General features: G+C 39.6%; 2 protein-coding genes across 18 annotated transcripts; both read left to right on the top strand.

Annotated features, from left to right (window-relative positions):
- Positions 1-6,203: 6,203 nt before the first annotated feature.
- Positions 6,204-23,237, top strand: TCP11L2 (t-complex 11 like 2). Of its 6 annotated transcripts, none has more exons than XM_026056805.1 (10): positions 6,204-6,259; positions 11,260-11,430; positions 12,805-12,940; positions 13,854-13,974; positions 14,731-14,951; positions 15,911-16,047; positions 17,109-17,296; positions 18,742-18,923; positions 19,697-19,869; positions 20,467-23,237. In XM_026056805.1, the coding sequence occupies exons 2-10, from the start codon at positions 11,295-11,297 to the stop codon at positions 20,709-20,711; spliced, it is 1,539 nt and encodes a 512-aa protein (XP_025912590.1). In that variant the 5' UTR covers positions 6,204-6,259; positions 11,260-11,294; the 3' UTR covers positions 20,712-23,237. The 6 variants fall into 6 exon arrangements, 4 of the variants coding, with proteins under 4 accessions (XP_025912590.1, XP_025912589.1, XP_025912592.1 ...); XM_026056804.1 differs by having other exon boundaries at positions 6,255-6,342; XM_026056807.1 differs by having other exon boundaries at positions 6,255-6,342; positions 12,808-12,940.
- Positions 23,238-25,476: 2,239 nt separating this feature from the next.
- POLR3B (RNA polymerase III subunit B) lies at positions 25,477-111,871 on the top strand. Of its 12 annotated transcripts, XR_003252046.1 has the most exons (29): positions 25,477-25,584; positions 26,201-26,233; positions 30,105-30,161; positions 30,240-30,304; positions 30,801-30,876; positions 33,973-34,073; positions 35,519-35,610; positions 36,817-36,934; positions 38,364-38,472; positions 46,355-46,477; positions 47,989-48,105; positions 49,433-49,567; positions 56,910-57,071; positions 60,407-60,607; positions 61,934-62,096; positions 64,185-64,338; positions 66,456-66,530; positions 67,295-67,393; positions 70,913-71,040; positions 78,186-78,395; positions 80,232-80,390; positions 81,856-81,973; positions 83,623-83,765; positions 95,193-95,296; positions 96,471-96,637; positions 98,724-98,837; positions 104,676-104,849; positions 107,698-110,496; positions 111,308-111,394. XR_003252046.1 is itself a non-coding variant. In XM_026056777.1 (28 exons), the coding sequence occupies exons 1-28, from the start codon at positions 25,513-25,515 to the stop codon at positions 111,435-111,437; spliced, it is 3,399 nt and encodes a 1,132-aa protein (XP_025912562.1). In that variant the 3' UTR covers positions 111,438-111,871. The 12 variants fall into 12 exon arrangements, 9 of the variants coding, with proteins under 9 accessions (XP_025912563.1, XP_025912567.1, XP_025912569.1 ...); XM_026056777.1 differs by lacking the exon at positions 107,698-110,496 and having other exon boundaries at positions 25,513-25,584; positions 111,308-111,871; XM_026056779.1 differs by lacking the exon at positions 107,698-110,496 and having other exon boundaries at positions 25,557-25,624; positions 111,308-111,437.
- The last annotated feature ends 8,655 nt before the right edge of the window (positions 111,872-120,526 follow it).

The raw sequence follows: 120,526 nt of genomic DNA on the forward strand, positions 1-120,526 counted from the left end.
CGCCCCGGCCCCGCTCCCCGCCCCGGCCCTCGTCGTGTTCTGCATGGGGAGAAGGGGGGAAGAATGTGTGCTAGACCTGCTGCGTCCGGGTGGAAGGGAGATACCACGTGGGAATAACTTTAAATCTTCTTTTGAAAAATTCCTCACATTTTCCAGCATCACACAGTGCTGCTTAAAACCTTTTCAGAAACTGAGTAGTTATGTCTTGCTATCCTGTATTTGTCTGATTGTGGAAACTCGAAAAAAACCCTACAAAATAGCTCCCCGTCTGTCTGTTTTGGGATGGACTATAAGACAAATGATACCTTAGAAAAACGTAGATGTTTCAAAAACGTGCCTTGATTGCACCAGTATCGTACCCTTTTTTACATCCTTTAGCCTAACTCTGGACAGGTTACGTAGTGACTATTGTTTGATAGGCATCTAACTGCGCTACCAGTTCCCTACACAATTGTATGACGATTTATGGTCTAGACCAGTCAGTCCAGCCCTGCTGTTCAGTGATGTGTTAAGAGGGAGTTAACTTATTTTTATGTAACGGTATCCATGTATTGTGTGCATTGCAAGACCAAGGCGTGCCACTGCATCTTATTTTTGTAACTATGGGTTACAATTCTGGAAGTGATTCCTAATGACGAGAAGGAACTGAGGCATGTTTTTTCTTTTAACTTCAATAGGTACAGTGCAGGCAACAGCAATGCAAAGTTCTTCATATACTAGTTCATAGCATACATTCCTCCTGTCATTGCTTTGCCTTCCTTAGTTCTTGAGCCCCCTGCGCTGATATATTTTTCATTGTGCCCTTTGCAATCGGAAGCAAGGCTTCCATAAAATGTGTTTTGAGAGTTGCCTAAAGATTCAAGGCAAGATTCATACTGGAGCTTACTATTTCAGGCTTAGTAGAAGCTGGCTTGCAATCGTGTGGTGTCTGCAAATTGCTGGCAGCTTCCAAGAGGCGCTTGGATCCCGGATTCGGCACCCAGGGCATTGTTGTGACAGCAAGTGTCCGATGTGACGGAGTAAGTAATTGGAGAATCCTAAAAACAAAAACACGCACAAAAATCCTCTCCACTGGTTCTGTGCCAACATTTCCCTGTGCTTCAGACAGAAAGGAAGCTGCAAATTTTCTAAACACTCCCTTTCTAATATCCTCCCACCCTCTAGACATACTCGGTAGCTATGATGTCAGGATGAACTCTGTCAAGGATTATTTAAAACTGCCTTTAATTTCATCGCAAGATGGTGAACAAAGTAAGCTGATTATTGCCCTTATCTTTCACAATAGTTAACACCATTCAGAGAGACTTACATGGTAGGCTTTTATTAAAGCAATGATGGATTTAGATCTGGGCTAGGAGCAAACAACTGCTAGACAACCAGTAGTAATGGCAGTAGTTTCCGAAGGCTTTTTTGTTTGTTTGTTTGTTTTAAGAACAATGTCATGAAAAGTTCTCAGCAGTGTGTTATTCCCTTGGATGCATTACTCTTCCTCCCTGCATTTCAATATGTATCTTTCTATCTCAAGCTAACTTTAAAAAAGTCTGTATTCATGTCTGTATCTGCTAATATTTGCCCTTATTAAAAATCTGTGTGGGATGAAAGAAAAACATCACTTCTGTGGAAGACATACAGTGAAATGAAAATAATGCTTTAAAGTTCTACTCAAGCATCTGTGCAAAGATCTTAAACATGTAGTTTTGGTTTGCCAAAGACACTACAAAGTGTTAGTAACAAGAAGTGTTTTCCAGCTCTGCACAAAGGCTGTGCATTGGCTTGCCAAGAATCATTCTGTGAATGGAAGTTCATCGCAAAAAATGTGCAAGCTGTAACTCCCTGCAAGATAAAGGCTTAGGGTGCTAATTGACCTGTTTCTGCATTTGATTACACCAGAGAAGTCCGATATCGTTTTGCCTTGGAAGATATTTACTTTTCTTTCTTGGTCTTTGATTCCTAGTACTTTTTTTTTTTTTTTTTTTTTTTTTTTTTTTTTTTTTTTTTTTTTTTTTTTTTTACAAATTTTAGGTTGAGTATTCAGAGACAGAGAAACTTAAACTGGGGCAGGATCACAGTTCCTGATTTGAGCCTGCAAATCCAGTTTCATTTAATATTTATGCCAAGGTTTAGGCCTGAACTAAACTGTTAGGACTGTAAATGGTGTTCTAGTCAGTAACTACTAGCATGGATGATGGAAGGAAAATTTATAGTTGTTGCAGGCATTCTGTGGCCATAATTCTGTTAAATTTACAGATGTGAGGCAAAGAGTCATTAGGTGGAGGGGATGCTGGAATGACTGCAGGCTGCAGACTTCACGAAATAACTTCCTTAGCTGCTTGCCCTGACCTGAACAAGGAGCACTGACACGGGGTCAGTAGGTTGTCTTAAATTCCCTCCAGAGGTGACTGGTGCAGATACGAGTGATCTTGCACTGAAACGGATGAGGAGCTCTCAGAATACTCTGTCCTCCTGAATACTGCGTAAGTAGAAATATTCAGCAGTAAAACAAGCAACTTAGAAGAACTATAAAACCAGAGTTTCCACAATGAACATCTAGCTGCAACCTTACTTATCCTGGGCCATAGGATAAGGAGGATCTTGGGTTTCTATTTAGGACAGAACTAGAAAAAGTCAGGATTTCTTGCAGTAACCTAAGATGAAGGATTTGGGCTCTTGAAGCCATTTACTTCGGAGAGCTGACCATAAGAACTCAGCCTTATGGGTGTTATCAGAGGCAATAATCAAGAAGATCATCAATGGTAAGCATCAAGGGTTGTAAATCTGTTTCAGGTAGTAAGGTAGTGTAGATAACCGGTGTACTGCTTCTCCTTCTCCAGGTTGGCAGTGACAAGGAAAATGTTTCAGCAAAGGACTGAGAATAATTTTTAATAATTGTTTCTAGCAGAGAGTAACCCCAAAATAAAGAAAATGGCTTGGCAAGGGTTAGTTTTGTAGCTTCAGTGTGCTGCCTTTCATTAAAAGACTAGCTAAGACTTTTTCTTACCAAGGAGCCAATACAAACTATTTCTTGCTGATCAAAAATACCATTCTACAAACAACTCCTCATTGTATTTGACTCAGTAAGTCAAACTTGTTTTTTCCCTCTGTACAGAGAGAGAGATTACTAGTGCTGAGGGGAGTGTGCATGAGGAATTTGCTGAGGTGATAAAGTAGCAAGATACTGCAGACTAGAGTGGTTGGGTAGTTTACTGATGTGCTCATTTCTCTCAGAAGCTTCAGTATCCTGTCCTGCCTCTGCCACTATGTGAATCTGAAGCCGAATACTTCAGTGGCAAGCAGCAGAAATCCTGTTTGCTTCTCACAGGACTGATTTCCTCCTGGTATACAGGAAACTCAGCTGAAGAGCAAGCTGAGAAAGCATCCTTACACCTGCTTTGTAGACTTCTTTTCTCACTCTTGAGCCTATTATCTGGGCCTGATGGTCTCAGTCAGCCTAGAGTTTTAACATCCATCCGTTAGAGCTAAAGCCAGTCTGCCTGGCTCAGTTATTAGGATTAGGGCAAAATATCTTGTGACTTCAAGTTATGTTCTCAATTTAGTTGTCATGGGCCCTGGTGTAAACAACAACATGCCCTGCCCTTTCCTTCTCCTTCCACACTGGCCATCGTCGTTAGCCGCATACTGGGACATTTCTGACCTGAGGGGCCAGGTGCAGCTGCACTCCTTACCCACTCAGTTGCTGTGTTGCTTTTTGCTGGGTAAAGCAGTGCATTAATTGTAGGCTTTCTTGTCCATGCCAGTTTTACTGGTAACAGGAAGGAAAAGTTATGAGCTAACTTGCTGCAAAGGCTGAGCACAAAATAGTCCTTCATTTGAATTTACAGCAGTTTGCTAGTGAAAGGTGTAGAGCTAAGGCCAACTGGAGACACCAGTGAAACTTCTGCCTGCGTATGCCATAAAGACACATGGACATTGATCTTCATAATTGGCCAGAACAGATTTAAAGGCAGTACAATTATGTTGCTTGACATTGCAGAAGACTTAGACGTTGCAAAATGAGTGTCGTTTCTCTGTGCAGTAAATCCTCCACAGTAAGGAATCTATGTCAAGATCCATATAATGGCCTATAGCATCATTGTCTCTGGATCATGAAGGAATAGAAACCAAGAAAGTGGTTAAGTGCTGACTACTGTAGAATCTAACTTCTTGGCCTCTGGAGTGGAATTTTGAAGCATGTCGTAGGTGCCTCAGCTATATATACAGATACATCTCTATATAGAGAGATGAAGAAAGCTGGATACTTCAGAATGGGCTCCAAGACAAAAAGCACGCTCTCAGGGGGGAAGAGGGGCACTTTAACAGCTAAAAAAATGTTTTTTAAAACCATCCCTGTCTGGAATTCCATGCAATGCTCAGTGTTGCAGGGTGCAACACTACCTGTTTTGAAATACCTTTCCCTTTAAAGTTGACCTTTTATATAAATGTTTACAAGCTAGTCTACTTGGTGGAGCTAGGGCATTCTTTGTCCTCTCTGTGGAAATTGGGCCACTGAGCACCACTAGATTACAGAATCACTGGTCCACACGCGCAGAACACACAAAACGGACCTTGAAAAACTGGATGGGTGCTCCAACAGAAGGGAAGAAGTACTGGGCCTTGGTGTTTGCTGCAAGTACTATTTATGCGGTTTTACATGATACAGCCAGTTAGTTAGTAAAAGGCATTGGCAGCCCTCACAGCAAAAAACAGAACTCAGGTTTCCCCCACTCCCATACCTTTCAGGTGGCATTCAAGCTAAAATAGATGTAAAAACAATTAAAAAATACATCCTTGGCAGTGAAAAGAGTCCTGTACAAGGCACTCCAGCGGTAAGCCATCACAGATAGTCTTTCCCAAAGGTCTTTTGAGCTTCTCTCACACTGCTGCTGCCATGTGACATGCAAAAACTAGGGCAAAGTAGTGCAAACACAGCTACTTAAAACATCCTCTTCCTTATGGAAGCTATTAGGCTGTTCAACTTAATCCCATCTAATCTCCCTGAAAGCTCGACACAAAGCAGCACAACTCTGCATCTCTTGGAAAAGCACTCCACCCCACGCAGGATGCTTGCACGGCCAATCTCCATTCCCCACTTGGAGCTCTCGCTGTATCGCTAGCACCTATGGTAGACTTTGGTCCATCTGAATACAACATCTACCCGCATGTAGTTTTGTCACACGTGCTAGTGATGAAGTAATTATCTGCAAGAAGGGGAGGCCTGTGCCTTAATGAGGAATGAGGCTCAATGCAGCGAGCACCTGCCTCAGAGGTGACTGCCAGCACTTGCTCTCCTGTTTTACGGGCAGGTGCGGCAGTGGTGTTAGGCAGCTCCCGTGACAGGAAGGGACCATGGCCCCGGCACGCCCTGCTACCCCCGTGGGTGTCTGAATCGGCTGCACGGGTGAGGCCAACGCAGCAATAAGCAAAGCATTTACACTAATAGCGCCGCGCTGCTTCATGGCGCCGCGCCTCCGTAGGCGCTCGCCCGGCCTCGTAATGCCACAACCGTGAGCAAGGCCGGTGAGCCACGGCGGACGCGGCCCCGAGGGGCTCCCCCGACGCCAAGACGGCGGGGGGCGCCTCGCCCCGCGGCCGGAGGGGCGCTGGCGGGGGTGCAGCGAAACCCCTGCGGGCACCTTCACAGCTTCCTCGACAGCGCAAGGAGCCGAGCGGGGCCAAGGCGCTCGGGGGCGGCGGTGCCCGCTCCTCCCCTGCCGCAGGCAAGCAGTTTGCGCCCCCTCGCCATGTGCAAACCGTCCCCCCGGCTGCGGGGGTGAAGGGAGGGGGGAGGGGCCGCCATCCGCCCCCCCCCCCACCGAGGAGGTAGCCCCGGAGGCGGGGCTGAGCGCGGAGTCCCCGCCCCCTCGGGGGAGGGGCGGATCGACGCGGCTCTTCCGTAAACACCACCCGGCCCCTCCTGTCGCCTTCCCCCACCTCCCGCCGGCAGGGCCCACATAGCCGGGGGGGAGGCGGGATAGGCGTCTTGCCCTGTAAACTCGTATTTCTCCTTGCTTAGCGCTGGGCTCCAGAAAAAATGAGGACGCACAGATGATTTGTGTGGGGGTAGGGGAGGGTTAACCCAAGCCCTGCGGAATAGCTCGCTGCCGGCCGGCAGCAAAGTGCTAAGCACCGCCCTGCCCCCGGCAGGAGATGGATGCGCCCAAGGAAGCTACTAATAGTCCGGGCCGGGTATATAACTCGGGGGGGGGGGGGTGTTTAAAGCCCCAGCGAGCGCCGCTGAGCAGGACGAGCCGCTGTCGCCGCGGTGAGTGGCCGGGGGGAGCTGGGGTAGGGCTGCGGCCGGGCCGTCCTGTCCTGCAGCGAGGCGCACGGGCGATGAGCCGTGGGGTGAGTGTTGGCCCGATCCGGCCGGGCGAGGGGGGCTGCCCGGGCTGCTCTGTTCTGCTCTGCTCTCCCCTCCCCTCCCCTCCCGGCGCCCTGCTCCGAAACGGCCCCGGGCACCCGCTGCGGCCGCTGGGTCTTGCAGCCTCCGGGCCCGCTGCGCGCCCCCTGCCCCCGGGGCCGCCTCTTTCCGTCCCCTGGTCCCCGCTGCCCGCCGCGGCTGCCGTCCTTGCGGCCCCGCGGCGCCTTCCCCGGGGTTTGCGGAGAGGGTCCCCCCCGCTCCTCTCCTCTCCTCTCCTCTCTTCCTCCCCTCCCGGGCCCGTCCTTGGAAACGCTGTTTGTTTTGGTCTGCGAGTGCCAAACTCCTGCCTCTGGTAACTTAAAAAACATGGCGTGGGGGGAGGAGATACGGGCCTAAACAGATAGAGGAAGAGGAGGAGCCCGCGGCGCTTCCCCCCTGCCCCCCGGAAGGGAGGCCGGGCCGGGTGGGGGGAGGCAACATGGCGGGGGCGGGGGGTCGCCCCGGGCCGCCGCTGAGGGGAGGCTTTGCCCCTCGGCCCGGCCCTGAGGTGGGCACGTTGCATCAGCGCCTGCAGTAGCGCGACTGCTGTGGCTGTCCCTGTAACCAGGCGTTTGGAAAGCATGTGCATCTCCCTTGCTTCCCTCCCCCCCCTTCAGCAAGAGCTGTTCCTATTAGAAAGGGGAAAGCCCCACAGCTAGAAAGCTCAAGGCGGGGGGGGGGGGAATGTCTGTCACAGGCTGTCAGAATTGGGAAGGGAGGGCTGAGGCAGTGCTGTAACTCTGCTAACAAAGGCTCTTTTCTCCTCCTGGCCCGTGGGACCGCAGCCCGGGTGCTGACAAAGGTGGGGCCTGTGAAAGGGAAACCCTAGCCCAGAGGAGAGCCAGCAGGTGCCAGCTGGAAGGTAGTGAGGGCATAAGCCCAGTGGAATAAGCAAAATCAAGTTCATGGTAGTAAAATGGGACAGAGCGCTTAGAAAGGGTGCACAGAAGGAGGTCTCACTCAAGCAAAGCGGGGCTGTGGGAAAACTTGAAGGTATCTGAAGAGAAACAAAACCTTCCCCTTCCTCTTTCCAAGTGCTTCATAAAATAACTTAACAGAAACACTTAGGAGTAAAGGGGGGGGGAGGGGAGTTGTTGTGAGCCAGGTACTCCCAAATGGTAAAGAAGTGTGTTGCTGAATGTGACTGGAAGATGCTCTAAAACTAACCTGATCTTGCGATCCAGTTGCTTCTCAGTGAATGATCAAGTTGGGTGAAGTAATGACTGTGTAAGAGCAGGATGCCTTCAGGAAACTGCAATGTTGTGCTCCGTCGCAGGTTTAGTAAAAGGCATAATCTAAAATTGTGTCTAAACAGCAGCAGAATCCATGATAATTTAATTCTTCCCTGTTAAATTAACCAATAGCTTGGTTATGAGGGAGAAGAGGAAATGGACTGATGCTTTGGGCATTTAAAAGTTGTTTTAGCTTTGTCTCACACCTAGAATTTATCCTCGAAATACTGCAAAATGAAACTTCTTTTAAAGAAAGAAGAAAAAAAAGCATATGGCAAAATGAAATCCACTGCCAACCTATCAAACCTAAAATAAAAGTAGGCATTAGTTGTTTTTTAATACAGGAAGGGTAAAGCAGGTTGTAACCAGAGTCTGACACTTTAATAGAATAGGTAGGATATTAAGTTGTCTGTTAAAACAACAGCCTAATATGTAATTCCCCATGAACAGCTTACAAATAAGAAGGTGGTGTTGTCTAGTCAAGATGGTGAGTTACAAAGTGATTCTGGAAAGCTAAATGACTTTCTGAAATAATTTTTACTTGGTAATTGTATTAATCTAAATAGAAAATTACACATGAACTTTGCCCTCCATAACTTCTGAGGAGCCCTAAACTGTCTACAAAAGCATAAGGAAAAGAAGCTTTTCCAGTGTGTGCTATTAAGAAAGTACTAAATAATTCAGTTCTCTATTGTTATAACTAATTAGAAAAGCCTTCTTCAGTTTGCGATTTTCTTTGATATACTCAAATGAATGTTCTCCTTTGTGCTTTCTAGCTGTTGGGCAGCATATTAAAAACACTAGATTGCATATCCAGAATCTGCTTGCATATTCCACTTGTTTCCTTTGATGTGCTTGCTGCCTTCCATAGCTGTTAAACTTGCAATGTAGCAATAATGTACTGAATCTGCAGAATATACCCATTTTCTCCCTCACCATCCCCTTGGGAAATCCTACTGGGAAATCCATTTATTCTGGCAAAGATTGAAATCTTTTTTTCAGTATGTTGTCTCATGTTGCCTTGTTGGAACTTCTTAATGAAACAAAGTCCTCTGAAGCACTGTACTAGTAAAACTGTATGAACAGGTGTGGTCTCAATACATCAAAATAGGTTATGGGTCTCTCTGAAATGCAGATATTTGTTGCTGAAAGATGCTTTACTGGGAGTAGTATGCAAAGACTTACTGTGTATGGAAGTTTATTTAATTTCCACCTTACCCATTTGGTGGTCTTGACCACCCAGATTATGGTGGAATATGGTATTGCTGACTTTCCTCCACAGCTCATTGCATCCTTTTTTTGCTAGGATCACCTTGCAAATCTGAATCTTTTAGACTGTTATCAGAATTAACATACTGACAGTTGAGAAGAAATGTTTTTGAAATGATGATGTAAAAATTGTGTGAGGATGGGTTTTTAAATGGTCATTTGATGCCTTCATGTTCATTTCTTAATACCTAAATCTAAGTAGTAGTGATCTGAAGTGCTCATACCAGGCAAGTGAATTTCTACCTTGTGGGTTGATATGCTGCTAACAGATTCTTCCCTCCCCAATCACGGACCACATATAATGCTAATGTTTTACAGGTTAGTTATATATATGAGCTTTATACATGATTAAAGCCTGGAAATGGGTGGTTTTGATATTGATCCAGAAACAATAGATACAAATACAATGTTTTGCAGGCTCTGTAGGGTTGCTATCTTTAGGTGAGTGGTTCCACAAAAGGCACCTGGAATGCATTTCTATGGTTTGGTTACTTATTACAATTAATTTCTAATCAGTTCTAGCTTTGACATCTGTACAACAGATCTTAGTGGAAGATGGTTTTAGTCTCTTGCATAACATGAGCTAGTGACTCATTTGTAATTGTAACTTAGGAAAATACAATTTTCAAGTCAAAAATATCTCAAAGCCATTTGGTTTTCCAGGATCACTTGCAACTTGCCATCTTGTCTAGACAATATCACTTAATATCTAGTTGCTCTCAATTTTTTGTTAGAAATGATAAATTTGCTGTTGTAATAGAACAGGTATGATATTAAAGATCACAACTAAAACTGTAAGTCTTTATCCTATGACCTGTTATACCTTCATCAAAAAATCTCATGACTTCTCCAATAAGTAAATAAACTGACGACAGCGTTCTTGCTGATGTATTTAATTCTTTCCACAAAAACCAGCCTAAAAAAGTACAGAAATAACACACTCAAATGGATACTCTTTTCTTTTGTGGAAGGCTGAGAAATAAAAGCATAACAAGTGTTAATTATCTCAATTAACAAGGGAGTATTCCTCAATGTAATACCTCATCAAGTTACAAAGGCTGATCCAGAGTGAGCTGGTGCCCCCCAAAAAACAAGCGCTCTAAGCTGTGACTAGGTGTCTACATAACCAACTAAACAAAAAAAAAATCTTGTCACCATCCCTTTTTCTTCACGTAGGTACACACAGAGGTCATCCTTTTGCTGCCAAAAGTGGCTTTTTCCAAGTTTGACAGAGTTGCAGTGTGCAGTGTTCTTTGCTTTCTGAAGTTGGTGCTATTTAATCATAAATGAAGTCGTCTTGGTATCTAACTTAAACTTGCTGATGGAAGACTTGTTGACTTCCTGTTCGAGAAGAGCTAGTGATGTTGGCATTGGTGACTATGTTCATAAACTCTACTACAGGATATTTCATGGCCATAATGAAAGATGGACAGCTAGCTTTGGTATCTGGGGCAAATTCCTTTGGGAGTAATTATGACTGTTGGCTTCCGGTTTCTAATTTTAATGATTAAGGGATTTTTCATTTCCTGTCTTACAACTATTATTCATGGGTATCAGTACTATGTAACTGTCCGAATTCTCTGCAGTTGCTGGTTATTTGCCTGGGAAGCAGTTTCTGTATGGAGACAAGTACTGTGAAGCATGACACTTTTTGATGTTGTCATGTAGGCTGAATGAAATGTTAGAAGCTTTAGAGTTACCATTTGGCTTTTAAAAAAAANAAAAAAAAAAAAAAAAAAGCTCACGCCCCTCCCTAGGAGGAGTATTTCTGGGTCTGTGCCATTGTTAATATGATTCTGCGGCCTGCTGCTTTAGCTGGGTCTTTGCAGACTTCTGGATACATACTGCTATGAATTATTTGCCCCTTCTCCTGTTCTCCCCCAGCAACTTCTGTTTGCCTCAGAGTTCCTGCTCTCACTATACTCAGTTTGTGGAAGGAAGCTAATTGCAAAGACATCACTTGCTGGTGAAATAAAAAAATCAAGTTATTTTATTATTAGGTGGGGGATGGTAACATGAGGAATGCATTTATGGATTCTGACCACAAGGAGCTTTAGGGATTATGGTGGGTGGCCTTTTACTTTTGAAACAGAACTAATTTACAGACTGGTTATGTTGGAGATACTAAGGTATGAAACAGCAGAAGCCCAGATATAAAACTCTTGCAAAATAGGTAGAGCTTATCAAAAGCTGTGTGATTCTGTACATGACAACCCAGATCCTTTCTGTAACACCTTCTTAAGAAAGGTAGTAACTCGTGGTTGTTTGTTTGTTTTGCAATGTAATGGTCAACATCTGACTTTGAGAAACAAAAAATTCCAGGAAATGCTGGTGTTCTGGAACGTGCATTTGTCTCTCCAGGTTTTGGTTTGCTGTACCAGCTAAAGTGAATCAGAATGCCTCTCAATGATGACCAGAGCAGTGATTCAGATTCTTCACGCCTCTCTGAAAGCACAGCTTCTTCTAGTGACTCTGAGTATTCAAGACAGAGCTTTAACAGCGATTCTTCAAGCAAACCCAGTTCCCCAGCCTGTAAGCCTATTTTGCCCTTACCTGCACTGTGCATAGAGACACATGGGGCTAAGTTATCCCATTAATTAAAATGGCAAATTATTGCTGTCTTGGATGGAACTTGGAATTCTGAATTTGTGTTTGAGAGAGTATTGGGAGAAAGGTATAGCTTTCTCTCTGCTATGATCAGGGCATCTCCTTGCATGTGGACCACCACCAACAACCGTATCCATGGGGTCTGCTTGTGCACTCCTTCAATTCTGAAAGTGCAAGGAAAAGCATGCCACAGTGGACATCCTAGTCTTGCACTAATCTTGCCACTGGTACCCACCCTTTGCACACAAAACTGTATTTAGCTGATTGGGAGAATGTTTTTCTTCCTTTTGCTCCATACATTTCAAAATTAAATCTGTAGTTCTAGTTTTATAATATGTTACGTTTAAATAAATTTCTATGAAGTTAATCTATCTTACTTTTTTACAAAAATATTAGGATCAAACAGAAAACACACATTTGCACAAGGAAGATATTTTGAATAAATAATGATAAATAATATATTGGTTAAAATGTGTTTAATTTTCATGTCTGTAAGCATTCTCAGACCATGTATGGTTCTTCTTTCTTTTGTGTTTTTTTGTGGGTTTTTTTATTTGTTTAAGTTCAACTCTTGTATTAAAGCAAGCTTGTTAGTGGAGCTGCAAGCTAGTGTTTGCTCCCTGTCCTTCTGTCATTACCAGACTTCAAAAGCATAATTCCAAATACTAAATTAAATAACAGAATTTTGGGTTTAGATACTTTGAGAATTTACTCTTGCTTTCAAATGTATTTTAGTTTTTTTCTTTTATTATATCCTTAATACATTTTTGTTAAAAAAGGGGGTATAATCTGAGGCATCTACTAAGGAACATAAGTGTGTTTTCTCAAGCCAGTAACTTCTGAACCCTCTCTACTGACAGTTAAATCACAATTTAGCCATTATCATGTGCTCAGGATTATAATGCATGTCTGGTCTCTCTTACTGCCCATGCTTTAAGTATGTTGAGTTTTGCATAACAGTCAATAGGCGATCTGAGAAGCATAAGTTCCTGTTTTAAAGGGAAAAGATATCTTAGATAAGATACAGAAATAAGAGGAAAGACTGCACTTCAAAATATCATAAGGTTTATGTCGTCCCTCCTCCTGGCCTGGATGAGCTGAGAGTTCACTGAGTTAGTGTATTAAGAAGATATAAAGACTGGATAATCCTAAATTGCTTTTTGTAAACTGCTAGAGTCCACTTAGCAAGAAGTAAAACTTCTTGACTTGTTACTTGCAGTTAGGCTGCTTAATTTTAATATTTTCAATTGTACTTATCTACTATAGTCTTTTGACTTGAATTTATCTTGTTTGTCCCAGCAGCAAGTCCTCCCAAGATGGTTACATTTGATGAACTGATGGCAGCTGCAAGAAATCTGACAAACTTGACTCTAGCTCATGAAATTGCTGTAAATGCAAACTTTTGCATAAAACATGGAGACCTCCCACAGAACAGGTAAGAGCCTGAATTTTGCCAAAAGGAAAACTGGGCTTGTGAAGAGAGAAGTAGAGGAGCAGATAACAGAAAGCATCTTGGAAGGTTGCAGATTGTATACCATAACTCCAGGAGTCACAGTCAAAGTTGTCTTTCTTGGAACATGTGTTGTAGTCTAGCTGAGTTGATGTACTGTCTTGGAGCATATGATGCTTTGTCTTAAGTGTAATGTGGAAGATGAAAGCAATGCAATATGAAGTTTCATTGTGAAGATGAACAGTATCAGTCTTTTGTGCAGCTCCAAGTTCTGTGGAAAAGATGAACACCTACGAAGAAGCCCACCATTTCATTAGTTCACTGGTCCAATTATGAGAAGAACATATAGCTCATTATGAACACAGCTCTAAGCTACCCCAGAAAAGATGCAGAAATATCTGGAGATCTAGAGAAAGTGAGAAGTAGGTGATGAAAACGTTCTTGCTCAAAAATGTTCGGCATCTTTTAAAATGGAACCTGTTTTTCCCTTTGAGGAAAACTTGCAAAAAGATTTCTAATTGCCTAAGTCCCTTAACTGATAATTGATTATGTGACAGAGAATAGTTTTGAGACAGCTTAGCACATAATGCACCAGGTTAGGAAAACCAATACAAAGTTGATAAGAAAAAGGCAAGGTAAATTCTCTTTACCTACCTCTGAACTGTCAGCACAACTTTCTGCAATAAGTGTTTTAGGAAATTTCTTAGCTCAGGTCATGGTCTGGGAGCTGGTGATCCACAGCCCAAGACAGATATCGTTGCAGGTCATGTTAGTTAGCAATGTGATGCGTGTTTCCCAACAAGCCACTAGGCTAATCTAAAACTTTTTTTTACCAATGTTGAAATCTATCTGTTGGGAATCCGTTTTGTTTTCTAATGCCAGCTGACTTATTCTGCAGCTTTGTGGGCACAGTGAAACAAATTCTACACAAGGCATTTTGGGATTGTTTGGAATCAGAACTGAATGAAGATCCTCCAGAATATGAACATGCTATCAAGCTCTTTGCAGAAATTAAGGAGGTAAAGTTTTTTTGTTTTTGCATGTGCCTCCCCCTAGTTGTTTTGGCAGCTTAAGTTTGAGGGTCTTGTACTTCACTGAAGGTCTGTTTACTCATAGTCAATCTAAAGCACCTTCAAGTTCTTGCTTTTAAGATGAAACAGTGATTATTCGGAACTATAATAGGCCTGTCTTTATAGTGTTTTTGTATTAACTACAAATATGACTGCACAGATGCACAGACAGCAGCATGTACAAATAGCTATATGTCCACTAAGCTTTGCAGGATCATCAGCTGCAAGTCGGCTCTTTTCTCTAAGCTGCACATCTCTATTAATCTCCGTTCAGCAACATACTATGAGTTCAGAGTATGAACAAGAGTAGAAACCTGCCCGTACCTGCCTAAATACATCTATTCTTTATGATCGTCACACAAGGGAACGCACGAATCCTCAATCCTGGCACAATGTTAAGTCATTTAAAATTTTAAGTCAGTAAATGTTTGACTGTTTTACAGGGAGGTCTCCAAGTTTTTGAAAGAGTCCAATTGTTGACATGCTTTCTGATTTACAGGTTTTGGGTATTTTTGCAGAACTGTGCTGTGACCATTTCAACAGCTTTTTTCCCTGCTACCTTAGATAATTTTTAGTCTTAATGTATCTCATTAGTCAACTAAATGTGCTTGACATACTATTAGTAAAATTTTATTTCACTATGTTAGCTAAATGTTTAAGGATTTATTGATCAGTTTTTTCTTTTTCATTTTTTTCCTCCTTTAGATTCTTCTTTCCTTTCTGACTCCTGGAGCAAACAGGATTCAAAATCAAATCTGTGAAGTTCTAGATACAGATCTTATAAGACAGCAGGCAGAGCATAACGCTGTTGATATTCATGGACTAGCAAACTATATCATCAACACTATGGGAAAGTTGTGTGCTCCAATAAGAGATAATGATATAAAACAGTTAAAAGCAACTGGCAATATCGTAGAGTTATTGAGGTTGGTATTTGGGGTTTTTCTCCCACCCCCTCATTTTTATACGAGGAATACTCTTACTCCGAAAGAGAGCGTGCCTAGGAAGTGAGAAGGGAACTGCTAATAGCAAGTAGTGGCAATACCTATTTTCAAATTAAAGGATTTCTTTTTTTTGTTGGGAGAAGCATTGAGAGGGAGGGGCTATGACGCACATGGTGACTGACATGTTATGTATACCTTCCTTTTTAATGAAACAGCCAGATCGAAAGCTAGCAACTCTGAAGCACTCTCACAGCAATCCGTGGTAATCTGTGGTGTTTTTGAGACTGCTGTTTCAGTCTTACTCACCCTTACAAAAGTTAAAGGCAACATTCTTACTGATCCTTCTTGAACTATTAATTGCATGCTTCCTCTGGGAGGCCAGGCTCTGGACTTGACATTTCATTAATGAAGATCTTATTATTGGAAGTTGAGTAACGCACTTGCTTAAAGTGCAGAAACCAGCTTGTGTCTGCTTGGGCATATTGTATTACTGAGAGTAAATGGTGGTTACTGCTCTATTATGTTTTTATTGCAACTTGGATCATATACGAGGACCAAAACAACTGGGTCAGAAGGATTGTTTCTCATGGCAAAAAAGTTAAAATCTTTCATCTGGGCTGAAATGTACCAACTGATACAATTCTTGAAAACGCTTCTATTTCTATTACTGGCTTGTAGTGTTTAGTTAGACAACATATTTGTCCTGTTCTCTGTAATTTATACTAAGACTTACATGCAATACTTTTCAGGATATTTGAAGGAGTTGAGTAGATAATGTTATATCTTTTGATGGCTTTTGCACTGAAGTACTAATAATGGAGTTTACTCCTTCCAGAATTGGAGTTACAGTGCTAATGTAGGTATATCTCATGTGTACTGTTTAAGATCAACAGAGACCATCCTAACTGTTGGACTTTTAAATTCTCTCTCTCATCTTTCAGACAAATATTCCATGTTCTGGACCTAATGAAAATGGATATGGCTAACTATACAATTCAAAACCTTCGGCCGTATCTTCAGCGCAATTTGGTGGACTATGAAAGAACAAAATTCCAGGAAATACTTGAAGAAACACCAAGTAGGTGTTGTGTTACATATGTCACTAAAAGGATGTCTTTAAATAGCCAGACTTGGGGGCGGGAAAAAAAAAAAAAGCCTGTCAATTGTAGTTAATTTAGAGGGGGGAAAACTCCATTCCTTTGAGAGATCTAAGGAGTGTAGGATTTCTTTGGCAAGCAAGTTACCAACAGTCAATTGCTTAACTTGCTATTAGGTATGCTTATCTGTAATCTGGGTTACTTTCTGACAAATTTGTATTTGCTAAATTGGTTGGTGTGTGGAAGACAAGCACAATGACTCTTTCTGTCTGGAGCAGGAAGCTTCACATGCTGAAAGATGAGACTCTTATCTCTTTTGTACCCAGCAAGTCTGTTAGTCAGAAGTAAACATGGAAAAAAACAGTGTACCTGAAAGTAAGATGAGACAAGATCAATTTTTTTTTTTAATAAAGCAAAATGCGTTCCTTAAGGAAAATCTATTTAGATAATGCAAAGTCAACTTGAATCCACTGTTACAGGGTTTATATACTATAGCTAAGCTGTCCTTAAGAAAATGTATTTTGAAAGGGGAAGAAAAAAGTAAACTTAGATCTGGAGCAGGGGTTTCTAAAATGTAATACCTGAGCCACTGATGTGGCCTACAGTGCTTGTATATGCAGCCTGCGAAAGAGTTCTTTAACTGTATTAACAACAAACAAATGCTGTTAATGTCCCCTCGCTTCCTCTCTTTCCAGTCCTGTACTCTCCCCCCCCCCCCCCAGCTAAGTGGCCTCTCTGAACAATAAAAATGCTTTGGGAACCTGCACAGACTCTATTGAGGCTTTTCTCCCCAAAATCTTGGCTTAAAGCTAACGATCTGTTGCTGGGTTCAAACAAGCTATCTAGAAGATTCAGCTAACCAATGGAGATGGTTAGTGAAAAAAGTGGGGAAGAGAACTGGCTTTTGTGAGAACTGAACAGTCCACTATGTTGTTTAGGCTTCAGAAGTTCAATAATCATGTCTGTGTATGTAACTCTTCTCAAGTTACTGCTTACTTTTATCAAAGGATACAATAAATCTGTGCTGATTTGCAATGCTTAGGTGCTCTGGATCTCACAACAGAATGGATAAAGGAATCAATAGAAGATGAATTGTCTTCTACTTCTGATGAATCTTCTTCATCCCCTGGTGCTGATAGTAGTTCTAAACCAAATCTTAGTCCTACACTGGTGCTAAACAATGGCTACTTGAAACTGTTACAGTGGGATTATCACAAAACAATTCCAGAGGTAAGTGTATTCCAGTGTTCTCAAATTTCTAACTATATGAAAATACTGGTATAGTAATAATCCTGCTAGTAATGACAGCAGAGGAAATATAATTCTCCTTTCTCTCTCTCTCTTTTTTTTTTTTTTTTTTTTTTTTTTTTTTTTTTTTTTACATCCGAGTAGTAAATTTGGAAATAGAGTATACTCTAGCCATGTTTTCAGAAATGTGATATGGGCAAGTCAACAACTAGAAATGTTTAATTTTTTTTTCCTGTATGTCCAATCATAGCTCACTACTCTACCTAAGGGTAGAGTACTCTAAGAGTAGTCTTGGCCATGATCAAAGGCCAGGGCTTGTACTGACAGCACTTGGCTCTGTGTCTCTTTTTGAGAGAGCAGACTATAGCATTTTGTTATCTTAGCAGCAGCAAGAATTGGTGGGATCAGGCTGAAAGAATCACTCATGCTTTATAACAGTTGATTAAAAAATCGTGACCCTCCAAATTAGGTACTCGCCCTTTCTTAGTGCAAGTAAACTAGTTGCTTCAAGCATCACTATTCAGTTCTCCCTCCAACACCTGAATACTGACCTCTGCAACTTTCAGTGGAGCTGGTTTGAAATTGGCCATCAGTCAGGGCTACAGGTATCATCTGCATAGTGGGAGCCTGAGCTATATCTGTAGCGGCCTGGCAGAGAATTTGTGACCTATATGAGAATGTTCTTAGTGCCCTGGATGAGTAGAAGGAAAAGAAGCCACCTTTCTTACCTGCATCCCAGTTTTGAGTATGAGCTAGACACAGGTATTCTCTTGTGGATCTAGCTTGTCATAGTATGAATTACTATGAACCAGCTGAAGGCTAATGCCCCTGTGTTTCTCAGTGAAGTGTTTTGCTTAGGATGAGCTCTTATCTTAAATAAAACACTCCAGCTTTATCTTGCTGTGAAATTTATTTACAATCTTGGTCTGAGCAATTGGCTTTTTGCCTGTAGCAGGCTACAGATCACTCCAGCCTCTCTGGCAGTTGAACTAGTGGTTGTCATACAGAGTTGCTCATCACTGCCCATGTGCTTCAGATTATGACACTTTCCAAAAGATACAGCTGAATCCAAGACTGTAACAAATCACTACAATGTCCTCTGGATCCCCTGAGCATTCTGCATCTTGCGCTGAATTGAGGACCACAGATTGCTGTGAGTAGTGATGAGAAAAAAATATGCAGTGTCCTCATAGTTTTTTTGCACTGGAGGTATCGCCTTTCCTCCCTACCACAGACACACCTCTAGTACTTGCATGTAATGCTGCTTTCTGCAATACTACCTATTCAAGGTGTTTCAGTTGCTGCCTCTTCTGATTTGGCATATTTGTGATTAAAATGATTAATGCTTTACAAAAATCTCTTCTCTGTCCTTATCCCTGCCTCTCTCCTTCTGTATTTCTAAATTGATATTGCTGTTTCAATTCTAGACTCTAATAACAGATGAAGTTCGTCTTCAGGAGTTGAGAGAAAAGCTAAATCAATTAAAAATCATAGCTTGTGTGTGTCTCATAACAAACAATACAGTGGGTGCAGCAATTGTAAATGTGCCAGATCTTGCTGATCAACTGAAAAGGACCTCTTTTCCTCTTCTTGAAGGCATGAACAAGAAGTAAGGCCTTGTTTATCACTTTTTTTTTTTTACATAGGAGATAAGATACCAGGTGCATCTGAAAAATGTAAGAAACAGTTAAAATGTCATAGCTTGTACCTGATAATGATAGGATGATAATGAATCTTAATAATCTATATCTATATTCACTACCATATGTCCACTGCATGTATTAAGTACATGTTTTCAAAGTTATATTTTAATTGAACTTTTAATCTTGACCTTTTAACTTCCTGAATTTGGAGGATAGCACTAAAGTTTATTAGCCTCTCTTTCCAATAGAGGAGAGACTGTGGCAGTACGTTCACAAAGTTGTCTTGCCAGTTGCTTCAAACTTGTTCTAAAGGTAGTTTAAGCTATTTGGTTGCTGATATTTCTGCTGCCGCTCACGCTACGAGCAAATCTGCTGCTGTCTGCTAGAGTCTCACTGAAGAGTGGGAAACTGTTTCACTTTCCTTATGATATGCTATGAATCCAGCCCAGGGAAATACTTATGTATATGATCAAAGTGAACTGGTGTTATTTGATGCTGCATATTAAAATAACTTTCCCATTTGCATCCCAATTAGCATCCTTATTTTATGTTGCAGATGGTAATGGGTCCTGTATCTATGGATGTAAATCTGCAAAAGCAAATGATAAGCTTCCTAAATTTTCTCATTGCAAGGAGCATCTTGAAAATAGCAGTGGGAAAGGAGAGGAATGAGTTTAAAAAACTTGTAAACTATGCTACAGGAACTGCAAAAGCTAATTCTTTTTCTTTTTTCTTCCAGAACTTTTGATTTGAAGGAGGCTCTGAATGCTATCAGTGTCCAGATTTGCAGCCAAGTGAACCGGTCCCTCTCTGAAAGAGGCCTCCCCACTCTTAATACAGAAATGCAGAATAACTTAATGGGTCAAATTGCTAGTATTGTTGAGGAGAACAATCCTGTCAGTTCCTTAATTGGTTAGTAAGAGAATATATAATTGTCTTACTGTATGTATCTGTATATAAATTGTTAGGTTAACCTTAAAGTTTCTCAAGCAAGTTTAATCGGCTGTCTATTTTTAAAAAGCACTTTTGCACTACAGTAAAATATTGGGTCAATTAAGAGTGAAGAAATGTTGTTTACCCATAGACTGTGTTCTTGTTGTATTGCAGAGCATGGTTAGTCACAGCTAGAAATAACTTAAAAATAAAGTGTCCTTACAAACAAACCTAGAAGTGCTAGGATTTCAGAGGAGAATTTGGAAAATGAGTGATACTCGGTCTCCCTCTGTCAACTCTGCATTTAAACTTGCTTTCTATTTTCTTTAGGCAATCTACTTCATATTAGGTCATGTAATTTTGTTTCAATATGCTTATGCTGTTTCTACCTTGCAGGAGCCAACTCTTAATGTAAGAAGTTTTCAGTATTGTTTCTCACTGCAGTGAGGGCATGAGAAAGTATTTGTCTACATTGTTGGCTTTCTTGCTGTGCTAATGTGCAGGGTGCTTGTAAAACGAGTGTGGCTTCATCTTGGATTTACATGTGTTCTGAACATACTTTATATTCTGTTTCAGATAAACGAATCCAGTTTTTCATGAAAAGCTTGCTTGCTCTTCCGAGCTTTCAAAAATGTATGCCTACTATGCCAGGAGGCCTTTCTGTGATTCAGACAGAGATGGAGTTCGTTGGATCTCAGTATGCAAGCATTGTAAACTTTAATAAACAAGTGTATGGACCATTCTATGCAAGCATACTTAGGAAACTACTTTTTTCTGAAGCACCAAGGGGGAAAGCAGAAACAGAAGCACCTGCCAATTGAAAAATGTGACCTATTTCTGTACCCTATTCTTCTCCCTTCATTCTTTATAATAGAGACACTGTGATCTGATTTCCCTACTATGAATAACCCACTCCAGTGACTATTAATGAGGGAGACAGATCTTGTAAAAATGTATGCAGATAAAGTTTCTGAAATCCACTGGAAAGAAATTAATTTCAAGTATATATATTTTAATAGACTAAATCTGTGTAATGGATTGTATCACTTAAAATAGCCAGTAAAATATTGGCTTCCAAGGCAAGCATTTATAATGACTTGCAGTGGGGAAGAGATGGCAAAGTACTTACTGTTTTGCCACCATTAAAATATAATCAATTTTTTAAAACTTAAATATATTTACATATACTGATGCAATTATGATGTGACAAAATAATTCTAGATAAAATTTATTATGTTTATGTATATATTTTAGGATAACACCTAATAAAACACTTCTCTTTTTTTGAAAAGACTTTGAAGCAAAAAGACTTTGAAGCAAAAAGTGTAATATAACTGCTTTTGTAACCAAGAACAGGTTCATATTTGGTCAAGTTCTGGTACTCTTGCAATTACTGGAACCAGAACTTAGCCTATGTTACATTAAGGAATGCCAGTATTATAAGCTGTTTTGAATAGAGCAGTTACAGAAGAAGAGTTCACTGTTTAAAGCAGGAACTACTCAGAGCTTGTCAATTGTAATTGAGGGATTGACAATAAACTTCTAAGAAAAAAATGATCATGGAAAAATAAATGTCTGTATATAATGTCTGTAAGCATTTTGTTTATCCAACGGAAGTCATGCAGATCTCAGAAGTCTAATCTGCTCTAATATGTTATATGCTGATCCTTGATCTTAATTGGGTATTAAGTATTTCTGAGTAAAGGCTTTCAGACCTTTGTTCTCACAGGGACTTAACTTTGAGAGTAATCTTACTGAGTACAACAGAGCAATTTACCTTTCTGTAGTCTGTTGGATGAGGGCACAAGCTTTTCAAAGGGTATTTTTGGTACTCTTGGTTCTGAAAGCAAGAATCCAAACTGTTAATTGTTCTTGAAAATCTAAGCACTCTAAGTGATTAGATTGACTTTCACTGGGCCTCTGTGGGAAATACTTCAGCCTTGCCCAAATTCCTTGGAATAGGCCCCAATACTTAGTTCCCATTTAAGACAACAGGAATTTTGCATACAGAAAACAGGTCTGAAATTGAGAAGTATATGTAAACTTTCTGATGTTTACTTCCATGCTATATTTTGCATATTTCAGATTACTGGGAATAGATAGTGCTAGAATACTCTAGTATAGATGTGTTCTTGTCTATGAAAACTGAATCATAACTTACTTGAAAATGATCTTTTAATATATTATCATACAGTGGTCCTTTTTAAATGCCAAATATATAAAGTCCATGTGGTACAAGTTAAATAGCTTGTTTTTAATATTTTATATTACAATCTATTTTTATTAAGAAACAAATATTTACCCATAAAAGCTTAATGTGCCACAAATTGTGTATATATGTCTATCATAAAGGTCTAAAAAAACCTGGGCATTATTAGCACTGTGGTTTTGTAGTCCCTTTTTACAGAATTGTGTATCCTTTTTAAGGGAAATGACTTCTAGTCAGTCGTTGCTCAGAATGTCCAAGGCCTTTGGCCACATGTACGTGGTATGAAAAACTTTCTTCAAAATGTGTTGTTACTGAAAAAAGTTCTAGTGCACTTGTGTTCTATCCCTTGTAAGAAATATTGCACAAAATAAAGATGAATGCATATTTTAAAGGGAACTGTTTTTCTTGAAGCCTGAAAAACCTGAGAAGGAAAGGAGCTCCTAGAATATACCAATTGTGCCGCTAGGTAAAACAGGTTTGTTCAGATGAATATGAAATTTTGACAAGTAATTCAACATCATCAAGAGAAGAATGCATTTCAAAAGCAATTAAGAGGAATTAAATCTTAGTGATTTGCTACATCTTTGGAAATAGCTAAACTGTTTTGAACCCTCGGCCAAAAGAAGCTTTTTATGAAAATTAGAAGAACATTTATAAATTTTTATCATAATACTTTATATGCATTCTAGTGTAAAATAAGTTTTAGTGTGACTATTGGCTTTTAATGTAAACTGTCATACTAGTTTTTACTAGAAGATACTCAGAATGAGGATTTGTTGTTGGGTTTTATTTGGCAATTAAGGCGACTTGCGAAGGGCGTTTGACAGCATGGCCAATATTTCCAATGATTGTTTAATGTATCTTAATTTTTATTAAACAGATGCAATGTCTGTTTGAAACATTAAATGTCTTGTGTTGCATGATGTTTACACTTTCATGGCTGAAATGCGTGTGTCTCAACTTTGAAACCGTCTTTGATAAACAAGATGCTATTTTGTAGCAGCTTTCTTTGTTGAAATATAAGTACTTGTGAGGTTTCATATGCATTAAATTTTGTTTGTGATACAATTGTGGTGAAAAGTCATTTATGCAAGCTGTTTCTTAAATATAATGGATGTTAAATGCCAGCGATAAATGACTGCACAAATGTTGTTGTGGCTCTTTCTTTTCCTGTAACTCTTTGGTTGCAGCTGAAGTGTAGAATGTAGCTTTAAGCCCATTGCACAAATTAAACAGCCTCTTGCTTAAATCTGACTCTTTGTAAGAAGACAAATTGTCTATTTGATCATAGCTACCACCATCAGGCATGATTAAATAGATTAGAGTCTTCGGACTGCAAAAGATTTGGAAAGGAGTATGAAAGGTCTACAAAATGGTGAGTGGCAATAAAGAAAGTGAAGAGCAAATAGCTGCTGTTTCTTTGGATGCAAGAACATCAAAGAAAGGTGGTAGGTTTAAAACAAAATGTGTTGTTTCACAGCAATGTTTAGATAACCTGTGGAACACCTGCCCAAAATCTGAGACTATTAAAAGTTTTTAGACAAATATTAAAAAAAATCCAACATTTTTAATTAAAAGGGATCAAACTTTTGAGTATTTTACCACTGTTGTTCCTCTCCTCATTAGAGATGGTAGCTATGCTAGTTTTGCAGTGAATATATCACCATAATGCCACCCTTCAGCTTTTTTGTAGCTCAGTCTTGAAGTCATTATTCAGGCCTTTTGGACTGTGTATGAATTAAAAAAAAAAAATTGCTAGGTGGTAGTCTCAGGGTGTATATACAACTCCCTAGCACCAAGCTCTAGAGGTGAGGGTAGGAATTGTTTGGAGAAAGGCTGAATACTTTAATAATAAAAAAAACTTAATAAAAGCAGCTGATGGCTGCAAATTGCTGCTCTTCTCATAGCATCATGGAGAGTAACTGTGTACAATCCAGTCAGTCCTGAAGTGCCAGATGTGTCTGGATCAAAGGTGGAGATGCACAGAATCTGATGCTTCTTGAAATGTGTTTAGTGTCCATAAAATAATGTCCATAAAATAATGACTGCTACTCAGTCATGTCTGTTTTTGTTAATTGATTCATGTTTTGACCTTTTGTAGACCCTGATTTTTAACCCATGTGTGAACAGCTTATAGTAGCCCCAAGACCAAATCATACTAAAGAGGAATACCTGACAAGGACATAGTGCTGAACTTCCAAATTTGTAAAGCCAGAAAAAATTACTTTCAATTATCTTGGTTTTTGTGTGTTTTTTTTTCTTTTGTCAATCATGCAGTAGGAGCAAACATTTTGGAGTAAGCTCATAGTTGAAAGCTTGTGCTGCATAAAAGAGCTCTTAGGTCTTCTGTTGCTGAAAATAACATCCTATCTTTATATATAACAAAAAAAGGGGGACAAAGACTTTATTTTTCTAAACCAAGTGCCTATTGCGGTTAGTTAAGAAACTCTTAATCCCCTGACTCCCAATTTACTCTCTTTTTTCATTATGGAAGAAAACGGGATCTCTGGTCACGTGCTAACCACAGCTAACAGACCTGAGAGCAAGGCAGTGGGGTCATCAGACTGAAACAGTATGTTCCCTAACCATGGCGAGTATAGTTGGTTTGATGGAAGACCTTGTAGAATTTTGTAGAATTACAACATTTTTAAAGAAACCGCTCCACGATGACTATTAATTTTAGACTTGACATTGAATGGAACATGAACCAACAGCTGGTTCAGACTGTTACTCTTCTTGTGCTTAAATGGAAGCTGAGCCTTCATTTCCAGGATGTGTGGAGCCCAGACCAAGTGTGGTGAGCTTTATTCATGTAGAATCTAAACCAGGTCTGAGTTTAAAAAAGAAAGAGGAAAAAAAAGCTTTCATTTTCTGCTTTTAAATGGTACTTGTGTCAAACAGATGGGAGAGTAACTATTCTATGCCTTCTACGTTTTGTGGCTAAGTATTGCATATGGCTGCTGAAATGCACCTCCTGCATACGCTCGAGTGTTTAAGCAGTGCTATAGATTTTCAGTTCCCCACACGGGTCACCTTAAAAACGTTGATTAGAAGCACGAGTTGGGGTGCGGGAGGCACAAAGTCTGTTTCTGGCTTTGCCTTGCATTTCTTTCGTGATCTCCGCGAAGACCATCGTGGCCCGTACAACTAGCCAGTCCGTGACGGGGAGCCGGCGGCGAGGGGCTGCCGGCGCCCTGCCCTGCGGGGCGCCGGCCCCAAACGGCTGCTCCGTTACGCGTCGGCGGCCTGGGGGCGGGGCCACGGCCAACGGCTCCGCCCGCCGGAGCCGCGCGCGCCCGGAACCTTGCCGCGCCGCGCCCGCTGCTGCGGGGAGGGACGCGTTTGGCTGCTGCACCGCCGCTCCCTCGCGGCGGGCGCCCGCTGGCTGCGCCGGGGCCTCCGCCGGGCTCGTCATGGAGGCGCTGGCGGCGGAGCTGGGGAGCCTCACCCCCGAGCAGGCGGCGGCTCCTGTGAATACGGTGGAGGTCAGCGGCGGCCCTGGGCGGGGGAAAGGAAGGGCTGGTGGTAAGGGACGCTGCCGACGATCCCTGAAGGGTAGAAATGGGGTAAAGCCTCTAGGAAGCTTGCTTTGCTTGTACGTGCCAGTACTGTGTTTGGGCGGTTTGGCTAAATCTTTGTAGGAGCTGGGATACTGGTGGGATTTACGGATAGTCCTATCTGCAAGCATCACCCCCTGGAATGAGATTCTGCATGTGTTTTGTAGAGTCGAAATGGTAGTTAGCCTTCCCTTGCCAAAAACATACTTTAAAGTGTTAACAGGGCACTAAGATTCCTGTTCTTAAACTGGGATGTAGTATTATGGAGTTTTCCAATAAATATATATTCTTACATAAGCTGCTTTTAGGAAAAAAAACAGTGTATGTTTGTGCCTTGAGTAAAAATTGCATAGTACATACGGCTTACTAAGGTGCTCCGAGTCATCTCCCTGTGTTGTTTTACTCAGCTAGATTGGCTTTGGGCAGTCTTTTTTTCTAAACAGATCTGACTTTAAACACTGTCATTGTTTTTTAAAAGAAACTAAGATTCTTAAATGTTTGTTCACTCTTTAGAAAGCTACTTCAAACTGTTTTTTGGTTTCAGGAAAAATGGAGACTTCTTCCAGCATTTCTAAAGGTTAGTGTTACGCACTCATTTCATGGTGTGAACATTCAGTCTCCTTTCTAACCTTCCATCCCCCTCTTCTGCCTTTTGCTATTTCCCAGAATCGCTGTCCACCCTCCATCTGGGCTTTGCAATTCGTTTACATTCCCTGCTCCCATGGAACTGGGGATAAGCTTGCTATATAAATTAGTTCCTTGGTTAATAAGATTAATTTGAGGAGGCATCCTTTGCCTCCTCAGGTTGGCATTTTTTTGTATGGTCATTCTGAATGAACAGTATACATGGGATAATATTTTCAGATAATTTTACTGTTTCAGTGGCACCCAGAGACCCCATTCATGGTCTTTGCATAAACTCGACATAAACACTGAGTAGGTAGTTGTGTTTGTCATAGCAAGTATGTAACTGCAGACCTGGATTCTGCAAAGGCTTAAATATATGTATGTCTTCATTCATGAATGTCAGAACTTGACTGAACACGGAGATTACTACTGTGGTAATTTGAGTGCTACCCATGCAGTTTGGTCCTAGCTGAAGACACAGTTATATTTAAAAATGCAATTACGTGTAATAACAGGAGTACAAAACAGTTGGAAGTGAGAAGGGAGAAAGACAGTAATGATATTGTATCGTAAAGATGGCAGGTAAAGTCTGTGGTCTTCACAGGTACTTTCGGGAAATTGTAACCACCTCTGCACCCATATCATCAGTCCTTTGAAATGTTGCCCACTTCAACAAGGCTCTCTTCAGCCTAATTTTGTGAATTCCCTTCCTTCCCAGTGTAATATCCATGCACTCTCTTTCTGTTACACCCTTCAGTGTTTCATCTTTGCAGGAAAACAAAATTCAAAGGTCAGTTATGGATTGTATGCCTTTTCACTGTGGTTCAGGGCTGTGAAGATGTTTTGGGGCCCTCATGAATCCTATTGCTATGTCTTTCCTAGCAACCCTATAAACATCCATCACATGCTTGAGCTAGTGATATTGTCTGAATTCGTGAAACTGTTAAAAAGAGAGGGTTGCTGATGGTGAGGTGCGATTTACTGTGTGCTTTATGCCAAGTGTATCCATCCCACATGATTTCCAGCCTGTGAGCCCTTTACTCTAGGACTGCTGGTGGTGGTCTGGCCTTTTTGTTGCATGTTGTTGTATTTATGCCAGTAGTGTTACAATTGGACAAAACCGATGTTGTGCATTACAGTTTCTATAGTAGAGCTGTCTTTTGATAAAGCTGTTGACATCTCCGTATAAAAATTAAAAGAGGAGCTATCCTGACTTCTAAACACTAATAAACTCATAATATTTTCTTGCCTATGTCATATGATGTGTGATGTTTTTGTAAGATAGCAGAACTCTTACCTAAAGAGTTTTGCTCTGGGGTCATTCTTCCTTTGTCTTAACCTGTGGAGACTTTGCTGAGCAGCTAGGTATATGATTCCAAGTTTCCTGTTTTTTCCTAACAATTTCAGACTGAGCTGTTGTCTGTCATGTGAACTACATAAATACATTTTTTGTGGCCTTCAAACAAGATCAAGAAATCATTTAAGCCCAACCTTTTTAAAGCAAAATAGGCCATTAAAAGTTCCACGTTACCTGTGAAGTTCCTTGTCCTCACAGCCTCTTGCCCTGATCTGGGATTGTTGCTGCTGGTTCCCAGTCTTCTGTCATGCAGTAAGCACAGGTCTGGCAGAGCACAAGCTCTGCATCTCACCTGTACTGATGTGGGGTGCTGCTGGTCTAAGCCATCCTTACCTGCTAATTAGTTTGGTTTAGTTTTTATCTCTGTTTTTTTCTCTGGATTCTTCTGTTTTCTGTATGGAGTTTTAAACTTTGCAACCTTTTAGCTGTAATTGAATATTTAAAGCCTAAAGCCATCTGTGAGCATATAAGCATGTGTCTCAAAATTGGCTAGCACTTGACAAGCTGATGAAGTACGGGCTAGATAAGCAGACAGTGAGGTGGACTGAAAACTGGCTGAACAGCTGAGCTGTTGGATTGTTGTGATCAGTGGCATGAAGTCTGGTTGGAAGCCAGTAACAAGCAAGGTACCCCAGGGGTTGATGCTGGGTCCTATACTATTCAGCTTCTTCATTAATGACCTGGATGATGGGGCTGAGCGTACCCTCAGCAAGTTTGCTGATGATACAAAACTGGGAGGAGTGGCTGATACACCAGATGGTTTTGCTGTGATGGTTGGCTGTGAGGGGGACCTCAACAGGCTGGAGAGATGACCAGAGAGGAACCTCATGAAGTTCAACAAAAGGGAAATGCAAAGTCCTGCAATTGGGGAGGAGCAACCCCAGGCACCAGCACAGGCTGGGGGCTGACCTGCAGGAAAGAAGTTCTGCAGAAAAGGACCTAGGGGTCCTGGCGAACACCAGGCTGGATGTGAGCCAGCAATGTGCCCTTGTGGCTAAGAAGGCCAATGGTATCTCGGGCTGTTTTAGGCAGAGCATTGCCCGTGGGATGAGAGAGGTGATCCTTCACCTCTACTCAGCACTAGTGAGGCCTCACTGGAGTGCTGGGTCCACTTCTGGGGTCTGCAGTACAAGAGAAACATGGAGCTACTGGAACAAGCCCAGCAAAGGGTCACAAAGATGATTAAGGGATTGGAGCATCTGTCATATGAGGAAAGGCTGAGAAAGCTGGGATTGTTTAGCCTAGAAAAGAGGAGGCTCGGGAAGGATCTTATATCAATGTGTACAAATACCTGATGGGAGGGAGTAAATAAGACGGAGCCGGACTCTTCTCAGTGGTGCCCAGTAATGGGATGAGAGGCAACAGGCACAAATTGAAACAAAGGAAGTTCTGTCTAAATATAGGAAAAAAACCTTCTTTACTGTGAGGGTGACTGAGCACTGGAACAGGTTGCCCAGAGAGGTTGTGGAGTCTCCATCCTTGGAGATATTCAGAAGCCCTCTGGACATATTACTGGGCACCTTGCTCTAGGTGACCCTGCTTGAACGAGGGGGTTGGACTAGCTGATCTTCAGAGGTCTCTTCCAACCCCAACTGTTCTGTGATTCATTTTAATGGCTTTAAAGGCTGTATTTTGCATTGCAATTGGTATAGCTGCACCTTTTGTTTCTGAAACCTCTGATCTATTAGCAGAACAAATGCTTCTCTCAGTATTCTGTCAAACTGAAATCTTTATTTTTTTTCTGTAATCCTAGATAAATTTAATTATTATAATTCCCCTTCTTTTGATTGCTCTAAGTTCCTTAATCATAAATCCTGAAAATGTACTGCATCAATTCACTACCTAGAAGAACTGGGTGCTGTTTATTCTGTGTGATGTTACCCTTGGGCATGTTCTCTGACTTCCTGTTGATCTGCAAATCCATTTCAAATTTATCTTATGAGTATCATGTCCTCCTGTGGCTGTTGTTTGCTTGCTTATTGACTTCTCTTTCTCACACCCCACTTCTGTTCAGTCACCCCTGTCTCATTGGCTCTCTCTCCATTTCTTCTTTATTACAATTGCTTTTGTTAGGGTTTTGTTAGGGACAATTTCCTTCTTTAGTAGCACAAATGATTAATAGTACTATACATGATTAAAATTATTTCAAAATAATGGCAAACTGACAAAATATGTTGACTCAAAATGCTTTTGCTTATATGAATTTCAAAGTCCGTTGTGTGCTTACTTTGTTTTAATTACTGAATTACTATTTTGACTCTGAGAACAATGACAACCCCGGTGCAAACCTGGAAACATACAGTTTAGAACCAAACTAATTATCCAGGGAGTTTTCAGAAATTCATCAAATGAAAGATTTTAGTGGAGATCCAAAAGTGCTTATAAATGCTTAATTCCTTATGTCTTTTACAATAAACATTACTGAAGCTAATTTTATTTGCTGCATGCATTTTTTTTTTTTTAGGTGAAAGGACTTGTGAAGCAGCACATAGATTCATTCAACTATTTCATCAATGTAGAGGTATGCTTTTTTGGTGGGAAGGGGGTGGCACTTTGTCATCAGAAAAAGCATGTCACTCAATTCTTTTCCTTTTTTCAGATAAAGAAAATCATGAAGGCCAATGAAAAAGTTACAAGTGATGCTGATCCAATGTGGTACTTGAAGTAAGTGTAAAACTGATTTCTGTATCAGCAGTAGAATACATACTATCTCACAGGTTTGTCATTGACTATAAAATGTATATAGGCATCTGTATGGGTATAGCTCAAAAGAGTCTTCTGCATGACTTAACTGTTATTTAAAGCATAAAAAGATGTAGAGGCTTAAAGAACAGTCATGTTAAGCAGAGTTGTTAACCAGCTGTTAACAGTACTTTATATCGCTATTTTTTATAATTCAGTAATCTCGGACAACAGGGGACTTTATATCACTCTATTTGCAAAGGTAACTTGGGACTTTTTGCATACGCAGTTTAAATTTTAACTTTAACTAGAATGTAGGTCAAATACAATGGGTTACTTTGGGAAGAATCATTGCTCATTATTAATCAACCTATATTCATCAAAGGAACTTCATTTTTCAATATAAGAACTCTTCTTCCTTCAGGTCACCTGAAAAATATTTGGGTCATTGCTCATTTTAGAAATGTTTGTATTACAGGTACCTCAATATCTATGTGGGTACTCCAGATGTGGAAGAAAGCTTTAATGTGACACGACCTGTATCACCTCATGAGGTATTAATGATTCCATTGTAGTTTTTTTGTTTGATCTTTGGAATGTCTTGGTTAGTGGCTGCATATAACTTTTTGTTTTGCAGACATCCCTGCTACTTGACGTTTGGTGCTAGTCTTTATATCACCTTCAGTGTAGAAAGAACCTTCAGAGATTTAAACACCATGTACTATACTTTTTTTTTTTTTTTTTCCCAGTGCTCCCGGTATGTACGATTAGCTGTATTCAGCGTTTTAATGTAGCTATATTTGAGTGGGTTTCCATGGAAGTAGTGAAAGTACTTCTCTTGCTTAGCCCGTGGCTCTCCTTTTGACAGATTTGATGTCTGGAGACTACAATGTGGTGCTCTTTGATATTTTTCTTAAACTTTTTCTAATATTAGCATAGCTACTTTCTGCACCATAGGTCAGTTCAGTCTCCCTTTCCCTCCCAGTCTTCTCTGGGGATACATCTTTTGTTTTTTGCTCATGATTTTTAAGAGAGCAAGTGTGGCAATTTTGAGCAGAATCAGATGAAATTTGATACAATTCTTAGAAATTGCAGAAGAGCACTAGCCTTATGGGGAGTGTATTTATCTTCTTTGCTCTGTTGTAAGTGTGTAAGTTAACAAATGGCTGTGTACTTCTGCAATAAATACGTATGTTGGAGAACAAATGCTGGTGTCACTGAAATCAGTGAATCTGTTGCTTTTGGTAGAATATAAGGTATAAGGCAGAAAGTATTCCTCTTTTCCTGTTGTACTTTGAGATTAATATCACTGCTGCTGAGGAACTTCTAGCTTCTTTTTGGCCTCAGAAAGGGACCCGAGCTTTGGTCTTGCACCTTCATTTTCCATTTATCTAAATACTGCCAATTGTTAACCTTGATTAATCAATTCACATTTCAGCATGCTTTTTTCCTTGCTGTATACATTTCATACATGATACTGGATCGTTTCCTTCATGTAATGTATGTGGCATGCTGTTTTGACTTTAGTATGGAAGACATTCTGTACTTAGGAGAGATTTTGTAAAGAAGCCATCTGGTGGCTGCCTCTTGTGCCTAGTCACTTTGCAATCTAGAAGCTAACTAAAGTCTTATTTAGCTTAATGGAGTAATTTTAAGGTAAATAACTCAGCCATTAACAGTGCAGTTAGGTAAGGCAGCGCAGCTCGTGGTGCTCACGATTTTTGTAGCTAATGTTAGCTCAGTAGATACGAGGGTGCACAAAATGCAGTAGGAAAGATCTTTTCTGTATAAATGAAATTGCATGCAAAAAATTGTTTGTGGCTGAGAACTCAGACCCAAGAATCCAGATATTAAAATTTGGGCTGGTTGTGTTTTCTTTTTTAATCAAAATTAGTAAGTAAAGTGACTGTACATGCAACAGAAGGCAAAGTAAGTGCTTCATGGGGTATATTAACTTTTAATTTAGAATATCCTGCTCTTGCATCTCAGGCATATCTCACTGCTACTTACTGCTAGTGCTTCATTTTTTTCAGTGGATTATACATGTGAAAGCCATGGTTGTCTTCTTAAATAGGATGCTGATTGAGTGAAACCATGGGTGCAATTGGGGAAAAAAAAAAAAGACTGGATACTTAGGTCGTTACATTTGTCTGTTAAATGCTTATGAAATTCCTTCCCAAACACAGCTAAAATGATTGGATTTTCGTAAACAGTCTGAGTACTTTACCTAGTTCCAATCATGTAAGATCTTTTAAGTCCTTGGCCTCCTGGAAGATCAGGTCATGCGTACAAGTGCCTGCCTTTGAGCTCTAGGTGTCTAATGTAAGGCAAAGTTACCTGAAGCAAGGGGATGCAAAAGTGCAAGTAGCAGATTGATGCACTGTGTAATTCTTATTTTATATCTGTCTTGTGTGGACAAAGCACACAAAGAATCCTCAAACCTTTTTTCTCCAAAGTAATGCTAATGAATCTGTCTAGCTCTACACCTCACTTGATCCTTATGGGAGTTTCATCATCTATTTAAACATGGGAGTTTAAAGTAATTAGAAGATGAATGTATTTTCAGTTACTTTTAAATTCCATGATGTTGCTGAGAGCACAGTGGGACCTACTTTTCTACAAGTCACTGTTTGAAAACTGCTGGTGAACAAGTGTTTTATTACTAGAGAAATGGTTTTCTTTTTAGTGTAGAGAGAAAGGGCATCCAGTTTGCAATGATTCTTGAGGCATGTTTTTCCATACAGTAGCATCTTCAATGCACAGGAAAATTTTAATTGCCTTTTATCAATTCATAATTAATAAGCTGAGTGATTGTATAGAGCCATAAATGTGCAAGTCAGAATCCTGATAAATCCATAATCCTGGAGCTCAAAAGTATAAAATGCTCAGTGGGGTCACAAATGACCTCATGCGAGTTGCTCTGTCACATTCAGCAAATGCAGTAAGCCTTGTCTTGCATAAAGTTATGCAATACCTAAAGGGCTAGCAAAAGAGTAGTAGTAGAGCAAGGCTGGGGAAAGCAGACCAGAAAGATCTGACTAGAAATGATTGAGCTTTGGGCTATTTAATGTCCTGGATATGTATATGCTGCTCCTCTTGCTATCTGAGGAATTTGCATATGGATTTTAGGAATCTTGAGAGGAAGTGATACTTAGTGAGTCTTCTGTAAGTCATCTTTGGAAACAGCATCACACTTTGAGATTTGCTGATTATTCTATCAATAAGGTAGGTCAGTGTCCCTTTTACTCTCATGTGTTGTCCTCATGTTTCTTAGCCAAGACCCCCTCTCAGAGCATGTGGTTACCAGGGCACAGCACGGTTCTGAAACCCTCGTGTCTGCTCTGCCCGTTGGGCCTGTTTGTTTTAATTAAAAAGTTTAGAAGTTATGTCCTGCACTGCTGTCCTCTGAAGAGGCAGTTCCACTGCCTGCTTCTGAGACATCACAATACTCTATTAGGATTTTTTTGGTTTGTTTTTTAAACAAGAAACTTTGCCAGATAAATCCAGGTACTGTGAAGAGCTTGGTCAAGCATCGCTTTACTTTCTTTCTTCATGAGTGCTTGTAGGAGACAGGGCAAATGGGGGTTATTTTAAGAGGGACTCTTGAGACTCTAAGCAGACATCTGACGGTATGATTGTTCTCTTTTTAGTGCCGCCTGAGAGACATGACTTATTCTGCCCCGATTACAGTGGACATTGAATATACACGAGGTAGCCAGAGGATCATCCGCAATGCATTACCCATTGGCAGGTAAGACATCAGATATCAAGCTTCTGGTATTAATTTTTATTTGTCATTTGTTCCATGTGGTGGGAGAAGATACTACTGTAAAACAAATGGAAGCTTACCTTGTTAAAAGAGAAAGTGAACAGGCAAATCTTGATGAACAGCTGTACAGGATATGATTGTTAGATTCTGTTACATGATTTTGTTTTGCCAAAGCTTTTGGAAATTTGCCTTCTCCCATAGAAGAATAAATTGAATGATGGATATTGTCTGCATTTGGATGGAGATAAAAACAAAGACAAAAATACATGAATACTAGAGCTATAAGTCACATTATTGCAAAATGAAAATAAACATGTTTGTTTTATAGCCAAAGGTATTTTTTCTCAGTCTTCTGTACCTAACTTGCAGAGATATGTCTGTGGAAGCTGGATGGTAAAACCAGTAAAACAAGCATTTGTTCTTCCATATGCAGTTAAACTCTTCTTTAAAATTTTTCTATTTTAGAGTGCAGGCTGAGTTTTGTGGAGAAATTTTTGAGCGTTTTTTATTGTTATTGTGATGTTGTTTTTCTAAAGCCTGTCAGATGAGTTGAGAGTAACAGTATTGTGAAGGGCATCTAATTTCTTAAAGAAAAAATAATGTGCCTGAGGGATGGAAAAAAAATAGCTCTAACCATGCCAAAAAAGGCAAAATACCTGGTAGTTCTAGTGTTTGCTGAAAGCACAATTCTGTTTAAAGGTGGCAAAGATGTCTTTTTGTAGACAAGGGTCCTTAAAGACCAGCCTAGCTGGCTTTAAAAGATAGTGGCCTGCCAAGATTCTTTAATAAGTGCCTGTGCATGTTAGCAAAAGTAGAATACTAGCAGGAAGAAGAAGGAAGATATGTAAGGAGCTACTTCTTGTGGTGAAATTTTGAGTTGCAATATCAAAAAATGTACTCTGAAATTTGTCAAGAGAAAATGATATACAGCAATGCAGTTATAAAACCAAGCTTTTGTAGCTGTGGTAATACTGTATTGTTCTGAGGCATTTGTTAAGAGAATAAAACTTTTTTTTTAAACAAACAGCTGAATTTGAGCCCTTTGAATTATTTGATGCAGCGTCTTATATGTAAAGAAAAATGTTCAAGTGAAAGTGCGTTTTCACTAAAATATATGTGATATTTCTATACAAAAGATATAGGCCTTGATAGCTGTGCTTGCTGTGGGTGCCTGGGCTACCTGCATAAAAACTAACTAAATCTGCCAGTAGATGTCCAATTTCAATACTTCTTTTCAAAATACATATTCAGTGCAGTAAGGTGGGATTAAAGGAGAAAACTGTTTTCAGTAGCTTGCCTGTGTTCTAAACCTTAAATGTTCTCTGTGTTCTTTCCACTTTGTACAGCACGGTTATTGTTTTGAATTTGACTGTTCATATTTTTCTATCTTAATCTAAAATACAAGAGCAACTGTGGTTTTCTTGCAGAATGCCTATAATGCTGCGTAGCTCCAATTGTGTTCTTACTGGGAAAACTCCAGCAGAATTTGCCAAACTTAATGAATGTCCTTTAGATCCAGGTATATCTTCCCCCACGTTCTTTTTTTCCCATCTGTGCTTTTAATTTTCAATGTATTTCTGCTAAGAGATGTTTAAAAAAATAACGGAATGAATACTGGGAGAAAACCTGTCCCATCAGTACATTTCCTACCACTGTGAAGTCAACATGGAAAGTTCTTAAATGTTTGCCTGTAATTAAGAGATCAAGAGGTTTTTGAAAATAGTAAGAAATAGTTGACTGTGCAGTGTTTATGTTTGTAGACAGAGCTTTCAAAAGTGATACACCAATGTTTTCAAAAAGTTGAGAGATGTATTTATACACTGATGTGTTATATGAGAACAGAGGTGGAGTTAGTTCTTGGAAATGAAATGGACTGGGGAGAGGGGAATATAATGGTATCTTCCAGAGCAGGAACCCTTATTTGCCATGTCCTGTAAAGCAAGGAGGCATATGATATTGCTTGAAATATAGAGAGGAGATGAAGGGTTATAATAAGCAATTTCTTTGCTTTTTGTATGCTGCTTTTGAAGTATGCGCTAGACATGTATTGTGCTAGCTTGTGGTGGCAGGATACTGTGACATGAAATACTATGCTCGAGGAGCTTAAATAGATGGCTGCATTGTGAAAGAGGAATCTAACATGGCAGATGTACAGATTTCTCATTGTCTTAGATACAACAAGTATGAAATGCATTGAAATACTTTTTTAAAAGTAGTACATGAGAAATTTCTCCTCACTGGAGTGCTGGTGAGAGCAAGTCAGTAATTATGGAAGACTTGCTCTCTTTATTTGATACAAGCATCTGAAATAGCCAGTTCTTTTTTTTAATGTTAATTACAGTCTTCTGGCAGGCAATATTTTTACCCAATTTGTAGGAGTAGCAATTTTATAACACTTTTAAATAAGTCACCAGAAATCTTTGGAGATTCTGGTCTGCTTGAGAATTCTTTTCTGGTCCTTTTCTATTCTATCCAAGTACTTCCCAAAGTCTTAGATCCCAAATACTAAATGTGAGCCTAGCAATCTAATGGAACATTTTCCTAGTTATTATAGGTTCCAGACAGAGTTTGCTCTTTACTCTTTCAAGGCAGAACTTATTCTCCTGTTTCACCCTTTATGTACTTGCAGTTTACTTTTTAGTAATTTATATCCAAAAGCGTATTGAAAGAGGTGAGTAAGGTACAAAGGTACTGACATGCAAAATCTTTCTTTTCTGTTAAATAGGTGGCTATTTCATTGTTAAAGGTGTTGAGAAAGTCATTCTTATTCAAGAGCAGTTATCCAAAAACAGAATCATTGTGGAAGCTGATAGAAAAGGCACGGTTGGTGCTTCTGTTACCAGGTATGGGAAATTCGTGCAATTGCATAAAGGAGATAAGAATGAAGCTCTAGAAGTTGTGGGTGTTTTTTTCCCTAATACAGTTTAATGGGAAAAAACTGTAGACATTCAGCGGCTCTCTCTTGCTACAGTCATTTTGTATGCTAAGACATCAGTCCCAAAACCAGCTTGTGCAGTATTCCCATGAAAATTAGTGGGATTTACTTGTAGGCTTCAGGATTCATCCCAAACTAGGAAAAACAAGTTTTAATGTTTAACATAAGAAAATGCACCTCATAATTGATTGTCCTTGGCCTCATTTTGCAGCAAGTAACGTAAAGTTACTGCAGTGGAAATAGGCTGTAACTTTTTGTCTAACTCAGGATGGTATAAAAGCATTTAAAGGAAATTGAGAAGGAACCAAAAATTTAGGATTTTTATTTTCTAGTAGCATTGGTAGCTTGCTTCATGATACAGACACCTCAGGACTCATATAATTTAGTGTAGACTAATTTACTCAACCTGGAAGATGCATTACAATGCAGTTCGTCTCATGGCGATAACTTAAAATTGGGAAAGCGTCCACACTGGCAACCTCTGTAAGGATGACAGTGGCTATTAAGACATGGACCTACAGGAAAGCTGCATGAGAGAAGTTTGCCTTGTCTTAACTTTTCCTTTGACAGTCAAAGTCTATTACATTAACCTAAAGTGAAATTAATCTGTCCTTAACACAGCTCTCCAGAAGCTACACTGCCACTCTAGGGTAGAGGAAAGGGATACAACCAAATCAGCGGTGTAACCAAAATGGAGGTGATATATGTAAGAAATGCACCTACTTATGGGGGACACAAAATCAAGTGTTTTTGTACTGCACAAATTGCTGAAAATGGCTGGTAGTCTAAATTTGGCCTTTCCTCCTTGACTGAGTTTTATTTATGTTTTTATTGCCTTTTGGTTTTGTTGCTGCAAGCTGGTGTAATATGGTACTTGTTACTATTAGATACGAGGTCTGTCGTCTTTTCTCCTAGATGCCTCTCAGACCTCTCTCCCTTACTGTACTGCTGCACAGACAGCCCACATGAGATTAAAAGTGCAACCAAAAGCGCTGTACCTCCTTACTGGTGTTCTGGTGTTGCCACAGTACCTGTGCACAAATTGACCTTGCTAGATATATCTGAAAAGATTATAAAAGCATGCATGCATGATTTTCAACAATTGTAAACTTCTACATGCTTAGGTCAAATATTGACATTCCCCATCACAGATAATAGTATCCTATTACCTTAGAGTTATGGGGTGGTGTCTGGCTGCTTTCATGTAATTTTTAAAAGAGGAGAAAGTGGGATTAATTCAGCTGAAAGACTGCTGAAACTTGAAGCATTTTACACAGTTTGCACTGACACTCCTAGAATCTTCTATGTCTGACATAATGTATTTTTTTTAATTTCAGTTCCACACATGAGAAGAAGAGCAGAACAAATATGGTTGTGAAACAAGGAAGATTTTACCTGAGGCATAACACTCTGTCAGAAGATATACCCATTGCCATCATATTTAAGGTAATACAGGTTTGGTTCAAAAAAATCCAAATTGTAGTTCAAGAATGAGGATCAGCAGCAGCTCTCAGAAGTTAGTATGTACAGAAGGACATGGCAGGGTTGAGGGAAAGCAAGCTATTTTCCACTGAGAAGTGGTGTCTGTTGTACAGTGTTTTTCTGCAAGGACAGTATTGCTGTGTCGGATGAATGGGTGCTACCCCCTTATTGCTGTGCAAGGTCCCTTTGCACTGCTGCTTGTGTTTCTGTTGCAACAGAAAGTCAGAAAGCTTTTGGTTTCTTTTGTTTTGAGCTGTGTGGCAAATTTGAGTTAAGAATTTTTTTTTTTTTTTAAACTTTGAGACTACTGAGGAGCTCAACTCCTTTCATTTCAGACCCAGTGCTGCATGGCATAGCCCTGAGGTGTTTATACTTGGCTTCCAGTCGTAGCCATAGGGTAAACTTACAGCTTTTGGGGAAGTATTGCATTTCCTAGACCTAGTCCTAAATCCATTAAGATTACTGGAATAGCTTGCTTTTCTTGACAGTTTAGTTCCTTCCCCTGTGAATGAGCTGTCTTAATCTTTCACTTGGACTCTCTCAAGTCTCAGATTCCCTGTCTGAATCAGGAATGCTCACCTGTATCTTCAGTGTAATGAATGCCTTGAATTGACATCATAGCTTTGAAGAAACCACCAGTGGAGCTGTAGAAAGGGCAGCACGAAAAGCACCCACCTTTGGTACTGTACAGGAGTTTGGGAGTATTTGCCCTGCTGGCTGAGCTGGTTACAGTGTCATACTTCCCTCACTGCCTGTGACACTGCCAGAACTGTTTCTGTCACCCTCAGCTTCTCTCTTTCATTTGAGCCTACTCATGTTCACACACATCCAGAGACAAACTGAAGGCATCTCCATCTGCCTAACGGGACTGGAAGCAAGCTGGTAACCCACCTGTCGGTGGCATCAAATGCCCAGGCTAGAGAGAGTCTCAGCGGTGGAGAGGCAGGTGCTGTCAGGCTGCTGGGGAGGAGAACAGGGCATGGCAGGGCTGGGCTAGGATCTGTCCCCCCCTCCCAGGGGCCAGTAACTGCTTCCTGTCCTGCAGGCTTCATTGCCTGTGGGTTTGCAGCCTGGGGGAGCACACGTGCAGAGCAAAATTGGTCAGCAGGCCTGGATGCACTGTGTTTGGAGGGAAGGAGGTTCAGGGCACTAAAATGCACCCCCCTGGATCTGCCTACCAATAGAAGTAAATCCTTTCAATCTCTTTCAATCTTAAGTGTTTGCTTAACTGTTTGCTGTTACAGCAAAGGAAATGCTGGGCAGGTGATAATCGCTTGAGGAAATAAATTGCCAGGAGAGGGCAGCACTTGCTCACAGCATCCATACAATTCCTGCCAGCAGTGCTAATGTGTTGGACTTAGCCAGCAACTACAGACTTTTTCTGTATTACCACAACTCTTTGGCTACACAAGAGTTGTAAGAATCAGTTTTTTTCTAGGAAATGCTTTGTTTTTGCAAATAGAAAATAGATAAATAATGGTTGGATTTAGACTTGAGAAACAAATGCCTGTTACCTCTGATTATGCTAGTCTCTTCAGGTAGTTGGAGATAATCTGGTTTTACTGACCAGTGTTAAAGGAGGTTGAGAAATGATGTATGGGCAGAAGTGCTCTGTAAAAGTGTCAGAATTAAGTTCATAACTTTTTCTGCTGCAGAAAAGTGTTAATGTGAATCTTAATCCAAGTACCAAAGTACTTATGCTCAAGTACCAAACAGCTGGATTCCACCTTCACTTGTAGACTTTTATTACATATTGTCACCCCCTGCTGGTACAAATAAATATCTGCCTACAGAAAAGCAACTGTTCTGGGTTATTAATCTGCGGAGGTTGCTTTTTTTTTTTCCTAGCAGCGTTGTAATCACTACTTGATCATGTTCTGCCAACGCTTGCTATAATTTTCCCCTTGCCTACATATATCCTTTAAGTCCTATATAAATGTTGCTTTTTAATTATTTATTAAATAATACTGTACAAGATGCTCTTGGCAGTTCCTGTAGCAAAATAACTTGATTGAAGATTTGTATTGATTTAATCCAATAGGGAATTAGTTGCTCCTGTTTTAACAATTCTGTACCATCTTTGGTACACAACAAAAATGTACCATCTTTGACCAGCACTTATTGTCCTCATGGATGATAATCTTCCTTACCTTTCCTTTCAATGACTTGTTAACTTGAGATACCTTCTATCCACATTGGATGACTTTCCAACTGGAAACAAAAAATCCTGGATAGTCTTTGCAACGGATCCTTAGGCAGATGGCAGCTTCCCATCTTTCTTTTTTGAGCATTGCTGTAATGGGGATATTACTTCGTTGTATTTAACTATTAAAAGTGAAGCTACAAAGCCTATAGTCCTGAAACTTGAAATTCCCAATCCCACTAAGGATCTATGTGTAGCCTCAACAATCTCACATATCAGTATTATACATAGGAGATATGTTGGAAAAGCAAGGAGAGTAATTTAGCTCTGCTGAGGCCCAGGCCTCAGGAAATTTTTCTTTATGCCTTATCTCAATGCCTGCACCATGCATCCATGGGGCATGGGTCTTTCTTGTTACCAATAAGTGTTCTTGTTCTTGTAATTTAGAGATTGTATCACAGTGCATGTCTGTAAGGGCCAAACTTAAGTTGCCAGACAACCTTAGTTCTGAAGTTTTAAGTTGCTTTTGCATCCTTAACCTTTACAGTAGTAACTGGTTGTATAAATTCAGATTAAAAAGTAAACTGAGAAAACAGTGGCAAAAATTCATTGCTGTGCACTTCCTACCAGGCCATCATCCAGACTGCAACAAAGTTCCACCAAGCTTTTATGACTTGACTAAGAGAATGACCGGTAATTTGTAGTGGGCTACTATCCCATGCATAGGCCAGCTAGAGGAAACACTTTTGTCAGGGACTTACACAGCTGTCTGAGAGCTGGTAGGAGAAGGCTGAGCAATCTTGGATTCTCTTTCTAGTCCCAATGTCGATAAACGACCCGCAGTTCTTATAAATTACTTAAGAAGTAGATCGGGTGCAGAAATTCATTGTAGCTTTATGGAAAAGGAAGAGAGTATCAGAGATCTGTATCAGAGATCTCTGATCAGGCTACTGCAAGTGTAAAATGGAGGTAACAATGTCTCTTAGAAATTTTGGTCCTAAAAGCAAGGGCTGTGATGTAGAGAGCATTACAAACACCATCCACTGAAAGAGCTGAGGCCTAGGACTCAGAAGAGCTCATTTGAAATAGAACCTAAGAGCACTTCTGTGTTCAGGCATGAATCATGGATACATCTTGGCTACATGGCAGGACAAGACCCATATGTACAGTATTCCCCTTTCCTTCCTCCCCGTGCAAGAAAAGAAAGAAACCCAGGTGCGTAGGTTGTGGGAAGGGGTGGGAACAGTAATGCCACTGTAAAGGTCCCTTGGTCTGGGTAGCTGGGGGATTAGGTCTGTGTACGGTCACCCCAAAGAGGGCATCTGCCCTGCAGTTCATCCTGACCCATAGTCTCTTCTAAACTGCAAGCCTGAGTGAGTTGTTCTGCTTCTTTGCTTTTGTGCCATCCAGACGTATAAGGAGCTTTGTGATTGGCATATTTGGGGATTTATCGGCTAGTCTCACTGAGCATGTGTAGGGTTGTCGTTTTGTGACGTTTAACAGTTGACCAAAGCTAGATGAAATCTGTTAGGCTACAAAAGGCATGTTCCTGGCACTGTTCTAGGACACACTTGAAGTTGCTGCTCTTCAGACATGGGGAAGCTAGAAATCTCTGTTGTTGTGCTGGCTTCAACATTTTTTTTCCTGACCTTTCTTCCTGCAAGTGACCGAAGCAGGAGCGCAACTCCTTGTATACGTAAGTACAGTTGTTAGTTTGAAGTAGTCATGTAACGTGGACAGTTTTGCCCCCAAAGTATGTACTTGTGAAGGCTTTTAAGAGACTGTAAACTGCCTTGTAATGGGAGATGTTATACAAAACTAAATACACTCTTATTTCCTGCTCACTGTATAACATTGCTTCATTAGTTAAGATACATGTATAACCAGAACAGTATTTAAGATGTCTTCGGTTGATTTGCAATCCCTAGAGACCTTTGTTTTGGCTGTATAAGTTTCAGTGGTGCACAGATCATGTGAACTGTGTGTAGTGTTTTTTTGAGTATGTCAGGCTGTGGGAAACTGTCAACTACACATGCTTTACTCAGGGAAGCTCAGGCAGTTTTAGATAGTAATGAGTGTTAGAGGAGGCGTGGAGTATTTGTGTGGTCCTGAAGGATGTTTCTATTTTGGAAAACATCAGGGTTACACAAATGAGGTTACAAAGCTGCTGCTTTTGCAGGGAGGTGCCTACATTGCAGAAAGCTGCAGTCATTTGAAGGTTAGGGTTATTTTTCTTTTTGTGTGAGTGATCTTAATTCAGTAGACTTCAGTGAGTAGTGGGACCTGAGTAAAGGAAGGTTGCATGCTGTACAAAAACTAGTTGGGGAAGGAAGAGAATGATAAACAGCGTAGAGGAGTTAAAAGTTGAATTGTATGACCTAAGTCATTGGGAGACGTATCTTTAGATTAAGAAAGACCTTCTATTTGACCTATATGTGGGGGCTATAAGGAACATGCTCTAGGACCTGCAGCAAAAGATTTGAACAGCAGGTCAAGTTTCATTTTTAAAAACCTATTTTAGTTTTGGAGCTGTAAAGATGCAACTCTAGAGGATCAGTTGAATGGTGGTCTTACTGGATCTGCAGAATTATGGATTCCCATGGCTGTAGTTTCATAGCTCACATTTGTTGAATTATGAAAGTTCCACACCAATTCCATCTGCGATGTCAACCCCGAACTTCCCTGACATCTTTTTAATCCAGTCATCTGCCTGTCTCCATTCTGTAATTTAGCCTGAGAGACTGCAGAACTGCATTCTAGGGAAGTGCCATGGAAACGCCTAGACATCATCATTAAGATGTGATCGAGGGGAGGAAGAACTGGTCGGTGTCTCTCTCTCTCTCTCTCCCTCTCCCTCTCTCTCTCTCTCTCTCTCTCTCTCTCACTCTCTCTCACACACACACACACACGCACATACATACACACATATATATCGTGGGCAGCAGGAGCCTCCCCAGTCCTAGAAAGTGGTTGACCCCAGTAGACTATTTTCTCCCACTTGAACTCAGAATGATCTGAATTTTTGGATGCTTTGACTTGTCACCCTTAGGTACATTGATTACTAGCTTTCCTACCACGCTCTACAACATCCTGCTACCATTTCCTTCCTCATCCTTTCATTGCTCCTGTTAGGTTATCCCTTTGCAACATCTCCTTTCCCCCTCCTGTAAAATTATCCCTTTGCAATGTTTTCTTCCACTCAAACAAGACGACTTGTCTCATGCTTTGTTTTTATGTTAATTCCCTTTCTCTCAGCTTTGTCCTTGGATGATCAGCACTTTAAGCACCGGCCCCATTCCTACTTTGCATGTCCTGAATATTCCTGTAACACAAGCAAATGCCCGGGAATATCTCGTTGCTATCCTAGCGATACTACAGGCTAATTCTGGAGTGCCTTTTTTTTTGTTTTGTTTTGTTTTTTAAGTGGTGCAACCTCAGGGCCTAAATTACAAGAAAAGAAAGCGTTATGATTGCAGATCTATCTGATACCAGCATGTGTCTGTTGCTTGTCCTGTTAATGTTGTGTGTAGGTGGATTTGTGTGTGCAGCTCTGTTCATGTTTGAGAATACAGAGGGGAGTAAATGGATTTACTTGTAGTCTATTGTATCAGCACATCTTCTTCAGTCATTACTCCTAGGCTAATTTCTCATAATTTGCACTTATCAAACAATATGACAAATGTTGTTTGCTGACATATCCCAGCCATATGCAGAAATTCAGAATTCCTAAGTGGGTTTGCTGCTACAAACTCAAAGTACAAAATCCACACTGGTGCAATGATATGTCCTAATCTCATCTTGTTTCTGTCAGATTTTTAATTGGAGAGTTCCTTAAGTTAGAAGAAATGGTCAACCTTCTTTAGTTTACCATGGCTTTCTGTTTTTAAATGGACAAAAGTATAGTATAGCTGCACGTTGATTTTTCTGCTTTTGTTCACTGTTTACATGACTGTTATGATCTGGCTGTCATCCCAAAATTAACTTGGTGGAAAGAAACAGGGTGGTATCTTATCAACTTGCATTTGACTTGCTTTAGGTAAATGTATTCTGATTATACGTGCCCAGAATGCGCAAAGAATTCCCTTAATAAATTTGTGCTCTTTTCTGGCATAAGTGCAGTAATAGAATCAGTCCAGTTGTAGATCCTAAACTGGTTTGCTGGTCAGCTCTTAAGTCCTAGATGCTTGGAAAATGCATATTGTGAAGCTTTTGTGCCGTTGTAGACTTTCCCTTTTGAGTCTTGCTGTCAATTCATGATGGATTTTGATAACTTCCCTGCTGGGATTTTTAGATACTGTGTAACCATCTTCAAAGAGGCAAATAGGCATAGAAATACTTGAAAAACAGATATCTGACTTACAGTAATATCACTTGTTCAAATTCTGCTAGTGAAAGGTGCCTTGAGATCACTGGGATGACTGCATAGTGGGAACGAACCACAATGAAGCGCTGTTACTTGGTGAAGTAACTGTATCTTGGTTTGGCACTCAAGTCTGTCTGAGATTATGGAACTGAGATCTGTGCTTTGCACTGAAACCTGAATTCTCACACTGTTGTAGGTGTGTGCTGCTTGTAATTTCTAATAAACCACAAGGTGAAGGGACAGTGTTTTAGCTTAAAGGAAATTCAACCACTTCTTTTTTGAAAAAGAGAAGAAAAGGCTGGGTATTTGAGAATCAGGGCAACAGAGTTTTGCAGAGGGATAGCATTAGGTAGGTGTTAAGCAAAATAACACCCAGTGAAGGTAATAAAATGAGAAGGTATTTGTGCATTTTTGAGGAAAATGTGAATTTTTGGGGCACTGCCAGTTTTTAATGAGAACCAGAATGCTAGGGTCTACATAAGCCATTATTTACAATGGTCTTTGTGGCAGGCAGTTTAAGGAATAATATGAATGCAAACATAACTTCCTCACAAACTTCTGAGAAACATATTATAACTCAACCAGAAGAGGTTTAGTGAGATTATTCTGTTTCTTGATATGGCAAAGCTCCAGACAAATGTGTGAAGAGGGGAGCTTTAGCACCATCTGGAATCCACAAAGGCCTTCGCTGCTGGCTGCCACCTTGAAACACTTACTGACAGAGAGATTTTTCTAAACCTGTTAAGCACTTTCTTAGTTTATTAAGCTTTTTCCGCAGCATAGAGTCTAACAAGGTGTCCAAGGATCAGTGAAATAATAGAATGGCTTTCAAGTGGAATTGTGTAGTGAAGTCATCTTCTAAATGCAAAGAGCTGCAAAGGAGGCATGCTGTAAAAATTTCTCAGATAGGATGTTCTGTAACACAGACAACTGAGTTCACAAAACTGCTTGTGGTAAGAGACCACGTGTAATCTCTTAAGTAATTTCATCTTCCTCTATTTATTGTAGATTCTGAATTGGTTTTCATTGTTGCACATATGAGTTTGCTATTACCTGGTATTTATTTTTCATAAAAGAAAGAATAGCATTTAGCTCCTGTCAGTGAAGAAAAAGACATTCTCCAAAGAGTATGTGTGTGTTCCTGCTGCTTATCAAGATTTCAATTTTGGGTTCTTCCATAGCTAGAATATGTGCTGCCAGTGCCAGATGGCACAGTTTCTGAGAGAAGAACTAGCTCTCGCTTAGTAGTAGTGCTGACAAACAATACCAAATTAGCATAAGCAAATGTCAGTGAGTTAACATAAAGCCTGTGCTATTTCTGTCTTTTCTTCTTTTTCTAGGCCATGGGTGTTGAGAGTGACCAAGAGATTGTACAGATGATTGGCACAGAGGAACATGTGATGGCTGCATTTGCTCCTAGTCTGGAAGAATGCCAAAAAGCTCAGATTTTTACACAGATGCAGGTGTGTCTTTTCACATGGCCAGCGGCCATAACATCTAAAGAGGATGGGTATTGACCACTTGTTTGTGGATTGCTGACACAGCTACTTTGTGTTTTAAGGTTTGTTTTTTGGGGTTATTTTAAGCTGAGGGTTTTTAGGGGGACAGGACTTTTCAAAAGTGATGCTTTGCTCTAATTGTCAAACTGGAAAGAGACAAAGTCAAGAAATACTTTGTTCTGAGAAGTCAAGAGATATGTTTTAATGTATATGACCAGTAGCGATGCCCATGAGACTAGGGGTATTTGTTGAAAGCGATTCATGTTTTTTAAGAAGGAATTGCATGCCATGTTCCACAGGAGCCCCCTTGACATGGGCATGACCATTTCATCGTGAGTAGATGTTCTACTCCAATTTTGATCTCTTGTATAAAGTGCGCAACAACAGCCACCGTTCCTCCTGCTAAAGACTGTCCAGAATTCTGTTCAGCTCTTGTGTACTTTTTGATTAGCTGGAACATTTTGCTGTCAGCATTTCTATCATGTAATCTGCTAGAAGAAGCTTTTGAAGATTAGTCTTATTCCTGCTATTGTAAATATTATCAAGTCTTTCCACATGTAATCTTGAGTGTTGTAAGGTGGGCATCTTTCTAGTTTGTATCTTTTGGGACTTGTCAGGGTTTGAAGTAGCACGAAAGCCTTCTTAATTAGGGGTCAGAAGAATAAAGTGGTGAAGCTGGAGGAACATACAAAAGTATGAGACATCCAGGAAAGTAGGAAAACAGAAATATAGAAGTTACTCTGTGCAAGAAGTGCCAAATGAAAGGAAGAGGGAGTTAGCTATTTGGGAAGAAGGTGAATAGGTGGAAAGGATATTCTGTTGCCTACTGGAGAGGCTAATTCTCTGACATAAGGGGCATGGTTTTAGTTCCAGATGTGAACTTTCTGTGTGGATCTGGATTATTTCTTTAACTAATCTGACCCTGAATTCAGCAGATTCATTCCTTTCTTCAGAAAACTGATAAGAGAGTAAGAACCTGTTAATGACTGCAAGGTACTCTTGGGCATAGGTAGATGTGGCTGCCACACAGTGGCATTTTTGCCTAGGATGCACTTTGCTGTTTCATTATACCTGCATGAAGCTCAGCAAGTGTACAAAAGAGTTGGAGATGAAAAATCAAATGAAAGAAACTGGATGTCTTTGTGATTTATATAGTCCTTTTTCTTATATCTCTGCAATCCCCATTCTTTTAGTATTGTAGTAATCATGCTCTTTTACCACTTCTTATTCCAAATGTTATCAACATCTGTTGAACAACATCTATCGGTTGTGTCAGTTGTCCAAGAATTTTGTATTCAATATTTTTTCATCATCATCACTTACATATTAGGTATGTTTCACTTTGTCTGGAGTTTGTCATCTGTGGCTAGTGGGAGTGCATTTATTGAAGAATCCATACAGCTCTCCTTAATGTGTGTATATTTCTATGGGTAACAATTCTGATATTAACTCAGGTTAATCAATCCACTTGACAGGCATTGAAGTACATTGGAAACAAGGTACGAAGGCAGAGGATGTGGGGAGGCCCAAAGAAAACAAAGATGGAAGAAGCACGAGAGTTGCTAGCATCAACTATTCTGACACATGTTCTTGTACGTAATGTTTTCTTTAACTGGAGTAAATTTGCAGGCTTATTTTCTGAGATGAGGCAATATTTCTGCTTCTTGAGGCCAGGTCAAAGTCTGTAACACTGTACTACAGTGTCTGAAATCTTTCCATAGGAAAAGAAAAACCCTGTTGATTCTGTTGTAGAGCTCAGCAGAGTTCTAATAAAGTTTTACAATAGAGGAGAGAAAACCTAAAGTGAATAGCGAAATGCTCGTGAGACTTAAGATGGTTTAAAGTCCACTGGCTAGGGAGATACCATTTAGTCTGTATTTGTCCACTGTCACCCTCTTGCCTACATTGGAACATGGTGTTGTAGGAGCACTCACACCTGTAATTCTTCTGGGCAGCTTTGGTGCCAGCTAGAGTCAGATAAAAACTAAATCTGCAAAATATTCACAATGGGAATGCTTCTATTTAATGAAAATTTGAAGGTATTCTTTCTTACAGTCTTTTAAGAAATGGCCAGACAATGCATCAGTTGCATATGGCATCGATCCTGCTGAAAACAGACTAGGAGCTGATGATCTTACAGGAGCTGATCAGGATGCAATAGTGCTGAGTTATGAATGAAACTGTCTCTGATCTTCCTCGCAGAAGAGAGTTCCTACAGTACAAGAACTTAAGATTTATCCAGGCTCAGTGTTGGGAAGAAGACAGGTAGACTTCTGCAAAGTGTGGTTTCATTTGTAACCTACAGGGGTGAAAAGTACAAATTTGATTGAAATATGAAGTGATGAGGCAGTTGCAAGTCTTAGTTGGTAATGACATGCAACAGTTGGAAAATGAGCAGGAAAAAAATGGTCCCTATCACAGGATCATGCAGGTGTTTGTAGCCTGTGTGAAGAGAAACTGTTCTGTATGGCAAAGTCGATACAACCTTTATGATGTGAGCTTTGTTGGCAGGGGAATATATCTTTTTTTGCTTTGTATCTAAGATAAGTAAATCATCCTCAAATTAAAGAGGAAAATTTGGATTAAGTCAAAAATAATCTGAATGTTTATGAAATGCTGCACCATTGAACTGTTTATCATCCTATGTGTTTTTTCTGCATAGTCAGGCAATATTAGCTGTTGTCAGGACCTTACCCTCATGACCTATACCTTTGTTCTGGTTTATTTTCCGTTTACCTTTTGTTTCAATTCCACTGATGTATATTACTTTTAGGGTTATTTTTTAAGAAGGTAAAGTGCACAAATGCCCTTCTTAACTCTTCACTCAGCCCAGATTCCCTTTTAAGTGTGTCTTTGCCAGAGTAAGAACTGAGGGATTGCTCCTGAAACATCAGTCTCTTCTTTTTTTTTTGGTTACAGGTGAAGGAATTCAATTTTCGTGCCAAATGCATTTACACAGCAGTGATGGTGCGCAGAGTAATTCTGGCCCAAGGTGAAAATAAAGTTGATGACAGAGATTACTACGGAAATAAACGTTTGGAGTTGGCTGGACAGGTGGGTTTCTACTTGGCACTAAGGGCTCTTTTGAGGTTTTGTTAATATCTACATTTAAAAGATGCAAGAATAAGGAGCATCACTGCCTTCTTGACTGAAGTGTTTTTCCTCTCATTTTATTGTCTTGGCTTTTCTGTGTTGACTCATAGATATGCTTCCCCTGATTGGGACTAATAAATTGTATCCTCATGTCTGTGCGGCAGCTATCCTCACTTTTATGCCAGGTGAAATGAGAGAGCAGTGTAAATATGGCATCAGGTCTTGTTCCATTATAACACTGTTAGTACCAACAAGGCAGCCGTAAAATCCATCTTCCAATGTCCCTCTGTAAGTGACAGAAGAAGGGAAGGAACTGGGGCCAAGTAGGTGCCTGTTAGATCCAGGCTCTGCCACTGTGAAGAATCCAGCTTGGGTAGCAATTCACGAAACAGCCGCTTGAGTCTGCTGTAATTTGGAAAAGCCTATTTTCAGCTGCTTTTCTAGCCTATAGAGTAGCATGAATCAGGAAAGAAAGTGGTTTAAAGCCTTATTAGACCCTTCCCTTTGAGCTACAAGCTCTGTGCTGAGTCTTCAGGAGAAGCAGCACAAACACTTGCATTTGGTTTCTGAGACTGTTGCTATATGTCTCTTCTGGGTGCAGCTGTGTGTGCTGAAGATGGTAAAATCCTCCACTGCTTCTGTTTGTCCATCAGATGGATGTTATACCCCTCTAGTTCTGCCAGAAGAATGACTTGGAGAAATCTTCAGTTTACTTCAGGCAAAACTTGAGGGGTTTATTTGAATCTTTTAAAAAGGGGTAAGTTAACTTGGCTGACTGATGAGAGTGGATTGCATGAACTTCTGCTCTTGCACTTGCATTTTGGCAGTGGAGGCAGAAGCAGTAACAAAGGACTGGGAATCAGGGGATGGTTTGAGGTGCCTGACTGGCACCATTATTTTGCAGAGAGTGTAGCAGTTTACAGCTGTTGTCCAAACTACTCTATGTTCTTCTGCAGTGAGGACTTGCCTGTCAGGTGAAGGAACTACCTAGCTCCCAGAACATGGATGTTTCTTTACTGTGTGTAATTATCTGATTAAATGGTTTATATAAAGATTGGACTTCGTTGCTCTGCTCTGTAATATTTTAAGTTGGGGTTTTGGCACTCAGTATCTTCTCTGCTTATTGATCTTACATCAGAAACTTAAGACCAGTGTATGCAGCAAGTTGGAGAAACTACATCTCTGGCCCCCACATCCTTGGCATACAGATTTTTGTTATGGCGCAAATAACAGTATCCATTGCTTCTTATTCCTGTCCAGTGTGAATTCTCACCTTCTGTACTTTTTAAGATGTGTCCTTACATATTGCCTCTTGCCCTGTTTTCCTCCCCACCCTGCCCTTAACACGTGCATGCATGCGTGCACACGTGTGAACACATACAGGCACCCCCTCAGCGCAATCAGAGTAAAAGCACATGCTTTGTTTCCTAGTTGTCTGGAAAACTAAGATGACCCTCTTGAATTATCTGAGCATAAATAAAACAACAGAAACTCTTAACCAGAATGGAAAAAAAAAAAAAAAAAAACCTTCCTCAAATCAGTAAGTGATTGTTCATCTAATTTTTTACTCTTGTACTGAAACAGAACTTATTTTTAAAGTGTAAGGAAGAGTAAGAAGACACTAGTGCAATATTCTAATTGGCAATATTCTAATTGGCAAACGTTTTAGGCTCTAATGGATTTATTTGGTTTCTGTTGTGGTACTATTGCTGTAGTTCGGTATGACTGTGATCAATATAAATAGTTGTTGCTCTGTCATCATATTGTTTTTATTTAAATAGATTGAAGAGTAGTGTTTTTTTCTGGTATTTTAGATGCAGAAAATGCAGCAGGTAAAAAATTACTTTTCTACAAGCTGTAAGAAAAAAGCCTCTGCTCATACGGATGTTAACAACCAAAGTCGTTTTAAATTAACTGGGAAAGGTTTTAAACGTAGAGGATCATCATACCAAAGGAAATGTGTATTTTTTCTACATCAAGGAGAGCTATGCAGGGAGGATTTCTAACACTTGATTAAGAGTAGTTCTGGCTCCCCTGTCACATTTTAAATGTTTGTTTCAAGCTGAACGCTTGAATTCCTCATTGCCACATGTTATCAGTGTAATACTAATTTGATTGGATTACAGACTATAAAAAGTGTAAAGAGATTTTATTTTGTCAGTTTCTAAATGTTTATATGTTTAACTAAAGTTTGTGTAGATGAAATAGCCAGTGATTTTTTTTTTCTTTTAATGCCGGTGTGTTCATGGAATTAAAATCCTGTTGCTTTAATATTTGAATAAAGAAAAAAAAGAAAAGATTCCCATGTGAGGAGAAAAACATAGCAGTCTACACAATGTAAAGACATAAAAGGCATTGTGTTTATAAAAATGTGTGAAAACAATAGCTGCTAATTTCACACCCCATGGGACAAGAGAGTACGAAATGTGCTTTAGCTTTAGATAACAGACTTGTATCCACTAGCCAAGCTGATTTACAGAGCTTTCTCTTAGTCTTTCTGCCACTAGAGGCTTGGCAGGCCAGGTGCCAGCTGAGGTGTTAGCAAAACCTACCGATTTCAGGCTTAATCTTTTCACCTACCTTTTCTCTTTCCTTAATGTGTTCATTATTTGCCGAGCATTACTCTGTTCTTTGTCCTCTTTTTTTCTTTTTTTTTTTTTTTTTTTTTGTTTCTAATGCAGCTTGCTTTGTATGGGTGAGATATGGAACAGCCCCAAAATCCGGCACCCTGGAAAGCAAGGGATTTCTACCCTGTGACAAAAGAAAACCGCCTTGACTTCAGAGATTGCCTAATCCCAGCTGTTCTGATAATATAATTAAGGCTGCCTGATGTCTTTAATTTTGCAACCAGTTTGTGTGAAAGGGAGAATTTGGCACTGTAAAGGCTTAAACACTAAATAGCAATCTCAAGGCACCTAATTAGAATTCTCTGACATTAAGCTAATTGGTGAAACTGTATTTCAGCAGCTTAACTTCTTTATTAATTTTTTTCTTAGGATTTTCAATGAAAATCAATTGATGAGCTGTCAGTAATTTTTTTTTTCTTAAATATAATTTGCTCTTCAGTGCTCCTGTCTTAAGCAGGCTGAAAGGCCCTGGACTAACTATGAAATCCATTGAATATTATCACTGGCTTTCCATCCCTTTTCTTTAATCACTTACTCTTGACCTAAATAATGTGGTTATTGTGAGACTCTGCCTTGCAGATAGTCAGAGCTCTTACAGACACAGAGTCTGTGAGGGAAAATGGCAAAGCATGATGCTTTTCAGCCTGGCGAATGTGAGCAAATTGGTGTATTCAGCATTAAGTTATTTTATTAGTTCAGAGAAAAGGAAATACGGCATGATGTCATATTCACTACAGCATGTGGAATTAGGAGATTTTTGCAATTTTGCAATCAAAATATCAGATATGAAAAATTTTCCTGTATGTTTTTTTTATTAGATGTCCATTTAAGTCCTGCCCAGAAACCCGTTGAGATCAATGTATACCATGATTGATTTCAACAGAGTCTAGCTCTTACATAACAAGATTATCAGACATCTAAAAGCTGTGCACATCCCTTCCTCCATTTTATTTTTTTCTCTTCTTGTTTGAAATACGTACCTCAGTCTAGTTTTTGGAGACTTCCGTGAGTTCTCCTTCCTAATACCTGCCTGACTGTGCAAAATGATGAAATGATGGAAGCTAAAAAGCTTTTTTAGAAGAATGGATTGAGTCTCCCTAGTTAAGCTAGAATTTTGCAGTTAAGCTGTTCTTTCTAATGTGTGAGGGACAAGGTGGGAATAAAGTATGTCTTTCCAGAATAGTAGCATTTACTTCTTAAGAATAGGCTCAGGCTTGAAAATTTGTAAATAGATCAGATGAATGAGTTTATGTGGATTATTAATGGATCTTTTAAGAAAATTAGTGTTGACTGCGGTAACCTTTTTTTCCTCAAGTTACTTCAACAGAATAAAATAAAATATTTCCAGGTGTCACACAGGGATGGTACTGGGTGGGAGGGGCAGGTGGTTAAGCTGATATATAACACTAATTTGGATCTATGAACACTAAAGTGTCTCAATACTAATTTGTGTGGATTCACCACAGGGCAGCAGTTAAACTGGATACTTCCAGAAGGACTGGCAGAGTGGATTACATTAAAAAAGAAAAGATATTTGTATGAAAAGTTCAATCTTTTTATCATTTTCATCCTCCATTCTTCCATACTGATAAAGGCTGTGTGTGTGTGTTTCCTTTTTCTGAATAGTGGGGTAACTACACACTCATTCCTTATTAGTCTCTGAGGAGATCACACAAGGATCCTCTTGTGTAGGCGGTTTTGTGCCTCCCCTTTTGATCAGATGTGGGCTTTAATCCTTAACAGTTACTGTGACTTCATCAGTAGGTCCAATTTATGGTCAGCATCTCCAAATCTCTTCCCTTCAAGGGGCACACTCATAATAATCAGGGATCAAGCAGATTTCTTAAAGCAAAGCAGCATTTAAACACCAGAAAAACACGTATCCTAAACAAACTTGTAACTCTAAGTAGACTGTAGACATGTTTAGTTATGGATGCACAGGAAATCTGGTTTGTCAGAACTTCCAGAGAAGAATTTCATACGTGTAAAATGTTGAATACATGGAATTTCAGCCAACTGGATTACTTGTTATTCTCAACACTTCATCTCATAAAGATGCTCTTACTTCTGAGGGAAGCCTGATTCAGATGATCTGTGACATCTCAGGTGAATTGGACATGACTGTATTCTTTTGACAGTGGTGAGAGGGTATCGTCTTTTAGATGTGAATGATACTACAAAGATCAGGAAGGCAGGAGGGTCTACAATACCTTTCTCTCATGCCAAGGCCAGGTAAAAAAAAATACTTGATCAGTTTTCAGCAAAGGATCTGTTTCTGAGCAAATCTGTGAATAAAAACTTGAAAGAGATCCCTCTTTTCTTGGGCGGAGGATGAGGTAGCCCTTGTGACACTAGTGGACAGCATCATCAAGGGATTCTTTTAAGTTGGGGAATACTTACACATCCTCAAAGACAGGAAAGAAGAGGGTTTTTTTTTTAAGTTGTTATGATCAAAAATTGCTTTCTGGAATGTGTGCTCACACGCATGGTGAGTCAGATGGAAAAAAGAGCTTATGAACACCCTAAAAGATTTGGTCTTCCAGGGAAGGATTAATTGTGTTTTAATATACACATCAAATGCTCAGCAGTCACTTTTCGTCTTTTACTCCTAGGAGTGTAGAACCCTAACTTATGATTTTGGCTTGAGATTTTGTTTTAAACTCTCAGTCCTAACTTAAATTGAACTCTCAGCCACTTCCATTGTGGTCTAGAGTTAACATACGGTATTTGTCATCACTGGTTTTCATGGTGTTTTATGGTTAAGTGTTCATCAGTAAGTGTTCATCACTAAGTCTTCATGTCTTGTAGAGTAGACTGTTGAAGATAATCCAGTCCTGCTCTCCATGAAACCCCCTAGGAGTGTTTTATAGCAACTCGGATGTCTGCCTTGAGTTTTCAGATGCTCTTGGTAGGCCTAAATTCATCTGTGATGCTAGTGAAAAGGGCAACTTATAATTTAGGTAGCTGATTTACAGTGTTATTTGCCAAGGGCTTTGGACAGCCCAGCTGGGCATGTAGGTGGAGGAAAACAAATGAAAGCTAGTGGCCCATGCCATGGGCATGAGTGGTTTGCTCTCCTGTTTCCGGAAGGGGAAGAGATGTTGGGACTATATCTAATGTAGGCAGTTATGATTCAGTTTAATTCTGCACATGCAGAAATTAAATGGTGCAACTGGCTCCAGAACGTCTTAGCTTGTGGTGGCTGAATACCTAGCTTGTTCAGCCCTGCAATGCTTTGTACACTGGCAACTACCATTTTTGGCATTTGGTAGCTGCTGCATTTTTAGGCTTTCTGACATTTGGAGCTGCTGTAAAATAGAGTCCCAGGATAGGATTGCCACGCTTTGGAATTTACACTGCTCGCTTGCAAAATTAATCATTGTGAACACTTAAATTTGCATTACATGATACATTTTAAGTATTTTGGGAAATTATTAGTGACTGCAGGGAGAGATTGGGCAAGTTGTAAAAGCAAAGCAAATTAGCAAATAAAGGATCCCAGATTTTGTAGCTTTTTCCTTTTATGGATATTTTAAGAACTAGAAGTAATTAGTATGTATAGTAATATACATACACAGGAAATTGGCTTAAATTATAGTGCTTTTGAAGAGACGTGTTGCTGTTTTTTCCAGTTCACCTGTATTAAGTAGCTTCTTTGTTTAAGGCCCTTCTTTAGGGCTCTGTAGGCCCCTTGTTTTAGGGAGAGATGTGGGCGGGCACTGCAATTTGCAGATAGTAGTACTTCTAGAAAAGGGTGATAGGTATAGAACTCTCTGTAGGCCTCTCCATGGGTGTGTGATTGCAGGTCACATAATCTGTGGAAAAACAAAAAGTAATTAGATAAAAGTTTGTCTGAGTGAGGCAGCTGACTACATAACCTGAGATCTGTACTGTCAGCTGTCAAGAGCAGAGGTTGGTGCTGAGCCAAAAAGAGTCTCTTTTAGTTCTGCTTGTGCAGAAGCTGTGGTATCTTGTGTGCTTCAGTCTGGTTTTGCAAACTATGCACTGCTTCCAAATCCTCTGCTGCTGAACTGCTTCCCCTAACAGCCTCTTACAGGTGGCTTTCTTGTCTGTTTTAAGAAGCCCTGGGAGGGGACACTCAAAACAGCCTTTTTTTTCTTTACTAATAGAGTATCTCAAAGGAGGGACTCTTGTTGCTTTACTGGGATTATTTCCTCCAATAGTAGAACAGAAGCTGTTCTTGCCTCCAAATCATGCGTGCAGTTCAGGGTTGTGTATTTAGGGTGTTTAAGAAATCTTTTAGAAATTGTGACTTTAAAGAAAGGAAGAGGCTGATCAGCCAGATTAATGTAAGATTGGGGAAAACACCTAATAAATGGTAGTATAGGTGTGGATGGGTGTGTTAAGATGTCATGAAGGAACTATCAAAGTAAACCAAAAAGGGATGAATGAGTAGTCTTAGACCATGCTTCTATGCTTTCTGTTAGGATATTATTTCTATTATAATTAGGATATTATTTCTATTATATTACACTTTGTTTTAATAAGGCAAAACCTTGTGAGAAATAGACCAGGTAAGAAACAAAGAGGATTCTTTTTTTTAACTGATCAGAAGTATAAGGTTACAAATATAAGATACCTGTTTTTTTTCCCTGCATTTTTGAGATCTGGAGAAGTATCATTTTTCCTTGAATCCTTTTGTTTTGTATTTCCAGCTTCTGTCTCTTCTATTTGAAGATTTGTTCAAAAAATTTAACTCTGAATTGAAAAAGATAGCTGACCAGGTAATCCCCAAGCAACGAGCAGCTCAATTTGATGTAGTGAAGCATATGCGTCAAGACCAGATCACCAATGGCATGGTCAATGCCATTTCCACAGTAAGTAGTTTTGTCTTAATTCTGGTATGTAAAGTTTTTCCACTGTGTTGAATGATGGAAAAGTGTGAATTTTGTTTTGATGGCTCCACTAGCTTTGGTCATAGAAGCAAATCTATTTAGTACTCTGTGTAGATCATAATTGCAAAAATCTGTAATTGGCACTGCTTTTGGAGTTCATTGAAGGATCATTAATCATCAAACCACTTTTTATTTTACCGTTTGTTTCAAAGTGGTGTTTGAAGTGTTTGTGAAGAAACGATAAAACAAGCAAATTTAGAATACAATAGTGTTTATATTTATCTAACTTGCTGTCTTCCAAGTTATGCTTTCTTATATGGTTCATGGTATATTTTTATTGTCTGGATTTAGCCAGGGTCAAGCTGTAATGTATGTCCAAAAGGTGGTTGAAAAACAGCAGTAAAACATCATGAATGGAAAACAATTGGAAAAAAAAAAAAAAGCTGAATTTTGAGTCCTTTTAAGAGGGCTGTGTTTTTATTTGTATAAAGTTGCTAGTAAGAGCAAATTTGCAGACTAGGAAGTAGCACCACTCTGCTACATTAATACCTGATACTGACTTATTTAACATAGGGAGAGCTGCTAAATGCCACATTACTGCAAAATTTTTTAGTAATTAAGCCTCAAAATATTTGTTTTGGTTAGATTTTAGCCTATGTCTACCTTTTACTAGAATGGATATTTTCATTCATGCCAGTGGACAAGATCAAAAATAAAATTACTGACTTTGTCTCTTATCTTATACATCTGCAACACCAAATTGTTAGATGGTTCCTGAAATCTAGCTACAAGCTTGTAAACCGCTTTGAAATCCATGAATTTTTAAGAAATTAGATTACTCTAAGTGTTTTAGTAGATGGTAAAAATCGTGCAACTCATTTTTTTAATTTTTGGAACTCTTGAGAGGGCTTTTTTGCCTAGCATGAGACTGAGTTTTTTCTTCGGTTCTTGTAAACAAAATTAACTCCACAAACTGCATCCAAAACCACCAACAGTCTGTTACTTACAAATCCCAATGTTAAAGCTTATCACTATTTAATTTTATGAGTGCCCCAAATGTAGTTAAATCTCTACAGTGCACATAACCAAAACAATTGACAGATTTGTTTCTCTAAATGCTAGTGCTTTCTTCTAGCTGGTGCCAGTTTTTCCATTTGGACTGACAGAGATAAATCTGCAAACTATTCAGTACATATTGTAAAGTCTTCCTTCTTCCACTATCTTAGAACATTATTTTTTTACTGCTGCATAAGCAGTTAAACACCATCTGCTCTTAAGCATTGAAAACAATTTCTCAGGAACAATGCCCAGTGCATACTATTCAAGAGATTAAGCAAATACCATAAAAATCATTCCTGGAAACAACAATCTCCAATCTCACCAGAATGCTTCAGTGATAGCCTCAAAGAGCATGAAATAACTCAGCAGATTCATAATTACACCAGTAGCCTGCAGAAGAATTCATACCGTCACTACATCAGCTGTGCAGTGGTGTTCAATGGTATTGACTATAGGCCTACTTTTTACCCTAGAAAATACCAGAGTAGGTCAGGCTGTACTGTTACAGGCCTAATAGACATTTCAGTGCCTGCAGAATCTTGCAGTGCCTCTGCACTTGCAACCTTTTACTTCGTAGGAGTTTTCAGTAGGGAGTTTTTTGTCAGGGTTTGTCTTGCAGCAGCTCTGGCCCCATTTCATCTTTTTAGACAACCTTGAAGGAGTCAGTATGTCACTTCCAAAGCACAGAGAATTTTTCACATTACTTTTGAGAGTGGCATTTTTACCTCCTCTTTCCCCTTTCCTCCAGTCTTTGAGGTTTCACAATCTTCTGAGCAGTGCAGGAGAAACCACATACTAGTTTATGCTACAGATGCAATCATTTGTAGTGTGAGGAGAAACTACTCATGAATTTATTGTATTCTTGCATTCATATTCTGGTAACTCCCTGCCCTTTAAAAATGAAATGGTCAGTGAGTGAGACCTTCCTGAGCAGGGTGAGCAAGTAGACAGGTTTCTTCTTTTGACTTCCTTACTATTGGGCATTATGCCCTCCCTCTTTCCCTAACAAGGAGAAAAAGGAAATTCCACTGACTCTTAATTGTCAGGAATATGTAAGCAAATTAATGAAATCATTGGGGTGGTTAGTAGTTTCTTGCTGTTCATCATAAAATGGGATTATGCTATTAATGTATAACTGCAGAAGCCAAGCAAATTACCTCCCAAAATGACTCCAGTGCAGTACAGCAAGCAAGCTCCTAATTCTTTGTTAGCAGTGGTGGGCTGAGTTCATCCAAAAGGTTACAGGAATCAGCAGAAGGTGATTCTGGGGAAAGTGTTACACTGAGATCTTCACTGCCTTCAGACCAACCAATAAAATGGTGACTGGGGGCAAATAGTAGTAAATGTGACAGAAACTTGCTGTATCCAATGAGTAAGGTACTGGAAATCACATATGGAGTAGATGTCGTCAAGTGAAAAAGCATAGCTCCAAAATTCAAGATCCTGCAGAAATGCTAAATTAGATTGCAGAGAAGACCTAGATACATGTAGAGATAATTAAATCTGCTTATCATGGAAACATAACGCTGTGTCCTAGAACATTCTCTAACTTCTCTGTTCTCCTAGTGAAAACTACAATCAATATAGGTATTGACAGGCCTGAAACATGAAATCTCTGACATACGCATAGATCTTGCGTTTTGTAGTTCTGTGACAAGTCACATCAATGAGTCATTTTCCTCTGGATTCTTAAACCAAAGGACTTCAAGAAAGTACAGACAACTTTAATGTCAAATTTCTCCAGTAGAAACACCTGTATTTCCTACCAAAATAACAAATCATGAACAAGGTAGAGCTGAAACAGTTTATAGATGGTACTGTAAAAGTGTATTCCACTCAAAAGACCTCAATAAGGACATCAGCCCAGCTTCTGAGGGGAGGAACTTTTGAAGAAAAAGAAATGTCTGCAGAGGTAAAACAGAAAAGAATTTCATTTACATAAAATTGAGTATTGAATTACCTATAAGGGACAGATGATGAAGAATCTTTGTGTGGTTGAATGTATTATAGCAAAAGTATCTTCTGATCTGGAAGAGCAATTATTTTATTTTAACTTTTTAAAAAATATTCTATACCAGTATCTAATCACTAGCAGATTATATGCAGGTGGGTAATTAGAAAGTTTTGTATAAATGGGCAACATTTATAGTACAAAGCTCCTCAAATGTCGTGCAGTCTAAAATACCCCAAAAGATACGTAGTGTTCAGACAAAGATAGACTGTGTTAACTTTTCTGAAATATTCATTCTATTCTACAGGGAAATTGGTCTCTGAAAAGATTCAAAATGGACCGCCAAGGTGTGACGCAAGTATTGTCCCGCTTATCTTATATATCTGCTCTGGGAATGATGACTAGAATCTCCTCTCAGTTTGAAAAGACAAGAAAAGTGAGTGGTCCTCGATCTCTACAGCCCTCTCAGTGGGGGATGCTCTGCCCATCTGACACTCCTGAAGGAGAGGTAAAGAACTTGTATTTTGCTGTTAGTATTTCTCTATCTCCCAAGGGATGGAGGCACAGTTTGTGTTGAAGCAGATGATCTTCCATCAGAGGAAGAATTTTGCCGAGGAGGTTTCTGGAGAGATGAATTACCCTCAGCCTGATCTCATGACTCATTTGTGTTCTCACATCCCATCTAATTACATTCTCGCCCTCCTTACTGCATTGCCTTTTTTCTCCTACCTGAGTGGACTGGCTGAAAACTGTGCACAGAAATCACCTGAGAATGGTATGAGGCCTCCCATTTTTGCAGAAGAGCTACTTGCTCTCTTCTGATTAGGACTGAAAGAAAGGAGTCTTAAACTCTTATTCCTTTTTTCTATAATAAATGTACTGCTTTGATATTGCAGTGTCAATCTGCCCTTAGGTTTTTCTGGAAACATATATTAATATTACAGAAACCCCTTTAGCTCAAGGGGGAAAAAAAGGCCTTTAAATGTTTTATTTTAAGTAGATCATGCAACTATTTCAACCAAATGATTGATCCTGACAATCTTTTTTTTCCAGAAGGAAAGCCTTGTGGGAGCTCTGAACTTTTTGTCATCAATATGTAATCAAGATGAGCTAGTCTTATTAAGCAGCTGAAATAAAGTTGCATTGTATAGGATACTTGGATATTTTTGCATTTTAAAAATGTTAAAGTTCATTTTAGAACAAATGGAATGTCTGCCAAATGGACAAATAGATTGTTTTTGTATTTTCATTTAAAAGTCAATGAACAAAAATTCAGAGTTAAAATTACATTAAAATAATATAAAAATTTTTGGTATCTTGATTCATAACAATCAACTCTAATAGCTTATATTTTAATAGCATAACTTTTGTCTTAAATTTTATGGATAATTAATATTTTTAGTCATGTTTTATCCTGGAGAATTGTAAGCTAAGATTATGTATTGCAAATGTCCAAATTTTCTCATGCTGTTGAATTAATATCCTTGATTTTCTATCTAAATTATGCAATATTCTGTTTCTAAGTAACTGTTACACTGAAGAGAGAAATATAGGTTATAAATGTTTGGGTCATTTAAGAACTACAACTTCATCATCTATGCTTTTTACTAGTTTTTAAATGCTAAAAGATTACGTTTCAATGTGATTTAGAAAATTTCTTCCTTTCTTCCTAATTTTCAGTACAGTTGGTCTGTTTCATTTCTTTCACTTATGCTTTGACTTTTTTTTAAATGTTCCACTTAAGTACAGAATTTGGAAGAAAAAGATGTTGATAGTATTAGTACTTTTACTTTGGAATAACTGATGGATTATTATTATTATTATTTTATTTCAGGCTTGTGGTTTGGTTAAAAACCTTGCCCTCATGACTCACATTACTACAGACATGGAAGATGGCCCGATTATTAAATTAGCCAGCAATCTTGGAGTTGAAGATGTCAACTTGCTCTGTGGTGAAGAACTTTCATATCCAAATGTGTTCCTTGTTTTCCTTAATGGTATGGAGCTTTTTAGCAGTCTGACACCGGTTGGTTGCTGATTGTTGGATGGTTTTTGAAGACTAACTCTCAGTTTTTGGAGTGTGATCAAGTGCAGATGCAGTTTTCTACATGTAGATAACTTCAACAGTAAATATTTTGACAGAGTTAGACAGAGCAGACAGGCCAGATGATGGTATTTAGTTATCTGAAGCTGTGTCCTCAGAACTCTTGACCACAGATGTTTTTAGCTAGGAAATTGAAGTTTTTTAAAGTTTCAGTACTGTTTTTAAACACTTGCATGAATAGGTACAAAAATATGTAAGGACTGCAGAATAATCCACTACAGAATTTCTTTTTTTATTTTTTTTTCTGGCCACTAACCAAGTGATTTGCCCTTCAAAAGGTACTTTTTAAAGAGAATAATACTGCTAAACTTGTAATAACTTCAGTTTAAAATTTGAAAGTTGCTGTCACAGAACATACTTCATTTTACTGCAATCTTTATGTATTTTTATACCTATTCATGCAAGTGTGTTTAAAAACAGAAAGAAAATATTAATTGCCTTCAAAACTTAGCAATGCTGTTTTCTTTAAAAGCTACCTTTTAAAGGACAACTTGCTTTGTGAATGGTTAGAAAAAATTATACCTTGGAAAGCAGGCTGCCACCTCCTTTCGTATCTTTGTTTGTTAGATGGATATTCTGGCACATGTGCCTTGCATCTGCACACTCCTGTTCCTTTTACAACTGAACTTTAGCCTTGCTAAATCAACAGTTACTATGATATCAGATTTCAAAATACTGACATTTTAAAAACTACAACTGTGATTTTCAAAATGGCCTTTTGTTAACAGCATCCACTTCCAGGGAATAGTATTTAATGTCTTTCATTGTGAAGAAGTTCTCCGTTTACCTTCAAATTAAACAGTAGTTACTCTTCAGCCCTTCCTCTTCCCAGTAATAAAAAAGCAACACTTCAGCCAAAATGTATCCCTTGCTCTGATCCTCTGTAACAGTATGTTAAAGGTAAGGAGCAGTGAAACCATGCATTATTTCTGTTTGGTTTTATGGCCCAAAGGGGAGCACAGAGCGGATATATTGGACTCTCCCTTGACAAGCTCAGTCTGTGGTATGGAGCGAAGATCAGCTATGTTCCCAAATGTACATAATCTAGTACAAATGAAACAAAGCCATTTACTGTTTCAGTGTTTGCAATACTGAAAAACACCAGACTTGCTGATGGCTGTCTTGTGGCAGATCTGAACTTGTGACCTAAGAGGGCAAAAAATCTCCCAGGTACAAGTCCCTTAAGCTATAAAAGCCATTTGGATTGTCTTATAACCCCCCTAAACTATCAGGCTCCTTTTCTAAAGAGTTGTTTGTTTGTTTGTTTGTTTTAATATGACACAGTACTTGCTTTTATCTTATATTCTGACGTGACTTTATTTAGATGACTCTTTAAAAATTATTTCTACTCTGTTGTCTGTTCATCATGACTCAAAATACTTGAACAAGTGCTAAAGTGCCCTACTAAGGTAAAATTGTTTGAGCTGAATTCCTGAAGGAGAAATTCTGGTGCAACTGTGAGCGATGACCTCGATCAAAAATATCGGGGCTTTTTAAAATTTCTGACAAGCCAGTGTAACAGTCCCTTGGTCAGTGCTTGGAAGGCTTGGATCCATTCATAGTGCAGCTGAAATTCCAGGCTTCAGAAACATTGTTTGCTTGTACCCTACTTGATGAATAGGCATGGGAGCAGGAATGCATTTGAAGAGAGGTGAACGAAGCGCACCACTTTGTTTCAGAAGCTATGTGGAGTCAAACAGATAGATGATCTGTGAAGTTCTGACACTTTTTTTTTTAATGGTTATTGAGAGGAGGAAGAGGCAATTCTAATCTGAAATCCGCACAGATTTTGTGCTAACAGAATACTTTATCTTCCTTAGCAAGGCTGAAACTTCCCATGGGGGAAAAGGGAAATTTTATGACAACAGTGGTTATTTGCAAGAGGTAGGAAGTATTCCTTGCATACAAGACATAGCCAGAACTTGTAAGGAATTTTGGATATGCAAAACATGTATCATGAACTTACTCTCTTTCCGAATAGGTAACATCCTTGGTGTCATACGTGATCATCAGAAACTAGTCCACACGTTTCGGATAATGCGGCGAGCAGGTTATATCAATGAGTTCGTTTCCATCTCTACAAATCTTTCTGACAGATGTGTTTATATTTCCTCTGATGGAGGGAGATTGTGCAGGTAAACATCTCATCAGAACTTTCTCATCAAAATTGGTCCTTTATGCACTTAAAACACACAGGACTGAGGCTTTCACAAGTACAAACCTAAGCACATGATCTGTACTCAAATTCAGCAGGACTTGAGAATCTCTTTTCTCCTTAAATAACCCTTGTTCAAAGCTGACTGATCAGAGAAACATACCATGTAGTCAATCAACTTAAAAAAAAAAAAAAAAAAAAAAGCCCAAATAAATTTGTTTTATATTTAAAATGAAGTCAGAACAAAATGTTGCTTCCATCTTCTAAACAAAAGGGAAGAAAAATCAACCTGATATGCAATAATACCCCATGTCCTTAGAGGGTTTTCTTACTTCCTGTATAAAAATACCACAGTCCAGAAGCAAGAAACAAGCAGCTACTCACCTGATATCCCATCAGCTTTGATACTACATTGTAGGATCAGAAGCTACCCTTTGCCTTCAGGATAGGTCGTCTTTACTCCCGGTGCAATGTTTTCCCAGATGCATACCTGTTTGCTATAATAACAAGGAAGTATTCTTTGCTTCCCCTTTAATAGGCAGGGAATTTGACAAACCTGTAGGAAGGTCTCTGCCTCGAGATGCTTAAAGTCTATATTAGATGGAGAGTGTGCCTGAATAACAGTCATGTCACAGAGGAGAACAAGAAGGAGTTGGATGGCTAAAATAAGAAAGGGTGGAATATAATGATATTTTGAGGCAGAAGATTAGGTCGTACTATAGCAGAGGCTAGAGACTCCAGTCAGGTTATGGCTGCATTGTGTTAGGTTATTTAAAAGTAAAACATCTCCAGGCCCAAAAGTGAAACATCTCCAGGCCCAAATAATTTAGCCTAAAGGACAAGGCATAACAGATGAACAAAAAAGAGATTGGGAGAGACAGAAAGACTTAATAAATATATGCATATATATTTATATATAGAATTGACTAGTTGTGTGCATACTTTAGAGCAAATAATAGTCAAAACTAAAGTTGACATTCCATCTTATTCATTAATTGAAACTCCAAACAGAGCATACTGAATGCAGTTTGAGGCACTGTAAAGGTCCCAGAATCCTATATGTACAAATTGTCGGTTAATCATACCTGGTCAAGGTATCCAGAGATAGGAGCGAATTAAATGGCAGAGAAATTGTTTCTCCAGTCAGGGCTAATACCAGCCATTCTGCAGATTTGGAGATGCAGCAAAACTTCTGATGTGTGTTCCAACTTTTTAAAAAAAAAAAAAAAAAAAAAAAGAGTGAAATCATGTGGATTTCCAGGAGTTTACCAAGTTTGCTTTGTGACCTTCCCCCCACCCAGCAATTGTTCACATCCCCCTCTTAACCACTTTAAAGTGCTCATTAGTCTTCAAACAGTTATTTAGACTTCAGAGCAGACTCCACAAGTATCTTGTAGCTATTTGCTGCTCTTTATAAGAGCAACTTGTCCAAATAGCAACAGCCCTTGACGTTTCGTTCTCGCATGCCATCCTTTGTGTCAGTGTTTCCTTGCGGTAAGGAAGCCTTCAGAGATCCATGTGCTGTTGAAATTTATGGATTCATCTGATGCAACCCATAGTAAATGCCCTGTACTTTGTATCTATATCATGTAAGTAACCGCAAAACGCATTCGTGCATGCAGGCATTGGAGCACAACCGTTTGCTCAGCGTTGTATGAACCCCCTGCGATATCCATAGAACTTAATGCTATTCTTAGCTTTGTAGACTGAGAAGGCTTAAGTGTCTCAAAGTCATCAACAAAATGTGTAGGTGAAACTTAAAAAATGTTACTTTAAAGGGAATGATAGTTAAAGATTGAAAAAAAGGGCACTTCCTCAAAATTATAATCTTAGTGTTCTTTATAATCTTTTGGGTATGTTGTAGAAAATAAATCAGTTCAGGAAATCTGTGTGTCAAACCAAGATCTATATATTCCAGACTGATAGCTTTTATTGACTCTATTTATGTGGCCACATCAGTTAAAGATGGATAAATTGTAAAAGTGGATTATAAGCATTATATCATTAGGTGGTGTATGCAGTGTTCTTATCCTCAGTACAAATGAAGTTACCTGCCTGTGCATTTGCTGTGACAACTTTTTTTTTTTTTAATTGTAGACCCTATATAATAGTAAAGAAGCAAAAACCTGCAGTTACAAACAAGCATATGGAAGAACTGGCTCAAGGATACAGGTAAATAATTCGAGTAGATTGTATTCCTCTTCATGTTAGTCTGTAAATATTTTGTGGATCTACTTCAGTCAGTCCATTGTTTTGCAATGTCATTTAGCTATGAGGAGAAGTCTGCTCTCCTATGTAAATTAATAATCAATGTCAGAGGTTTTTTAAAATCAAGTGAAAAAGAGTTTAGTCTTTTTGGTTTTTAGTGCTATGAAATTTGGTGATTATATAGAATGAATATATATAGCACAGCCTCATCTTTCTACAAGTGACTAAGTTTGGAGGCCTGAGAAAATTTTATGCTTCTATTGACTGAACATCAAATGCTTTTTAGGAATATCAGTTTGACCACCCTAAACTAGACACATTCAGCATTAGTTTTGAGACTACTGGAAAATTTTGGTTTTGTATGTTTAAAACCCCCCCATACCTAGCATACAAAAGCATTTACATTTAGCTTTAACTACGTGTTGCAAAATCATCACAAAAAACTTATTAGATTACACTTGTACTTGCCTTCCTTTACAGTGATGATGTGTGCATATGGGGATATTTTACTTAGTTGTTCAAGTAAGTCGCACTGGTCAGTCTGACTGTGTGAGGGGGTGAATGGGCAAGGAGGGTCAATTTAAAAAAAGGGGGGGCAATTTTCTTTTTAAAGATGCAAAATCTACAGAGCTATCTACATTCCTCTAATATATGTATTACGCAGTTTTATTTTTTCAGAAATTTAAGAAAGGACCATAGTTTTAGTCTATTTTTTAATTTAACTATAGGAATTTTGAAGACTTTTTGCACGAAGGCCTTGTCGAATATTTGGATGTGAATGAAGAAAATGACTGCAACATTGCACTATATGAGCATACAATTAATAAGTAAGTGTGTGTTTAGACTAAACACTGGTATGGGAAAAATGTTCATAGGATGACTCTCAGAAATGCAAGCACATGAATAATGTCACTGTTTACACACATGCACCCCGCCCCCCCTTGCTAGCAGTTGAAACAACCTCAGATAAAAGGTAAAGAAAGAAATCTGTTTACACAGATCCTAAATTATCCATAGGATAGTTACAGAAGATGGTTTAGCTTTTGTTTTGTGGAAAATCTGTTCCTGCTCCTAACCCACAAAAATATGAAATGCTTGTGTATCCTCTGTTTCTCTGGAGGTGGGGGCCTTTTTTGTTCTTCTTGGCCAGTCATCAGGAGTAATTTTATACATTAAGAATACAGAAGGCAAATGGTTCCACCGGTTAAACGATGAGCTCTCTCTTTCCTTTGGCTCTAGAGGGATCCTAGACAACCAGCTGACACTAAATGTTTAAAGCATGTTGAAATGAGTCTTTCACTTTTACTCTCAATTGTATAATAGTCCCTGATAAAAATATCTGTATCATACTGTGTATTCTTAATCAGGAGTTAAATGCACTCTGGGTATGTAGTTTTCATTTAGAAAGATTTCAAGATTTTTGTGTTTTCCTGCCATTTAGGAAAACCTGGTGCTTTGTTCTGTTTTTCTGGCTTGTGACTGTGATCAAAGAGCCCACATTAAAGGAAGGATTCTTTTAAATGTTTAAGTCCTCCAGTCTCCTCACTGTTTTTTTTAATGTTGCTCTGACAAAATCTTACGAACTGAAGGTTGCATGTAATATGTCAGAAGTTACCTCCATGAAGTGTTTGATCAGTAGATTTATGCAGAAAATGCATTTTATAGAAGTGATGTCCTCGTCAAGTACTTATGGAAGCTAATAGAAATACAGCATTGATTTCACTGGTGTTGGATGAGGTTCTTAGTGTCTTTAACCTTTGCCAGGTGAAATGCATTCACTCTGCTAGTGAAATTGCATTCCTCCTGCCCAGGCCTTTGAAGACGTTATCACTTTAAGTAATTACTCTTGCATGCTCTTGGCTGGCTTCCTGTATACATCAGCAAAGAGGAGCATACACAGTTACTGTCACTTGTGCCAAGTCAAATAACCTCCACAAAGCATCACAGCTGAAAAATTTAAGTTGTAGGACACCTGACTTGGTGAGGAAGATTAATGGGAGTGGATCATGTGAAATCACTGTTCACTCAAAAATAAAAAGGGGAGGCAGTGGACCTCCAATGGACCAGTGGGAGGAAATAACACCAAGATAACTGCCAAAAGTTTAGGAGATTACTGTATTGTCCATAAACTTGTTTGAGTTTAACTTAAATACTTGTAGTTGATAGGGCCATAACTATCTAAATTTGCACCTTATGAGCATATTGCTCTTTCTGTTTAGTAATAATATTCCCTACCTTTTGGTGTTGGTTTGTGTATCCCCTTCCCTGCTTCCACCTTCCCCCAGCTGATCATCTTGTGTTTTGAAAAATGCAACCATGTTGGTACAACTTGTTGTATTTATACAACTGATAAGATCCACTAGTGTGAGGTAACATTCCTGCTATTGTAATGTAGGCTGCTTTTAGCTGCAGTAACCTCTCTTTACCTTTCCAATCCAATTAGTGGTTTTCTTTGGAGTATTTGACTCTTTTTAATGTGTTCAATTTCTTCCTCATCCATTTGTAACTCTTTTTTTCAAACTCATGGGGTCACCTGCCTTTCTAGAGTCCATTTCCAGCAGTGGTATTTTGACTTGCAGAAATTGGACTGCTCTGTAAACTTTGATAGTCTCTCATTAGCACTGTGGAATACATCGTTAGATATTAGGATTTGCTTATTTTACATCTTCCTCAAGTAGGATTGACTTCAATGGAAAAATATTTGTGCTGGATTTTATCCAATCTGAAAATGTGTATGTAACTGCATACGCTCGTGCCTTCTGAAGAAATTCTTAACTTCACTGCCAGTATATTCTTAAGGCAGCATCTTTTTTTTATTATTTGATAACAGTGTCAGTAGTTCTGTGAAGTTCTGCAGAATGGGACAGGTGTCCGTGCTCTAAGTTTACTAATGTCCCTTGAGACCAGTTTGGAATTGCTTGACTGCAACTGGGATTCAGCCACTCTTATTTTCTTAGGACAGATCTCAGTTGAGCATAGCTGCTTTTTTTCAAGTGGAGAAAAATAGTGGCTGCCCTCTGGCCAGCGGGGGATTTTTAGGTTGCTTAGATTTATATAAGCACATTCGTGACTTATAAAGAAGTCTGGGACAGCTAGCTAGTTTCACTAGGCTTGCTCCTCAGGGTTTTATTTTCCAGTACATATATAGTTTATGATAAGTTCCTGCTGGTCCCTGTCTTCTTTAGCCTGCATGTACTTAAGCGTAAACCCTCAGCCTTTTAGAGACTGTGATGCTTTGCCATCTTTTGAGTGTAGTCATAATAAAGATTTTTTTCCAGTCTTTTTATTTTGCAAGGTCTTAAAGTTTAGTAATCAAATTAATTTCTTTAATTCAAAAGAATTTCAAGAAATTTGCAACTAGTTGAGTATTGAACATTGAAGATGGGTTTTTCAAAGAGCGCAGTGGGTTTAGGTATGTGGGAAAAGCAATGTGTGCCTAAACCCATGCTCTGTTTAATAACTCCAGAACGTCATAAAAGATATGCTTTGGGTGGGTTTAGTTTTAAATTATCTTTACTTCAAAGTTCCCCATTTTCTAATTACCTATCTTGAATTAAAAAGCAGACTTGCTCCAGCCTAGCTGCGTTGTACACTCTGTCCTTAGTTATCCCTGCATCCCAGTGCATGTTATGTTCTAGTTATCTCTACTGAGCATGGACTTTTTCCTCTGAAGCTAATGCCAGGTAGAAGAGATTTTGTATTGTCATCTCTCAGTCTTTACTCCTTTTCCATGTCTTTTTATTTCTCATCAGCACCACCTTGTAACAACATAATCACTTTCAAAATGCTTACAGAACTTTGCAAGTAGTGTTTTACTATGCCATATCAGCCATGGCACTTGATGTGGTTTGAACACAGATGTTTTCTCTCTAACTAACGTTATATAACTGACCTTGAAAAATTAACACCCCCCCCCTTTTTTTTTTCAATACCTGAATCTGTCTTGCTTCTCCTTCTCCTACCTCCCCTGCAAGTTCCTAGATTTCCCAGATAGGTAACTTAATGCAGAGGACTCTCCTTACATGAGAAGACATTCCTTAAGGAGATTTTTACTGTGACTTACTGTATAAACTGATGTTTTATTATCTTCCCAAGTCACCTCAAGTTGTTACCTAAAGGCTTTTTCTCCCTGATGGGACTTTTTGTACTTGTTCTGTGCCTTCTGCATTTCTTTTCTTATGGAACCAATAAAGCCAAAATGAAGTTGATTAAAGAGCGTAGTAAACCCACATTCTGAGGTCTTACTGACTGACGACTTCCTGAACAGGGGTAAATTAGATTGATACTACTAAAGTAAATGAAAGATAGTTCACAAGTTTGTTGTAATTGATGCTCTTTCTTTTAAGAGATACAACACATTTGGAGATTGAGCCTTTCACGCTTCTTGGTGTCTGTGCTGGGCTGATTCCGTATCCTCACCACAACCAGTCCCCAAGAAACACTTATCAGTGTGCCATGGGGAAACAAGCAATGGGTAAGACTTTTTTTGATTCCTATTTGGCGTGTTACCTAGTTTTTGAAGCTACACAGAGAAAGTGACAAAGCGGAGAACTTCTTTCTTTCCTAATTCACGTAAAAACTTTACTAGAAGAGTAAAAGAGCATACTTCAGCTTAGGGAAAGTAAGGAGAAATTACCTCTAAAAATCAAAGAAGGAATAAAAAAGGAAAAAATGCTAGTCAGTTTTGCAAAATGGAGGCCACATCTGTGGGTCTTACTACTTCAAAAGAAAATTTGGAGAAACTGGGGCGCTGTTGTTTTTTTTGTTAGGTTTTTTTTCTGGGGTAATTGTCATGACTTTCAAGTTTTCAGCATAGCTGGAGGATTGGCAGAGTGTGGGTTGTTTTTTTTTCCTTTTTTTTCTTTTTATACTGCTATGTGCTGTGGGTTTCCAAACAAAAGGAGTAAAAAAGTGTTCTCACAGAGAGACAGAGAGTGCAGAGAGAAGAGACTTTCCCTGAATAATTGAGTAGTTGTCCTAAAAGAAAAAAAAAAAGGTTATATTGACATTATGGAATGGAGGAATCAAAATGTGAAAGAGTGCTTAGTTACTCGACCACTTCCCCAATCAGTAGTTTAGATTTTAGGCTTTTTGTTGTTGTTTTGGATGAAGAGGGCAATTAATGGCCTCTCAGCAAATGACTGAAACAAAGTTAATTTCCTGATCACTTAATAATTCTTGTTTCACAGTGTGGTAGATGGTCATTAAAAAAGAACTTCAGCCGTCTTATAAATTTGTTGTGGTAGGTAATTACCACAAGATAAGTTCTAATCCTTCCTTTAATACGTAGCTGAACTAGCATTAGCGTTTTCTGTTAGTACCGAAGCCACTGAGTCATGTGGTCTGTGATCAAGCCAGAGTGAGTCCCACCAAGAACCTGACCAGCAGTACATCAATTTAGACAGCTGTATTCAGACTCGTGCTGTACACGCCAGTTTTGTGTCTCATATTGATGGCTCGCTCGCAAGTTGAGAGCTACAGTAGAAGAACTCTGCGTCATGAAAAAAACTACCACTTCTGCTGGGCTTACTAAACTGCTCATTTTGTGCTGTGTCCCCGAAACTGAAACAGTGCACCTTTTGTGAGGCTTCTCCAGCAGAATTAATAGCGGGATAACTGCCTTGTGCTGGATTGTCGTGTTCAGCGCATCAAAATAGCAGAGAACAGCAACAGATGCATTTCCCTCCTTAAAAAAAAAAAAGAAGAAAAAAAAGAAAAGAAAGAGGGGGATGCAATCTTTTTCCTTACAGTTCTCCCCCATGCCATTATCTTTCCCCCACCCTTGAGTCCCTATTTTATGACTATTAGTCTCAGAGCGTTTGGTTAGTTACCACACACAGTTAAGCAGGATCAGTGTGTACAGAAAGCCAATTCAGTATCTGTGGAGTTCTTTTGTAGTTTTCTGTGTGAAGGTTTTTTTCCCGTTTTGTTTTGAGTGTCATTTGCAATTCATTGTCTGTGTTTTCTGAGGTTGGTGTATTCAGCTGCTTTGACCCTAGGTCTTGCACATTTAGCTCCTTGGATACAATCCTCTGACGTTCCTGCTGACGCTAGGAGCACAAAAGCCATTGAATATCTTGGGCAATAAAAAAAGCCTTTGTTTCGGTTTGTTATGACAAAACACCTGACTCAAAGAATAAGCAGCTAGATAAAAGTACATTTTAAAAGTTGGCACATGACCTGGGCTATATTTTGCTGTGCCTGAAGTATCTACAAACACCTGAACCTGCTATTACTAACTGTTTAAAAAAAAAAAAAAGCGCAAGCCCCAAGTGGCAATATGTAGAAGCAGAAGGATTTTTTTCTGTACAGCTGCTGATCGAATGAGACCTAAAGGATATTTCGGAAACAGATTGAACCTACTTTTTTTCTGTCGGTATGTACGAAGAGATGCAGAGTAGCGCTTCAGACCCCAAGTCCTTTTTTTTATGTGACCATCCACCCTTCTCCCTTTCTTTGTCCGTCCCCGGATTGCAGACTGGCTCCTGGGTCTATGTGGCCATGTGGAAGGGCTCATGTCCAAGTCCACTGTGTCACTCCCTAGGCTGTCAAACCCTGGGGCCGTGGAGAGAGCCCAGGGGCTCCTGCTCAGAAAGGAGGGCCTTGTGCTGCTCAACACTGACCCCCTCTGACCACTTCAAGGAGCTGTGCTAATAGCTTTGGAGGGTCTTTATTCTCTTTTTCAGAAACATCAATCGTAGGGAAAGATGTGAAGGCACAGGTAAATGAAGGGCAGTGACTAATGCTTGCAATGGGATCTATAATCCAGTATCACTGACAGGTGTTAAGTATTAAAATATGAATACTTCTTCAGGGTAGTATATTTAAATGCACTGAAAAATATCTCCCGTTCATGGGCTGGGTGAATCATCTCGCTGCAGGACTAGGGCTGTGCTCAGTAAGCAAACTGGATTTCAGTGAAGGGATGCGAGCCCACATTGTTTTGGCACAGGAAGACTTACCTTATATTGCAGGCTGTAGTGTGAGACTGAGAGAACATTAAGATTAGGTAGCAAATACACCTGCAACTGCAAGGTCCTGTGCTGAAGGCTGACTTTTCGGTGCAAAGGTAATGGTAGAAGCTTAGTATCTGAGAAATGCTCAAGATTAAAATACAAGAAGCTCTACTGTTTGCATTCTGTATGTTGCTAAAATAATGTTTAAAAGGATCAAAGGCTCCTAAAATAGAGAAATAATTTTAGGTGGGACTTTGCCATTGCAGTAATGAATAGAAAATAGTCAATTTACATACTGTACTTCTGTGACTATGAAGAATTGTATAAAAGCCTAACGTAGGAGATGGAAGCACACACATTTTCCTGCCAGTAATCCATCATATTGTGTATGCACATGCGCATCTGTGAAAACGGCTGTGTGGGTACACAAAGCAAGCTGTACGCTCTCACAGCCCAACTGTGCACTGCAGCTCCTACACAAATATCAGAATGCAAGTCACAGGAAGGAAAGGAGGTTTAGGGTGTTAACTGTTACTACTTTAACCTGTGGAAGAGGAGAAAGGGAAGGTGGGGGGGGTGCAGAGATGAGGGAGAGCTTAGTGGCAGATGTCTAAATTGAAGCAAGTTCTTTAATAGTTTTAAAAAAAAAAACACTCTTACTGTAACACATACATCTTCATTGCTCTGTGAAATAGCAAAGCCCTTGATGCACTATTTTGCCTTGTGATATAACTAGTTGAATGTCTTAAAATTGTGTTGAGAAGACAAATGTGCCTCAAGGACCCAGAGCGCTGGGGGCTGCTGATTTTTGACAGTTGTGAAAGGCTTGCCAGTGGGCTGAGAGCTAAAGTACTCCCCAATTTTTTACAGCTAGCCTATTGGCAGGGAACCTAAACAAACGTCAAGGCAAAACCGGTTATTACTGGTCTTCACAGCTGGACCTGGGTGCTTTGTGGCCAGGGCTCAGTTCTGCCACTAGCCTTTGAGGAACAGCGTTTGTGCTCCACGGCACACTCGCTTTTTGCCAGCTCTTCTCTCCCCAGTAGCGGGCACAGAAGGGCTGAGACAGAAATGAGCTGGACTTTTGCGATCTTCTCCTAGTTTTACCATAATCTTTTTAACTGACTTCTTAATCTTTCTACAGTGAGAAGAGTATTTCAAATACTGAGTGTCCAGATCAGTTAAGACTTTTAAAATGAAACTCCCTATGAGCTGAGCTGTAGCCTCTCTGCAAGGTTCAGTGCAGCCTTTAAAATGATGCCCCTTCCTCTGTTGGTTCGTGCTCGTACAAAAGGACAGAATAGTAGAAAATCCATGGTGAAATCAAGGGAAATAGAGAAGTACAGCAATTCTTCTCTTGGCATATGCAGTAATAGTCCTTTTGGCTCATATCTAACATTGATTAATTTCTGTATCCTTGTTAATTTTGATTGTACAATTTAATTTTGCTCTAAGTAATACCCCAGGGAATTGGATAAATGCTTTTTCTCTCTGGCTGTTTGTTCTGGCGAGTTCTGGAAACTTGTCTTATCAGAATAACAAAAATATCCCATTTATGCTAAATATCAGTATATGCTATTTTTATAGTGATTATTTCACACTGAACATTGATCAAGTGACACTTAAACGGAAAAAAAAAAACTTTCTGGGAAATGAAAAAAGGAAAGAATGCACACATGTATTCACAATATACTAAGCACTGAGAAAAGCAAGAAAATGATCTTTGTTGTATCCAGCTCAGTCTTGTGTGTTTTGCTTTAAACAGGGCTAATTACCTATGAGAAAAATTGGTTCTTGCCGTTGGCGTAATTATAAACGTGGGCCATTGTGAACAGGGTTTGTTATGGTGAAGTTTAATTATACTTTACTTTTGCTTGGCTGTTTGGCTGAAGCAAACAAGGGCTCCGTTCTTTCAGAGAGAAAACAGAAATAAAGCTAGTGGCTTCCTTCATTTCAACCCACACAGAGGTCTTGTCTCAACACATGAGTCCTCAGAAGGAGTTCTGTGTTTTAAATAAGCAGATTGTGGTTTAAGATTGTGGCTTGTTAGACTAGACTAGAGAAGGCATTATTTGCATAATCATTAAATCGTGGCAATTAAGGACAAATATTGCTGATGTACAGCATGCTTTTTGGCTAACTTATTTCATTTGTGCTCTTGAATCATTCTCTAACCAGTTTCTTTCCTGCTGGGATGTCCACCATTGTATAGATGTACGTTTTCCATGTGATGTGCTGCAGCATTCAGCTCTTGAATAATGGTGTGAATACAGTTTAATAATGAAGCTCAAAAACCCAGTAATGTCATTAGTCACTCATGGCTCCTGGTCTAATATATACAGTAACAGTTCTGTTAGACTCATCTGAACCTCTGATAAAAATACCGACTTTGAAACGTGAGAAGCATTGTTTATTCTGAGATAGAAATAATGTGCTCATTTGAATTACTTGAAATATGTAAAGATATTAGCTATAATCCTTGACATATAAGGAACTTCTTCAGACTGTTACTAGACTAGAAAAGGACAAGTTTGGATATGGTCAGACACTCCAGACTTCATCCTGTCTTAGTATCCCTGACCAGTGAGCCATAGCAGATACAGTGTGTAAGCATCCCTGAGGAGGGGAAAAAAAGAAGAAATTGCAAGCATTTCAAAAGAGAAAGTTGATGTGGTATAGTCAGGAGAAGATTTCTCTCAACAACAGGAAAATGTACCTAACCTAAAAATTTTCAGATGAGCTTCTACAGCAGACAGCCTACTCTGAAAGCACACAAATTATTTATTTTAGGTACAGAGGAGAAAATGGCCTAAAACTCTGAGGTTTTTCATTTGATGGTAGATATCCGCTGCTGTGTAGTGAGAAAAACAGTTTGTTTAAAAGTACAATGAAAAAAATGTCTCGTGCTTAGGCTGAGGGGATGGCAAAGGTAGAAAGACCTTCAGGTGGTGGTGGGCTTTGGTGGGGGAAGTGACAGGGAAGTTCTTCAGTGTTGACAAATTTAGGCACTACCAGCTTCTTTCTTACTGTAAACAGAAAATACTGCTCAGGGATAAGTTATTTCCTTCTCCAAGAAAAAGACAGAAAAGCAAGTGTTCAAAAGCAAGGGACAGGTAAAGCCTGTCAACTCTACCAGACCTTCCTCAGCTTTTAAAAATGCTGTGCCTGGGGCTTCAAGTCCACTTTCTGGAACCAAGGAAAGCCCAAGAGAGCAAGAGTGTGCAAGGAATCCAGTTTAAAAGAGCTGATTTTTTTGGATATTGTCTGCTGAGGTATCTCCCTGTGCTCTCCCTTGGGAAGGGTCGGGCCTAGAGAAGGGGTGATTGAGGAGAGAGAGGTTTAGCACCAAGGACAGGGTAGGTCTTCGGAGATGCCTCTGATCCTGGCTGGTTTCAGGTATTTGTTTTTCCTGACATTTTGTTTAAATGCAGGCATTTGGAAATTGCAGATCCTTGCATATAAAACATGAAGCTGGCCTTCCCGAAGAGCAGGTTTGTGTTTAGCTGTATTATATTCTGGCTGTGTAAAGTCTTCATTATATACTGGCTGCTTTGACTTTTCCCTGCAAACAACCAGCCTCTGAAACTGCAGGAGGAATTGGAATCATTTTGCAAGACTTGCCTCCAAAGCACAAGTGCTATAAAATATTCAGTACTTAAAACTTCAGCGTAGTTAAAACTTTAACTTTCCAGATTATAATTTCTTAATTGCTTAGAGACATAGCATCGGCCTGGTACAGCAAACTGTAATAACATATGATTGCCTTTACTTTTGTTCTGCTACACAACAGTTTATGTTTCCCTGCTGGGTGTTAATTATTTTTTCCTCAGATTTCAGAAGACACTTTGGTAGTCTGATGGGACAGGGCCAAAAATTTCAGTCTCAAGCTGGGAGGTCTATACAAAGGATTGAATTCTGAACCATAAATTTAAAATTAGTTTCATGTAAAAAGACAAATATATTGCGAGTGAACTTCTACTGTAGTTTTTCTAGCAATGACGCCTCTAATTTCAGAAAGTAAATCAGTCTTGGCTGCTGCTAACTGTATGCTTTGTTCATGCTTTGTGACATTCTAACACAGGCTGCTGTTGAACTAATTATTGCCCAGAAAAAGGAAGGAAATATGATGTGGAAGACACAGAGCTTGATCCAGAGTTCCTCTTGAACTCAATGGGAGTCTTTCTATTGCTTCTGATGAATTTTGGATCAGAACTATGGAATACAATTTCATCTCTCTCTCAAAAAAAAAAAAAACCAAACAGAAACTACTGCTATTAGAACAGTGAAAGCAAACTTCATATTTGTATTGTTATTCAGTGTCATGATTTTAAAAAAAACTTACTTCCATTCAGTCATATAGGACTTTACTTTGATTTGTTGTTGTTTTTGTCTTGATACTCAGATTTTCCTGTAAAAAATTTCTTTCTGGAAGCTTAAATTAAGTGGCCACTTAAAGCTTTATTTAAATATAATAATGTAAAATTGTTTTGGTTCAGTCTCTTGTATATATATATTTTTTTCCATGATTTTCTTGAAGACTTTCCATTATTAGATGAAGTTCCTCAGTTTGTGGTTTTAGTTAATTTGAACTTTGGTAGTTTATAGCTAAAACATTTCTAGTAAACTCACTGATGTTCACAGGCTCTTGGTTCCCCCCATACAGGTACTATTGGATACAATCAAAGGAACAGGATAGATACTCTTATGTATCTTTTAGCATATCCACAAAAACCGATGGTAAAAACAAAAACAATTGAACTGATAGATTTTGAGAAACTGCCTGCTGGACAGAATGCCACGGTTGCTGTGATGAGTTACAGTGGTTATGATATCGAAGATGCTCTTGTCTTAAACAAGGCCTCTTTGGACAGAGGTAAGAACCATCCATCTGTTCTTTCCCACTTCTCTAATGTGCGCTGTAATAATCTTCTTGTTGTCTCATGGTGTTCTTCATATAATAAATTTTACTGATGTTATGAACAAGTACATCTCCAGCTAAGAAATGGAATTCAGAAACTGCTTTTGGCGCTTTTGTTTGTTTTCTGCATGATAGCGACTGGCTGTAGTTCCATGCTTACACTACAGCAGTGGTGAAGTTGCCAAGATGTGAATAAACTTTTGAGTTCTGGGTATTATGAGAACAAATGGCTAGCTTTTGACCTTAAATAACAAAGGATAAATGGTCCTTTTCTGAAAATATTTAGCTTACATAAAAATATAATGTATTAGATAATCTTTTGTCTGGGGCTCGCTTTCTAGATGATTACCTGAGCCTTTGTTCGTTGCTAACAGAGAGAGAGGTCTCATTATTTTCACCAGTATTGAAAGCAATAGATGAAATTAGACTTTTGAATATATTCAGAAAAAGAATGAAATGTGGTGTTTTGTGTTGTTATGAACTTAATGCTCTGAGGGAAAATAATAGTATTGCTTCAAAATAATTTTGTATTTATTCAAGCAGAAACTAATTATCTGCTTCCTTTTTAAAAAAGTAGAGAGTTTAGTGTCTTTTAAGTAAAAGTACATAATCACCAAATGGAAGGTAATTAAGTGAAATCTATGTTTGTACCATGCTGGCCTGTGTCAGTCACACTCCACAATTCTTCAGCGCTTCTTAGAATCAAGAAAAACTCAATGTTAACACTGCTGGGCATTAGGGGAAGAGTTGTTTGAAAACTTAGTCTCTCCCTCTCCCTCAGTTCCCTTCAGGGAAGATGTAACATTGTGGTGCAATCAAATTAGTTTTAGTTTTGGGTAGCTAAAATCAGATTCTTCGAAGAGTTTTCTTCCCCAAACGCACACCCTTTCTCCTAGTTGCTAGGCAGCAATAATAGTATTCCTAGACGTGTATCTTTGGCATTAATGTCCTGCCACATTTAATTTATGCCTCCTTTTCTAAAACAACAACAGCCATGATTTAAAACTGAATGTTTTCTTTTCTGGTAGACTGGTAACATTTACAGGGAGAGCTGTGATGCTTGTCAGGAGTTACTTGACATAATCTAAACATATAGATGTACTGTATGTGGCCATGACCCTCTTTCAAATGAACTAAAATAACATAGGTTTATTAGAAAGCTCTTGGCTGTCTGTAATTCTAAATATGATGCAAATGGGTGGCATTGCTGTACCGAGAGAAATTTCCAAAGATGCTACTTTTCTTACCTAAAAAGCAAAACAAGACTATTTTATAACAATGTATGTAATTCAGACTTCTTTCAACCGGAAAAGAAGTGATAATGTGGTGATTACATGATACACTCAATGGACTCTTTCCTGGTAAGCTAGCTGGTAGCATTAGTAAAAGCTCAGGTTTCTTAGGACCCCAGAAAAGAAGTGCCATTCTGATCCCTTGTTAAAATCTCTCCTCCTCCTATGAGGCATCTCCTGTGAGCCACCAAAGGTAAGCAAAATGCTGTGTGTGTGTGTGTATGCAGAGGTATAGAGGAAGAGGATTTGCAGAATTTCGGAATTCAGAGTCTAATGTCTTAAAAAAAAAAAATAGCTTGCATGATCTGATTTTAAATTGTGAGCTACTAGGTATCCTTGTGCAATGTTGTACTTATTTAACACAATGCATAATCTAACTATTAAAATATGCTTTATGTTCTGTAGCTCAGCAGGTAGTTCAACATTCTTGTTTTATTTTGAGAATGTGTTACAAAGAATTTTTGGACTTCTAGACAGATGAGCTTGTGTTAAATTTTAGGATTTGGAAGGTGTCTTGTATATAAAAACGCCAAGTGTACGCTGAAGCGTTACACCAATCAGACATTTGATAAAGTAATGGGACCGATGTTGGATGCAGCTACACGTAAACCAATCTGGCGCCATGAAATTTTAGATGCTGATGGTATCTGCTCTCCAGGTATGTCAAACTGCACGTTTATTCATGGCATATACGTAATCTGTGGTAGAAATTAACATTCTGTTAATATTTCTTGTACACCTTGTTTTATACTTAGTGTATTTCTTCTCTTAAGGGGACAATACTATAACAGATAATTTAAAAAAAAAAACAAACTAGTTTCTGAAAACACCATGGTACCTGTCACTGTTTTCTATTGTGCGTGATGAAAGGGAGCTTTATGTTTAAGTAGAAGCGGTTATGTTGTGAGTCCTCAACAATGTGACTCTGTTAAAACCTTAGAACTTTTACTCTTCTTAGATCCCCAAATCTGCAAACTTTTAATATTGTGGATCTTTATTGCTTAGTCTGTCATATATTATGTTTTTTTCTTTTGAGAGTAGATTCCTTACTATTTTGATTTCATATATCCACACCTTCTGACATACAGTCAGTTAATGCTGATATTTGAGGAAAAAAAAACATGTATTTTCAGAACTTTGGAAATATGTTTTGAGAGAGGGAATAAGAAAACAAACAAAACTGCATAGATAGATAGATGTGTAACTTGCCCATGCAAATAAATATGAGGAAGAATTCTCCCATACTGGCATCCTTCAATTAGGGGACAACTTAGTAGATCTGCTGAGATCTAGTGTCAGAGGTATTGTAAAAGGCACTAAACTTAATCCCATTATAGCAGCTCAGTTATTACAAAATTGGATCAACTTTGCTCTTTAACACATCGCAGTGGAGTTTCGCTTTCTAAATCAATAAAAAAGGCAATAAACTTCTGAAATATTAGGACAGATAGGACTGAGGCAGGTTCCAGATGGGTACTGTTCTTCTCAGTGGGTGAGTAAACCCTTTTTGAAATAATTTAATGTTGACAGAAAAGAGACAGAGGCCGAGGTTCAGTGTAATTGTGTGTGCGTGGGGAGGCAGGTACTTAATGTACTTGATGCACATTATTATCGCTGGGCATGCTACTGATCTGTTTTTCTGCGTGAAGGGAAGGATAAGGGAAAGGAGGGAGAAATAGCTAATGTATGAGACCAGAAGCAATAGGAAATTGCAGGCAGGGAAGGAGAGGCTAGAAGAAGTCTTGCGCAACTCATTGTGAAAATTATGTGGTGTCCTAAATTTTAGGTGTGAATTTCCAAAACTTGTCAGTTTTAGTCTTGCTTGTTAATTTACCCCTTCTTATGGCAGATGACTTCAGATGCTTTTTTGTGTTCTTTAGTTCCACGGTGTGTTGAATAGCTGTTATTTTCAGTGCCCTCAACATACAAGCAGATCTTTTTTTAGTGTATTCTAGTTTAATGACTCCCCTACCATGTAATATTCAATAAAGTAACATGGCCTGCTTCCAGGAAGTATTGCACGGAGTTTATCTTCTTATATACCTTTTTTTAGCCTAAAATGTATTTCTGACATAGGTAGCCAGATACATTTTCATGGTACTTTTTTCCCCTCTTCTTTGTAGGTGAAAAAGTAGAAAATAAGCAAGTGCTTGTGAACAAATCTATGCCGACTGTGACCCAGACACCTCTGGAAGGAAGTAATGTGCCTCAGCAGCCACAATACAAAGATGTGCCAGTAACGTATGTTGCATCCTAACTTTATACTTGAGGAAGGTAACCCAGGGGAAAGATACCTGAGAAAATGTTCAGTCCTAGAAAAGCCAAAGAAATAAGCTTCATTCTGCAAATTAGAACTAGTCCTCTAGGTCTTGGTTTTTTACAGGATTTTTTGGAGCCTAGGTGATTTTCAGAAGTGCATAGCCACTTAATTCCTAATAATTTGGGTCCTGACACCTGAAAGGCTGGAGTTGCAAAGGCAGAGAGGAACCCTCCTGAAGATGTATGGAGAGGAATCACTGAGGTGTTTCCCAGGAGAAACTGAGAAAAAAGGGGAGACAGTGGTAGAAAGGAGAGGAGTCAAGTGGTGGAGAAACAGAGATGAGTGAGAGGGTAGAAAACATGCGTGTGCTTAGAGTGAGGGGGGGGAACATCTCTTCCATACCAGCTCCCACAGAAAATGACCAATGCTGATTAATGCACAGCCCTCTTTTTGCCAAACAGGAGGGCAGGAGATGGATGGAGGTTTTCCGTTCCTCAGAGACTGATGGTCAGCTCATTCTGGCCACTCTGAGTAGGCGTCCTTTCCCAAGGGACCAGTGAATGGGAAAAGACTGTCAATAAAGATTTTTCCCTTTGTGTCCAGAAAGAACAAGAGAAGGCTTCAGAGGTGGGAGGTGAAAACTTTACATTAACATTAAAAAAAAAAAAAAAAAAGGATTTCCACTGTTTTGTCAGGAGTAGCCTTGGCAGTTTGGTAAATTACCAAAGAGCAAGGCAAGCAATTGGTGCCCAGGTCAGCACTTCTCTGGGATTCATAACCAATAGAACACTCTAGGTAGATGCCTATGAAATATTAGTTAAGAAGTGAAGCAACAGTGTAATTATCAAGAAAGGAAAAAAGGAGCCTTTGCAGGTCAAGGCAAGAATCCTGGGCTCTGAGTCTGTGTCATAGTTTGACCATCTTAGCTACTGCAACATCAGACAAAATAATCTCCTAAATCCAGTAGTGAAATCTGCTATACTGTCATTCTGCAGTGTATGGAAAAAAGCTGATACCAACATAATTTCTCTTTCCTTCCTGCTCTTTCATGCCTAATATTTTTCTTGAATCTCTACATCTCCTGGTACATAAATTCAGGCTTCAAAGCTTCAAAACACTCTAGAGTTCATATCTTTCTGTACCCCATGTTATGTTCTGGCCATGGTTCATTTCTACACCTGCACCTGATGCATAGCTTCAGTCAAGATATTAAATCTTAATTTTGTTCTTAAATTCTCATAGGATATTCTTTAAGCTCCCTTCTTCAGCTATGACCCTCTACTTGGCTTTTGTTTGCTTATTTAATAGAAGATCCAGAAGTCTGCAATATACTAGGAATTTTTTTTTTTGTCAAGAAGAGAGCACGTGACAAAACATACTTTGTTCTTTTCTCTTTCATCTTAATTCTCCCTTTGTTTTTACTGTATCTTTTAATCCTTTTCTTTTCCAGAAATATTCTGGACTCCTGAATTCTTTATTATATGCATGTATATGGGAAGCCAATGGAGCAAAGATGAGATGTCCCATGAAGACTATATTTTAGCCAGAAACTTACCAGTACATAGATACTTGTTTGTAACTTGTGTTTGTGTCATGAATGTAAAAGTCATGCTTTTTCTCCTTTTACTAGCTACAAAGGTGCAACTGATTCTTATATTGAAAAAGTTATGATTTCATCAAATGCAGAGGATGCTTTTTTGATCAAAATGTTGCTGAGGCAAACTAGACGTCCAGAAATTGGAGATAAGTTTAGCAGTCGTCATGGGCAGAAGGGTAAGCTACATATTTAATCAAAATAAATGCATGTTGGGTATGCATACTATACATATGTAATATCATCATGCATGTTTCCATTCATTGGTTCCGATCTTTTATGAATGCAGTGGTAGAAGACCTTATTCCTTTTTGGTTAAGTTTACCTGATTCGGCAAGGATGTTTCTGGAAATGAGGGAGAAATAGGCAAACACAACTTTGTGTTGACTTATAAATATGAAAAATATGGCAATTGCCTATTATAACCAAAACCAGAGTTTTGAGGTTTTATTTTTGTTTTGGGGTTTTTTTTAGGTTTGAATTTGTTTTTAGATAATAGGTTTGTCATGGTTAGCAAGAAGGTTACTGGAGGAAAGAGTCAGAGGGCCAATTTTGAATGGACAAAAAAGACCGGAGCTGGAATGGGATTTGTGTAAGTCATCAGTACAGACGTATTGCTCTAAAGTAGCAGACTAAGGATAAATAACCCAGAGCTGTGATGTAAAAGGGAAAGAAGACAAGATTGCAACTGGAAATGCACCAGCAGAGACCAGAAAGAGTGTGTTTTTTTGTTTTTTTAAGAATACGATTTGATCATGATCTGGGGCGCTGGATCTTCAAACTGAGAGTTGAAAATGGGTATCTACTGGGAAGCTGCTTAGTGGCATATAGCTCTCTAGTGTTGGATGTTAATTGAGTAGTCAGTAAGATGAAAATCAGGAGCCTGTTTCCATGTCTGTTGAAGACAGTAATGGACTCCCTTTGACCTTAATAGCAACAAATCATGACTCAGAATTTCCTCTCTGAATCTTAACGGGCTGGGTGGTGTTAAGAAGGAAGTGACTGAAAACAGTGTGACTGTAAATGACTTTAAAAAATGTTTTGATCCTCTTGGTCTCACTGTGAAACTAGTTTTGACTGATATTAATATTTTCATCTATCTGTACAGTTGGAAACTCTCTAATTTTAGTACTTTTAGCATGATCTTCTGCTTTACTGTATGCACTACACTGAACCTAATGCCTTAATGTTGTAATCTTGTTACACATTTAAGTCTTCTTTTGGTTTGAAAACATTGCTCAGTCTCATGTCAAAGATACTGGGGTGGAAGAGAAAGAGGTTGATACTACTAAATCCTTTCCATTGCAGCACAGACACTCCTCTCCTATTACTGGGCAAGTGTGATATTATCTTAATAACTGTTGGAACAAAAAAATCCTTACTTCCTTATTTTGACTTCTGAGGAACGGGAACCAGAGCATTCAAACAGTTTAAAGCACCAGCCTCTTAATTCTAGTGACACAAGTATCTGCTAGGTCTATGTTGAGGGGACAGAGGGGGAATCATCAAAACTGAGGAAGTAATGAAGGATACTGTTTAGATTTGAAGTGTTTGTTCTTACAATTAGTTGAAGTCGATGAACGTTGCAGTAATAGCTCCACTTATGATATGAGCTGAGGGCCATTGTCTTGCAAACAAACTGGCCTTTCTTGAGCAGTGTTCTCTTCTCTTTGTCAGCAGATGCATGAAAGAGAGGATGCTTTTTGTTAGGAAGAGCTCCCTGCTACTGTCCCCCTCAGCATTTTGTGTCCTTGATTTACCACCAGTCCTTCTCTAGTCCCAGCCTCAGGTGGCTTTGAACTTCCTGTGCTGATTCACATGCTGTATTCTTGGAGTGGAACTGGGAAACTCTGCCCTAAAGTCAACCAGCAGAGAGCTGGTACTTGCACAACATCCATATGAAGATCTGAGCCAGTGAAACGAGATGAAACTGCAAGAAATGTCATCAGTACACAGAATCACAGAGTAATTGGGGTAGGAAGGGACCTCTGGAGGTCATCTGGTCCAACCCCCCTGCTCAAGCAGGGTTACCTAGAGTAGGTTGCTCAGGACCGTGTCCAGCTGGATTTTGAATGTCTCCAAGGATGGAGACTCCACAATCTTTCTGGACAACCTGTTCCTGTGCTCAGTTACCGTCACAGTGAAGAAGCATTTTCTTGCGTTCAAGTTGAATTTCCTGTGTTTCAGTACGTGCCTATTGCCTTTCATCCTGTCATTGGGCACCACTGAGAAGAGTCTGGCCCTACCTTCTTTATACCCCTTCTTCAGATTTTTGTAAGTGTTGATAAGATCTCTCACAGAGCCTCATCTTCTCCAGGCTAAGCAGATGGCAGTAACCAGCTGTAGATCTGTCTTAAATGAAGCTTAAACAGTATCATCTCCAGCATTTTCAGTGCCTGTGTGATTGAAGTGGGGATGAAGAGCACTGCTTACAGATGGACCCAAGGCACAAGTGAGAAGTCATTTTTATAATGTTCCATACCACAGTTTACTACTTTACTCACATGTGTACCCAGAGGTCAAGCTTGAGGCCTTTTTTGACTTGCTGGGGCTATGGAAGTACTTAAGCACCAGTGGCAACAACATGGCCAGGTGACTGAAATGGAAGACTGCATCTCTGTTATGAGATGCAGAGCTGCCACAGTAATCCATATGCCTGTAATTTCCAGGTTTAGTGATCAGGATGTCTGTCTAGAGCAAATCTGTCAGTGAGAAGAGAGGTGAAATGGGTACAAAAGGCTATGTTGATCATAATGTCAGCTGTTACCAGATACATTGCCTCAAGTTCTTTGTAGATGTTTCCCACGGAGTGGAGTCAACACAGATTTTTTCAGTATAGCCAGCTCTCTTCAAGATCACCCTTAACTTCCACAGGTGTGCAGATACTTTCCCATAGACCCATAAAATTGACTTTTGGAACTCTGTATTCGAAAGAAATCCTGCCATTTTTCTTCTCTTGTTAATAAATAGAGACTTTTCTGATGAGCATTGAAATATTACTCCTGATTATATTTTCAAGATGGCTTTTGATCCAAAAATAGGAAGCACTTAAAATCTTCTAGAATTTCTTATTATCTGCCATGGTGTCCATCACCATTACTGGAAAACCAATACCCATTGGATGCTTCAAAAAAGTAAAGAAGGAACAGTACATTCTTGGTTTTCCTTTTACTTGGTTTTTCTTTTTAACATGCAGTCTACTTCTTGGACTACTGCTATATAGGATAGTTTCGGTAAGTGAGGGGGAAGGTCATTAGCTTCAGAGGCAAACAGAAAGAGTTGAGCGGTTTTGATGGTTGCATAGATGCTCCTTCAAGGAAATTCCCTGTGGAGTTGCTTTCAAATAATTTTTAGATCCGAGATACAATGAAAATATGCAGGACAGTTAAGCCTGTAGTAACTATTATAGCAAAGCCCATTTCTTCATATTTTTTTGAGCTTCATCTAACTGGTCCTTGCTCCTATAGGTGGCATGCAATGCTTTAGCTACAAGTTATTATATAACAATATGTTTGGTATTGTGTGTGATGAATTTTCTTGCTAGAGTAAAAAACAGCCTACACATTATAGTAATGAAGTCACTAGATCAATCATGATAAATGCTTTTGGCATCTTGCATGAAAAATTAAAGCAGGTAAGATTTTTTCCTAGCCTGAGCTATTGATGTGAACCTTTAGAAATAGTTACTTGAATGGGATTTAAATGGAACTGATCTTCATACCTCTCCAAAAATCAAGAAAAAGGGTATTCCACAAGTCTAGAACCATAGAGGAGAAGAAAGGGAAGTGAAAGAACGATGCAATAAAACAGAAGGGTGTAGGGCAGACTGCAAGAACACAATATGGCTTTAGGGTGCAGTGTCTTCTTTAAGTGCTAAATATGAAGTAAGGCATCTCCCAGTCTAAAGGAAGCTCATTTCAGAGGTCTTGAAGGACAGACATCTCACTAGTACTCACTCTTATTACTTATCAAACCCTGATATTCAGGGTCAAATACTGTACTGGAATATGCTGATATTTTCTTTAATATCTGGAAATTCACAGAACACTAGCAATATTTTTTCTAAAGTAAAATACCTGTGGAAATCCCATGGTAATGACAAACAACACCCTAAATGCTGTAGGGAACTTAGAGGACTTTCATAATTATGTGTGGCATCACATCAAGTTAGAATGACTGATTCGCCCACATATCTATGCTTTGGGTTTGTAACAGTAATAAGCCAACAACATAAATTATTCATATTGCCAAATGTGCCTTTCAGCTTGCCTTTGGAGCTCAGAGTGGAAACTTTGTAACAGTTTTGTTACAGATTTTGGAGGCATGTATTTGTTAGCTGACCAGCACACCAATCTGTGATAGCCTCTTTCGATCTGGAGAGCAAGCATATTCTAAATTACTACATCCCACTAGGATATATACCCTTACTGGTAGTAGACCTTTCAGTTCACTGGCTTGTACTACATTATGGAAAAGATATTACAAAGAATAGAAAAAAGGAGACGTGTGCTTAGGGGAGGAGATATATATTTTAGATACTAAGGAAAAAAAACTGACAGGAACACTGGAGTTCACTGTTTTGCAACTTAAGTATGCAGTGAAGAACTGGGTCTTGACATCAGTGTTGAATTGCAGGCAGTGATAGAACTTGGCAAAAGGCATGAAAAGGAAAGGGAAAGCCTCCCTTGCTAGCTGTTTAGAAGTATAGCTGGTATCATCATTCTCTGACATCAGCTCGGGGAAGGATCAATCAGAACAGAAGAATATAGACAATTGTCTTGCAAAAATCCTAATACTAACAATTTAACAATTTCCTTTGAGAGAATTTTTAATTAGCCCTAAATTTGTTCGCTCATCATCTTCTGAATGCAGTTGGTTACCCACTTGAAGTTTAATCTGTGAATGTTAGTTTTAAGCCCATCACAGAGCCATTTAAACCTATGATGGGCTTAAGCTAACAAGTATCTTGATACAGTGAGAAGGAGAGAAAGCATATACATTTCTTTATTGTCAATCTTTTCTGTGAAGTATTTTCATTTTCTAAAAGAAGTACGTGCAAGTGAGATTTGATTTCATGGAATTGTAATGATAGTTTTAAAATAATTAACCGTGGAGAAAATAAGGTTACATGAACCATATTTCTCAATTTTTTTGTCATGGGCCTTTTCTTGTATTCCAAATTGATTTGTATTCCAAAGCTATACTTTGTCACTGGGGCAGAAGGAAGCAGAGTAACAGAATCGGAAAGTGTCTGGGATAAAACAGATTAAATCTCACAAACCAGCTTTAGCCTTTTGTTAAAGAGGAGCCTTTCGTTAAATATGTATGTAGGTTCTGTAGGCCTCTGTAATAATTTAGATCTATGCTACTGCATCTGTATTTGCTACCTTCTTTGTGTCCTCTCCCATGTCAACACTCTTTGGCAAGGGTCACTTCTTCCTGGCTGTCCACCACACCCTCTTTTCATGCAAGTCCATCTTTTAAGTACACTTCTTCAGAACTGCCTGTAAACCCTAGCCTTCCCTTTGAGACCTGTCAACAAAGAAGGATGTGGAGAGAACAGAAAAACAAATGCAAGACCATCAGGTTGTGTTCTAAAACTCACCAGCTAATAATTTGCTTTATCTCAATATTCATCTTCAAACTGGATGTTGCAGTAAGTTCTTTGGGACTGGGACTGTCCCTTTAGTGTGTAAAGCCCTTAAGCTTCTAGTGTATAGGAAACAAATACACATTTACCAGAGGAGACTTATTTTAATCTTTAGAACTTTGTTTTAACTATATTGCATCATATATTTTCCAGAAGGATAAAGAAACTTTTCAGTTTATTATTTTATTTTTCAATCTTGCATTCTTCCAGCAATTTTACTTTTCAAAGCACAGAAGGCTGAAGGATTGTGAAGCTAAAGAAGCTTCATCTGAGTTCCATACAAACTAAATTATTATATTTCCAGATTTCCTCTTGCTTTGCTACAAGTCACAATGAGGAAAAAGTTGGGCTCCTTTGATGTGAAAAAAAGCAATATATCACTTCTCTGAAAGAACATTTCTCAGTCTCTCATGTGAAAAAGGATTAACACCTCCAACAAAGGTCCTGTAGATCACAGAACTAAGCAGCAATACTGAACAGTATTCCTGAGGAGTGGAAAAACTGTATTTAAGCAAGAGATTGTTTGAACTAGCAAACAGAAGCTTTTTAATAGCTGAAGATCTAAGATAAAGGATTAAACCTTTCTGAAGTATCTGCACTTAAACAACTCTAAAGACAAGGAAACGAGTTGAAATTCATGAAAGATGTTCTTTGTTTTCCTAAATGAACCATGTTCTTTAGTGTCAAAACAAAATCCATTCACAGCATTGTCAACTACGTAAACTTTATTGCAATACCATTTATCTGCCAAAGTCTGGGCTTGCTTGCTTTTTTGAATTTTTACTGCTTTGGAGCATCTGCCTATTGCTTGTCTAAATTTATAGCTGAGAACAACTTATCTTTATCCTTTAAATAACCACTTGTACAGTACATATAAGCGGAGCACATAAAGTAAGATGTTAGTTTTAAATGACTACTTGTGTCGTTTTCCCCCGTGTTACAAGTCAGACTTAGTACATTATCTGTAATGAAACATCAGTGGGCTGATAGGAATTAAATGCTTGAAGTGGTATTAAAAAGACTTTGCTGTTACATGACTGCAGGAATGTGAGATGATTAAAACTCATTAGGCATCAGGAAAGGTAGGAATTTTTACCTTATTTTTATCTTCAAAGGTAGAAAATGAGATGTCAGAATTCCATTAAAACTTCTGATATGGGTTTTTCTGTTTGCTTTTAACAAAACCCTTGGTTAGCTTGCTCTCTTAGGAAGAAAATTACAGCATTTTTTATCTCAAGCAGCAAACAGGTAACCTTCTGACCTTTTCAGTAAATCCTCAACTGAACCTCTGAAATTAGGGTGATTTAGCATTTTATGGCACAGAACAAAAATCTCTAATTCTGTTTCCAAATAGTGTATCCTGAACACACATTTTATTAAGCTCTTGACTCATTCAGCCATGTGTATTTTGTAAAGTTCCTATGGTTATTGTTTTACAATAGCTGCTTCCAGAAGCATTGTAAGGGTTTCAATTAATCAGCTCTTTGTGTGCTTCAGACTATGCAAATTTATCACATCAGACCATTCAGCAGCTCATGGGAAAGCAGTGTACAAACTGTATTGTCTTCTAGCACCTCCTCTCATTTAGAGTGATGTTTTTAATAAGAAAACTAATCAAGTTTACTTATGCATTATTTATCTGTTAATTTTAATTCTGTTCTTTACCTTTTATGTCAAATGGGATGTAGCAAGTGATATGATAGATCAGTGAATGATTCCACATTGAACAAAGCTTATACGATACAGCACTTTTCTTCTGGAGTTGTTTTATACTTAGTTAGACAATATAGTATGTAATTAGAGGGTTTTGAAGCAGATGTACATTTTTGTTTAACCTTAATAATTTTTACTGATCCATTTGTAACTTGTCCACAATAGACAGTGCTGTGTTATAGCTACAACTCCTCTTAATTCTGTGACGTAGTCTAATTTCTCATAGGAGTATTTACAAATTCTGTCAAGTCTGGTAAATCTAAAATAGACACCTTTTAAGTTATTTTTAGCTCTTTTACCACTATATCATTGGAATAAATAAACAAGTACATTTAGTAATGCACTTCTTTTCATCTCGCTGATAGAAACTGGTATTACTGCTGCTGCTATTCAGTTAGTCTCTTTGCTCTCTAATGTCCCTCCTGCTGGTAGTAATTAGTTTTCTATATTAGGTTGTTTAGACTTATTTGATTTTTTTTTTTTCATTTGGCATGTGCGTGTAGAGAAGGCATCTTATCGTAGCTGGTGGAAAAACTTTCCCATACTGTTGTGTTTCCTCCCTGTCCCCTTCCCATGTCCCCCCCCCGCCCAACCCCCCCCATTGCTGAACTGCTGTTTTACAAGTCTGTATATGTGCAGGCTGGCAGCAAGCTGTTAAAGCGACCATACCAAAGATGCAAATTCTGGAAACCTGAATTTCTCCGGGTTAGAAAAAGAAACTCTTAAAGGACAAAAGTAAGGGGATTAAGGGATCTTTATTCTCTGTCCTAAAATACTGCATATATACTGGGCCCTGTGTAGGACATGGGTGTTGAGATCCTGTGCAGACTGGGCCATGTGTGAGGATAGGGGCCATCAGGCATAGGCAGAGGGCTGTCATTTAGTGGCTGGTATACAATACCGTTGAAAATCACGGCTTATGACTGTTTTATACTTGCAAGTAAAACTACTGTAGAAATCTGATTTAAGTTTATTCTCATTTAAGCTGTTATCCTTGCAGCAAACTGCCATGCTCATTAATCCACTTTTTTTGAGAGAGAAATCTTAAAAGTATTTGCTACCATTGTAATTAATTTCACCCTAAGATGACATCATGAAATTCATATACAAAGCTTATTCTGGAACTGGATTTGATTTATAATTGAAAAGAAATGAGATTTAGCAAGCTACTGTATGCTATCTTGCTCAAACATATAAGCCTCTTGTTAGTCCACACATTAAAAAAAAATCTTGCTTTTTTTGTTTTGTCTGGAAAAATATTTGCAGCCTTTTCTGACTGTTACTGTTTGATTGTTGTGCTAGATGACATGTCCGGAGTGTGTAGGTGAGAGCAGATTCTGGCCCATAGTAGTACAGCATTTAGTCTGAAACTCTATTGCTAAATATCAGATGGAGCATATAAAAATGTGTGAAGGGGAAGGTGGAGGTGAATGTAACTGAATAACATTATTTTCTGTGTCCTATTTGACTAAAATATATTCTGGGGAACAGTTTTCATGTGATGCCTAAATTAATAGGAATTAGGAAATCAGTAAAAACTTTCAGTAAGAGCCACAGACCCAAGATACTCACTAGTTTAAGTGAGTCCTGTTAATGAATACTTTATGGGGAATAGCTGGGCAGCTGAAATGCAGATCATACTTTGACAGGGCAAGATTTGGAAATTGAGGTTGTCTTAAATCCAGCATCTTCTTTTTCCTTTTACTGTTTCATTAGCCAGTTTCAAGCCATAATTCCACTTAGCATGGGTTAATTCACTTGATCACTTTTTCATACTTTCCTTAGTGGCAGCTGCTTGGCAATAAAGTGCTGGTAGACTTGTGTTTCACTGCTTCTGCTGCAAATCGGGGCTCAGCAATTGTGGATGCAAAAAGAGTAGCAAATTCTGGAGCTTACAGTACAGACCTGTAAGCAGCAGCTTGCTTTTGTAGAGCTGCCAAGGAAAAGTGACTGCAAAATGAAATGAAGTTAACAATTTACCGAATTGCAGTTATGTGCTTTTAGAAGTAGCATTGTTTACAGGAAAGGTGTCCTTTTTACAAGAGAGAATGAACTTTCTTAAAACACGGGGGGAAGAAACTGCTCTCTGTCCTGTTCTCTAAATTATATGTTTGTGCTATAGGTCTATTGTGTAAACTCAGCAACTTCCTAAAATACAGAAGCTTAGAACTGAGCTTTTATAGCTTTTTTTTTTTTTTTTGGGGGGGGGGGGCTAAAATAGAAACTTTAGAAATGGCCTAGTGAGCCTCGCATTTCTGGATTCTGTCTAAATATTTTGTTTTTAACTTCTAAGCTCATTATGCTGTCTTTGTGTTAACTTGTATTAAAATCTGTCAGCTATGACTGGTCTCATAACCACAGTCAGCGGACCAGAATAAGTTAATTATTTACTTGTGTCACTAGTGCTCTTCATCTAATGAAATGCACAGCTGTGTTAGATCTGCAGTTGGGTGTGTAGGTGCCATTGTTCCGCAAGTCAGCGGAGGGGAGAAGCCGCTATGATGGAGAGCCCTCAGCTCTTTCTGCTGTTCTGCCTTTCTGTGTCGATTTCATGGATCTTTTATCATTCACTTTCACACAAAACAAACAACACAGTGGCTGTCTGCTATGGGAACCGTCTTGGCATATAAAAGGTTTCCAGAGACTAAAGTAATTTTAAGTTAGCTAAGATTTAATTTTTGTCTTACAGGTGCCCTGAAGTCCAGATGCAACCTAACGCTTTCTTAGAAGTAAATGGGAATGAGGAAAAATATACATGCCCTGATATATATAAACACACACAAATACATTTATATATATATATATTTTTTTAGGATAAAAATGCTGTGTGCAAGAGAGATGGTGGGGTTTTTTTTTTTTTCAGCAAATGATTGCTGCTCGGCGGGGAAGGGGAGAAGGATGTTACTGATTTATCATAATAGAAAAATGAAAATTAGTTTGTAAAAGGTTTAAAAACTAAATACTAAAAGCCCCCGGACGCTCCAATCCTTTCTTTCTGCTCCCTTCCCCCATGCTTACCATTCTCATTCTGTTAACTACTGTCCCATACACCTATCCCTGTCTTGCTTGGACAGTGGAAGAGGAGCTCCCTCCTGAGCAGACGCCAATATCCCCCTGTGAACTGGCTGGTGGGGGGATGCCTTTTTAGGGTTGTAACCGGCACCCTCAGTCTTGCAGGAGCCCCCTCCACTCCAGGACCGTTCCCAGAGCATGCTCTGGCAGTTGCAGCAGGCTGAGCTCAAATAGCTTGCAGGCTTTTTCAGCTCTGAGGGCTTCTGGAAGAAATTGTCCAACTGAAACAGTAGCTTTGGTTCAAAGGAGTACGGGCTTAAGCAGCTGCATTTTAGCACCTGAATTTGAATGTTAGATCTCTCTGTCATTTATAGCTGCAGTATTTTCATCTGCAGAATTCACTGTAGAAACAGTCATAAGAGTTGGGAAAAAAAATTCTGTGATGTGTGATAGACTATTGTAAATGGGTTTCAGGCTCTGTTTCATCTTTCCTAAATAGTTTTAGAGTTTGTCTTTTTGTTTGTTTTAAATCCAATAATCTAATAAGACTGAAAAAAGCTTCTGAAACTTTTAAAGACATATTTTGTCAGTCCTTGTACACAAACTGTAAGCAGTCTGGGGAGCAGATCATACTTTGTAATTCCTGAAGGGCAGTCTTTGCTCAGTAAATGAATGCTACCTGAAAAAAAAACATTATTTTTTATATTTTTCCCTATTCATCTCCCCTCAGCCCCTGCCAAAGTCCTGACTTCATTCATTTGTTTTTATTTACAGCATTTAGCAAAGATACATATGATAAACAGATTTCAAATTAATAATAATTTTAGGTGCCCAAAGAGATGTTGTAAGAGGCTTGATTTTTGTTGTTGTTTTGTTTTGTTTTGTTTTTCTTTCAGGCAGTAGTAGCACCAGCTCTAAAACCTACATCTCCTTTGAGGTGTTCCAGACTGGCTGGTCAGAAGTTTCTGGTCGCCTCTGAAAACTATCTAAAGCTTTCTTCCCTAATTTGCTAACTCACAAATCACTGGAAGCGTTATGTAAGGCTATGCTAATTTTGCCAGTTCTGTCTTCTAGCCTGCAGGTTGTGAGCACTGGTCATGGTAATGAATCTGGGTAAAAAGTGATCCATGAGAAAGAGAGGAGGAGGAAAACACTAAAGAAAATCTGGTGATAAGCATCGGCCCTGCTGGTGGTTTGCTGCTTGTGAATTGAAATGTTTTCTCTTCTGCAGGGGTGTGTGGACTGATTGTTCCTCAGGAGGACATGCCATTTTGTGATACAGGAATCTGTCCAGATATCATAATGAACCCTCATGGCTTCCCATCACGTATGACGGTCAGTGGTTACGTTACGATTAAAGAGACAGGGTCCCCCAGTAGAGCAAGTGGAGTGGCTTAGCCAGAAGAAATTTAAAAAAAAAAAGAAAATTGGAAATGCACAGTTGCACTGAAAATATTCTCCAGTCATCATGCCATTTGCTTTTGCTCTCTTAAGAGTAGTCAGCAATCTGTTTTGCATGATTCAAAACATCCTAATATAAAATGAATAGGGATGTGGTCTGTTTGTTCATCATATTCATGTCATTCTGCATTAAACTAGTACTTCAGTTGTATTCTTTCCATGTGAAAGTTTCTTGTTCTCCCTGCTTCTTCTGTTTTGCCTGTGTTGCTGTACTATTAAGCAGACTGGGGCAAATTGCATGAGGTGCAGAGTGGAAAGGAGTTTTAATATAGTTCTAGAGCTACGTAACTTCTTAACATTACATCCTATTGCCTGGAATTAATGCAAGTGTTGTACCTGTGCTGCAGGGCCACACTAAATACATCACAACTTGGCCTTTATGTGGGACTTCTGATTTTTTCATACAGTCTCTGACGTTTTTTTCTTCATTAGCTTCCTCCCTTTTGTTCTCCCTTGTGCTGTCTAGTGTGTCAATCTCTGAGGCTGTCTTGGAGAGCGGAAGGCCACACTGGATCCTGCTCACTGTCCAGACAAGTGGGAAGAATGGGGTTGCCTAACTCTGGACCTTAAAGAGGTTTCCAGACCCTGCCATGTGTCTGGTTTTCACCCCTTCACACAAGAGCACTCCCTGTTCTCCTTGGGTTTCCTCTATTCCTCCTACCGCATGCAGTAGCCCAGGCTGCCACCTCCCAGACACTTTGCCTTGCTAACTTGCACTGCAGCTAATCCAGAGATGTGCTGGTGCAGGCGAGCAGCTTCTCGCCCAGCCAGATGTGCATGCGCTCTGCATTCAGCTGCATCTCTTCAGCCAGGCCAGGAGGTAACAGCGCGTCCTGCCGCTGGGCAGGCTTCGGGGGCCACATCCTGGGCAGGACTAGAGGGGCCTTGGCAAGAGGGCAAGCAATGAGCAAGTTTTTCCCCACTGGAATAGGTGCTGGCAGCCATATAGAGGATGGTATGTTTTTAAAGTCCAGGAGGTGTTTGACAAGGGAGAGGCACATACTGGGGAAGGCACTGCTCCCTGTTAATTCTGTTTGTCCTTGCACAGGTAGGAAAGTTAATTGAACTCTTGGCTGGAAAGGCTGGGGTCCTGGATGGCAGATTTCATTATGGAACAGCTTTTGGAGGCAGTAAAGTTAAGGATGTGTGCGAAGATCTTATTCGCCATGGTTATAACTACCTAGGGAAGGACTACGTAACATCTGGTATCACTGGGTAAGAATCTGCTGCATCATTTTAGATGTTTCAGGGGAGTGGGAAAATCCTGTTGAGACACATCTGAAAAATCTTCTTATGCCTGCAGAGCTCAGGAACTTTCTCTTATTGACAAGCCACTCTTTGAGATGGAGAAAAGGGGCTGAAGAAAGGGGCACTTCTCTCTCTCTCTCTCTCTCTCTCTCTCTCTCTCTCTCTCTCTCTAAAGTAGTATGTAGTTCCTCATTTTAGGAATTATTGGTATTTGCATGACTGTAATGTGTCAATTGCCCTTGTAATATGTATCAAAATCTCACAACTTCTGCTCCATGAAAAAAAAGTAGAATCAAGGTTTTCTTTCTGAGAGATTATAAGTAATGTCAAGGTTCTGTTGGTAGTAATTTTTATATACACTTGCAATCAGATTAGCATTTTCATACCGACTATAAGAGGACTGTAAAATATGGATTTGGAGGCAGGTGTCTGTTCCTTGGGAATATTTTGTGTGTGCTTTTTTTTTTTGCCCCCCCCCCCTTTTTTTTTCCCTTCCACTGATTACACAATGATTCAGTCTGGCATAATACTCTAATCTGCAAACTTCCTGCTGGGTTGATCAGACTGGCTTCTGAGACATGGAGTTCAAAGAACGTAAGATAGTTTAGGAACAGGAAAAGGCCATATGGCTTCACATGCCTGCCCTTCCAAAATGTGTCTTAATCCTACCTTCCTGCTATTTTTATTATCCTCCCAGTTCCCTTTTTCTCTATGAACGAGCTTAGGTCTCTCTTGTATTTCTTTTATACTTTTTATTTTAATTGCTTTTCCTACTAACTTATTCCATATGTTGTTTATCTTTTTGTTTAATAGATACGATTTTATTTTCCCTACCCACTCCATATTCCATAAATTTTATATGAACTCTCCTTGTGTTTGAAACACTTTCTGTTGATATATTACGGTAATTTTTAGTCAAATTTGACTAATCTCCTTTCCTTGGGAGAATAAAATCATCTTGCTAAAATCCCCTTATTCCCTTCCCCCAAACTTAAACTTTGGCATACCCTATCTAGAGACTTTGCTTCAGGATAGTGGTAGTCAGAAAGGTATTTTTGCAATAAAATTTCATATGCTTGATTTATTTGTTATGAAATGTGAAGGTAAATATGTGTGAAAGTTTGCAAATTCCAAACGTCTAGTTATATTTTATTATTTACATAGATACGCAGCTTTTAGAATAACACTACATCATGTCAGTAATGACTGAATGGGATGTGTAATTCTGTTGTCTCCTGCTTTTTACATTGCACATATATATATATTTTTTTTAATAAATCAAGAGCAGTGCTGAGTTTGGCTGTATTCAATCTGGTATTTCTTAGTAAGTGCTGAAGGTGGTAGCTGGGAAATGACTGAATGCTTTCAACTGTTGGTTTCTGATCTCCAGATGCTTATACTGTTCTTAATGCTGGGGGGTTTTGAAATGCAGAAATCTTTAGCCATTACTCCAGCTCCTAGAATGGAGTAACACCTTCCCATACTGGTTACAGATACTCTTGAGCTGATACAACTAGGTAAACACGGTTCTTGAGAGCTCTCCTTCCCCTTTTCCCTTTCCGGGGCCTGCACTGATGTGCCACCACGCAGTGAGGGTTTTTACCAGTCTGCGTCTTCCGTTATGCTTCAAAGTGGTGCGTAGAGAGAATTAGCAGATATGATTTGAGACACTTCCAAGTCTCAAATATTTATAACATTTACAATCTTTATCGGTTGCTGATGACACCATCGAAACACCTGTGTGCAGACAGAGGGAGGACTGAAGCAGTACCTGCATGTATAGCAGTGTGTCTGCACAGCATGTGATAAAAGTTCAGGAGCTCCTTCCTTGCTAGGATGGATATAGCAGTACGTGATGCTGGAAGTACCGCCCTTCTGTTCAAAAGGGTTCTCTGTAGGGTTTCCAGACTGATTGCCCTGAAAGCCCAAACACTTTTTTCCAGAACCCACGATTCCCAGATTGTTTCAAATTTCACTTGTCCACAACACTTTCTTCTGCATTAAGGTAAATAAATGCTAACTGTAAATATTGTTGTTTTTTTAATTCCTTCAGGGAGCCTTTGGAAGCATATATCTATTTTGGTCCTGTGTATTACCAGAAACTGAAGCACATGGTGTTGGATAAAATGCATGCGAGAGCTCGAGGACCCAGAGCAGTGCTTACCAGGTATTGTTATAGACTAAATGCAAAAAGTACTTAGTGTACACTGAGAAGTGTGCTCAGCAGACAGAGGGGTACAAAACAAAGTTTGTTTACCTTTTGATACTTGAAACGAAATGCTGTTAGCTTTTAATACACTGTTAAAGAGCAAAAGCTGTCACAGTAGACTGTGGTAAAAGATTGTTTTGAATGACCAGACATGTTCCATGTGGTCCAAAACTGAGTTTGCTTCTCTGCATTTTGTTGGCAGTTGTTAAAAATATCACTTATTGATTCTTGGTGTATGCTCTGGCCCTCTCCTGTCAAATTGCTCATTATCATAGGTGTTTTAGGAGGGTTTTTTTTTTTCCTTTAACAGTAGTACTTTTACAAAATCAGGGATGAGTAGAAAGAAAAACTTCCTTTTAATATTTCAGCATTCTTTTGGTACTGATCAGTTAATGTGGCCCATGCCTTCATCTGTTAAGGCAGAGCAAGCTCATTGGCTCCAGTATGGTGCAAACAAACATTAAAATGATGTGTGTCCCTGGTATGCTTGCACTTTGCCATGCAGACTCTTCCATTCAACTCTCAAAACCTGACTTTCTGAAGGAGCTTTAGAGTTGTATGTGCCAGTCCACAGTTCTCATCCAATTCTGTTCAGGAGAATTGCCCTTTCACACTAAAAGTGCAAAATTTACACAGAAGGCAACAATAAATCTCCATTTTTGTTTATCCAGTTAAAGATATAGCCTCAGTTCCTTCAGAGTCATGATCATTGCACTAAGCCTGAACTTGGCTTTCATCTTCAATAAAAAGGTTGATTAACAGGTTAATGTTTTCTGGTGTCAAATTCTGAAGTCAAGCAGGTATGGTATTCTCTAAGAAAGATAGGTGTTACTCCTGTCTCTGGACCTTTGAGGCATCTGAAATGTTCTGCTTTCGTTGATGTTACTTACCTTTTCTCCTTAAAGCCAAAACAACTTTTTGGCTGTGAGCTCTATGGTTGCTTGCACTGTTGTTCTAAATTGCCAACATTCCTGGCTCACAAGAAAGAGTTCAGTGGCACAGACTTTGCTTTGAGGAGGCTTCTAGTGGATCACTTTGTCTCCCTCTCTCCATCACAGTAGGATTATTTGCATTATCTCTAAATCTTGCGAAAAAGTCAGTTGGCAGCTAGTCTTGAATATTCTGTCAAAGATTATTCTAAATTTCCTTTGTTTGTTTTTCTGGACTATCATGTACACCTGTTGCATGGTGCTACTCTTCTTTTTGACTTGTTCATGTAAATTTATGATCCATGCCTTTTGTTCTGTCTTTGACATGTATGCACAAGGTCATGTCTATCTTGTCCTTCCCTATAATAAGGATGATTTATATTAATAACTTTTCTTCAAATCATAATTTACTTTTTATGTCTCTGTGGTCCTGTGCTGATCCACTTCTCTTGCCTTGTCTGTCTGTATAACAAGTTAGAAAGGCTGTTCCCTTAATAGGTGTAGCTTCCAGTTTTGTTGGTGCACTATTAGAGAATGGAGGGACAGTGCCAGTCTCCGCTGTACCTGATAGAGAAGTATCTTTCCTCTCTTGCTTTTCATCACCTATTTCCTATGTCCTTTGGCTTTCGAACCACATGTTTTCTCTAGGATAGATTGAAGTTGTCTCACACTTTCCAAGGAAGTAAATAATAATCAATGGTTGAACTGAGAGAGAAAGCATGAGAAGTTTTTGTAATTCTTGTCTGGACTTTCCACCAACAACTTTAAGAAGAACAAGCATAGCACAGCTGCTTGCCAATTTCAAAAATAAATGATAATCCCAATTAATTGGCTGACTGCTCCATTTTTTGTTCTTCAGTGCATTAGTCATAGTATTGGCCCTTCATATGAAAATGAAAACTTGCCATCTCAGCTAACAGTGCACACAGTTAGTTTAATGGAGCTGCTAGCTTATCCAAATCTCTTGATCTGCTTTCATATTGCCTCCCCAGCTTATTCTCAACTGCTTAGAGCTGTTGAATTTAAATGAAACCTAAATCCCAAGTCAAGGTAATGCTAGTATGTAAAGGTGAAAGTGGTATGATTTCCCCCACCCTGTACTTTCTTTAAATTCTTTGTTCCAGCCAGTAGCATCATGCTTCATAGCCAGGGCTCTTTATTTGACTTTGAGGAAAGCTAGTGAATGTTTAATTTATGGTGCTTCTTGACTAATCTTTTATGAATTCTCTTTTTTCCTCCTCAGCTAATTAAACTTTTGTTACTGCCATTGCCTCTTCTGAGAGCATCTGCTTTGCCAGCTTTCATATTCACTATTGTTTTATCATCCACCACACTTCCTGGAGAGTAGACTGTCTCTAACAATTTTTTGATTTTAAAAGTAATCCTGTAACAACGTCCACTGTGGGATTTAGCAGTTATTGTCTTGAAATGCATTTTATCATATATCAAGTGTACTTCACCTAACAGAGCAAAGCTATCTTTCAATCTTGAATAAGGCAGAAGACTTGAGTCCTTTGAACAGCACTGGTTCTAAATATTGTTCTGATTAAAACAAGACTTTGTAGTATTGGAAAGCAGCACTCTGTCAACACAGTCAAAAAATGACCAGATGTCACCCTCTGAACTGGGGTTTGTTGAATTGAATGCAGTACTTAATTTTATTTTGCCATGAGTAGTCCATAATTAATTTAAAACTTGTTTCTATAGATGATGTTGCCCAGATCTACAGTCCTGCTAAATCTCTCTAATAAGTAAACTGCTTTTAGTTTTTCTTACAGGAGATCAATATAAGCTCTTCTGTTTGTTCTCTGCATGAGTAGCTGTTGCAATGGTTGTGGTCAGAATTGCCTCCTGCGTGTCTTCTGAGCTTATCAGATGTGCCAGTTCCTGTCGTACTACAAGGAAATGATGTGGTGATGCTGGTCAGGGCTCTCTGGGCTCTGGGATTGTGGGAGCATAGTGCTTCCTCCTCCTGTCACACAGGGCTTTTCTAGGTAGCATCCCACCTTTTGGAGATCAGCATTTCAGCCAAAGACTCTTTTTGGAGCTTAGCTACTGACTTTCCATAACAGGCACAAAGGAGTTCTGCTGAGTCCTACAAGGACTGCTCTTACTCATGGGGGTAGACTGTGTTTCCCTCCACTGGCCAATGAAACAGGAACAAGGCCATAAGTTCAACCCACTGTTCTTCCAGAAAATGCAGCATTAGTGCCAATAAATTCTTAATGTGTTTAAAATCACTGAAGTTAATTGCTTTATTCTTTTTCTACATGCAACAGTTAAATAGTATCAATATCACATGGCCTTAGTTTTTTATGTAAAGAAGCAGTTTTATTTAGCATTCAAGAATTTTAAGATCTTTTTATCTTTTCTTTTTTTTTTTTGAAATATGAAAAATATATGGGTTCTAAGATGTTCCCAAACTTATTTAAGAGTCTATGGTTTTTTTGTCTTCAGTATGTTATGTTTAGAATAAAGAATGGAAGTAGTTGCCCAGGGCAACAGCTACAGTGTAAGTGTGTATAGAGGAAAAGGGAAAACACAAATGGTTTATAAATACTGTTTTAACATTTTAAACAGTCTTTGGAGTGAGGAATTTTTAAACTCATGTGAGCTGGCCAAAAATTCCATAGACTTAGGGACCATAAGATAGAATCTTTTCAAAGGCCTAACCTCAGTATTGAAATTTTTAACACTTTAGAAAACTACTTTTTGGGGAAGGAGTTTTTTGTTGTTGTTGTTGTTTTTAGTGAGGTCATTTTGACACTTAGGAGCTGAAGGCTGATTTTTTTTTTCTCGAGGGTTTTTAATGAGATTTCAGCTGCCTTAGAAATCTTCATCCCGTATGTGTTGGAACATCCATGGAATATCAACTCTTCAAGGGCTGGAGGCAAAAGCCCATATTTTTTCCAAGAGATTTTACCTTCCCTTAGTTGGATTGAGACTTTATTTGGGGATCACATTTTTTAAGCTATTTTGGAATTTCATCTTATGGAACAGCACCTGGTGACACTTTTGAAAGCAGACTTGTGCATTTAATTAATATTACAGAAGTCAATTGGTAGAAGGAACTTGGGCACTTCTAACATTGCAGCAGATGTCTGTATCTTTGGAGGCCTCCAATGCTTCTAAAATCTGCCTCTTGAGTCTTCACAAAATAAACTGCATTCACCACAGGGTTAGTCCTTTAAAGCAATGTCTGACCAATGATGGTGCCATCAGCCGTGTGGGGGAGGACTAGGGAGTTTAATCAGGATGTAAACAACTTCTATCCATTCCCCTGACAGGGAGAAAAATAGAAGGTAACATGTATGAAAAGGGCTATTTGAATTGCAAGCAGATTAGTTCTGTAGGTTCCATAGTTTTATAGGTTCCAATGAGGTCAGAGTAAAAAAAAAAAACAACAAAAAAAAAAAACCAAAAAAACCCAACCCTCTTTCCCCCCAAAAATACAAATACAACTTGCATCTTTAGAAAGTCAGTTTGGTCTGGTGTATTTTTTTTTACACTTGTTACAAAAGATTATTAGATGTTGAAGGTTTTTAAAATCCTGTTCTCTGTGAGTTGTAAAAAGTTTGCAAAACTCAGTATATTTAGTAAGTTTAGCAAATATGGTAGTTTGAAATACTATAAACAAAATATGCTGTGAAAGCTATGGCCCAGGTCCATCATTAGATACTCTAGGTGCTTTACGCTGCTCCAGGTACCAAAACAGGACATAAACTTTGGGTTTCACTGGCCAGTGAAGCCACTTATGATTACTAATACCAATTTTTATTTCTTCTGTCTGCTGTCATGCTTCAGTATATAAGGACTGAAGTATTTAATAAAATGCATGCAATATGTTCATGCTTCAGGAATTTTAAGATTTTTTTTGTTTCACGGTTCACTTTGTAATATTTGCCACCTAAATATTGCTACACTGTGCTAGTACATGAGAGCAAAGTGAATGCTGGCTATACAACAAAGTCAAACAGCAGTGTGACAAGTAAGAACATTTAAAGTTTTAACGTTGTGACCAACGAAATCAAAAGATTGGCTTAAATAGTCATAGTATTGTTAAAAAATAAAATGTACCTTGGCTTTTTATCTCAAAATCTTCAGTGTCTGCTTATATTCCTTTGTTGAAGTTTTCCTGTAGTACCATGAGGACAAGAAGTCTTTTCCAGAAAAGAAATGAGACTTTAATTTGTTTTGAGGACCTACAGAACCAGAAAAGTTTACAACACTGAAATCAATCTCCTAACCATCGAACAGGCATTAAAAAAATAAACTACAAAAGTGATATTTTTTAAAAAATGTGTAGAACTTGAATAATGAATTAGTAATCGCACACTGGAAAAGGGAGCAATTCATCATGCTAACTGCTTGGGTTCTGCTTTGTTTTGATACTCTCTCACAGATCGAATATGGTCCTACTTTATCAACTTAGTCTTACTTAGTTGCAGTTCAACTGAAAACATTCATTAACCACTGAATATTGTTTCATTTAGTTAGCAAAAGAATATGAATGTCTCACCAAAACAGAGTACCAAATATGTATCCAGGTATCTGGTTACTAGATACAATTGCGTTCTTGGATACTCTCTTTTGTTTTCACTTATTCAGGTGTATTCTATAATGTAAAGAGTTGTGGCCCTGACACTGCAGGTGTGACTCTCAGAACTGCATCATACTGCTAGTGCAGGAGCAAAGATTTATTGCTTAAACTTGAATAATATATTTGCAAGAACAGCAACACTGGTTTGTGGATCGTTCTTGTCCATTGATACTATACTATTCCTACAATTTGAAGGAAGGTATTCCTAGAATTGTAGAACATATGTTCAGGAATATTTACTGTATTTTTCAAATCCTTATTTCAAAGGCAGCCCACTGAAGGTCGATCCCGTGATGGTGGTTTGCGTCTTGGAGAGATGGAACGAGATTGTTTAATAGGTTATGGAGCCAGCATGCTTTTACTGGAGAGACTGATGATTTCAAGTGATGCCTTTGAAGTGGATGTTTGTGGGCAGTGTGGCTTGCTGGGATACTCTGGCTGGTAAGTTGTCTAATTGTAATGCTTTTTGTAAATCATGGTGTCCCCTCCTCACTTTGTGCATGTGGCATGTTTCATATGTGTTCATACTTTCAAGAAAGCCCGTGAGTCTAAGGTGTGTAAAGCAAACTGACACAGAGTAAATGTGCCTCTGTTTTAAGAGAACTGTACCCTTGGTTATAGTGCTTCTCAGCTTTGAAGTGCCCTTCAGGTACTAGTTGACAATCCCATGTACCTTAATCAAAACCAATGTCAAAATTCAAAAATGATATTTGGGGAACTAGTGACCAGAGGCAGAGTTCTGTTATTGCTGTATTCCTTTTGGTCTGATTGAGCTTGAGACTAAAGCGAGTTTGTAGTTGATGGACTAGGTATCTCTCCTGATGTGGGGAACAGGTGTTGTCTTCCGCAGCCAACTATGCTTGTGGGAAGGGTTACCTCTGCTTTGCCTCTTGCCCCCCTTCCCATCCCTGCAGGGGATTAGCAAACCCCTGGAGTAGCCTGCTGGTGCTGCTTATAGGTAATATTCCCTAATCCACCTCAGGCAGAGTGAATCATGTCCATTTAAACTGCTCAAGTCACCGTGCCAATTTTGCCAGGGCCCAGTTAAGTAGCACTGGTGCAAATTGTTCCATCAGCATTTTGCTGGGGCCATGACCTCTGTGCAAAAGGCAGTGATAAACAGCTGGGACCAGTAACCTTTGCTGGACTGTCCAGCTAACTCAATAATAAAGAATGCCCCAGGCTTGAACTAAAGTGAGGTTTCAGCCAATGTAGGATGAAATTTGGACTTTCTGGTCTCAGTCAGCTCCCAAGTGTCAACACCTCATTCTACAATTGTTGGCAGTTCAATAACTCCAGGCCAGCACTGGGATGAACCTTTATTTCCTAGAGGCTTAGCCACATCAAGTTGATGTGCCAACTTAACTCACTAATTAAAACTGCCACAACTCCACTGGTGTGGAAACACCCCTAAATCAATGCGAGTGTATTAAATGGATGTAGCCTAACTTAATTACAGACCAGTTTACAGTACGTTTAATGTCTAAGATGGACTTGGATGAGTTTGTGTTAACATGCCCTGCTACACTGATCTAGTGCTGAAATGTGTGTATATGCATAAACTTTTGCAGGCAAGTGCAGCCTTGCTCTGACTCCTTTTCAGACCATCTGGAAGCAGGCTGGCCCCAAACAAGGAGCTTAGTGGCTTCACTTGATCTAGTGAGCCCTGCCCTCACAACAGATTCTTGCTGTACTGCAAATCTCCACAGTCAGAGTATATTCTAGATCACGACTGCCTTTTCTTATGAGTCCTTTCTCACTCAGGATGTGTCAATGGGAGCACAACACTGTTTTAACTGCAGTGACACAGCTTTTGGTCTGGGGCTGGCTGGTGTCCAGCAAACTAAAAACGCACAGCAGAGCAAACTTAACTAAAGCCTTGTCCTTTAAACTGGAGCTAATTGGTCTGGGGACAAAGGCTGTGAGGCAGGACAATGAAGGGAAACTCCTAGTTGCCAGTTGTAGGTAGCTACAGTATAGCTACAGTGAAGATTGATATCTACTATTATTGTGTGTCACTAACCAAACTTAAAGCTTTTTGTTGATACAAAAGATGTTATGTATGTATTTTTAAGTGGAACAGATATCTTTGTAGGGATGTTCCACTTTTTATGAAGGATTTGGAAAAGTGTCTGTCTTTCCATGTTTTTCCTACTGTGCTGTGTAGTTTAGCTTTTTTATTTTTTTAATGCTTCTCCAGGCTTTTTTCAAATTATTTTAGTCAGCAGCTCATGTACTTGGCTACAAAGACTTTGCTCACTGTAGTTCTACCTATCTTCTCCAGCCCTCCCACAAACTTTAACAGTTACTGTTTTCTGCACTGGAAACATGCAGAAAACATGCTTTCCTAAGCAGCAGACTTAGCTGTTACTTTGCAGAGTCTCTGCAGCTGTGGTATGCCTCCACTGCTCAGATACAGTTTGCTTCTTTGGGAATAAGATTTTCTTTTTCAGAGAAGTTATATCTAAAGTTTCTAGCTAAGAAAAAGACCTTCATGCACTACATTTTTCCGTGTGTGCAGCAACTCCTGTTTCTGTTTTAAAAATGCTTTCTTTCCTCCTTGAAGAGAGGAACCGAGCCTACTAAATGCTCCAGAGCTACTAGATGCTCCAAGCAGTGCTGTTGCCTCCACACTGCTTCTGTGCATGCCAGACATCCTGAATTCTTAATAGGTCTTGGTCTGGGTTTGTTGTGCAGGCACCTCCAGTGCCACATAGATCTTTTGAAGGCACTAGCAATCCATATGTATCCCACCAAATAAAGGATATCTTTGCAAAACATTCTTGTAAGATTTCTGGACCATATTTTCACCTGCAGTCAGAATGTAGATGGTTAAGAGCAAAGCCCGTAGTGTTAGACCTTATGTAGATGTACTAAATTTACCCAGTTAGGTTATGGGTACAATAATGACTGTATCTGCATCCATTCTAGGAATAATTGCATTAAAAATTAAGTGCACTGAACGTGAATGTACTTTCAGAAGTAATCAAGAAGGTCCATTTGTAAGCTTGTTCAGAGGTCAGCTAGTTTTTAAATATTACAAAGTTCCATTTGAAAATGAGGAAGTAATTTGAATGTGCATTTGAAGAAATCAAGTCCTGTGTTTGCTGTTCTAATAGCTGTGAGAGATCACACTATCTCCATACCATACAGATGCCTCAGTATGTTTTGTGTTTGTGGTTTCTTTTCAGAGGGAAATGTTCTCAGACTCCCTAAAGAGTGTTGCTGGCTCAGGTTTTTGCTCAAGTCTTTGTGGTGCCTGTAAAGCTGACAGATTATGTCTTTGCAGGACAGAAGTCACTCAAAGGAGAATTGGACTGTCCGCTGTGTTTGGCACAGGGAGATTACCTTCTTCTCTGGAGATCTTCCAGCCCCAACTAGAAAATCCTTCAAGTCTAAACTCTTAGTCAAAAAAAAGACTCATGGACTGGATGTGAGAACAGACAAAAACCCAGTCCTGCACAGTATCTATTTTCGAAAAGGGGAAACTAGCTGTGTCAGTGTCCTTGAGTCTTCTGACATCAGAAATAGATTACTGGCTATCTAAGTCCAGGTTGGGCACAGATCTTCCTGTTATAGTTGCATGTGGAACCTCAAAAGGCTGAAGAGAGAGAGTGGGCAAGAAGAATGAGAGAAGAAAGCAACACGTCCTGCTTTCTAGTTCTCCAGCTGTGGTGTTCATAATCACATGTACACTGCTTTCTTTGACTGTTCCCCTCCCAAATGCCTTTTGCTTTGTAGTCATACAAAACAAGGAGCTCCTCTTGGAAGCATTAGACAGATGCACCAATCCTGTGCAACAGGACTTGAAAGAGAAACACCTGCCTGGCTGGAAATTCAGTTGGCTTCTGACCAACTGCCTTGTGCCCAAGAAACTAATCTCTAGACTAGCTAATGATATTGCCATCTTACTCTCTGTGGGTTCTAAACTAGTACTAAGCTTATCTGCTACAAACCAACTGCTTTTCTGTATAGTGGAAGCATGAAACTAGATGCCAAAACTATGCGGAGTTCATCAGGTCTAATATTATGGACTTTGCTCTTAACCATCTTCTCTCTACAGTAATTTTGAGATGCTATGTTCAAAGTTACCCTGTAGTTTGCTGGAAATACACCACTCTTACTAGAAGATAGGGAAGCTTGTTTGTGTGTTCTTTAAGGGGATGTTTTGTTTTAGCCACACAGAAAAACAGACCCGTGAAAGGGATAGGAATTTATAGGATACAAAGTTCCTGCAAGTTTTTTCAAGTTGACCTGGAGTGCCATGACTGAGGGAGGAAAAAAGCAGCAGTGTGAGCTCGTTATGAGTTACTCTAGTATTTATGGCAGGTGAAAGACTAGAAAATTGGGAGGAGGAAGAAGAGAGAGAGATCCATTTATAGACACCTCAAAAGAACATTGTTTGAAACTTGCAGCATCTTGGATGTCAATACCAATGTATTAGGAGAGGCAGGAAATTGGGTTTTATTCACTTTGGTGCTTGGAGAGAGATTTTTTTCATGATACAATGAAGTATGCAAGTTAAAAGTTGGGCCTATTTTCAGCTTATCGATGTAAAAGTGACAGCTAACCTTTCTGGCCTTGGTCAGATCCTTCTTCTGAAGTTCATGACTTCTGACCAAAAATAATGTATCCTGTTTGTATGCTGAGAGCAGCAGCAGTTCTGTTCCCTATGGAGCAGAAGTGCAGGCAGTGGTAGGTAAACAAGTGGGTTAGCCAGGGGAGAGGCGAGGCCTACTCTGTATATCCCGCCACATTTGGTGATTTTTAGTTAGACATTGTCCTACTTGCTTTTAGGCAATTTTTTTTTTTTGAGTCCTGGTTTTCTTGAATGTGTATGCACTGTATGAAACAAGTGAGGCCTCTTTCTCACCTGAGTCTCTTACAGCTACTGCAATGCAAGTAACAGCTAATGGAAGTTGTCTGACAGAAAGGGCATACTTTAAGTCAAACAAGCAACCACTCTGTGTAATGCCCTGCATTAAAAATACTCTCATGCAGATGTGGCTTAATTTTTTGACAAGATCTTGGCTTTAGGAGCAGTTCTTAAAGATTTTCAGAGACCAGATGAGTGAGGGTACCTTGAAGAAAATTAGAAATTTGAAAATTAGAAATAGTATTAATTTTATTTTTAAAGTGTTGTTAATCAAAGTATTTCCTATTTTTGAAGTTTCTAACCAAGTTTAATCACTTTTTTAAAATAACTGTAAAAGAAACTTCTCTCAGACAGACATTTGTGCCAGACGTTCATGCAATTTAATGCTGTGAAAAGCTGTCTGATGTGTGAGAGTAATCAGTAATAGGTAGTTTCATCTAAGTGATATAATGTGCTGTGTCTATCATTAGCTGAAGGAAGTGGCCCTGTAATGAGCATCACAATAGAACCCAAGTCATTAGAGAAACTCAGAACTTCTAAACTGGCCTTTTCAGTGATTCTGGTATTTATAAGGCATTGCTGTGAGAAACCATTTAGTAACATATTGTTTGGTGACTAGCATTAAGGGCATTTGTCTGTGAGGAAGGGTTTATTTTCCTTAAGACAAGGATCTGGTGACAGGGTATGTTTTTCTGCAGGACAGTAACAGCACATCTTTGTTGGGGCCTGACATGGTTCTTCCACAGGGGAAGGGGACTGTTGTGGCAGCAACAGAACTTGTCCCAGTGAAAAAATACAATAAAAACTTACTGTGAGACATTATGGCAAATTCTTCCAACTTTCCTGTTGCACAAGCTGTTCAGTGGCAGGACTCCACTGAATGCAATGAGCAAGATTCGGTCCTTTTATGATGACAAGATGAGAGGTTAGTCAGATCCTTGGAGTCTGAGCATTTTAAAATCTGCAGGCAGAAAATTGTTCCGTCTGGTCCAGATTCAGCCCTGGTGCTGTCCAGTTTAGTAGCAAATCGAGGACCAAATGGAGTCCAAGTATTTCAATTTCTGTGATCTGTCTTTGACAGTGACTCCTGATTTGCACCTATAGTACCTTAACCTTTCTGGGTGATCACCCATCCAAGCACAATACTTTCCAAAACTGAGACAGGAAGTATACAGAAGAATGAGAAAAAAAGAAGGTGGAAAATTAACATTTGTAAGAAAGATTTTTAATTCCTTCTGTGTGTACATGGCATAAGAAATCAAATCGTTTAATGTAAGGAGTTGTTACTGCCAATGAATTTACCAGTCCTGGTACTAGAAAAATGACTGACTAGCCTGTCTTTTCCTTACATGGTCAAATTTGTATCTGTTTGACAAAGAAAACTCTCCCCCAGAATTCCAAGACTGTGTCATTATTTGAGTAAAGAGTGCAAAGAATATGGGCTGAAGCGGTTTTACTGGTTTCCCATCTTGACTGAAGCTTTGGCTGTTTGCACACAGGGACTTAAGGAGAGAGATGCCCCTTTCTGAGCTAGGAATATGAATTGATTTGGGGCAGTATGGTAGTAACAAATTAAATTGCATATGAGAACAAAACAAATAGGATCTTTCTTTCTTCCTGCCTCTTTTTTGTGACTATACATAAAATGAAATGTGGAACATTAACTATATTTTCAGAATACTTAATTCTCTTCATTCTTGTTATACAATGCTGAATCTTGTGTTGGCACTTGTTGGTGGCAAAGGGGGACTCAGTCCTACTAACTGCTGAGCATTGATTCTCTTCCAAGAAAAGCACAGGTTTAACATTAAGATCCTATTGACTTTGGTCAAATTATTTAAGGGCTTAAAGTTATGACTTGCTTAAGTGCTAAAACGTGTCTCAAGCACTCAGCGCCTTCTAGAACTGAGTCCAGTGTTTAAATGAAGGTGGAAAAATAAATCAGTGAATGGTGGCAACTGTTCTTTTCTGCAGAGCTTCATTTATGCATCAACTCTGACCTTCTTTTGGTTTGTTTCCGTAGGTGCCACTACTGCAAATCATCATGTCATGTGTCTTCTCTGCGCATACCTTATGCCTGTAAACTCTTATTCCAAGAACTGCAGTCAATGAACATCATACCTCGGCTAAAACTAGCCAAATATAATGAATGAGCAAGACGAAAAAGAGGGAAAAAATATTTTAAAGAAATTAAAATCCAGCGTATGTAACTGGAAGATATTTTGGTGAATGTGAATAAAACCTGAGTGGGTAGAAGGGAGATACAGGACACTTGAATGAAATCTTGCTTGTATCTTCTGCCTGTTTTAAGTTGACAGGTGAGACTGTCAGTAAGAGCAATCCTGAAGCCTTGATTGCCTGAGTAAACAGGATGTGTGGACATTGTGGAATAAGGCCATGGTCCAGCGAAGCACGTGCATAACTTTCAAACATGTGACAACCCCATGCTTGGTTTTAATAAATGCTTTGCTGGACAGCGGCTTGAGCTGAGGTTAAATGCACATCTTACTCATATAGGTTAAAATTATGTTTTCCAGACCAGTGGAATATGGAAGACTAATAAATGTTTTAAATAATACTGCCTGAATGTATGTGTTGATGGCTGTATAAGGATGGTAAAGACTTCTCATGATGTCTGAAACATTTTCTTATTCCTTAAGCATTTTATTAAGACATTGTTAAAGCATTAAGATTTTGTTAAGTATTGCCTGGTTTAGATAAATGAAAGAATACTTTCTAGAGAACTTTAAATGGGTCATTTTGAGAGGGATTTGAATATGCAGGTGAAGGTGCATTTGTGTGAAAGCTCTGGTGTGATAATAGTACACCTTCATCTAAACAGATGCAGTTTCCATGAAGTTCAAGAGAGGTGACTGCATGTGCACTAAATGCAGGGTACAGCTTACAGATAACCATTCAATTCCAATTGTGTATAGTAGTTCTAGTAATATGCTGGCTCAAAGCCCTGAAAAGATAGGCTGCAAACACTACAGACACTGATGTACACTCTCCTAGGACTTAAAAAATTTTTTTAAATATGGGGCTAGCCACAGCTTTAAAAATATACTATAAAGAACAACCAATCCTCCACTGACAGTGAAGCAGGCTTGAATGACCTTAAAGAATTCAGAAAGGGAACAGCTGAACTTTTTATGAGATATAAGGCCTAAAGCTAAAGCAGTGGATGAACTAAGAGTTCACTTAGTACCCTAAAGATCACTTGAACCCTTACTTAGCCAAGCACATGGTTAACTCTTTAAGCACAGTTGTAGTCCCACTGAAGTCAAGATGACGTATGTGCATGTTCAGATGCTCTTTGGTTCCTCAAATGGCTGAATAGTGCATGCAAGTCCTGACACTATTTTTGCAGTCAGGTTGCTGCTGTTCTTTCTGCTTCTTATGCACAGATGTGTATCAGCCCTCAAGAATTAATGAATAGGTTTGCTTTTCAAGCTGCCATCAAAATGCTTAAACTAGTAGCTTTGTGTCTGGGCTTACAAATAAAGTCTGAAGGGGCAGACTTTAGTCCAGCTGCAAAAAAGGGAGAGTAATGACAACACACATACTTAGAACAGCACATTTGGATTGGGAAAAGCTCTTGAAGCATCCCTACCAGGATCTGAACAGCTCAGGGCTATTAATAAAGACTTAACAACAGAATTACGTACAGCAAAGATCGTCATTTGCAAACTACTGTTGCCAAACTGGAGAAAGAGGTTAAGCAAAAGCCCCCACCAAATTAATGAACTTTGCTTTGCTCCCTGAGACTGCCAAACTGAGGCTCAGGTGCACCACCAGAGGGAGTGAGCCTCAAAGGCTGCAGCCTACCAGTGGGAGAGAGTTTTGACCTCGATCCAGAAACTACCCTTAGGATAAGGTGTTCTTGCTAACTATGGTCTCCTAGGTTAGAAGGTCCGAGCTACAGCAAAGACTAATAGGTAAAATTATACCTGCAGAAATTTAAGTAGACACAGCAGAGATGATGAGGAGCAAAGGACTGTGCTCATGACTCATCCTGTTCAGAGAGCAGGTGTGTGTGCAACCCTGAAGGAGTAACCTTGCAGTTGTTTTACCTCAAGCTGATGAAAGGAGGGGAATAGCTTTTGAGTAGGTTTTGTGACAGTTGGTAAAGGAAATCATCTGAGGTAGCTGAAGGTAAGGAAGAAAAGGGCAACCTTAGCAATGATGGACCTAGTAGAACACAGAAACTAGACATGTCTGGCAGTAAGTGAGGATCGTCCCCTCTGTACTGTTCTGGTGATGTCTACATCAGTTTCAGTTGCACATTATTGCTGTCCTACCTAAGCCTGTGCATACACAGGAGGCACATATGAGTGCAGATTTGAGTTGAGACTCTGGCTTTTTACTGCCTGCCTCTCTTCAAGAGGCCACCTATGTTCCATCATAGTAGACACGTTCAAGTACTCTCTGGTATTAGCAATAGAATAAGCATTACAAAACCAGCAGAAGAAACTGGAAGAACAGTTATGGACTCCTGGAGTATGATGGTCAAAGTGGCAATTCAAGGAAGTAACCTATTGCAGCCAGAAGAAACAATAGCACACGGACTGAAGGGGTAAAATACATCCCCAGAACCCTGAAGTTATCACACTGCTTTGCTCTGGTGTGCCTCATCTTTGCCGTCCTTTGAATTACCGCATATCCAAAAAAAAGAGATTTTACAGTGTTGAACCTGGCTACGTTATGCTAACTGATTTCCCCCTTCCCCTTTTCATAAAGTGAATGCTTTCATGCAGAGGTCTGATGTCAGCTAATGACTGTACTGCTGTAACTGGACTTTGCAAGAACAAGCCTGCCATGACAACTCTTTGTTTAATTGCTGAAAGAGATGTAATATTCTGAATAACACTTGACAATCTTAAGGCTTTAGCACAAGGAGCTGTGGCTAGAAAATTGCCATAAAGTTTTCATTCCATTCCCACTTCTTTATCTCTTGCTATTTAGTGTCCAGGAGAGGCTTTCTACCAGAAATGCTATTCAACATGACGGTTGCAAGCACAAGTCTCAGCTGAAATGCAGAATACAGCCCACTTTCTGAGATAAGCTAGAGGTGTGTTGCTGTTGGAAGAAATATCTAACTCCATATATTATGTTCAAGTTCCCATCTACTTGGTAGATAAAGAATTCAACAGTATTAAAAAGGTAGAAGTACTTACGGGCCTAGAATTCAGTACACAAGTCTATTATTCCATGACAAAACAATGGCATTAATTAAAAGCTACCCCTTCAAATACCATACATGTCTAGCCACACTGTTTTGTTGTGAGAAATAGAATCAAGCTAGGGAGGCTGCAGGAATGCTATAGGGCAGAACAACATAGGTCTTCTAGCCATTTCTGGAACCATGGGTTAGGTGAATCACTTGTTTAGAGTTCAGAAAAACAGCCTCATTTAGAGTTGCTTACATAACCCTCAAAAGCTTCTGACTTTTTTTTTTTTTTTTAAAGGTAAATGTTTCCAAACATAGGAACTAGAAAAGAAAACTATAAAGAAAAATGAAAACAGATTTTGGCTGATTTTGGCATTCAAAGAGGATATACTATGAAATATAGGCATCCTGAGATTTAATAATTTTAAGATGTTGAAAATCAAGGGCTCCCACTAAGCAAGACTGGTTTTGTTTGTAATGTCCATATCTTGTTAAGAGTTTTGCTGTATAAAGAAGCTTCAACATGCAGCAAGCAAAGTTGTTACTTGTTGCCTAAAAATGGAGGGAGGGGGAATCAATGCAAAACATAGATTCATGATGATGAGAAATTACTTTTAGGTCAGTTCTCTGGGTTTCCTTCTGGCAAATATAAAAAATATCTGTGGTTTGCAGCAAGATGCAGGTAAGTCATACCTAAAAACATTAAAAGACTGAAGTGTATTTCATTGGTTAGTGATAAGAAATGGCAAACAAATGAATAGTGCTTTGCATCTGAAAAATGGTTTGTAAGCCCCATTCAGAACACACTTGTAAGGTCTGTTTCTAAGTATAATTGTCATTGTACAGCTGCAAAACCAAAATAGAGGGGCTGGAAATTTTCTGTGCTTCCTGTCTCTTGAGGCTCTTAAAGGCCAGGACGGCCCTAGCGCCAGTGAGTACAAGCCCTGAGACAACCTACCTAGCTCCCACAGCAACCCACAGGAGCAGTGTGGGGGAGCTCCTCAGCTGTGTCCCAGTGCAAGTGTCTGGACTGTGGCACAGCGCTGGCTCAGCACTGCTGAGAAGCCCCTTCAGCCGGCCTCTCTTCCAGTTGGAACTGAGGATTGTTTTACAGCCCATTGCTGATTCAGAGGGGCCGTGGGGCACTTGATGAATTCCCTCCTCTGAAGAGGACGTGACTTGCCCAGGGCCACAGAAAGACTGTGCCAGAACTGGGATCAGGACTCTGCAGTCCCCAGGTGCCAGACACGTGCTTGCCTTAAAACTGAGCACTTCATCAAACCGTAAAATCCAGCCAGATGGTGACTCTTTGCTATTATCTGGACCAGTGCTGGGAGGCTTAATGTGTGCAGTGAAGATCTGGATCCCAGTTTCTGTTTCTAAGGCTCAGAAGCCCGGAAGATGGATCCATGTTTCAGATCTAAATGCTACTATAAACTTGAGTATGTTTAAACCCAAGTTCTGACTTCAGTCCATCCTTGTCATGAACAGCTATTGAAATATTTCAATATCAGCCTGGACCCACCAGTTGCATTGGTGTTCTTACTTTTGGAAGGGGTAGCAAGGTGCAGGAGTAAGAACTAGCTCATTTGTCAACCTTACTCTTCCATATGTTCATTGACCAGGTCAGACTCTCCTCTTCCAGGTAGCAGAGACTGCTGGAATCAGCCAATGGACCAGTTTTGCCTCTTAGCAAATATTTAAGAGTTCATCATATGGACCCAAGAGTCAAGTACATCTTCTTTGCCATACATACATATGAACATACGTCCCTAGGAACACCAGAACTCTGAGTTCAATCTCCAAACCCAGGTCAGAGCCAATGCAGGGACTTTTTGCAGTTGGAATTTTTTTTAAAAGCAGATTAAATAGCATCATCCCTGTCTGGAGGAAGTCAATGACAAAGATTGCTGGCTACTCTGCAAGTGAATTTGGGCCTTTGCTTCACCCTTCAGAAAAATCCTTTCCGAGTCTGTGAGCAGGCCATTGCTCTTTGTATTTTGCTGCTGGGGGGGGAGGGAGGGAAGCAACTACATATTTCTCCTAATTACAGTTACCCTTTATGTGTATATTTCATGAGGCAGGTACCAGTGTGGTGTTTGCAATGAGCCATGAATTTCTCTGTAATAGTTTCATTTTACATGTCTTCTCCCCCTCTTTAGTTCCAAATCAAAAGGAATTCGCTGCTAACAGCAGCAGCATCTTCGTCTTTCATTACCATGAGTTTTGGGGAACTACTTGCCCTAGCATATGCTTTACCATTCTAGCAGATGCACGGTAGCTACCATGTGCTCAGAGTTAACAAAATGAACAGCAAAATATTTATAAACAGAAAAATCACTCACAAACTTAGAAAAGAAATAAAACAATATTCTATGCAGTAAAGTTCTAGTATCTTGCTAAAATTACTTTCTAATAATGGAAATGGTTTTACCTTTTACTCCTAGTGAATTGGAAACTTAACTCTGCATTTGGGCCTCACCCAGTCAGTCACAGGCAGGCACTGAAGGTGATTCTCCGTGCTCCAGGCAGATCAAAAGAAACATTATCAGTCAGTCATCTAAAAGGATACCACAGCTTCACATCCAGTTGTTCTGCAGCTAAGATGCAGCCTGGGACGGATCTTTTCTGTGTCTGTTGTCTATAATAGCTTTTAAGGCTGGCTCTTCTTCCAGCACACAGTACAAATCCTCTGGTAACTAGTACCAGCCACACAGAACAAAAGCCAGCTCAATCCGGTGTAAGCTCAGAAATCAAGGACTGCTTGCCCTTTTCTCCTAATAAAGTCAGCAAGACTCTCCCATGCTGAGCGCTCTGGGCAGCAGCTCTGGATGCAGGAGTTCTTGCAGACTCCTGCGCATCCTGATACTACCCAAACCTACAGGACCAGAAATGTGAATTTCCATCCTCCATGCAGGTTGGAGCTGAACAGTGTGAGCAGGGTGTTTTCACTGGTCCCTTCTAGGAGCACTGGCACTGCAATTATCCGTGAACCTGAGAACTGGAGCTGAGCAGAAGTCCTTTCACAAGCATTAATAAAAGATGATCATTTAGGGCTGACTTACACTCCTCTTTCACAGGAATTGGCTTCAGACATGTCTACAGTTAAGTTGGGAAAGAGGGTGGACGGAAGTGTTTGTTCATTTTGAGAGAAGGAGGTTGCTGACTTAGGCAAGTAAGAAAACATGGAACCACTCACAGCCTACAGCCATTGATAAAATAATAAAACTGTCACTATATATCCAGCTGCTGCCAGCAATCTTACACTCTGTGCAGAGACATGGGATCCAAAAGGATCCTCTGAGTCACTGAACCCAGATCCCTGATACTCCATTTCACATGACCCCTTTCACAAGCCATTCACACTGGCTACCAAAATGAATGCAGTTTCTTTTCCCTGCTAATCTTAGTAAAAACTAGTCTAGAACTGCAGCCTAGAGTTCCCTTGGATATTTTAGCTAAATTAATAGATAACAGTTTATACCCTCTTGTTCCTGTGCTGACATTGTTCTTTTGTTCAAATAGCTCTTCTTATTCCTTGATGTTTACCCTCAAAATAATCATGTTAGAGACTAGTACTGCTGAACAGCCCTCAGGAGCTTATAGCAAGAAAGGTTTGCATGGTACCAGCCTGTTTGCAGAGTGAAAAACAGTGGAAACCTCCGTGTTTCTGAAAGTGCTCAAATTACCTGAGTGAAAAGTTGATATGAGCAGCAATATCTCCACTCTGCCTCTGCTTTGCTAAACCAGCTGCCTCTAAGGCAGGCTTTCTGTTCCCTTGATGAACCTGCTCTTCTGTCTACGCATCTGCACACATTTGTATTCATCTTTCTTGAACAAAAGGGACTAGAACTGCACATACTCTCCTAGATGGGGTAACACCACTCCCTTCTACGATAGCAACAGAGTCCCTCTCCACTAGAAACACTTCATCTGATGCAGTGTAAGGTTATGTTGGCTTTTTTAATGGCTTGTAGTTGTTCTGCACAGGAAAGAATCTGGAGTGAGGAGTCCTGATTGTAGAGTTTTGCATCCTTGCCAAGGCCTGCCCTTTATTCTGCATTAAATCAAATCCTACAGCCTACATTTTCAGAAAAGGCTGTGAACTTGCAGTGGTTCCATCTGTAAGCATCCAACTTGCAGCACATTCAATAAACCTGATTTTCACAGGAGGAGATGCCCCACACTTTCAGAAGAATCAAATCTTTTATATAGTGTCAAGTGGGATATCCACACGCACGAGATGCTTTTTAAAAACATAAGCAAAAACCAAACAAATAACAATGACTGAGCTGTGGCAGTACACCAGAGCTATCTGACAAACTAAGGAGGGGATTAGGTAAGCAGGAAGACAACAGCATTGACATATTCCACAGGAACGTGAGGACAGGAACTAACCTGAGAGGCAGGGAGTAAGCAGACTGCAACAACAAGCACCTCTGGTCTAACAGAAGTGCCTGCTGCTGATCCTGTCCATGCATCATCACATATAGGGAATTTACATCTTTGCATCATGTTAAAGAGGAGACCAATGCTCTAGGCATCCAACCTGTGCATAATGATAGCTGAATCCCATCCTTATCATCATCCTAGAAAGAATATATCCCTGTGTTCACACATCCTGCATTTTTATTTCACTTTATCTCTGGGACATCAACAACACAGAAACAGTCCCTTCAATCTTTAAAATAGTAAAGGCTGATTTTCCACAAGCACAGAGTTGCACTAACCGAGACCCAACAGCTGTCACTGTAGGTGTTCAACACTTCCAGAAATCAGGCCCATGCCCAATGCTGCTCTCTTGCCTGCTGTGTAATATGAGTAAACACTTCCCTTCGTAAGGCACCACACACGAGTTCCTGCAGACCGGCACCTGGCCAGAGGTAGGTGTCTCAGCCTCTGTGCTGGGGTCTCTGACCATAACTACCTGCACGGCCAGGGCAGCTGCTAAGAGCCGTTTCTGGCATCAGCTCTGTTTACAGGCTGCTCTCCTCTCCCTACAGCCATGGTCAGCATTTTCTACCTTTTTAAAGTTAACACTGATTTCAAAATCCCTCAGAGAATGCCCCCTCCCCCCCCGCCCCCAGTGGCCTTAATATTTACCCAGGATTCCTACTTCCCCACAGGGCCAATGCTTCTCCCACAGAAAAGTGCACCAGGCCTCGAAGGCTCTTCACCGCAGCTTCTCCTCAGGGCTCGTACGACTCCATGACAAAACTTTAGGAGAAAAGAGAAAAGGAAAAACCTCGGGGGGGGGGGGGGAATGACCTCGGTTTGGCAGCTGCAATCAAAAATAACCTCACACGTACCAAGGACCCCAGGGGCACTTCGCAGCGGAGTACGGCCTGTCACCCCCACTGTGGCAACGCCTCCAACTGTGGCGGCAGCGGGGCGGCCGGAGCGGGGCAGGTGCCCCGGCGAGGCCCGACGAGGGGCGGGGAGGCGGCGGCGGGCAGCGCCGGGGCGGGCGGCGAGTTGACATTTGGCGGCTGCGGGGAGGAGGCGGTCGGGAGCCTCCGCTGCCTGCTCCCCCCCGAGCCGCAGATCGCGCCGTCGAGGGGGCGAGCGGCGGCGGGACCCGCGCCTGGCTGCGCCCACCCCGTCCGGGCCCCGTCCCGTCCCGTCCCGTCCCGTCCCGTCCCGTCCCGTCCCGTCCCGTCCCGCCGGGGGCAGCGCACAGGTGCTCCGTCGGGCCCCGCGCCCCGGGGGCGCATCGTGGGCAGCGCCTCGCCGGGGCGGACACTCGGCTCGGTGACCTGCAGCTGCTCCTCCGGGCACGTTTTGGCAGCAGGCGACCCCGGGGAAGAGTTAGCGGGCCAATTCCTCCGCCTCGAGCTGAAGTGCCTTTCAACCACCGCCTGCCGCGGACTCCGTTTTTCCACGGCCCTCCGCCGGTATTATTTTTACCGGCCTCCTTTTCAGGCGCCCTGGGCTTCCCACGCCAAGGCTTGGACTCCGCCGGGCTGCGCCGCCGCCCCCCGCCCGGCACGGGGCCGCGCGGCCGCCCCGTCCCGTCCCGTCCCGTCCGTCCCGTCCCGTCCCGTCCGTCCCGTCCCGTCCCGTCCCGGCGGG

Source organism: Apteryx rowi, unplaced genomic scaffold (assembly GCF_003343035.1).
Source record: "Apteryx rowi isolate R43461 unplaced genomic scaffold, aptRow1 scaffold_133, whole genome shotgun sequence".
NCBI classification, from domain to species: domain Eukaryota; kingdom Metazoa; phylum Chordata; class Aves; order Apterygiformes; family Apterygidae; genus Apteryx; species Apteryx rowi.

What these genes read in the sequence shown, in the direction of transcription:
- POLR3B (XM_026056777.1), top strand. Translation starts at nt 25,513, where the DNA reads ATGGAGGCGCTGGCGGCGGAGCTGGGGAGCCTCACCCCCGAGCAGGCG. An exon ending in AGATTTTTACACAGATGCAG is followed by an intron (nt 46,478 to 47,988) that starts GTGTGTCTTTTC and finishes TCCACTTGACAG; the next exon opens with GCATTGAAGTACATTGGAAA. An exon ending in TTGCTGGGATACTCTGGCTG is followed by an intron (nt 104,850 to 111,307) that starts GTAAGTTGTCTA and finishes TTGTTTCCGTAG; the next exon opens with GTGCCACTACTGCAAATCAT.
- TCP11L2 (XM_026056805.1), top strand. Translation starts at nt 11,295, where the DNA reads ATGCCTCTCAATGATGACCAGAGCAGTGATTCAGATTCTTCACGCCTC. An exon ending in AATACTTGAAGAAACACCAA is followed by an intron (nt 16,048 to 17,108) that starts GTAGGTGTTGTG and finishes TGCAATGCTTAG; the next exon opens with GTGCTCTGGATCTCACAACA. An exon ending in TCCTGTCAGTTCCTTAATTG is followed by an intron (nt 19,870 to 20,466) that starts GTTAGTAAGAGA and finishes ATTCTGTTTCAG; the next exon opens with ATAAACGAATCCAGTTTTTC.